The sequence below is a fragment of the Myripristis murdjan genome, chromosome 13, assembly GCF_902150065.1.
Source record: "Myripristis murdjan chromosome 13, fMyrMur1.1, whole genome shotgun sequence".
In the NCBI taxonomy this organism is placed as follows: Eukaryota; Metazoa; Chordata; class Actinopteri; order Holocentriformes; family Holocentridae; genus Myripristis; species Myripristis murdjan.
Genome location: NC_043992.1, coordinates 28,966,094 through 29,110,272, shown reverse-complemented (window position 1 = coordinate 29,110,272; position 144,179 = coordinate 28,966,094). Strand labels below are relative to the sequence as shown.

Sequence of the window (144,179 nt, the reverse complement as noted above, 5' to 3'; positions counted from 1 at the left end):
TGAGCACAGTGGCTGCGTGGGGCTGGGCGAGCCAACACAGAAGGTGTTGTGGATGCTAAGAGTGAGGGAGTTCAGAGGCTGAGGGGTCAGCTGGTGGGAGTGAGCAGCAGGTTGACGAATGGCACACAGTGTATCTCTGTCTCTGTCAAAGAGCTTTATTGATGCGTTGAGAAGCGTGGACACAGATAAACAAGAGGCTGCTGCATTCCCTCATCCCAACATGTTACAGCGTGGCGAGGCAGTGATCTGTGTGTCTGCCCTTATTCCTTCATGGCGCTGTCCTTCCATCCCTCCATTTGCCCGCATACCCGCCCCCCCTCCTAACTGTGTGTTACATAACCCACCCCAAAACTCGGCACACTGATGTGCTATTCACACTGACTCACACACCAACAGACAATGGGCCGACTGATGGACGCACGCTCACAGGCCACACCAAAGTTATTGTGAACAAAAGCAGACATGTATGCACTCTGAGCGACATTTGGGCAAAATGTAAACTGACTGTGCACTCAGCGCTTTATGGACTAAATACATTACACAGGCTTGGCTCCGGCTCTTCTCTAATAACAGCTGCCTCAGACCCCACTGGTCAGAGAGTGAATCAGGCACTAGAAACACCCAGTAACATAAATACAGTAAAATAAACAAATGGGGAAATCTACAGGATGGAGCTGGTGCATTACATAAAGCCACATTTAAACACTGACACGGGGGCTGATGGTAATGCTGCCCATCTGTCTGTTAACTTGTAATTGAACATCAAGCAGGAAATAAAGAAGTTCAAAACACAATACATGCCACTGTCGTCTGTCTATCCGTGACTATGAGCTGATGGAAAAGGGGCGGGGCCAGAACAGTACGGTTTTATGACCTGTTGATTGACAGAGGCCCCGGGCTGCAGACGTGGGTATGACATAATTGCGGGATACAAAGCAACTCACTGGCGGACGCAACTCCCAGAGGTCCAACTTCAGGCAAGACAAAGTGAGCTGGAGGGTGAAAGGAGGACAGAGGGGGAGGGAAGCAGAAGAAATGGGGCAGAGCAAGTAGATAAGAGGGGAGGATCTGAGACCGAGTAAAAGACCAGTGTGGAAAGTAGAGCGGAGAGACCTGCGAGGGAGAAGAGGAGTGGGGTAGACATTATCATAAATCTTCTCTTGGTAAAACAGATACAAGCCATAAAAACTGTCCCCGCGAATGAGTTGCTGTGAAATATACACTCCTGTCCCAGAAACACTCTTCAGCAACAGCACTGACGTCAGAGCCTCAGCAGGGAGGAAGAGGGAGAGTAAATATCAGGGGCAGCACCGAGAGCAGTTTGCGGAGATTGCGCCTAACAAAGTACACCTGCTGAGCACAGCTGTCACATTTGACATTTTGACATTTTTTTTGGCACTATAAAACAGAAATATGGGTTTTCCATTTGTGCAGGGCCCAGCTCCAGGTCCTGTTGATGTTTTGGTCCCATACATCCCACATATGCAAATACATAGATGTGTACTATTTAAAATTTCCAAGAGTTCACTGAAGTGAGGAACATTTGGACTCAATATCCAAAAAAATGTGGAATGATTCTATGTTCTGCTTTCTACTTGGAAAGTTGGAAACTCAGGTTTTGCTGCCTCTGCGAGATTTCTCTCACTTTGCCACACAATGTAATCAACATGAGAGCTTGACAAGCATGGAGTTCATTATGGAAGCATTGCCAGTAATACTTGTCCCTAGACGGTCTATATAACCTTCTCTACACTTTTATATACATTCATTCAGTTTGTTTATATGATGTGAACACAATGTATGTAAGAACTGTGATTCTCAGGCATAAATTATTTTCTTATTCCTTGTTTTTTGGCAGTCTAAACTGTCATTACCTCAACTAACCCTCAATTTTTATGGTGCACATTTTAAAGAAAAGATCATCTGTCATCTGCTATGACAGTTGTCTTTTTCTGCCATCACTACAGCTGTTATTGTTCCCCTGAAGGGTTGAGACACAAACAATGTGAACGAGAACTGGAACAGTTGCTTCCATTTGGACCAGTTCATGTTTCTTGTTTTGCAGTGGAAAACAACCCATAGACACACACACACACACACACACACACACACACACACACACACACAAACAGTCTTTGAAAGCTGGTTACGGTAAACCTGTGGACTTTGTCCGTCTATGGGACAGAGGCAAGCCCTGCCAGCAGTATAGATAAGGACTGAGGGGCCCGTGTGTCAGTGCGATCATGGGACCATGTAATAAAAACAGACTTGGGATGCCTGGAAAAGTCCTTGTGTTTATCTAGGGTGATGGAAAGCACTTACTATCGCAGAGGAGGAGGCTCAGGTGTGATGACGCAACTCAACTTGACCTAAGCAGCACACTCAACATGCCTTGACCATAAAAACACATGATAGTCCTCATAAACTCTGTGGCAGAATGTGAAGTTAGGATGAGCAAAGCAGGTGTGAGGTGACTGGTGATACACACTAAACAACATTTGTAGGACATTGCTGCTCTTCCACGTTTCTTCTCTCCCTGGCACGGAGGTGAATGACGGTGAGGGAAGGAGAAGGGCTGGACAGAGGCGAGAGATTACACACCCCTACCAGGGCAGCAGGGGCATGGCCCCTTTAAGCCCGATCTCAAGGGTTTATCCCACAGCTCAAGGGTTTAAGCTGCATATCAATGTTTCTGCCAAATATCAGATTGAAGGATATATAGGCCAAACATATAACTCTGTGGTCTCTTGGAATAGTTGGTCAGCAGCAACACAATTTTTGATGTTTTGACACTTATTTTGCTGGAGTCTGAATGTTAGTGGCTAAAGGTCGGGTCAGGTCACACTGAATCACTCTGGCGACTTCATCATATCAGCTCTATCTAAAGTGAGAGGAGCTCAGAGTGGAAAATGTGTTGCTGTCCTTTTACACGAGGAGTTTACAGAATTATATCTCTGTAATACCCTGTATGCCCTACATAGCTTCCAATCTGATGTTTGGCACCAACACGTTCGCATGGCTGATAGGAGCCATGTGAGGTTGCTGTGCTCAAATATGGAGTGAGTTAACCGCATATTGAGCTTTTTAATTTGTAGGTTTGGATCACATCAGAAATGGCTTCAGTCGTTTCAGTCATCTACCACAGACCCCTTTCATGTTAATGAATAAAGAAGTAAGCTATAGGAGCCTCATTTAACCAGAAATATGTGTTGTGCCATAATCCCAACAACAAAAAAGCAAACTAAATTCAAAATCAAAAGTATTCAAAATCTTTCTGCTGCTCTCTGAATACATTGTTGAGATTTCAAAAGCTTAAACATATGTTTGCATGACTCTCTTGCATTTGATTGATTATTTTTGCTTTGATTATTATTATTAACGTAGTCTATCAACATCGAAACTTATGCAAATCTTTTTTTTCTGATTATCAGAAAACTTATGAATCACAACAAAAAAAAAACAAAGGAAAACAAACAAAGAATAGTCATATCGCTACAATGGGGGCTTTGACAGAGGAAATTGTTATTCAGGTGCAGCTGTAGTCTCAAGGTAGGAAATTTGGATTAATTACCCTCTTGCTTGAACTCTCTCTCTTCTCTTCATTCAAATAAAAGGCAAATTATTTGTTGCGCTGGTGGACTGTTGTGAAAACAAACATGTTGTCTTTACCTATTTGCAGCTTGACCCCCCCCCCTGCACACAAAGGGACAACAGGAGAGACAGAGAGAGAGATGCAGCAGAGCATTTTAATGTTTGTAATCAAGCAGTGTGTTGCACAGGACAGTCGCAGCATAAATCACCGATGTTGTGGTTGTGGTTTGTGTGCTGTGAATTTAGACCACCAACCCTCATGGTTATGCAACATGTTTAGAGTCAATTTTTTGCTCCGCACTCTCTATATCATCCTCCCTGTCCCTTCTCACCCTCGTCTTCATCACTGTCATCCACTTCAGATTGTTGGCATTCAGGGGTGTTTGCTGCTTTGCTTTTGCTGCTTCCCCCCCGGAATATTTATTGGATTTTCAACAGTACATGAACTGACACACATTTAAAAACATACACACACCCACACAAATAAACGGGCAAGCCTACACTAACAAACTAAACAGTTTCTCTGTCTTATAAGTGGAAATCTTATGTCAGCAATACATTTTACATTTTTAATCAGTTATTAAATACAGTTAACCATATCATTCAAACACAGAGGATATAACTGGCCAGTTGTATTGGTTAAGTCTCTGCTCTCCAGAGACTGTATTAAACCTTTAATGGTATACCTTGTCCTTTCTAAGTGTAAACATTAAGGGTATAACAGTCCATCGATCTGAGTTGATATACCAATCTTATAATCAACAATGCAATATAACTTATATTAAGTAAAAATAGGAATCCATATTGTGATCATCAGAGATATGCTTTTATTTTGAAATTCCCACGGCATGTCAGTGTGAAAGCACACCGCCTTTCTAAACATTCAAATAGCGCTGGTGCCAGGCAGATAATGGCAGCCATGGCCAGCAGCCAAGAAAAAGACAATAAAGTCTTCTCGGGAATAAAGCAGCAGTGTGGAAATATTTTAGGCTTCAGAGGAAAGACGGGTCAACTGACAATCACGGGCTGTGTGCACACAACACCAGAGCGGGATAAAATACTCAGGAAACATGACAAACCTGGCCAAGCAAACGGAAAACATGGTATTTTGCTGCAAATGACTGTGTTAAATGGGCATAATGATATCATCTAATATTGATCATAGGCCCCTGAATTAAGTCGTATTGTGGCTGATTTTGTGGTATATCAGCAAATACCGTATCATTTTCCAAGAATCAACTTATTATCATATTGTCTTGAAACTTCTGACTTACACACCGCCATTATGGAAGACCCAGAAATAATTGTTGCTGCATTATTTATTAATTTGTAATAATGTCTCTCAGAAATGCGATGGCACCTGATTGAGGAGCAGGTGACGCTGAAGGAGAGAGTTTCTGATCCTCACAGATCTTCACAGCGTGGGAATCGCCTGGCAACTGGCTATCTCTGTGTCAGGCATCTGTCCCACTCACTATCACATGTCGCACATGTATGCAGCACACACAACATATGCACGCACGCATAAATACAACACACACACACACACACACACACACACACACACACACACACACAAGCGCCACGTCACCCAGCTTCTGTGTGTCACTTGCTCTTGTCACTGTGCGCTGTGTTTTCCATCGCTTTGGAGAAAAACCAGGGCCGGTCTCAGGTTACGCTGGAACATCTGCCACATTTGACACAGATCTCTTCCTCCTTGTCTTTCTCTCTGTCACTCTCTCTCTCTCCCACCCAAACATATATGCACACACACACACACACACACACACACACACACGAACATTGGCCCTAACGTGCTCTCACTTACTTTGCACAGGAGTCAGATGCAGACAGCTCATATGAATAAACACGCAAAGGACCAAATTAATAATACAATTAATGACAAACTACATTTATATAACGCCTTTCATATATAAAATGTGGCCAAAAACACTCTCCACAACAAAAAAGAACAACAGAAAAGAAAGACAAATAGGGAAGACAAACAAATGAACACAATTACAAGCAAAGAAATAAAAGACAGCTTAAAAATGCTTTAAAATAACGATGAGCAAGCTCTGAAGCACATAAATATGCGAAAGCGAAAGGTGATGCAGGAGATGAAAGATATGTTCAAAATTTAAAAATAATAAAGGAATAGGAGATGAATGAAATTTTGTAGTTGGAATATTAACATTGTCATAACATGACATGTAATATTTCTGAGAGAAGAAAAAAAAAAAAGCAGGAAAATGATAGCTTTCTGTGCCTCAGTCTGTTCATCCAAATTCCCCTTGAATCTCAAAGAAATTCCCCAATTTTAATGACACCACATGTTTTGCTCTGGGGGATTTTGAAGGCCTGTGATATGATGTGATATGAGCTACTTAGACTTGCAAAACCATCATCATTACCTATAGGTCGAAATGAGATGAATTTTTCGGTGTAATGGAGACCTCCGGAGCACATCCCTACATGTTCTGCTGCCTTCATCACTGCCAGAAAATGTGCTAATCCACGCTGCCATTCAGTGTAATTAGATACCACACAGAGAGTCCCGTTTTGAAACACTTATTGCACAGTGGAAATTAGATTTTTTTTTTTTTAATTTCAACCTGGAGTTCTTAGAAACCTCACAGGTAATTCAAACACGGCTCTTTATCTCAGACTGCAGTTGACTGGAGTCTGAAAGGTTTCCCCTCTCCTCTTATCGTTGCATCAAATTAATCAACAGCTCATGTCTGTTGAGTATGCTCACACACACATGCATGCACAAGTACGCTTTCACACACACACACACACATACACACGCATATGCACATTCCAGTGCTGATATGAATGGCAGTCATTGATGCGTCTCCCTTTGAGGCCTGTTCTCAGTGTGTGTGTGTTGTGCTGAGCAGGTAAGTGGTGGTGGTAAGCTGATCTGCCCCTGGGCTCTCCTGCAACCCCCCCACCACCACCTCATGCACACACACACACACACACACACACACACACACACCGATGCTATTGTTCCCCCTCCATGTTTTCCCATGTCTCCCTCCTTCCTGGGCCCCCAAAACTACCTGCCGGCACATTCCTGCTTGGCCCCGTCAAATCCCTTTGTGTTCACACCCTTTGTTGCTCTATTTCTACTATCACTCTTTCTTTATTAGCCTGTCTGCCTGTTCCTCTCCTTCCCCTTGTAAGACAATCTGCCTTGCCCCCCCACCGAACAGCCAACCAGCCAACCAACCAGCCAACCGATCAGCCTCTCTCCCCGCAGCGTAGCCTCGGGCCGAAGCACGACACACAGTCGCCGCAACATGACAGCTGCTCTACACAGACTCTGATCAAACGTGATCGCCCTGACTAATCATCAGACCGGCCGACAGCAATACGCTACATTCTGTTGAGGAAAATGGGCGATAATATGCCTTAATATAAATTATCTGTCCAAGTTTCTGTCATGAGTTTCTGTGAAAATGTTCAAATTTCAGTCACATTTATTCTTCTGGTTTCTCTCATTAGCCACCATGTCGCTTTAGCTTCCCACCTCATGTTGTATTACACATTATGACCAGCTTAATTCCTAGTTATTATCACAAGGTTATGCACCTTCTGTCTCAATTTACAGTGCCTATCCCACATTTAATCTGAATCATTCCACTTGTTTTAAAGTTTGATGGCTGAGTCTACATACAATTCATCCTCTGCAATATGGCGTAGTGTACCTTCAAGAAAGAAATTATATGAATATTGTGAGTAAAGAATAAAATAAGCTTTTTTTAGCTGTAGAATTTGTAGCTGCATTTGCATTTATTGTGTTTGCGTCAAATTTTGAAATTTGATACAAGCTAATTTTGAAACTATGCCATGTGTTGTTGTGGCCCCACATAATGACATTTTTTTGTGGTTCTGGTCAAATCTGGCTGATGTATTAGTAATGCATTTTTTATGCCAGAAACATCACCAATGTGCTCTTCACTAAAGGTTGTAAACATAATTTTTTTTTTTTTTTTTTTAATTTTCAAGTAGCCAGTGTGGAGGATGTCATGAAGCCTTATGGCAATCAGACAAAAGACAGAAATGTACATTACAGCAATTATAATACATTTTTTGCATGAAGTGCCTGTTTCGTGTGCGTGTGTCCACCTGTCCACCAGTCAGATAAAAGATGCCATAGTTATGACAACAAAAGCACCGTAAGTTGGTCAGATTTGACTGTGACACAACCAGAGAGTTTGAGGCTGAAGTGGCTTTACTGCCTGATGATGGTTCGGCGCAATCTGGCGGTTTTACTGGGGCACCATCCTGCCTGGGAGAGTGCCCAGGAGCCATTATTTGGTAGGTGATAAAAAGAGATTTACAACCCGGGGATGGAGACACCTCAGTCTATCTTCACTCCATCAATCCCGCTCACCCTTCACCGCTCCACCCTCTAAGCACCAGCTCTAATTGGTGATCCACCAACACCAGCTGACATCGATTCCCATCAGTGAAGATCTTTCATATTTCAGATGCAAATTAGGAAAAAATAACATAAATCAAAACTGCCCCACCCTCCCCGCCTGACCTTGAAAAGTTAGTTGAGGTGAGAGAGATACACACTTGAGGGGGAGCATTTTCCCACATGTCAGTGTTTAGTGTCTCCCTGTCTGTTCACTGGTCTTTTAATGAAGTAAGCTACTTAGTGACCCCAACACCCATCCAGCAGGTTTACAGTGTCTCTCACCCCTCCTCCCTGTAACCCTTACACCCCAGCTTTCCGACGTTTCTTCCCATCCTCCATTCAGAACCCGGCTCACCCCCTAAACACCCACCTAATACGTGTCTCTGATCTTTTCTCCCGTCACCATCATCCTCTCTAGTCTGCTATAATGCTGTCCCTTGACGTCTTTACCCCCTTCCCCTCTCCCTTCCCAATCCCAGGGGGCCCCCTAACAGCCAGACTGGGTGGTCCCAACCCCCATCGCCCAACCCCCCCCAGGGTTAGAGGTCAGAGGTGAACCCCGACAGTGTGTGGGAAACGTGCTGTGGTGTGTGCAGCAACAGGGCCGGGCCAGGAGTAGAGGAAGGAGTTCAGGCGGCCCCGTTTCCTCCCTGAACCCTTCCAGGCTGTTTTAATGGGGCTCCTGGGGTCAGCGGGACAGAGGAAGGCAGGCGTGGTGCTGGTGTCTGTTACAGTTTTGATTTATTGGACCAATTTCTTCTCCAAACGTGAGTTTGTTTAGGTTGAGAGGGAGGCAGAGCAGACTGGCTTAGACGGAGGGGATCAGCAGGGACGCCGAGCAGGATGATAGGGGGAGACTCTGTTTGTGTTTGTATGCGTGCACGTGTGTGCGGCTGTCTTTATCCACATGCTGGTGTGTATAAATGTGTCGATAACGTCTGTATCTGTGTGTGGCAAACTAGATCCCTTGCTGACTGTGTATTAACTTTGAGCATTTATTAGGCACTGTCTAGCCAGCCCGGTTTCAAGAGGGCTTATTGTGATTTATTTGAATGGCTATTAGAAGCTGGTTATTTTACTGGCAAATTGCTGTGTATTTTATAAATGATGGCCTCAGCTCTCTCCAGTGGAAGATAACAAGCCTGGCCGACGGGCAATACCTGGGCTGAGCTGGAAAATCTGTGATAATAACAGCTATGAATAGACAACTGAGATAACATGAGGCCCACCCTCAAAATATTCTGAAAAACACACAGTGGGCACGGTCAGACCTGAGCCGCAGGGCTGCACACAAGGCCTGTGCATGCTGGGACACTCAGTGTGTATTTTCTTGATTAATCCATCTATCCATCTATCTATCTATCTGGATTTATGGATCCAAATAAAGAAATGGAGTGGACGGTTTTTGGATGATCTTCTTTTTAATGTAAATAAATGAGTGAAAACATTCTGTTCTCTGATAAATGTAAAAGAAAACATTCTGGCGTCTGTGGAAATTTCCTCACGTTTCATAAACAAAGTAGCCGGTCTTGAGATAGCCACAGGGAGGACATGATGTTTTTCTGACAGTTGCAAGTTACAAGATACACAAAAGCTGTTTCAAATGTGAATACAAAAACAAAATTTCAAACTGATGTACAGACATACTGCCTGTTTTTTGAGCGTGCACACACACACACACACACACACACACACACACACACACACACACACACACACACATAAATACTGTACCTGTAAACATACCTTTACCATTGTAAAACACATGCCTCTGGCTCATTCAAAATCTATATGGTGCTGATAGATGTGTGTGTAGTTTCAGACTTGCAGAGCGATTGCAACACAACATATAGCCGGTGGGCTCCGTAATGACACTCCTCAGCTGTGCACTCGGCTTTACAGGACATCCCTCTCGTTAAAGCATGTTATTTACTTCATCACTTCTCCCCAAACACAGCATGAAAAATATGTGTTGTGTTGGCAACACTGTCCTACGATTTTGCTAATGGATGAAAAGGAATTTGTTTGTGGTATTTTTGTGGTGTGACACTGAAGAAAGAGAGGTGGTGGGGGGGTGACAGATGGAAATATGTTAACAGAAAAGTATGCAAGTGTAATTACTAAGGAAGAGATCGCGGTAGAATAGTAAAACAGATGTGCCACGGCAAATTCTGTTCGCTATGATTTCACCTCGAGGTCACTTCTTCCTCATGTAGTGATTCTGTTACATAAACGATTTCACCGCTGAAAGCCCATTCACAGCACAGTGTATCGTGCTGATAGGTGTGATATAATAATGATAATGATACTTAGGCAATGATAGCAGCGAGAACGTTCTTTACCATAATGGTGGTCATGGCTAAATTAGATTCCTATGGGACTATGGGATGTGAATTTGCACCATAAAATGGGATTGTGCTGAGGAGGCAGTAATTTCCCCCCATGGGATTCACGCTGGATTTTCCATTCACTCTCATTCATTTAAAGAAAACAAAAAATAGGTTACAGGATCTTTTAAGTTACATGCTGCTGCTGGTGCAAGACACACAACGGCACGTTTAAGCAGGACGTAGCAGGGCTGTATATTTTACACAGCCTGCTCTACAGCTCTACCAGCCATAGAAGGAAAACTTCCCAAGAAAACCTTATTAGGAAAAAAAATGGATGAAACCTTCCGGCGGCCCATGTTAAAAAGAGATCCCCCACTGGGATGGCTGAGTGTACAGAAAGATCCAAACCCCTTGAAATAGTCCTTGACGTACGCTGAAAAAGAACTAAAAATCAAAAATGGCAACAGGAATCATTCATTTACATATCACCAAGAATCCATTTTGTAAATCGGGTACAAATGGACATCAGGTTGTGATTAAAAGTGTATGTCTGTTCTGTTGTAAACTGAAAACATACTCTCAACTCTGATGGTTTTCCCCATAAGAGGTAAAGAAATCTGTTGTTTCATACAACAAACAAGCACATAAGACACACTGGAAAGTTTTCTCCAAGGTAGTGTGCAGCGCCCCTGTTACCATAATAGTTGGCATACTTTGCTCTGTGGGAACTGTCAGTGCAGTTTGAACACGTCTCGGGCCAATCGCATCTCTTGGCTGAAACCGCTCGTTGTATGATGTCATTTAGAACTCAGCCCTCAATTAACTCATAGCAATGACAAACTGTCTTGTTTATCAACCTGCTGAGGTGACTCAAGGTAAAACCTCGGAGACAAACACAATCCCTGGAACTCCACATGGGATTTCCTGTGTTTTCTCTCTTTACTCGTGTAGAAACAGACAAATCAGATTGTTCCCCAACACAAACAGTAAACAGCAGCAGTGAAAACGAGGGAGATGATATCTGAGACACCTCTGCTGCCTCACACTGGGTTTATGGCACAGTTTTATGTGGCTAGATTTTACTCAAAGTGAAGCAAGTGTATAATTCACATCTCTCAGCTTTACACTATCAAGCATCTCACTGTATATTGTCCCTGTCATTCATTTGAATCATTGAATCAGAATGACAGGGAGGGGGGTATAGCCGGGGGTGGGAGGTCCATTTAAAGAACCTGTCATCTGTAAAAGTCTGCTATTGTCTCCGTTGATGGGCAGGTTTATCAGCAATTAAGCATGTGAAACTAACATGAGAAAAAGCAATGAAAAAAATGGAGGCCAATGAGGAAATTGTTATAAATTGCATGAGGAAATTATTCAGACACACATTGCAGTTGAAAAATTGCTGAAGTTTCAACATTTGCATGTAGGTGGGATGAAAGACTGAGTGAAGCTTTTTGAGGAGGACAGGTTTATTGTTTAGCTTTGAGAGGGGATTAGGTGTGTGTGTGTGTGTGTGTGTGTGTGTGTGTGTGTGTGTGGATTCTGAGACGGGAAGTGACATCATGGAAAGTGATTACTGAGCAAAGCGAAGCTCTAGCCCCCAGGTGGGCTCCATGATTAAGAGATTAGGAGGAAATGAAAGTGCTTCACACAAACACACACAACACACGTGCAATAACCCATGCTTAAGCGTGTGCCTGCCTACAAAGTGTGTGTGTGTATGTGTGTGTAGAAGGTAGGGGAAGTTAGGTCACTGGGGTTGCCTGTCCTGGCCACTAGCCAGTCAGAGCTCTGCTTCATGAATGGAGGAAGCTGATTCAGCATGGCTACAGGCAAACAAACCCAAAATAAGCCTCCTCCTACATCGATCCATCTATCACACACACACACACACACACACACGCACACACACTCATTCAGACTCATTCACACATGAGTCAATAAAGGAGCTGCCTCCTCCTGATGTTCCAGAGGGCTTAATTTCATTTTTCATTGTTGACAGTTAAATTTATTTCGCCTCTGCTGAAATCAGCACGCGGACCTGAGATTTTCCAGCTGAGCAGCGTTTTCCATTGTATGAGGATTAATTTGCTTCGTACCTCTCTGTTTCTATTAGTTACACCCTTGGTGGTCAAAGGGAGGAGCCCCGCGCCCGTTTTCACTGCAACATTTCCCAACATTTGGATCATATTTCACTTGGCATTTAATCAATAAATGCACTTTCATGATCAAATAATTCTGCTTCCATTGAAGATCTTACACACGAGGTTCAGTGAAGCGGGCGTCCTTTTTAAGCAGTTTCCACATGTTCGTCCACATGCTCTCACACTATAACTGTAACGCAAAGTGACATTTAAAAGGCCCCGTTGCACCAAAGGTTCTCGTCTCTTTTCCCCCGCAGGCCTTCGGCTGCCAGGCACGGGAACCTGATCAGAGGCCGCGCACCGCTGCAGGCTCCAGCTGAGAAGTCCCTAGGTGGTTATTGTTTCTAAGCCTCATGTGGGACAGAATGACAGGGAAGGGGGGTACAGCCGGGGGTGGGAGGTCCATTTAAAGAACCTGCCGTCCTCTAAAAGTCTGCTATTGTCTCCGTTGATGGGCAGGTTTATCAGCAATTAAGCATGTGAAACTGACATGAGAAAAAGCAATGAAAAAAATGGAGGCCAATGAGGAGTGGGAGTGAAAAGAGATAAAAAAAAAAAGAACATAGCAGGATTGAGTGGATTATGCAGTGATGTGTGTTTATACTCTGTGTATTTGTGTGTGTGAGAGAGAAAGAGAGAGCGAAAGAGAGAGAAAGACTGTTGTCATAGTAACTGAAGAGGGGATCAGCCAAATTGTTGCTTTCCCAAGTGAGCTCAAAAGGACTCCTGACCTCCTACTCAGCCTCTAAACTTGTCACTTCCACAATAGCTAATCTCTCCGCTCCATTGTGTCCTGTTCACCCCACTGTTCAAGCCCCTGGACGGGAGCCACTCAGAGCGGTGTGGCCAGCTAATCTAATCCTAGGCTTCTGAGGGCCTACTATTGCCCAGGGCTTTACTTTAATTAATTAAGGGTCTTTTGAGGTAATGTGTCAGTCAAGCTGGTCCAGACTTCAGGGAAACAAGCGCTTACCGTGAAATCATTTAAGAAAACGGTGATGGAGAGGGTGACACAGGGTACGGCAAAGTTTAGCCTTTTAATTGAACCAAGATGACATGTCTGTGGCCTGTGTTTGCAGAGGAGGCATGAGGCTGAGGCAGAGGCAATGAAAGGGAGGCGAAAGGCGAGGAGGTTCAACAAACACACACCGACACACTCCGATCGTTTGAGAGGAGCAACTGCGGGTGAGAGGAGATAAGAGCAGCTGGAGCGAGACTCCTTCACCTTGATTAACCCACCTCTAACAGAAGGTCTTTATGTGCTTTGCAGATGTTGAAAAGACGATCCACACTGTTATATCATCTTGTTTAGACTAATGGAGATCTCTTTCCCAGAGTCTACATCAAAAATCTGCAGCTCTTCTATAGCTGGCACAGAATAACGCAAAATCTATGAGATGTGACCCCACCTGCCTTATTTTAGCCTCAACACACAGCTTTACAGTGGAGTTATGTTTTAGATTTGTTTAAATCACTTCGGACTTTTTAAACTGCTGCTCTGCGCAGCCATCACTGCATATCTGAGTTTTGCTCAAACTGTTTTTTTTTTTTTGTTTTTGTTTTTTAATTCTAGAGGTGATCCCAAGGTTTCCAAAGATCCTAAATGTGTCCCACTGAGCTACAGGGAAATGCATGTTAAATGATGCACCAGACATCTATATAGTTTCTATGTGTTGTAATGCTGCAGCCATAAAACAATGGCACCTAGCGTTTGAGTATTTGATTCAGTGTAAGTGTGATGTAGCTTCGACAAAGTGTTGAAACCAGGAGATACAGAATATGAAAATTAAATACACACCTTTACAAAGCTGTTATTACTTACATTTCGTATTTATGTCGATGTCTATCATTTCCTTGTCTGTGTTATTTATTGTTATTTAGACATGAAAGTGCCAAAGACTCTAACAGTAACTCCAAAGACTTACAGATTTCCAATGTGTTCAATGTGCATTTTTCATGATATAACATAATATGAACAGAGGTGAGTGGCTGCTCTGCTGAGTGCACCATCTGTGTCAGATCCATCCGGATGCTGCAGACGTAACATAACTAGTGTAGGTGCTTCAGCTGATTTTAATGTGTGTGTAACTGATTTGACCAGTTGAGGGTGAGGGCTGTGCTCTACTAACATTCCTAATGTTTAATATGGCTGTTTTTAGGTTTGTTTGGTTTTGTTATTTTGCTGCTCTGCTGTGAAACAATATAATTTTGTTATGAATTTTGTTTATTATTGTTATATTATTTCCACATATCCATTCCCGTCTTATTAGTGTACGCTGTGCCCGTGTTTGTTCCTGTATCTGTATGTCTGTGTGTGTGTGTGTGTGTGTGTGTGTGTGTGCAGAGACAGAAAATGCAGATTCATGCACAATTGTCCTTGGACTACACACCTGGAAGTTCTTTGCTCTTTTCACAGCAGACAGTATCATTTATATTGTCTCAAATAATAGCTAACACACACACACACACACACACCTACACAAACACACATTAAAACAGTACTTACTCATGTGTGTGAGAAGAAAGAAGGAGATTAGAGAGGGGCGAACAGCAGTGGGAGGTGGGGCTGAGTGTGTGCACTGAGCTTTTGGAGGAGATGTGGGATGACAAGACAATCAGAGGAGCTTTAATGGGGACTGAGAGGAGAGTGGGGTGGGGGGTGAGGAGGGCAGGCCACGTGTTCACCTGCGGTGGTTGAACCAAAGCACAGGTGTAGCACACCTGGACCTTTGGGTGTTCCCATTAGCCTCAAATTAACCTGCCTCTCTGAGGTCAATGACCCGCTCTCCTGTTACAAATGGAGAGGGTTTTTTTTTGTGAGGTGGAATTAGGAGACAATAAATGTCAAAGTGTCTTTTAGGTGTACATATATCTTGTATCTCATTTAAAGGTACACCAGCCCACAAAAAACTGACAAAGGCCAACTGCAGTGAGCGCCATTTTGACTCAAAAAACATGGAAGAAGCCCAGAATTTGATGTATTAGTCTGGTTTGGGTTCTCATCGACAACTCAGTTCACTGATTGTAGCCACTGATTGCCCCCCAGTGTACAAGGTCCATTCTTCAATCAACCCTTAACAACTACCCTGTAGAACCCAGCTTCTCCTTAACTTGAATTTCCATTTAAGGAGCTTCAAAGTTAGAAAAAACATTTTTTCCCATTTTGTCTTCTGGTTGTAATGCTTCACTGAAACTACATCATGCTTAAATACTGAATGAAATACTCATTTTGTACACATTTGATGTCTTTGGAAACCTTGAGATACCCACTTGCATTTAAACTAAAGGTCTGTGGTTTTGAACAAAGCAGCATACATTTGTAGCAACAAACCCACCGATGGGATGGGCAGATTTGAGGAGGTTAATGAACTCAACCTCTCATTGTATGTTTTACAGTATTTGGTGTTTGACTTTGTCCTTTTGAACCTTTTCCAAACCCCAGCAGCTGTATGTATTTTGTGTTCATCATATTCCTTGTGCACTGGTAGTCCAGACTTGCAAGATTTCCATTGAAAGAAAAGGCATAAAAGAGCGGCCTAAGTACCAAACATTTATATTGTGAGTAATTCTAGTGAACCTGAGCCAAGTTGTTGTCAAGACGCTCAGAGGATGTGTGCAGACATCTAACCAGCTTGTGGACATATGGGGGTTGTGGTCAGTGATGTCATCCATCATGGCTCCCTGACATCATCCTTAGGGGACGACTGTTTTCTCTCAATGACACATTGCCGTAGGATAGTCCAAGGGCATGCGTGAACATGCAAAAGCACACAACTTCATACAATGACATGCATTAGGGCTCCAAGATGACCACTTTGCACGATGGACAAGTTCCACTGACCTAGATTTTGCTTGTTATCCCGGGTTTAATCACGTTTCTAGCTGCGGTTTTTGATTGGTTTGAGAGACATGTTTTTATTTATTGCTCTGATGCATAATTGTTAAGAACTTTAGTCGACAGTCATCCCTCCAGGCTGGGATTGTGCATTCGTGTTTACTTCTTGCAGGCCTTGAAATGAATTATGGCAATCATGAAGTGCTAAGTAGGTTATGCAAGCTGTCTTTACATAACGTGGTGAAAGAATTGAATCATTATGCGATTATGTCTGCATGGAAAAAAATAAATTCTCAGGCTTGCTGACAGCTGTGAGAGGAAGACGAAGGATAGAGGGAGAGAGGGGTCGGATGTATGTTTGTGCCTCAGGCAGGTATGTGAGACTGCTGTGCCTCTGTGAGAACGTGAGCGATGCAAAGGGTGATCGCTCAAAGACAGCACTTCACGAGAGAGAGAGAGAAATGAACAAATTAAAGAAAAGACCAGATCAAAGACACAGTTTTGGCTAAGGTGTTATCAACTTTTGTTTGTAGCATACCATATAGGGTATATTCAATCATCAGAGAAAGAGGGTAATGTGCTTGTGGGCAACAAGGACTTCCTTTCTCCTCTGCCGACATATACAGTGCAAATGAAAGGGGTTTTCTTCCCAGTATGCATTGCCCTTTGTGTATGTGCAGTCTGGTATGTTTCTGGAAGGCTTGGGGGCTCCACGGTAAGTGTGTGCTGAAAGACAAGCTGACAATCATGTTTGCGAAATATGCCCAAATGAAAAAAATATGACGTTCTTGCCTTTGCTATAATGGGATGGAGAAGAGAACAAGCAATGCCTGAGCATGAAACAGACACAACAATGACAGTCGACTGTGGAAGAGGAGATATCTGGCGCCTCGGGCTACGCTCTCAAACTCGGCTCCGGGGACGCGCAAGACGATCTCCTCGGCAAAACGCTCCGCATGAATTCCACCCGTTGTGAGTGACATCATGCGAAGATTCCTCGACAAGTTGCATCCAGCACACATGCACTCGCAGATAGACCGTCCACATGTCAGCGTGTGTCATCAAACGGCGAGGCGAGCCACTGTGATTGATGATTTTAATGGAGTCAAGAGAAGGCAGGCACATATCAGGGCAAGTTGCTAATTGAAATATCATGTGCTAAATATTTTCTCACTCATGATTTAAGCAATAAGCATTGGCCTGTGATTCAAGATTTTTTCGCAACTGTTCTAGGCAATATGCCTGATGCGGCATGTGGAAATAATAACCTCACAGATCAGGCCGGGGCGTTACTAGAAGGTGAGGCTAACATATCATAAAAATGTCTTTTGATCTGCGAAATAATAATAGCGCTACAAGTATTATGCGTTCAAGCTATTATCTTCAATCACTTTCCCAGTCTGCTCTCATCTACCTGTTAATGGCATAATGATATGTCATTATGAAATACTTGATGCAATTTTCCAAAACAATGCGTGTTTTGTGCAACAAAAGCATGCTGAGTAGGGGGTCTTCCCCGCGGACCCTCCTTCCTCCTTCAGGACGTTTAGTGGCCGTCACTTTTCCTTGTTGTTCCCTTTTCCTCTCATGAGTCTCTCCTCTTATCTCCTTTCCTGACATCCCATTTCAGAGCTCCTCCAGTGTCTCTCTGACAGTTTAAAATCTTACTTTAAGGATGAAAAATGTGCTGTTTCCAGATAAAGGGTAACAGCTGAATGAGTGATAATGAGGACAATACTTTTTTTCCAAACATTTCCTTTAAAAAGATTTAAAAAGGTGACACTGTTTTATTGATTGCAAATATATTAGAGTTATTGTTAACAGATAAAATGAACAATCCAGACTATCCATCATGCCATAATCAAAGGTGGTTGTCTCAAATTCAAATGTTACCACTCTAAACATTTCTATAGCACATATATTCACTGAACATAATGTGTTTTGTATCCAAAACGTGTGGGGGAAAAACATATTTGTTGGTTTGAATTTGTTTTTTGACCCCATTCTTTCACACATTTTACTTGGCAATAAAACAAACTTGCTGCAGCTCAAAAACAAAAACACAATGCAATCCCCCCCAGCCCAAAAAAAACAAAAAACAAAAAAAACACTTCACCCAGCTCTCTTGTGTCTCCTCCTCCAGCCCTCCCTGCCTTTCTCCTCCAGGCTGCGGTGTGACAGTGTGAAAAGCGGAAAGAGAGCAGGATTGGTGGAGTGGAGGTGAAGAAAGGTGAGTTTGGAGCCCTTAAAACCAGCGCTGATAACAGAAGAAGCCGCTGGGGATCAGATAGTGATCTGCCGCTGGACGGGTCAGTAGGATTCTTTCCACTAACACAGCCTGATGTGTCCTAACTCTTGACCTTTCACCTCCTCTAGCCGTGTCTGCACTTCCACCACTCTCCTCCTTCAAAGGTGCCTCTCCCTGCCCCCTCCCCACCTTCCTTACCTTCTTCTACACCCCCTCTGTTTACCAAAAGTGTGTGTCCAAGCTCGAAACCCTCTATCTAGACCTGGGCTGGACTAGATACTGGCAGGGATTTTGGACGCTGTAATTTTGTGATATGGCATAAGTGTCATCTTCTCGTGGTTTTAAAGGCTGCTTTACATTAACTTGAACTTATTAGAGCTGTTCTGTTGTTTAGCAAAACTCTGTTGTGTATAAATATCTTATGAAAGCACCAATAGTCATGTCCACAGTGTCGTCACAATGTCGATACTGTGGTATTGAGGTGTCATCCCTACCTTACTTCACCATCCTCATTCTTCCTCTCTCTCTCTTACACACACACACACACACACACAGTCATATTTCCGTCACTTCAGAAGACATTACATTGACTTCCATTCATTTCCTTGAGACTTATCCTAACCTTAACCCTAACCACTACCTGCCTCACCCTAACCCTAAAGTTAGTTTACCTTTAAATCAAGTCTTCACTTTAAAATTAATGATTTTTGCTAAGGGGACTTGCTTTTTGTCCTCATAAGGGAGGTGAGTCCCCACAACATGACGTGTAAACAGATTTACGTCCCCACAACATTAGTAATGCCTGGTACACACACACACACACACACACACACACACACACACACACACACATAAACTCTCCACCGTTTCCATGGTAATGCCGACAACTCTCCTTCCTAAGGAACTGATAAACAAGTGTCACGTTTACCAAGACCCAGCTTAGAGTGGTAAAACTGGCCACTCCAAAGTGTTGACATACCAGAGACTTAGCATCACCTTGGCTTTTTGGAGGTGGGGGCAAGATCTCTGAGTGGTTGCCATTTTAAGCTGCTGGGACCCCAAAGCTCAGCTGACATACTCCTGTCTCTTTGTGTCTAGTCCTGTCTTCAGTGTCCCACGGCAGCTGGCCACAGACTCGTAAATATGACCAAACTGAATTGGAAGAGAAACTCAACCCTGCAGGTGAGGCCTCTGCCCCCCTCAAATATATTAATGCACCCTGTCCAGTGTGCTACTGACAAATTCCACATCCCACTGAAAAAGGAAATCAGACAACAAAAGATAGCAAACACCCTAAATAAGAACTAGACATGGCTTTCCCTGTCCCCTGAAAACCAGCAGGTCTCCGGGCAGGTTTCGATGCCTGGCTTCTATTTTGGATCAGCTCTCCATAACACCCCGCACAGCGCCCGTCATGGCCGCACGGGACGTCCTCTTTTAGCATGCACCCTTCACGTCAAAATGATGTATTGTGAGGGGAAAAAGTTAGACTTCTGTGGCATCTCCTACCATATGGTAGCTTTCACACAACTCCAAGCCCTGAGGGTGCTGAAAAAACACAGTGTTTTTTGTTTTGTTTTGTTTGTTTAAAGCCTTGAAACAAACAAATCTAAACATTTTGTTCTGAATTTCTGAATAACACTGAAAGCATGATATGGGGATGATGCAATAGCCATCAATTTATGGTTCTATTTTAGTAAAAAAAAAAAAAAAAAAAAAAAAAAAAAAAAATGCAGCTCCGTACATACCAGGGCAGCAAGCAACTAATGATTCTTTTCATTGACATTTTTTTAATAAACCGAATAATTGTTAGTCTGTAAAGTGTCAGAAAAAAATGACAGATGCTTATTTGAAGTTAGCAGAAGCTAAAGTGATGTCTTCAAATTGCTTCCTTAGCCTGACTAGTGGCCAAGAAAAAAAAAAACCTCATCACATGCCAAACCAGTGGCACCAGTGGCACATGGCATTTATTACTTGATAAATTACTAAAATAATTAACTGATGATCAAAATTCCAATCAATTCATTTTCTGTCATTTTCTGACTAATCAATTAATCACTTCAACATTAGCATATTTATGTGGTCTTTATTAAATATTATAGGGGCTGTACTATATTTACAGTTGGCAGTAGGGGAGCAATAGCACTTTATCCTCCTTGATAATGGAGAGATGACTCTATAAATCTATAAATAACTAAAAAGCAAGTTAATATTTCAGGCCATTTGCTTTTCCCTTTCTTATGTACTGTAACCCTCGCCATGGCTTTCAAAGACACTCTTTTCCCCAGTCGTTTCTCCATTTCAAAGCCCGCTGTCTCCCTTTGTTAACATGTAGTTTCCATTGTGTTATTAGTGCTTCATATAGCCTGGGGGGGTTAGCTGTACTAATGTGCTGCAGCCTTCTAGGAGTTTACTGACACACATGGCAACGCAGGCTGAAGTACAGTACAGTACAGAGGAGTGGGGTGAACTTGAAGTGGGTGCCCTGGCATGCAAACAAACAGCCACACAAGCACTACAGTGTAAAGTATCCTGCGTGTAAATACACCCCCTCCGTCCCAATCAGAGACGCTCTGTTCTTTCCACTCCTACACGTCAACTTCTGTCCGAGCGCCTCGTTCAGTTTTTGACAGTTAGGTTTTAGGTTTGTGGATGTCTGTAGTGCCTGTATACTGTATAATGTAGCTTACTCGCTGGAGCTAAAATCTTCATCTTTTAACTCATTAATGCATTTACACCTAATGGTTTACTGCACTGTGCATCATTGTTTTTGCATAAAACAGCAGGTTGTCAGGGATAACTCTGTTTTACTGAATGGGCCATGACTCACAATGAGTCAAACACCTTTATGTTTATAGCGAGTCTTGCCAACCAACATAGCTCACCTGTCTTGAGGGGTGATTCACTCTAATTAATCTCTGGAAAATGACTCATTGTTTGTTGTGAGCATCATGGATCCTGCCACCCGATGCAGTTGTCTTCGGGCGAATGCGGGGTTTCCCCCGTGCACTCACACATGAAGACGTTGCTCTGATGTTGGTTTGAAGCTGTCTGCGCTGCGACATGAAAGGGGAAGATTTTTGTGCCCCCCACCCCCACCTCCAGCCTCTCTCCTCAGCCTGCATCTGTTCTCCTTCTGACACCAGACAAAAATCAAATACATGGAATGTGTCTCAGAGCAGATAAATGTTGTCATATGTTACATATAACTCTTGACATCATTGTAAATGAGGCCTCGGCTTCAATAACCATCAAGATTAAATAAAAGCTGAATGAATGAATATACATAGTCATATATCAACCAAACATAGAACATATACCACCATAGATATGGTGATATACTGTATGTATAGCCCACATAAGAAGAAAAAGGAGAAAAAGAAGAAGGTAAGGTAAGGTAAGGTAAGGTAACTTTATTTATACCCGGAGGTAGATTTGGGTTGCAGCCAGTGAGAAGCCCCCCCAGACAAGAGACAAGAGACAAAAAAAAAAAACAAAACAAAAAAAAAAACACAGCACTACATCAGCACATAGAACTACTAGTACTACTGATTAAAACAATGACAGATAAAAGTGCAGCGCTGTGTGTGATCAAAGGACATGAAATAAATTAATATGTGAGTGTATAAATAAAATTCAAAATTCAGAGTTGAGGTATTAAAAGATTGCCAGCCGCATACATACATTTACACACATACAGTTGTCATTTATTCAGTTTGGTTTGGCAACTGTTTGTTGGTATATCTAATTGCTGAGGGGACAAAACTCTCTCTATATCTCTTTGTCTTACAGGCTGGCAGTTTATATCTGCGCCCTGATGGAAGGGGCTGAAATTCATTGTGCAGAGGGTGGGAGCCATCTAGCAGAATGGAAGCAGCCTTCCTCTGTAGCTGCCTAGTGTAGAGGGATTCAGGGTAAAGCTGTGGCTCACCAGTCAGCCTACTGGACCACCTTACTATCTGACTGAGGGAGTTCTTATTTTGAAGAGACAGATTGCCATACCAACACACCAGGCAGAATGATAGTATGGCTTCGATAAAAGCACGATAAAAAAGAGTCAGTAGGGTTCTATCAACATGAAAAGAAGACAATTTCCTCAAACAATACAAACGCTGGTTTCCCTTTTTAAACACAGCTTCACAGTTTGCCTCAAATGTAAGCTTGTTGTCAATGATTGTGCCAAGATATTTGTATTTTTCCACAAACTCCACTATCTGACCCTTTATTTCTGTGGGCGTCTGGACCTGGGACTGTTTTCTAAAATCAATGTGCATGTCTTTAGTTTTTGTCACATTCATCTGCAAGAATGATTTGTCACACCAGTCAAATCAAGAAGAAGATTAAGAATGATACTAATACTATGTATAGTGCTTCTCAAACACAGTTTACAAAGTGCTTCACATGCATTCACAAGAACAGTAGTCCAGGTTTTAAACAGTCAAACAACCACAAGTATCACAATAAATAAAATATAAAAATACAAAATAAAAATAATAATAATTGCCTAAAACATGACAAATGTGTGTGTGTTTCTCATATATGTGCATACATGAAAATAGTATATTGTCCTTGTATGGTCATGTGGACACTCATACCTGCTCAACATATGTATTTGACAGTGGTGCAGTTGACACAAAAAATCAAGGAGGATGCATGTATTTGTAATACTACAGTATGGTAGATATGACTGTCCATATACTTTATGAAAATGTGCCAAAATGAAATAAATTTCACATATGGGTATTTGATGTGGATGTACTCTATGTCACACATGGAAGCCATCTACATTCCTATATTACATTTCCATTTGGGACATGTCTCTCACAAAGTACACATGAATCCTGGCAGGCTGTAATGCTTCTATACTCTGACCTGGCTGTCTGTGACAGGATAGTCCAAGGTCAAAGCCCCCAAACGACCCCCCACCCAGCACCAACACCAACACCACAAACAGACATACACAAGCACCTTGCACAGTCTGCCCTGCAGTCCAAACAAAAACTGCTCTGATGATGACAGCCGCAACGGACAGGAGGACAAGAAAGAGAAGAGGAACAATAAGTGGCGAGACACCCACAAAGGTAAGCAAAGCAGCTACAGGAAGACAAACACACCCTCTTTTCTTTCCGCCTCCCACCCACCTTTCAAGCCAGCCTTCCTTGTAGCCCACCTTAAGAAAACATCCGTGCCCCCACACGATGCTGAGCCTAGTGTTTCCTTCTGTCTTTAATCTCAGTGAAAAGAGCTTTTAACAAGGCTGGGGAGGATGAGGGGCTCTGCCACAGCAGAACAAAGGCAGGGAGGAACCAGGAGGGATAGTAGCAGAGAGGAAGGCTCTGTAATTTATCACCTGTTGCCCTTGGGCGGCCCTGCACTCCATGCCTTGGGCTGCGTGTAAGTGTGTGTGTGTGTGTGTCTAAGTTGGTATGGATAGGTGATGAATGAATAAGTCAGGAACAAAAAGACAGACATTCCTCAGCAATAAGGTCAAAAGACACTGTTTTGTGCAACTCTTTTCAGAATAGTCATCTATTTGTCAGCAGAGATCTCCATACTTTTTTTTTTTTTTTTTTTTTTTTTTGCCATTTTAGACTGTGACCCTGCATTTTATTTAAAGGAAATATTGGCTATGGAAAGGGCCTGGGGTAACTCCAGCTGAGGACTGGGTCACAACAGCATACAAGTATCTAGCTGCCAACATCAGCTGAAAAAATATATCAGGTTATATCATATTATGTAATTTCAAGTTGTTGATAAAGTTGTTTCCTAACTAGGTCGGACTTGGACCAGTTTACTACCTCCACGCTCCGACTATAATCCTCAAGTCCCATGCATTTTGTTTTTTAAAATCTGTCTGCCACCTTGTGGCTAGTTGTTGCTACTACCATCATCCACTGCACTATTAAAGTTTTTTTTTTTCTGAATAAAATGGATGAGGGGGGTCTTAACATATATACTATGTTCTGAACTGAACAAAGGCAACTGCTGTGAAAGCAAGGACAGAATAGAACAGAAAAGGACTGAAACAGGCATAAATAGGTCGAGGCTGCCTCCTTTGATGATGCCTTGCAGTGCCTTGCAGTGCTCCTCGTAAGTTCCTCTAATTTGATAAATGTCGTTTTGAAAACGGTGGAACTCGATAACAAATTTTTGTGTGTCTGCTCTTTTATTTTATAATTTAAACAGTCAGGGCTACGTCGTAGAATAAAATGTAGAAATCTGTACTTTACTATCTAATTCATTTTTCCGAAAGTGGCTATATACATCATCTTCACCAACACTGATTGATACGGTGTGCATCCTTTTGGTCATTTTCCTAAATACAGGTCTTCTTGAAAATCAAAGAAGACCTGGACTCTCCTTGATTTTTTTCCCCCACTTTGTCAGGACGCTTGTGTACTTCTGAGTCGGCTAATCCAGCATTTTTGACAGGACCTGAAGGCAACATAAGCGAACCGCAGCGACGTAACGCACAGGGGCGTCATCACGCTCTGCGGACGCAGAGTTTGTGTCGGATCCTCAATGGTCGGAGCGAAGGAAGCTAGGACGGGATCAAGGAAAGCTTCGCATCGTAGACACCAGGCACCCTGAAGAGGTGTAGGAAGCCAGCTAGCGCCTTGCTCCCACAGTGCCAAGAACACAGTAATAAAGCCTGACTGAGTCCTTCCCACAGCGAGGGCCAGCATGTCTGAGACGTACGGTATGTGAGTGGGGGGCGGCAGGACGGGTGCTTCATGTTTGCTAGCTGCTCCACACACACACACTCGCTCAGGGGTCTGATGTGGCTGGCTCCTAGCACCGTAACCCGCTAGCTAGCTACATGGTTAGCCTACTTTAGCTGCTGGCTAACTTGCCCGGTCGGGATGTGTGCGGCTTTTAACGCCAGCGGCACTTGAGTATCATTAGCCGGCGACATTTCACACAGCCAGTCCCTGTAGTCAGCGGTGGTTAGCGTGAAGTGACACCTCTGCCCCGCAATGGCGAAGTGCATCAGCGTTACTTCCTTAAACGGTGAAGAGTAAAGAGCAAACATATGTTGAGATGTGGAAAGTTGGATCAACTTTTAACCCGCAGCTACACACGTTGTTACATGTATAATTAGCTCGCACAGCCCGGGGTGAACGCTGGCTTGTTGAAATGATAGCGTGTCGGGTGCTGCATGTCACTTCAGGTACTTAGTGTTAAGGCCCGGCGCTAAATGAGGAAGTCACCCCTCAGTTACCTGCTCAGGAGCGGTGTGTATGTATGATGTGAGGCTCTGTCGGCTGTCACTGTGCACACCAACACATGTGTCCCTCTGAACTGCAAGCAGAGTCAATGAACAGCAGCTAGATGGCTAAGACAGCAGGACAAACGACACTGCATGGTTACTTATGCTGTCAGCATTTATGATTGTATTTGTCTGTGAGTGTGGACATTATATCACAATAATCTAGAAGTTATTCCTCGTCATTTATCATAATAGACTCTCCTTTGTGGCATTCACTGAACAGCACTGGCTGGATACCTTAGACCCAGCTGTTTTACACTCTCACTCTCCCCTTGTCTGTCTGGCTCTCCCTCTCTCTCTCCTTGTATGAAACACAACCCCGGCAGGCTGTATTTGTGGTGAAGTTCCAGCACTAATGGTAGCTGTAATAGTCTTATATTGATTTTATTTTTCAGTCTCCACTGATGTCTTTTTGCCTGGAGGGCCAATAGGGAGCTGACAAAAAAGTATCACAAGTACAGTAAGTACATGGCTAGGCGAAATTGCCCCGATAGAAGCTCACCAAAGTCTCATCCATTTGGTCTTTCATCAGGTAGCTAAGTTTAGTTTAAGCACCCTCAACACATCTGTGCACAGAGAGCACAGAGGCAACACACACTCATTCGCTTTGATTGTGTTTATGATTATGGTTTTTATCATAACCTCCTGGATTTTAAGTGCAGATGTAATCATAGCCCTTTTTCACGGTCATATCCGAATTAAAGCCTTATGTCACCACATGCTTACCTGATAAGGACAAAATACGCAAGACCTTTTTCTTGGGGTTATTGGACAAATAATCATAATTCATATTTCTCCATTAAAGAGATGTGAGAAAATAGTGTCAATGCCATGTTAGGTATTTTAGTTTTGCAGAAATTCTCTCCAGTGATCCTTTTTGTTTTTATTCAGGTGATATCCTGTATTGGCATAGGCTGCTCCTGTTTTGATGGACAGGCGTCCCAAGCAGAAGATAAAGCGCATTAACTTCCTGTTGGGCTCTCATGCCGCCGATCTCCATGGTGACTGAGCATTAAGCCGCTGTTTACTTGAGCAGCCAGTGTGTTTCACAGTGAGCTCACAAGGTGCTTGAGATTTTGGTTTGAATGTAATGAATTTAACATTAAAAGAATACTAATTAACAGTTAACATGATTTAAAAGAGATTTCCACCGATTTCCTCTGGGTATTGCTTGTGTGTGCTTTGTCTTGAATTTCATTGGCACCGTACACTCATGTAAAGGTGTATGTGAAACTTTTGAGTCATCCTTAAGTTTGTGTTTGTGTTATGTGACTGTTTGCGTGAGGAATTGGTGTAATAATAATTACAGATAAGTCAGTATAGCTGGAAACCTGCAAATATATGTCCATTCAAAGCTACATGTGCCCTCTGTGTTTGCCACTGGCAGGGACTCTCTGGAGGATGAACCATTAGTACTAAACAGGTCTAAGGCTTAAGTGAATTATTATTTGTTTTGGGATGACTGACTGTTTTCACAATGAGTTTCACATTTCGTTTTTATTTATGCTTGCAACATAAACTTTGCATTCCCACCGTCTCGTTAATGCCCTGTTTAGCTTTGCCAAGTGATTTATGGTCTACGCTGGAACCTGTGCACATCCATTAGTACGTATGGTTCAGCTGTCCAGGTGTGCTCCAAACTTAAGTGGTGTTACGCCACAAAACAAATGACTTTGCCGACTTCAGATGACTATGCTGTTTTTGCGCTGCACTTGCAAGCGGTTACTTCACAGACAGTGTGGACAGTATTGCGATATCTTTTTCCTTGGATTTTCTGTAGAAGTTTCTCCAGCTACCCCTCTGTTTCTGTTTAGACATGGTTTCTATTGCCGCTCACCCTTAACCATTGAGCTGCTCTGTGTATTGCAAACAAACGCTGTTGCTGGTAATGGAAAGGTGAATTGCATCACTTCCTGTGTGGCAGTTTTTCTGAGGAAAGATGTACCTGCACTGAGTCTGTAGAATAGCAAATGTAAACACTTTCATAAAGTGGTACTGGCTGAATCACTATTGTGCTATATTAGCTGAAAATAGAAAGTAGCAAACAGGACATTTTTTTTAATAGCTGTTGTTTCAGCAAGGTGGCAGAAGGTTAGGCAGTTGACTTTTGGAGCAGTGCAGTTTTTCATTTGATTATGAATTATTATAAACTATTATGCCTATCCCCGAGCCGTCCTGGACAACCTTGTTGATTAGAGTAAGGGCATGTGTGAAGGTGAGTGTGCAAAGACTGTTTTCTCTGCAGAGCAATCACGTATTAATGCACAGAGAGCTTTTACATGGATATTTTTTTCCAGTCAAAACATTCAAAAGGTGACATTGTATTTTGTTAGCACAATCCTATGGTGATGTTTGTTCCAGCAGTGTAATAATTTATTGGTTTATAGAAAAGTTAGACAAGTTGAGGCTTTATCTTTAACACTTTGTGGCAATGTCTCCACCATGCCACTACCGTTGCAGTCAGGTTTTTCTGTGAGTTAAGCTTCCAAGACATGCTTTTCCTGACAAAAAAGTTCCTTAGTAAATAGCGTGCACAGGTAATTGAGAGGTGTTTGTGTTAATAAATCACATCCACTGACAGTTTGCCATGTTATCCTCATGTTTTGCACTGTAGCCATTAAACACACACAAACACATACACTACTCACAAAAAGTTAGGGATATTCGGCTTTCGGGTGAAATTTCAGGATGAACCTAAAATGCATTATAACCTTTACAGGTGAACTTAATGTGACCTTCTGTAAACTTTTGAATGCACATGTCCAACTGTTCAGTGTTTCAGTACTTTTTACACAAGTTGCTGTTCTCTAACAAGGAGTTTAACGGCAAAATTCACATCAGGTATTTGATGCTCCAGCTCATCGAGGTTGTATCATTAGGGAATGGCTGCTGGAGACTGGGGTACCTCAAATGGAGTGGCCTGCACTTTCTCAGACCTGAATCCCATAGAAAACCTATGGGATCAGCTGAGTCGCCGTGTAGAGGCTCGGAGCTCTGTACCCCAGAACCTCAATGTCCTGAGGGCCGCCCTTCAAGAAGAGTGGGATGCCATGCCTCAGCAGACAATAAGTCGACTTGTGAACAGCATGAGACGTCGTTGTCAAGCTGTAATTGATGCTCAAGGGCACATGACAAGTTATTGACACTGACATTTTTTGTTGTGGTATATCCACCACTGTTGTTGGCTTTTGTTTCAAGAAATTGTTTGAGATGAGGAAATCACCAGTGTATGCTTCTACTTAAATGCCCTACTTTCATGATATAATATCACTGTAGCGTGAAGTTTTTATATTTTCCATAAATTTCACCCAAAAGCCAAATATCCCTAACTTTTTGTGAGTAGTGTATACATAACTTGAGTGAACATAACAATGTGTGACACTTATTCTGATCCCTCAGGTGTAATTTAATGTTGATGTCAAAGACCACAACAGCCCAGCAGGCTCCAGGGTGGCGCTGCATCCCCCGTTTCCCCATTGGCTTGACATATTGACAGCTTGATTGTTGAATGCAGATCTCAAGTGGGAACATGTGATGTCTTGGGAGACCCTGAAAAGCTGAGGCAAGCTTTCACACAAGCTGTTAGCTTTTGACTCTGTCAGTTCTGTTGTCAAGTCCATTGACAACTCGTGGTTGAGATGTAACGTCGGCCACTTTTACAAAAGAAAACTGTAAGTGCAGGCGGGCTAGTTGTTCTCGCTCTCAGTAATTCTTTGACCTCAAGGTTGTGTTGCTTGAGAAAACACCAGCTCCCACAAACAAAGGCACACTTTAAATGGAGCTGCCAGCTTGTGGTGTGATTTGTATTGGCTGAGGAAGGTGGTTCCAAGTGCACCAGCATAATGTGTTTAAATGTCACACAGAAACAAAAGCTCAATCCCATCTCTTGTCCTTTCTCCTAAACAACCACCAGCTCTGTTGACCCTGTGTGGAGCTGAATATTCACAGGGCATTTACCTGGCCAGTAATCTCACCAGTAACCACTGTATAATCATTTGCCAGGCCAGCAGTTGTGGATGCAGAGCCAGTGCTTATGTGTAAACCAAAATTGCACACTGTCTTCAAATTTAACTGAAGCAGACCCTCAAGAGGATTGGTGTAGTGTGCAATCATCCTTTTGCTCTCACAGTCTTACGCACACACTGTTTTTCCTAACCTCGGTATGCATGTGTCACACTCACTGACTCACTTCACTGAATCTCTCTTTCACTTACACACTCACACATCCTCTTTCCTACTCAATCATCATATTGTTTCATATCATGTATCTGCTCGGAACTACGGCCCAGCCTACGCATGTAAATGTCCCTTGCCCTGTCTGTGGTCACATTGCACAAAGGCTGCCTTTTTAGATGGTGCATGGTCTTCCACATCAGGAGGTCAAGTCATTTGGGCTCAGGGTCATTTATACAGGATGGGTTGTACTCCCCAGAGCAAGAATCCCTTCTACACACAACAACAACAACAACACGTGTAAAGCCAGCGGGCCACAGGCAGTGAGTCCCAGTCTCATCAGTTACTCTAAATTGTGCTGTAACTCTGTTTAATCTGTGTTCAGATGACTTGTGTTGTTTTGTGCTGCTGCTGCTGCTTCAAGGCTCCACACATTGCCCTTTTCCACTTTGCACAAACAAGTCTCCTAAGCTAATTAAATTAGAATCAGAAGCAGCACGTTATACTACTCACACGCAGGGATCAGTGATTAGTCAGCTAATTTGGGGTTGCTGGACACTGAGCAACAAGTAGTAGCTCAGGTGGGATTAACAGGAAATCGTGGGATTGTCTCTGAGGATGGAAGAGCCGAGAGCAGCAGGTTTATCTTCTCCCCTGACTCTTGGCGGTGCATTGATTTCTACCTCCTCTCCTCTGGTTTCAGACTTCCTGTTTAAATTCCTGGTGATTGGCAGCGCTGGGACGGGGAAATCTTGCCTCCTCCACCAGTTCATTGAGAACAAGTGTAAGTGTCCCCTGATGAGAGCCTGTCACTCACATCACGGTCACGTACAGTAAATTATGCACCACACATTCACACACATTCAATGTATGTTTTCCACAAAAGCTCACATTATGTGCTTGATGTCTAAAGATTTTTGTAAATTATTGTTCAGAAATGGTTAAATTTACAAAATGTTGTTATTTTGATGTTACATTCTTAAAACTTGAGTGTGCCATTTTAGCCTATAAATGCAAAAGTAGCAAAGACAAAATGATTGGCATTATTGGTCAAAAATATCACTGTTCCTTTTAATTAGTTTCATATTAACAAAACAAATTGGTCTCCAGGACGAGCTTCATCAATTTCCCATTCACAAAAAGTGTGGTTGGACCAGTTTTAAGGTTTTTTTAGGCAATGGCATCACCATGAGTTTCTAATACTGTAGTTACAGTGATTACTGACTTTGTCCAGGCACTTTTTCTCAGTGCACTCCTGCCGTCAGAGTTATTCATTGACTTCTATGGGGACTTGAGCCAGAATGGCAGAATGAATTGTACACAGTGCCTGTCCAGAACAAGGACAGCCAGAGTGGCGCAGCATTTCTCTCAGCAATATGAAAGACTGACTGACATTCACAGGAAATGATCAAGCAACTTTCTTGGTTTCTTCCTTTCTTTCTCTTTTCTAGTTTCAATGAAGTTCAAGTTTTAGGGCTGTAGAGTTAAAAAAAACAAACAAACAAAAAACATTCAAACTGTAAAATGAACCATATACACTCAGTGGCCACTTTATTCGGTCCACCTGTACAATCTGATGCAACTCAGTGCAGCAGCTCCGCTTTAAGTTTTACCTTTTAAGAAAATTTATAATGTCCAATTTTTGTTGACATTGTGGAGAATGTGTACATTTAATTAAATGTTTATTATTGAGGATGTAGTTTGCAGAGGTCTTGTACTGGACTACATTATATTGAGTGGGGTTTCTAATTTTTTGTCCTCCCTATTTATATACATGAGGGGGGACAGAATAGTGGAAATAGCTCTCAATAAAATGCAGTCCAGTACAACAGCACCATAGAAGCAACATAGAAGTGAATGAACACCTCTATTACTGTGACAAAAAAAAGAGCATTATAGGCATCAGAAAAGTAAACTTAATTGCACAACATTTGTATTGGATTGCATCAGATTGTGCAGGTGGGCCTAATAAAGTGGCAGTTCTGTGACAATTAAGTCACAAAATTCTTGCATATCTGCAGTGTGAAAACACTACGTAATTCACTGTAATTGAAAATAGTGTAAATGTTAATGAAAGATTCACAAAGTGCAAAAAATGTTTCCTCACAAAATTAAAGCAATTAGGATTAATTATCATTATCACAATATCTAGCAACAAGATAATTGGAATTATTTTAACCATCATTTAGCAACTTGTACATGAATGGAGCGTAGCTGTGCAGTCTAATTCAGTTCTTCAGTTTCATCTCATTTTCGAAGTTGTGAATAATTTCACATTCTTTCTCTCCCTCTCTCCCTCTCTCTCTCTCTTTCACACACATACACACACACTTGTATCTTGTATTAATTACATTAAAGATGTGTCAGGTCCCTGTGCTGTCAGTGGAGTGTGAGAAGGAGGGGTGTTTGACAGTGTTAATCTCTTTGGGACTCCCTCTGGTCCTCTGATATGGATATGAGCCGTTTGAAGATAACCGCTCATGTCTTTAAACAAGGACAACACACTAACATATTAGATCAGAATTAAGGCTGTGCACTGAGTTGAAAGGGTTGCCTTTATTGTAGTAGTGCCCACCTTTTGTGTTAAATAATGAGACTTCGCTCTTATCACCACTCAAGTTCAGAGTTTTCCAGGATAAAACACCACTGACACTGAGTTGGGTTGGAGACATAAACGCACAACTGCAGGAACGTGTGTTAAAGTCCCTGTTTCTGTGTCTTCCCTCTCTCCCGTCTCTCATGGTGCAGTCAAGCAGGACTCCAATCACACCATAGGAGTAGAGTTTGGCTCCAGAGTGGTCAATGTTGGTGGGAAGACGGTCAAACTGCAGATCTGGGACACCGCTGGGCAGGAGCGATTTCGGTAAACGTCCCCTAATGTCTGGTCTGGGTTTGCAAGGCCCATCTGGCCTTAATTTAGCTGCTCGTGTTTTAAACCTGAGGAACATGCTATTTTACATTCAGTTACTCACATTCAGGCCTGAGAGATGCCAGTGTTCTACCTCTGAGCAGCTAAACTGGAGTAATTATGGGTCAAGCGCCTAGCTCAAGGGCACATTTACACCGAATTTTTAAGGAGGTGGAAGCGTCTCTGTCATTCTCCCCACCCAACTGTTTATGCAGTTGTTTCAAAACACAGACTGCTTGTCCCTGTGATAACATTCCAGTTGAATTGGTGATATTGTGGAATAGGTTAACACAGCTCTCTGTCCTGTCTCCACAGGTCTGTGACACGCAGCTACTACCGAGGAGCAGCTGGGGCGCTGCTGGTCTATGATATCACCAGGTAAAACACTCGCTTCATCCACTGGCCCTCTGCTTTTCTAGAAAACTGTGGCTTTTGTGTGAAACAGGATGTGCATTTAGTTTACATCTAGTATTTTATGGGCTCAGTATTGTTGGACACAGATACAAGTGTAAGCTCGTGGTCAGGGTAGTGGATTTATTCATGTTGTAGTCTAGTGGCCACAGGCTGTATTGGTAAGGACCTCACGATGTAATATGCTTATTCAAAATTCCTATTACCGTTCATTAAAACAGAATTAGAAAATTGCTAATGACGTCATGACATAGCATGAAAATGACGTGCATTAATCATACATATTGATACAAGGGGCTGGAGAAAAAAATAGAGCAAAAAATAAAACTGTGATGCTCAACTGTACCTTTCCCCCACAGCTCTAGCGGCTGATAAATCCCCAAATAATCCAGAATGTAATATAAAATCAGCCTCAACAAATATTAAAAGAATTTGTCTAGTGGTGACGTTCCTTCTTCGTTTTAGAACCATTCAGGCTCTGGGCTGGTGTGTGTCACATGTGGACAAACTGTAGCTCCAGGGTGGCTGTGGCTAGTTCTGTGTGTTGTTTGTGTTCATGTTGGATAACACAAACCCCATGTTTTCTCCCTCTTTTTTATCCCAATACATAACAACACCCATAGAAATGACCATTTTCTGCTGCATTTATGGAAACGCACTATCATGCCGTCACAGCATGGACATTTGTTGCCTTGCAGCCACATGACCTGGTACACCCATGACCAGGCATACAGTTAATTTTCCTGTTTTAGACTGGATATCGCAGTTACACCTACTGCAATTTGGAAACTTTGATATTGTAGTATTTTTTTAGGGATGCATGATAATATTGGCATGTCAGCGGTATCAGTTAATATCAGCTTTAAAATGAAATAAATAAGTTAGTTAAATAGGTCCAGTTTGCTTTGGTTATGGCTGTTGTCAGGATTGTTTCAGGGAGAGCATCATCCACGCCTGTTTAAGTAGGATGAATCTTACAGCTTTGTTTGAAAGAAAATTTATAAAAAAAATAAATGTTATATTTTACATAACCTAAGTTGAAGTAGTTTTCTTATTTCGCCCAGTGGAATGTGACCGTTTTGTATTTTATGTCTGCATCTGCAAGCGAGCCATCATGATAAGAGTAGCCATAATAATATGTTAATTCCACTACAGGAGAAACCTGATGTTTTCTGCAATTAGATGGAAAAAAAATATGTTCTCATATCAGTGTCAGCATCGGCAATCAGCCGAAAGAATTAGAAAATATCAGCCCCCTGGATATCGGCAAAATCCTATATCATGCATCCCTAGTATTGTCTGTGCAGTGTAATGAAGCTATAGCATGTCAACAGTAGTGCTGCAATTTATGTAATTGAGTGTATATATGCTTAGACAGACGTGGTGATATGAATGCCAGTCAGAGGGTTTCATTTCACAAGCTCTAGTTTGTGGTTGTGCTGCTGCTTAATCAAGACGGAGTGGACGCCATAATGCAGAGTGACGGGAATATAATACAGTTTTGTTTGTTTGTAAGAATGTATAGGTGGGGTGGGGGGTGCAGAGTCGCAGATGCTGAGATGCAGTGGCGTCTCCTGGCAGGCAGCAGAAATCGGGAAAGCAAAAGTCCATTAGATAAAGCGTCACGTGAGAGAAAACCCTGGGAGGGTGGATGGAGGGACGTGCAGGGGGGAGGGGTTGAGGATGGAGAGAAGGAGGAGGAGAGCAGGAGATGGAGACGTTTATCAGTGCTGTGTAGGTGGAAGGGAAGTGGGAAGATAGAGAAGCGTGTGAAAGAAGTAGTGAGTGTGCGATCGAGACTGAGGCTGCGCGGGATCGTCCCGTCAGCATTTGGACCAGAAGTGACATCATCCCTTGGCTGCCTCTGACTGCAGCTGTTAGCCATCATCCTGCAGACCCACACCCCTTCTGCTCATCTCGCCGGCCTCCTGCTGCCATGGACACCAGTTTCCTGTCACCATCGGAGACTGATGGAGTCCGCCCAAAACTAGAGTCCATGAAAGTTCTCTGCTTCACTTCATCTTCACCGTCACGCAGACTCTGCTCTTAAATAACCACTGACCTACTCTGGTGAAAGTGATTTCTGAAAAACCACAGGGAAATAAATCCACATTTGTTTTCTCTCAGAGTTGATGAGGGATTGTGGGCACTTTTTGACATTTTTGCTGCAGTGTTAGAGAGTGTGCTTATTTTGTTTGCTGATTGGACTGCAGCAAATTTCAGAATCATAGCCACTGTCTCCCACTCTGTGTCTGTCTGTCCTACAGCCGGGAGACGTATAATGCCCTGACCAACTGGCTGACAGATGCACGGACGCTGGCCAGCCCCAACATTGTTATTATCCTATGTGGCAATAAGAAGGACCTGGACGCAGACAGGGAGGTGACCTTCTTGGAGGCCTCCCGCTTTGCTCAGGAGAACGGTAACTCATGTTAAATGCAGTACTCAAAATGCCTCAGGGTGTGGTTGCACCAGCTGTTTTCAACTTCCTTCCTAAGTTGGACTCTAAAGTTCACCCTAGTTACTTAGTAGTTTGTAACTAACAAGCAACTAAATTTGATAATACTCTGTTTTCATAAGTCTTCAATTAGTGTGTAATAACATGTCATATTTATGTCTGTTAAGATTAATCTAATCAGCATCTTTCAAATTTCTCAACAGGAAGTAATACTGAACTGGCCAAACCTATGGATTCCCGAACCAGTCATTATAATGATCATAGTACAGTATTTTCAGTCTTTACCAAAACTAGCTGAAATTTTGATGACAGGTTGTTTTGTCCAAAATATAATATCATTTAACAAAATTAATTTTCATCTTAAATTGTGACACATTTTTACTTTGATTGCTATACCGATTTTAAATTTGGTAGTCCTCATTATGCGTCCTTCTCCTAAAGTGGAGACAGGCATAAATGTCTGTGTTGTCATAGTTACATCCACAGGATGTCGTCTGTCACTCAAAACCCCTTGGAGAACGTGAGGATGGAGTTATGTGTTGTTAAAATCAAATTGGTCTGCCGGTGTAACAGCTGTTCCTGGTCATGAGTTTGCATTAAAAAAGTACAAGTAGGGGTATGTTTTAACTACACTGTATTTTAGTTGCTACAGCTGATGCAACCAGACCCAGAAGGTTTATAATGTCTTATTGTTGCTTCATTATTCCTTCCTCTTGCTTGCCATCTTTCGCTCTTCCCCATCCTGCCTTTTATCCCCATGTGTCTCTCTGTTCCTGCCTCCGCAGAGCTGATGTTCCTGGAGACCAGCGCTCTGACAGGGGAGAACGTAGAGGAGGGTTTCTTGAAGTGCGCCCGCACCATTCTCAACAAGATAGAGTCAGGTAACAACACCCTGCTTGTTTGTTAATGAGGTGTGCCTGAGTTACAGGTTCCTGTATGATTGTGCTGTTTTAAAGTGTTCACCGTTTTAATCCCTGTATTGACGCTATGTAGCCGCGTGTGTGTGTGTGTGTGTGTGTGTGTGTGTGTGTGTGTGTGTGTGTGTGTGTGTGTGTGTGTGTTTGGGTGTATACACTGCGTTTGTCCTTGTTGCTGACAGTCGTCGCTGCTGTTTGTTTTACAGGCGAGTTGGACCCGGAGAGGATGGGTTCAGGTATCCAGTATGGAGATGCGTCCTTGAGGCAGCTGCGACAGCCAAGAGGCACCACCACACAGAATAAGCAGCAGTGTAACTGCTAGGGGCCGGAGCCCCACCCTCACCTCCACCCACAGGCCCACACACACAGGACATCCCCTACAGGTCAGTGTCACTGTCAGCTCTGCCTGTTCATAGATAGTAGATAATGTCCTGATTAATTGCGTATCAGGATATCGTGCCTGCTCTCTTGTACTTGCTGATATTGATCAGACCACGTCAGTGATATTCTTTCAGCTCTTCTCATCTCTTCCTCTCCTCTCACGTCTCAGCTCCAGGTGTTTCTGGGTGTGTGGGACCTTTACCTCTTCAGTCTCACACACCTCGGATCACCTGCATCAGTGGTCGTGGAGATCACTGCAGCCCTTGACCCCTGATCTGTGGTAAGAGCCTCCACTTCTCGCCTGGGGAGGTCATCTCTGCCCCTGCGTTCTGGGCAGGGAAACCCCTCAGTCTGAACATGCTGGGATCGTGAAGAAGAGGAATCCTCCTGGGAAAATTGTTTCTCAGTGACTTACCAGACAAGGTCAAGGAAGTGTCAAGGGTTGTGTGTATGGGCTGCCCTACTGTGTTTTTTTTTTTTTTTTTTTCCTTTTGTTCTTTCTGGTTTTAAATAACACCTGCTCATCGACGCTTTCTTACATACACACATCATTGTATGTAGCTGTAATATCATTATTAAGTTTTTGCATATTTTATCATCCAAACGATCCGGGTAGGATTTCATGATTAGCTTGGCCAGCACTTTTTGAGTTTAAACATTCATAGAGGCACACTTTGATATTTTACATTTTATTAACCAGTCTTTCAACCCTTATTTGCACTGAACAGCACTCCTTGTAAATTCATTCATTTGTAACGTGATATACAGATCAGTCTAAATGTGTCCTGGCGCCTCTCAAGAGTTCATGTGCAAAAGATTTTGGTTTAGACTTAATGTAGATATATTTAAAACCGTATACTGTACAAATCTTTGTCATGGTTCCTGCAGTTGTTGTCCAATATTTTATTTTTTCCAGACCTGATGCAAATTGGAGCAGCTAATGCTGGGTTAATCTTCTGAATCATACAGACCCAAATGTAGAGCCCAGGCCTTTTACTCAGTCTGAGGTGTCTGTTACATTCAGTCTGTTAACTGTTTTGTTTATTGAATTGCGTTGAAATGCACTATTATGATGTAGAATATTGGCCTTGGTAATATACTTGATATTGTGGATGTATATTATTCCCAGTCGCCATGTCCAAATTGTCAGTGGTGCCTCCAAAGGGAATGGTCCAATCACTCCACTCCCACATAAAGTAAGTGTGTGGGTCATGTTGAAAGCACAAACACAAGAGAAATTTTGCTCTTTAATTTACTCCAAAGGTCACAAGTCAAACGTTTTGCATTATCTGATTGCCCACGCTCACCCCAGCCCATGTTTAGGTCCGTGTGTCTCCGGCATCACAGTGGAAGGTTAAGAGAGGGCCATCTGTCCGTGCAAAGCCAACAGTGTCTTTGCCCTCTCCTGCTGGACTGTTTCTCCTCTTTATCCTGACCTCCTTTTAATTTATTGCCGCTCCACAAGCCCATGCCCATACAAGGCAGGTCACAGGAAACCACACATTTGCTTGAGTGCCAAGCATGGGGAAACTTTTATGCCACCCACCCACCCACTCACTCAAGTCACAGGGGCTCATCACTGTTTCAGGGAGGCTGCACGTACGCTTTGATAAAGTGAGCTTGTGTTTTCATCCTCCCGATTAGCTGTCGCTTATTCATCCAGCACAAGAAGCAGCAGTCCTCCTCTGCTGTTTAGTGTCACTGAGTTTGCAGCTGACCTAGATGTTTTCTCCTCAGAGCAGACCCAGCGTTGCCCCAGAGAGAAAGGGGGGATTTCCAGCGCAACATGGTTTCCTCTTTCCATGTATCACCGGCTGGGGGTTTGTGGTGGCGCTGGAAGAGAGCGGGGTTGCGAGCGAAAAACTTAACCAACATCCCATGTCCCCTGCCCTGCTGTTGAGTCACATCAGGCTCCGCTTCTGTCGAAACCACCGAAAACAGGTCGCACCAACCCAGCAAAACAAACAGCCCGCACACCCGTCTCATGTCCTTTTTTTCTCTCCAGTGTTAGCGTGCGTTCACGTAGACCAGCTGTATGCTTTAAGGCTCGAGCGAGGCAGCACACTTGGGGAGAAAGATGTTGAATTTCCCAAGCAGGAGATCGTACATGACATCACGAAACAGACCGGTCAAAACATGTTGTTTTTGGAAAACATTGGCTTTGTGTGATAGTTTGTCTTCTTCTGCAAGTGCACTTTTACTTTTGAATTTTCTTTATTTTGTTTTGTTTTTTTGTTTTGTTAATATGCTGTAACTACAGAACTGTACATTTTATTTTACTTGAAATGTAAACTGTAATAAAGATTTTAATTGTAGATGTTATCATTTCTTACTAAAGAACAACTGAGTTCTTTCTTTTTCCTTGGATGTTTCTGCTGTCACAAGGCAGGCCTGGTGTGCTGGTGATAAACCCTTCTGCTGTCTGAGGCTTGATTTGTTTATTGCTCGCTGCTCTTGTAGAGGTGATGATGAAGGGATTTTGACTTCCTGAGCTGCAGGAGCCTGTCAACAACAACTCATATTCACAAGTTGTTGCACACACTGTACAGCCGCTTCATCTAAATCGTTGAATATTGAAAGAGACAGTCTGCATTTTAAATGTACGTGTTTAATATGTCGTGTGGCTCATACGCACTCACCAAATTAGCCATATAATCAGCTTTTTTCTTTTTTTCTTTTTTAACTTCATCCAGCCTACTGTTACATTCAGTTTGGATTCAATCCAATGATGAATGCAATCCAACTCAGTTGTTGCTTAGTAACTAATATTAGTTTATCAACCCAAAAACTACTGTACATCTCGAGTAATCTATGCTGTAAATAAGATTGAATTTGTCTATTGTCTATTAAGGGTGAGTATTGCTCATTGATTGTAATGATTATGGAATTCCCAGTAAACTGCTTGTTTTTTAAGTTAATATCTTGCAGCTGTCTGTCCTGGATGTTTTGATACTTCTGTCGAGTTTCTGACATCTGAGCTAGGTTTTTTTTTGTTTTTGTTTAAGTGCTTATCCCAGTGTGTAGCTCAAGGGAGTTGCATCAGATCCTGAGCATTGGTAAATCTCTCCCCCTCTTTTCCCTCTCTCTGCTGTGTAGATTTCTGGGTGTACACCAATGTGGGCATGTGAGTAATTTCATCAGCAAGTAGATAGTCATCCGAATTAAATAGCTTAGATGTGCAACAGCAGAACCTAAATGATTCCCCTGCAGTCAGGAGTTGTTTTTGTCAAAGGCAGAGTCAGGGTGGGGTTAGGATATCGGAGGATTCATGTGATGGAGGAGTAAATGCCCTCTGTGTCTGGATTTATGCTCCTGGGTCGATGGAGTAACGTCTAGAGAGGTTTAATGTAGCTGGAGTGGATATATTGACTGATTTATTGATCCTAGACAGCCTGTTAGAATGACCTCATAACCAAATTGCATAATTTACTGTAGAGCAGGTATATTTTATGGTTTACCACTAGATGGTGCTAACACATTGAACAACAATAACAAAAATCTATCGATATATTTGAAGATGTTGTGCGTTCAGAGGTGCAGTGTGGTGCCGCTGGGGGTAGTTTTGTAATTACATGAGCAGCGCTGTGTCCCATCTGCCTCTTTCTTGTTGGCAGTCACTGATGCACACAGAATGATGAGTCATGCTCAAGACAGAAGATAAGTTTCAGGAGATGATCGCCAAAATTGACTAATTTTTGTCAGTGACATTGCTCAGGAAGTATTTTGGACAGTTTCCTCACCACTAAAATGAACAGAAGGAAATCATGTTTAAGGAGGAATCAGGAGAATAGCTACATATTGTGCAGTGATGTCTAGATTTCACCTAGGAATACATTCTCATAGCATTCCCCACACATAAAATAGGAAAAATTATTGTAGACAAGCGTTTATTTAGCATTTCATCCATTTATTATATACACAGAATGGAATAAATTGATGTGGGTAGTTGAACAGGAGACAGTAATACATACAAACACATCTTCCATCAGCAAACTCACACAGATGGATGACAGAGGAAGCAGTTCATCTTTCACTTATGCTAAACCATAAAAAAAAAAATCATACAAAAATTCAGCAAGTGCAACCACTTATGACACTTTTGTGACTAGACATGTTAAAGTTAGAGTATGGCAGGTGGTAAGTGGGACCTTTAACTCCAAAGAAGAAAAACAAATTTGAGGATTATGAAGCCTCTGACACGCGTTTTATGATTCAAATTCATTTTGTGCCATCAGGTCATACCAATCCTGTAGAGCTGAAATGTTAATCCTGAACAAGTCATATCATGGGTAAGAAAAACACTTTAAAATTCTGGAATGAACATTTTAGTTTCACACAATTAACACATTGTATGTAAGATATACTGTCTGTACACACCATACAAAGCAAACTTCACAGTACTGCTTTACGTAAAATATATTTGCTATTTCCACTGAAAAGACTTCCTTTCCCACTGTGATCTGAAGAGCTCTTTCCATTGGTGAGTATTTGGGTGCATTTGTGTTTTGAGTGTTCAAAAGTGTGACCAACAAGCACCATTTAATTCAGAGTTGCATAGAATGATCTAGATCTTTCACGGAGCAAACCAAATGACTACAACATTAGAGTGCAGCTATCTAAGACACTGTAGCCCACACTGTTCATCATCATCAGCGGTGAGGACGTCTGACACAGCACAGGTTACCATAACACATCGTCAGAATGGCTCTCATCGTAAGCACACCCCATCGAATCATGAACTTAGTGTGGTGGGTCAATTGCTGTGAAGGGCTTTCCAGCTGCAGTTTACTTGCACTGTGATCCAGACAGAAAACACATTGGAACTGTGACAAGTCTGCACCACACAAGTCTGGCAACGTCTTTGTTTGCATGGTTTTCATGCAATCGGGGCTGCGAGGCTGTTGTGAAGCTGATCTTAAGTCAAAAGTGCTCTACACACAAGGATCATAATAGGCAGTTTCTCTCAAAATACATGGTGCTTGTTAGTTACAGTAGTGCTATTAAACGAAAGTTGAGGATTTGGGGGAGAAAAGGAGGAGGGGGAGGGGGCGGGGAGAGCAGGGCAGTGCCAGCTTGGTGGATCTCTTTCAGTGTTTCCACCAGGCTGCACGGCAACAAATGCAAAAACTAACTGGCTACTACGTGAAGTAACTCTCTGCTGCAGCTTCTTGCTTTGGGCAAACAATATGAAGTTGATTGTAACTCATGTGGTGCTGTAGTTCATAAAGCATCTGAATGTCAAGGGCCATACATCTGCAACACTAAAATATGCAGCTTTTCTTTTATATTGGGCGAATTTATCAGTGGAGAACAACAGTTGCAGAATATTGTAAATGGACACAACATATACTGTAGATTGCTATAACAAACAGATTACTTCAACTCTACATGATATATTTGTATGTAAACAATATTGAGTATTTCTATTTTCTTAACAACCCCCCGCCCTCCAAGCTCTGTATGGGGCGGAGCCTGCTCCATAGAGGCAGGAAAACGAAAGGGGGGGTCCTTTCCAGAGAAGTACAGGGCAGGGTTAGTTTAGGTGCCGCAGCAGGTAGAAATGATGGTTGGCTGGTCCCTACTCCAGCGACTGGAGCATGAGGAGCTGCTTGAGGACCTTGGTCTGACTGGTCTCCCTAATCTCTCCTGCAAGGAACATCTCATCCACCACCGTGTACACCTGAGAGCGCAGAGACGGGAAACACGTTAGAGCGCACAGACAGCTCAACATGGAGATAATAAAAACAGTTAAGAATACATTAATACTAGCCTCAGGTCAATGCAGAAGACTTGAAGTGAGTGTCTGAGATTTCCTTCAATACTAAAGTTAGATGAGCAGAGCCTTATGTAACCTTTAGGGCTGGGTATTGGCACTGATTTGACGATAAAGAGCAAAAAACATATTGCTTACTGTCTCCTCTGTGGTGCAGGAAATCAATCTCCTTGGAAAACAAAGTTAAGTACAGAATTCCTGCACACAAAATATAATCACTGCATTGATCTGACATTTTAGGGCCCGATGAGTAGGTTGACCAAATAAATCAAGTCAGAAATTATATTGTGTGTGTGGGAATTCTATACATTTCTTGACAATGGCACTGACTTCCCATGTCGGTTCTATTCCGATTCACAATGTCCTGATTTGATCTGATACCACATACAACTCAGTTCAATTCCATATCAATTCAGTTGCAGACATTTCAGTAACAACACTAATTCTGCAGCTTTGTTTTTGTCCAACTCTTCTTCACCGTCATGATTTTCAAATCCAACGTGTATATGAACATCTGCCTTTAGGCCTTGATGCTGGTGGCTTCAGTGTTAAAGCTACCGGTATTGATCATTCATTCATTCAAAACATGTCATTTGTTCAGGTGCGCTGCAAATATTATTTCGCAAAAGTCTTCACACAGTCACTGAAAAAAGGCATCGACTGAAAGATCGCTCTCAGGATTTCAGAAACAGATCGTTCAAATTAAGATCACACTATACTATACTTTTACTCAGCCTTAGAAAAACTGCTGGAAATGAAAGCATACGTTTTGTTTGCCTTCCCACTGTATTTACAAAGGCAACTACATCTAGCCCTCGGTCATCAATGCTCAACACCACTTATATTTCATCAAAACATTGACAAGTTAATAGCTTCTCCTCTGTTGCTTCGAGTACAAACACCCCGACGCTTACGATGACAGACCAACTGTGCTTCCAACATGTGTGCACAGATGCTCTAACGTGGCCGTGGTGTCCACAGTAACACGATTCACACCTCTTCCACTGTCAACACACTGGAGGAGGATCAAGTGATGTGTTGTGAAGGACCGGTCATGTAGGAATCAGACGATGTTTCCTGTGATGTCTGGTTCGAACATGCCAAAAAGCCAAGTAACTTTCAGACGTGGGTGGTGCTTCGTTAAAGTTCAGCGTGTGGGCGGATGTTCAACAACACCTCAGGTAATTAGTTAGCGTGCTAGAAACAGTCAGGATGGTGTTCAGAGGTGTTAATTGCCTGCCATTTCTTTCACAGGAAAATATATCCCCCACCCCCGCCAAAATGATGCAGCTGAATCTAACTGAATGATTGCTGTACTTGTGAATTACATACCCGTTGCCATGGCGCTACTTTAATCAAAGACATTTTTTTCCATCTTCCCCTCGTTCCACCTCTGTTCTTTCTGTTCTATCAGGGTGTTTATGCTTTAGAGAGTTGGTATCTTTGCTATTTATTTGGTATTTGGCTGACTTTGAAGTAAAATATGTTTTTGATGTCCTTACCTTGTAGAAGTTGAACACTAGGTCCAGTTCACACACATTGTGAAAATACTCATTCAGCACCTTGGAGGAAGGAGAGGAATGAGGTAAAATTGGCAGGTAATGATAAGGCAGCAGTTGGCAGATAACAGAATAGACAGCTTTAACAGTGGTTATGATAAATTGTATGACTTAATATGGTGCATTTGTGCAGAAATCCTCTGATTTTGTTGTAGAAGGAACAGAACTCACTTAACAACCTTGTAATAGGCTAATTTCCACTACGGGGTCATCAGTTTACATTAACGCAAATTAAATCATTCCGGTTATCATCCACTGTTGTTTCCCCCAAGACAATTTTTTCAGTTGTATACTGTCATTTACAACACCAGTTACTGACCCCTAGTTAAAAATATGCAGAACTTAATGTCAAAACAATTAAGCTCTGCAATGGAGAAGCGGCTCCCGAGCAATTTAAAATTTTTTCCAAGCCTCAGATTTGCTACCCAAACAGCTACTCCATGAACACAAGGAGGGGAAAATGTGCACTATATTAATTGTGTGTAGGTTAACAGTTCAAATTTGCAGATACACACATAACCGCAAGCTTTATCATTACAAATTGAGACTGTACAGTGCATTTCAAAATGAACTTGCATGCATTCCTTTATAGTCAAACATTACACTGGCCCGAATGAACTCCACCTACGAACAGAAAGAGCTCGACCGTTTGCCTCAGCTGAAGGCTTCATGCTCAACATTTCAGTTTGTACTTTTTAGTGAGATATATATATATGTACACACACACACACACACACACACACACACACACACACACACACACACACACACACACACACATATACATACACACACACAAAAACTGGCAGTTAGATATTTTGCAATTTCAATCATAAAACAAGAGGCACTGTAGATGCCTAATATCCTGCCATATTCACCATGATTTACTTAAAATAACCAATTATCTTAATGAGGTCATTAATTGAGATAACAGATTCATGTAACTCATGGGTGATACTGATATAAACTTTGCATTTCACAGCACTGACGAGTTTATGCAGCAAAGTGCTCCAGAATCAAATTAGACCATCTACTATACAGAGGGAACCAGTGGTGTACAAGTTAAGTTTCAATCATGTATTGTTATTGCTACTGTATTCTCAAGACAACGTCAACACACAATGGACAAACACATGCCACTATGACAACACCGTGCCCCACACATAATGCACGACGGCGGCAGGACATGATACGACTGAAATTGTGTTATGTAGAAGACGGGGTATGATTGAATGCATTAATCAATATAGGCTTGAGGTTAGCAGATATTGTGTTTGGAACGCAGGGATCTCGTTTCTCTCATCAAGACCAGATTAAGGCTGCGACTTGGACAGGGAGCATGAAGTGAGCTGGACTGTCTTCGATCTCAGGGAATAATGTGACCACACATCCATGTTAAAGCAACTTGTTTATCTGCTTGTTTAAGTGCCTCATTCAAGAAAAAGAAAAAAATCATATACTTTATGTTGTATATACTGAACCATTTTCCCCCTATGCACTTGTGTGAAAGCTGACTAACACACAAACACCCTCACACAAACACATACTACTTTACACACTACTCTCCACTCTCTTTCACGTACTCTAAAGTTTAACTTAAGAGGTAAGTTCTTTGTAAATGACAATCATGAAGCTTTTTCAAGGAAAAACACAGGACTATCCTTTGTCAAGTAATTGTTCACTTCTGCATAAAGGAATCACAACCAAGCTGCAAAGTCACACAGTTTGTACTGCAATACCTGCTCACTGCTGTGAAATGTGCAACTGGGATTATCTTAAATTAACAGACTCCAGCAACATCAAAAACGTGAGGAGAAGAACACCAACATGGTTTCAGTTTGCAGTGTTTGTTGTGGTGCAGCTATATGGGCTAACATGAACAGTGACACTGACTGCAAACAGCTCCTCTGCTGCAGGTGGTCACAGAGTCATTTCTTTTTTGACTATTGTTTGTCACCTGAGCGCTTGTAACTTCAAAAAGGTATTTTGTTCGCAAACAGCAACTGAAATTAAATTGGTGTGTGAGTCAACACCCTCAAAACATGGTATGAAAATACATTAACTATGGTCATAAAATACGTTGCCTGTCTTACAGTCAGTTACTGTTACACCCTGTTTATGATTGGTGTGCTACTGCACAGCTGAGGGCTTTTTTCCAGGATCACTTGACCTTAGGCTATATGTAACACTGATCCCACCAGCAATAGTCACACCCCGTGAAAATAAAACTGTCAAATGAATTATATTTTATTACACTGTGGCAACTTATTCCAGTATGTTACCATGAATTGCGGTGGAAAACACTGTCACACTGAATGCCTAAACTGTGGCTCATTCATTTTGTGTATTAAATCGTGACAATCTGATAATCTGCAATCTGTTACAGTCTACGCTCTGCACTAGATACACAGTAGCTACTGTGAGATCATATTGTTATTGTTGACAAAATCTGAAAAACAAGAGACTCTTAAGTAACATCATCCCACTTAAGTCTAAGCATTTGCTCACTTTAGAGAACCGAGAAAGACAAATTTACTCCAGTGACCTTCAGTTTAATCAAGTCCATACTTCCTACAAGAATGTAGGTTTGATATTAAGAAGTGGAGAGTCAATGGGAGGGGAAATCCAAAGGAAATCATTGACAGACATTCCTCAGAATAATCAGGCTGTGAAGCACTAAATCATTTCACACACTGTGTAGGCTCACATCACATTTTGTGTTTATGTCTATTTGTCCGTGTGCATGTGTGTGTGTGCCACTTACCTCTACAAAGTTGTGGATACCTTCCAGGTATGCCAGGTTGTTATCTGTCACATCCACACAGATACAGAAGTATAGGCCAGCGTAACGTCGGTAAATGATCTTGAAGTTTCTGAACTGCAGAAACAACACAAAACAACCTCTCAATAACAGGCACCATCTGTTGTAGTATGAAAAGCACAACAACTTCATCTGACTTTATGTCTACATTTTTTTTTTCAAATAAAACACAGTATCCTCATTATGACCTTGAAGAAAGATCACAAAAAAAAAAAAACAAGTGATAAACAGCAATTTTTTGCTTCTGATGGTAAATTTCTCTAAAGTACTACCCATTATTTGCTGGATTTCTTACATTTGAGATGTGAAACATAACAGAATGTCATTATAAGTGACTGGTGATGAAATAGGTTTCAAATGTGTAATGCAGTAGTCTTCCAATCATTTCAACACTGCTATTCATGCAGTTTTGGTGACACTGCTCAAACCATTATATTGAAAGTCTTGAAACATTTAAGTAACCAAAGCTATAGATCCAAACCATACAGTCATGCACACAGATACCACTGACTAATCCCATACCTCTACAAAGTTGGTGTGCTTAGCATCCCGGACAGTCACCACAGCATGCACTTCCTCGATCAGCTTCTGCTTCTCATCATCGTCAAACTGCATGTACCACTTGGCTAGACGCGTCTTCCCCGCTCGGTTCTGGATCAGGATGAAGCGGATCTGTGTGGCAAAAAAACAAACAAACAAAAAACAGAGAGACAGGAATGGAGAGACAAGAGCGAGTCAAACACAGGAGGCAACACTTGCTAAAATGTCTAATAGGTAGGTAGGTAGGTAGGTAGGTAGGTAGATACTTTATTCATCCCGCAGGAAATTCACATTTTCTTCAGCAGTATCCACAGATTACAGATTAAGTAAATAAAAAAAAAAAAAATAGAAATAAAGAATAAGATCTAAGTATAACAGAATAAGAATAACCTAACAACAGAACAACAGAATAACCTAAGTACAACCCAGAGTGCAAAAAGCAATGTGCAAAAAAAAAAAAAAAACGTGTGCATGGGTGTATAAAATGTGCATAGAGGTAGGTCAATGTGCAAATTTAGAAGAAATATACAGTATACACATGATAAATAGCAGTAATACAGTATACACATGATAAATAGCAGTAATGCCTAAGCCTTTAAACCTCTGACGTGTTTACCATCGCCGGAACTATTTTGTTGGCTACAATGCCTTTCAGTTACATGTAATTTGTTTTTCGGGGTATTTTCAGTGGCAAAACATCCTGATATGTTATTTAATGAACACCCGAGTTGGGTTAGCCTCTCGACCAACAGTACGTTAGCCGACGTTAGCTCACACTATCCGGCTACACCGATAACATCAAGTGCAGCTAACACGGAGCTGGACCACACCCACACCACACAAAACATGCACTGGATCCCAAAAGTAATTTATCTTAACTACAATGAACCAGGTGACATAAATCTTAGCGTTCAAGCTATTCAACTGTCTTCAACTTCAAATCTCTGGCCTAGTTAGCTAACAGGCTAGCTGACATTGGCTGAGTGTTGGCTGAATGAGGAGGTTACCAAGCTAACGCGTAACTTAGCCGTAATGGGCTATTAAGAGAAATAAATGTTCATCTTTATTAAACATAGTTACCATTTTCTTCTCCCAACGAACGTTACAAACTCCGAAATAGGCGGTTTCTTGACAGCTATGCTACGCTTTTATATGAATACATAAGTATATTTTTTTTTCGACCGCTTGCCCGCTATCCTAACCGAGCTAACAGGAAGCGCAAAGAAACGGCGATGCGCGTTGCATCATGGGAAATGAAGTTTTTTGTTTCCATATGGACAACCAAAAAAAACTTAAGACGTCACTACAATAACCAGGATGCCCTTCGTTCAGTCGTGCTTTGGGTCACATGAGAGGCTAAAGGACCGTTCCTATTTTATCCTCACACACACACACACACACACACACACACACACACACACACACTGTACCAACAGAAATCGCACTTAATATATGATTTCACCTAAATTAAGTTTGCTTTCTCAGAAATTTTAGTCCGATTCTGAAGATTGGGATATGGACAATGATAATTATTTAATTAAATCACTCAACCTATTTACCTGTGATTTGGGAATTTGGTTTTCACACCAAAATTTTTATTTAAATTTCATCTTGAGCTTAGGTTAATGTGTCTTACATCTTTGTGTGCCGTATGAATTGGAAAAATCCGTTACATAAATTGGAGACTAAGGGTTCTCACACCAAGTTTGCAGCGTATGCCATCTTTACATTGAGGTTGCATTTTATACAAATTCATTGTGTGAGTGTGTGTGTGTGTGTGCGCGCACTGTGGTTGAGTGGTGGGCCACTAAACATCTGAGTCAGGAAAACTTGCAGGAAAATAGCACAAGTTCAACGCATCCCAGCAATGATTTTCTTACAGAATAGGGAAAAATACACACCCATTTTACCACCGCACCAAGCAGCAAAATAGATTGTCAGGCCTTTTGAGGTTGTATCACACTGGCTGTACTCTACGGAGTTGTTTACTGGACCGGCTGGGTAGCCGATCCACTGCTGAACATTGCACAGACAGCTTGGACAGCTTACTTCTCTGAACTGAGCGTTTGGGGAGTCAAGAGGGGGATGGGGGGGGGGACTGTGATTGTCAGGGATTGCACAACTGTGAGTGGGAGGAATGTGCTTGCCCTTGGGACCCAGAAATATTTCAGCTGCAGTACAGAGAGGGTTGAGGTGGGATACAGAAACACAAAATTAAAAAGGAAACCAGCGAGTGAGTAAACTGCCCTAAAGCAGACCTTTGCTCCCATGTAATGCTGGCAGCTCTGGCCACTGCTTTCCAGGGTCAAAGAGCAAGAAAGAACCAGCTGCAAAGAAAACAGCCAATCTTTAAATGAGAATTAAAGTAGCCTCATGTGTCACATTTTTATTGATAAGTGAACAAAAGAGCTTTCTTATAGGTCTGGCTCATAAAGAAACGGCACTGGTGGCAGAGGCGACGTAAAAGAGAGGCAGATTATAAAATAGAAACTTTGACCCCTGCTAATCTTGCTGTGTGTGATTGGGGTCATGTAAATATTGCTGCGAACGCACCGACTAATGTGATTGGACAGAAGCTTGTGGACTCACTCAAACGGAGGGCGCTGCACCTTGAACCCTGCCCGACTGTGTATTCAATGGACGACCGGTCTTCAAACACTCAGAGCACACATGGTGCACTATATGATTCAGTTAAAAAAAAAAAAAAAAAAAAACACAGATCATTTCTGTGAATTTTGCTTGCAGACTTACATTTTTAATGTTTCTGCTTTGACTTTTTCAAGAGCCATGTGAGATCAAACTGTGGGTGTAATTTTAACTCGCTTGTGTTGTGACATGATGTCAGAAAGCCTCCAAATAACCCAATTCCCAGTGCAAAATCAATAAATTCACTTTCACAGGCCTATGAGCCATTACTTTTAAGTTCTACGTTGTGAATATGTCAGCAGCTTCCTTGTAAAGCATCGTTGATTGCATGAAAAACACATCCTATCTTCCTTCCGATAAGTTTATTTTTTTTACATTATAACAAACATGGCCTCCTGTCTGCCATATGTTGAAATCATCAAAACACAGTCAGATACACAGAGCCTCTATAAGCATCTGGGAGAGTCTGTAAACGACACAAGCAATTGGGACTGAGGTGCTTGGTTTTCTTGGCAAAGGCATTATATTTTCCCTGTGTACCGGATCTGTTACTCCTGGACTGAAACTTTTAGGTGTCACACAAGTTCCCCACCGCGTGATGCAGGAATAACAAAAAAACATTAGCCCGTGTGGAAGGCATGATCCATTAAACTCTTTAAGGGGCAAGAAAATGTGAATTGGTTGTAAAAGGTGCCGAGTGATGTGTGAGGCGTGGGGCCAAGATGACAAAACAGATTGGAGGAAGGCCAGTGAATAACAAGCACCATGACATGAACACAAACCTCCTGATAGCTGTGAAACAGAAGAGAAAATAATGATCATCACTGATGGTGCAGCAAGGCAGGTAAATGATGTCTATATTTTAAAAAATATTATTACCATTAGTCAAACAACCACATAAATAAATAAATAAATAAATAAATAAATAAATAAATAAATAAATAACAATAGCTTTTGTGGAGGATGATGGGTAAACCCACCTTAAACTTGATCCTTTTAATGTGCAGACATAATCCCACCTTTTAAGCTTGACATAAATCAAGATGTGATTTCATGGTGTGCAGATATAGAAGCGCTGTAAATAATAATGAAAAAAACAAAAAACGAGGAGCAGGTCTTTAAAACATATACATTTATTAGATGTGTGACAATGTGATTTTTATTTTTTATTTTTTTGTTTATGGTGGCGGTTTATAGGATGCTTGTCATAATTTACACACCCTGTTTTTTCTTTTCTTTCTTCTTCTTCTTTTTTTTTTTTTTTTTACCACTACATCCCTTTTTACGGCTTAATGTGGAGTGATGAACGGCGTGGCCAAGCAATCATATTCATAAACAATGCGTGTGTGTTGTAATTGTGTCCACGAACCACTGGGCGAGACTCTCTCTCTCTCTCTCTCTCTCTCTCTCTCTCTCTCTCTCTCTCTCTCTCTCTCTCTCTCTCTCTCTCTCTCTCGCTCACTCTCTCTCACTCTCTCTCTCAGAATAGGAGGGGAGATGCTGGATTCGGAGAAGGTCCGCCATTATTGGGAAGCTGAAAAAAAAAATACACTTATAGCCTCCACACCGTCACACATTTCCACTGCACGGGGCTTAACAGTAGAAACGGAAAATACAACACTTCCAGTAGCACTGAATTACACGGCGAGCGGCACGTTGGGAGAAAAAAAATAATAAGGCAGACCTTGTGATCGCGTAGCCCGTGGACTCTTTATTTTTGACACAACAAAGGAAATAATAATTGGTCAAAACAACGTGGTGAAGCAAGAGGAAAAACACACCGAAACAGGGCTTTCCAACGCCTCCCCCTTTCTTTTCCTTGCAAGACGTTTCCAGTCGTGGAGAAAGGACTGGAGTTCACTGCATTTTTTTCCCGGGGAGAAATTTGTTGTTTTTGTATCACAGAGAAAGAGAGACAGAGAAAGAAAGAAGGGGGAACTAAACATGCATATCGTTTCTGAAAACTTCACACTGATGAAAATGAAGACTTAAGTGGGACGAGTAGCTGGCAGATCTTTTTTTTCCTCTTTTTTTTTTTTTTTTTTTTTTGGCCAGAAAGGCACATGAATTTATGTGAGCATTAGGAGGAAGTATTTTTTTGGCCTCTTTTTTAAAGTCTTTTCACCGGCTGTGAATCGCAGAGAGACCAAGGAGAGAAAGAAAGGAGTGGACGAGAGGTGGAGAGGGAGAAGGAGGAATGCTATGGTATGTAGACGACACTAGATACTAGTCCTTTACTTTCAGAAATCCATGTGAGTGGACAAGTCGGAGAGCCAAACAACAGGCTTGGGAAAGGTTTCTCTTTTTTCCCGGAGACATTTTTCCCTTCCACTTTTCCCAACATTGCAGTCTGGGTGAACGGCAGGCTGAGTGCTGAGAAACTGGGAGTCAACCCCAGTCCACCCCCTCGAGGGCATGGAGCTATATATGATTTGAAGCCTTTATTTAAAATAATTATGATTATTATAAGGCTGACCTATAAACGTGGTTCCTCTACAATCGATCCTAGTGGGCCTGTTTAAAGTTTAGACATAAGAAAGGCAGCCATGAAAATGGATTTGCTCCTAACATAAAAAAAAAAAAAAAAAAAAAAAAAAAAAAAAAAAAACCTGGATACATTGTTTTTTATGGGCCAGGGATCCCCCTATATTTGTATTGAATATAATGGCCAGTATGGATATATGTGGAAGGGAATCACAAAGTAGCCTAGTATGTTTAGTGTTAGACTGTCAAAGAGAAGCTCAGCTGTTTGATGCACAATGTAATGGTCTGTTTTGCTTGTTTTTGTCACATTTACAGACCCTCTCTTGGTCAAAATGAGCTGCTCAGTGATCTAGAAAAGAGGTTTTGTTGAGTTAATATCTAATATATCTGATTAGGTTATCGGATTGTGTGGCATTTGTTTAGCAGCACAGCCACATACCTTGACCTTATCTGCTGCTATGGGTCAGGGACGCAGGGCATGTTGTAAGCTTCTGAACGTATAGTTGAGGAAGCCCTATTAACATTTTCTCCCTTGTTAAATATCCCATTAACTCGACAATAATCTAATCAAAGTTGTGTTTTAGAGGGCGTCCTGGTGACACAGTTGGCTTGTGGCACAGCACTCCCTGCTGCTGTGGCAACTCTGGGCTCAATTCTTGATTTTGCTTCACTGTACCTGCCACTCAAATAAATCAAATCCTTGAAGACCGCGCTGGCAGCACATGAGCCTAGCAGTTTTTCCATCAGTGAACTACAGTATTGGATGAGAAGCAAAAAAACTGGCTGAATGCTGCTCCCCTGCCCGTTTGATACCATGTTGTAAGATGCAGCAACAGATCAAGATTGACTGAAAAGGTTAGCTGCATAAAAATAAAAATAATATAAAAATGAACGATATAACACCCCTCCATCAGTTGATTTATTTTTGTGGCAGGAGTATTCAGTGTATGAGCTGCACACCACCACCTTACAGTATACTGGCCACTGCCTGCTAGCCACTCCCTTTCTGTCAGAGTACATCCACTGGACTTCAGTACTTTGGTATTTCCATTTCAAGAAAGGCCTTTCTACCCGTGATGACTGGATTATTGATTTAAGATTGGCTGTGTGAGATTTCAGCAGGAGAGATAAAGTGAATGAATGTTTGGGAGGCTCCGTGATATGGCCTTAACATAGAGCAGCAGAGTATGCAGCAAGGGCTTTGGTCTGCGCTGCTCTGTCACACACACACACACACACACACACACACACACACACACTCACAGAAAGAGAGACATAACATTTCAGAAGAGGAAGTATCTGTCTTTTGATAATGGACATATGGCTTTATACTGTAGGTTTCACTTCCACTTAAAGCAGGTTATTTGACCCGTAGCCCCGCAGTGCTGTGATGGAGTGCTTTTTGGTGACTTTCTATTTCTTTGATCTCAATCATCATTATTGGAGTGGCTTTGCTTGGGAGGATGTAAACACAAACACAAACAAGCGTAACATGCAAACAAGTTCCTCGGTAAGACGGTCTCTCCGCTCTCAGGTTAAAGCATAGCAGCTGTCAGCACTTCTGTTCTCTGCCTGATTGGGCCCTTTGCAGTGCAGTCACACCTCTCCAAGAAGCCTCCTCTTCCCCTAATGCTAGTGCCATTTGCCCAGGCAGCAGGCCTGCCGTATACCCACTCACCCCTGGCTGCCTCTGGGCTAGAACATGTTTCTGGGATTAGAGGAGGGCAGGCCCTGCTCATCAGGATATAGGCCACAGATGTGGATAATTCCTTTGATGAGGACAGTGATTTAGTTCTGTGGGATGGAAGTGGGTTTCTGTCACATATAATGTGGACAGATAAACACGGGCTTTGGCGTGCCTCTTAACAGGAACAGTGAAAGCACCCTTCATATCAGGTCTCATTCTAAGTCCTGACTCGACTCCTCAGCGCCGGATCAGTAATCAAATGAGAAAGGTAATTGGAAAGTACTTGAGCCTTTTAGTGTCAAACACGGCCTAAATCACTGGGCCCAGCTGAGACCAGAGTATTTTAATAAAGAAGGATGTGTTGCTGGCTGGTAACACCCCTCAATCTGAAAACTTGCCCATACCATATTATTTTACATGTCAAGCCAAGGCTTTTATTTCCACAAATCACCTTGCCGCTGAATGAAACTGTAGCCTCTCACCTGCTCATTTGCAGATTTCACAGCTAGCGTACCTGTCAACCAAGGGAGACTCCATATGCCAAGGAGGAAAATTTCCCTGTTCATCCAAAAAGGCGACTTTCACTCAGTCTGTCTCGCTTGCATTACAGGAGGAGTGTGCTTGTGAGTCAGTGTAGCCCTGTGTTTGATGGAGAAAGGAGCTAATTATAGCGGGCAGCTTTGGAGTTTTGTGGACCAGATTACAGTCACTCTCCTTTCAATGGCTGCCTTGTTCTAGTGGCCGATTATTAGGCAGAGAGAAGTGCATTCTGGGATGATTGTATCTGAATTTCCATTAGAAAGTGTGCCTGCCTCAGTTGAACTGAGGTTCTCTTTTCTCCCGCCTGTTTAAGCTCCCTCGCTCATTAGAGATTTGCAGATGGGGATGGCTTGATATAAAGGCGTCTGTAGTTGACCCTTTTTCTGATTCAGGGCCAGTTCGACTCTGTGTCTTAAATGACAGAATTATGTATGGGGAAGCTGACCTCAAAGCAGCCATGTTGACTCTGCCTACTCTATATTTGAAGGATCAAGAAGATAAAATGTCAGCATTAACTTATAAGTGCAGAGCGATGTGTGTGTGTTTTGTTTTTTTTTTTTGTTTTTTTGGACACACAGCTCTTCAAAGCTCTTTGTAACAAATGCTCTACCCAAGGGCATTGAAAATATTTCTAGATGAGATCAATCAATAACAAAGGTCTCATGTAATGGATGGATGGATGCAGTTTGCCCCCGTATCCCAACCCCACCCTTACATTGTTTTTCTAATACAAATGCATCATTGATGGATCATGGCTGCTGGGAAGTATAGGGTGGTAGAAATGATTAATGGCTTGAATGGGGGTTATAGGGCTTTGTTTGTCTAGTTTTAACCAGCCTCCATGTTTCTTCTCCTTACAAAAGAAGGCAGCAGTGTTTGGAAACATGGTGGCCATGGAGATAAAGGACCAGGATGTAGGCCAGTGTGGAATGGTGACCTCTGGACATTAGCAGCTCCGCTTTGCTATTCCACATACAATTACCCAACAGATTAGCAACCAGAGGGGACAAAGGTAATGGCCTATGGCAGACCAAGAAGGAAATGGGAGAAGCTCGGAGGAGTGAGCGAATGCCATGACGAAGCAGATAGTTGGACAGAGGAAGAGAGCTGGAAGAAAGTAGAGAGTAAAGGAGAGCTCAGGCAAATCTCCGTTCAGTGAGCTGCTGCCAGTTTTCTGCTTCAGGCTGTGTTGCTGGTATGTGCCCTTTCAGCTTTGTGCTCAGGGATCAACCAATCAATGACAGCCATAAGCAACCCTGCTGCTTGGCTATTGGCCACAGCAGAATTCCATGACTCAGCGTGTTCATAGATAAGAGGTTATGACTTGAGTCACTGCCAATGAAATGAGGCCACTGCCTGGAGTTCAATAGGTTGAACCTCTGCTGCTGTAGCTTCATAGAAATTTGCTGTAGTGCCCACCTAGTTTCCAGTATTGCTCAAATGCACACCTTGTAGAGACGTCCATTGGCCGAGCCTGTTGAAGAGAATGTCGTCAGTATGTATTATGGTGAATAATATGACTTGGTTTGAAAAGAAGTTCTACTATTATTCAGTATGTGAGAGTGTAATAGTCTATGATGGGGTTTGAGTGAGTCAGTGTTTTCAGCCGAGTGTACTTGGATTGTGAGAGGCTTTAGCCACCGGGAGCCTGCTAAAGTGAGAGCTTATTGGAAAAAACACAGAGAGTGACTGCCCTGAAATCCACCCACGCTGGTATTAAAGGACAACCTTGGGCATGTTTGTCTGTGGACAGTCTGTGTGCATTTCTATGTGTGTCTAACACACACACACATGCAGACAGAAAGTTTTACATTTTGTCTTCTTACCTGTTGCTGGCCAACTTCATGTGAATCTCAGTTCCCCACGGGCCTCATTTCCAATATTGGAGGTGGAGTGGAGCGCAGTCTTGGTCCTGTGTTGCTGTTTGACTCTCTGGAGATTTTCCCCTGTGGCGCCCCTGGCTTTCCTGTCGGAAGTCCACCTACGATGCCCGGCTGTGAGAGGGGAGAGGAGAGCAAGGAGGAGGAGGAGGGAGGGCAGTCGGAGTGGAATAAGTAGGAGGAGGAAAGATGGTCGCTGAGGACAAGAGTCAAAGGAAGGCCATGATGTGTGTCTATTGGGGGTCACCGTCCAAAGAGATGTACCTGAACTTTGAGAGATTAGCCCTATGTTAAGACGATCCTATCAGCCATAATGTTATGTGAATAAATTTGGCTTCCTCACCTCAGCTCAGAGTTGAACTGATCTGTAAACACTGCATAATTGAAAGGAATGGGGTGGATGACTGACTACAGGTATTTACTTTCTTCATTTCAGTTTTGCACATTAGCGATTAATAAAAAGATCGGGTGCATAGTGAAACGGTTGAGGATTGATTTTTTTTTTTTTTTTTTTTTTTTTTTACAGCTTTGCAGTTTACAATCGCATCAATCTATGCACAGAGGCAGGAAGTGAGGTTGTAATGTTTCTCGGATTCATCTTGCTCCTGTGAGTTGTCAGTGTCTCTTTGGGTTTGCCTTTGCACGTTGTCAAGCGTTAACTGCGGTAGGTGTGTGTGTGTGTGTGTGTGTGTGTGTAAGGAGTTGTGTCTAATGCATATTGACACCACTGGAACATGATTAGTTTGTGCATTATCTCGGCATGTTATCTATTTATCATAGTGTCTCCTACAGGCTGCTTCTGCCCAGAGTTCTGACAACTTTATTGGGCCTGTCTTTGTACACCTGCAGCGCTGAGACAGAGAGGAGAGAGGTGGAGGGAGGCAGGCAAAGAGGTGTTCTACTTCTTATATAGTCTAATTAAAGCTGGCAGGTTTAATCACAGACTGATAAGCAGCAGAGAGAGGAAGAGGAGAACGGAAGAGGAGGAGAGGGAAAGGGAAAAAAAGCCCACAGATACAGACAACCGGAGGCCTTTAAAAGTACCTTATTCAACCTCGGCTTTTTCTAACTTTTGTCTAGTTTTCTCTGACTTTTCATAAACTCTATCCATCTTCCCGCCCCCTCCTTCCTGCTCTTAAGCACATGTTGTCTCCCAATATTTCTATTTCTGTTATTCCTATCCTCATTGCTCTCTCCATCCCTCGGCTTTTCTGTCCTGGGCGCACACTACAGTGTTATTGTCAGCTACAGTTAAGGACAGGGGAAGGGCACCACCTTGTCATATGATGTTTGTCTCAGATGCCACTTGAGGGGGATCTGGCCACCACTATGGTGGCCTTTGGCGTCCCACCAGTGAACCTAGTGAACACTCACACACTCGTGCACTCGCACACGTACATAGACACCCAAAACCCCATGCATATGCATGAAGGACATTTTTTACCATGTTGTGATTAGCCATTCCTAACTTGGAGCATGCTCCAGGCATTTTAACATTTGCAAATGATTACCTGGCTGTTATTATTTAGTATTCATGGTCGATGACGACTCTACTTTGAAAAGTTTGGCGATTGCTGGCATGGTAAATGGAAAACTGTTGGTTGGAGCCATAAGGGCACCGGAGCGACCTGAAAAATAAATAGTCTTCACATACATACGCACACACCAGCATGACCACCAGTGGCTGACCCCTTCTCACCCTCATAACATATCTGTCAGAGCAGTTCTGGCCGTTAGGCAGCTGTGTGACAGTGGACATCATATCCTCTTTAAGGTGGAAAGATAAGGTGGCTGTTCATAGCCATTTGTTATCACAGGCAGTGAACCCCCGACACCTCCTCATCCCTTATCTGGCCCGGTCCCAGACTTTGGCCCAGGCTAGAGCTCATGCGAGCCCACGGCTGATGAGTAAGCACTGCTCAACCTGCGGATGGCTGGGCCTGCCGTTATCGATCGCATCGCCACCGCCTGTCATCCAGCCACCACTTAGCTAATGATGTCAATGCTATCGTCGCACGGCTGGGAAAATGGCCATAAAACGGGGAGCGGCGACTAACGGCGGCTCTGGAGGGAAAGATGGATGGTGCCGATGGAGGAGGCACACCCAAGGCAGCCTGAGCCAAGTGGCACTGTGTTATGCTAGCTTCAGATGGTAGCTCTCTCTCTCTCTCTCTCTCTCTCTCTCTCTCTCTCTCATTTGCTATCTTAAATCTGTGTGGAGGAAAGACAGACCATAGTTTAAAGCAGCCTACCAGTCTGTGTTTTTTTCTGATTTTGACCTTGTTACTCTGATTATTCCCTTTGTTGGGCAAACAGCACATTTATTTATGCCAAGTGAATACTGAATCACCTTGAATGCTAGAAACTAGTAGCAATTAGAATAGGCCTGTGTATGCTCCAAGGATATATCTATTGTACCATTTTAGAAGACTGTAAATGGATTTTGCTCTGACTTCGGTTTTCATGGAGGTGTCATGGGTCATTTCTCTTCTCAGTGCCATGATTTCCCAGGATGCAGCAGGGGCCCCAAGGTCCAGAGCTCTTATGTCAGAGTTCATTTCCTGTTGCTGTGCTCCAGCAGCTCCTAAGGATCCACCATTTTGTAACAATCCTGATGAGCCTGGAGAAATGTGTCTCAATTCTCCACCTATTTCCCTCCAGTGTGCACTTTTTCACTCCGCAAATGGATTTTATAGCTCGGGACTATTTAGGAGCCACTGACTTCACCAATGTTAGTCTGCCATGCTACAGAATCCAACAAGGAGGAGGGGAGAATTGCACACAAAGGACTAAGCATGGAAACATATGATTTCTTAGTCAGCCCTGTAGTGCTGTTATAATAAACTATAAGTCTAGGTGAGGTCCTGTTGCACCTAATGTGGTGGAAGTGTGAAGTCATACATCAGGCTTGACATGATTATTAGTGACAGCACATTGAGTCAAACATCTGAGGACGGAGGCAAATAGTTTTGTACTGGTGTTCATGTTTCTGTTAATCCTTCCAGTTCAGTAATGGCAGTCGCAGTGCAGAAAACATAACAAAATCTACCTCCGACTTGAGTGTGTATTCCTCCTGCCTTTTCCTTTGTTGTTATGCTGACTTCCATGCATGTCACAAGTTGTGGAGATAAAAGTGGGGGAAACATGGGTGAAGAATGTAAACATTTCTGGGAGTTGTTGGTTTGAGGGTTGTTCAGAGAGCGTTGAGCTCCACCACGCCACGGCTCGTATTAGTCACAGTTGCCGGAGAGAGGAGAATGCAGACCTTTTCACCCAATGAGGGAAAAGGTCGTTGGGAATGCAGTTTGTCAGGTCAGGACTAGCTGAGCCTGTTGTTGTAGTTTTAGTCCATGTGACTACCAGAGAGCTGAAGCTCGACTGGGCTAATACGTGCTGAAACTGTGCTGTCAAGGCATTGGCAGGCTACTGTCTGTCATTTCTTCCTCTTATTATTATTATTACAGATGGCATTGCTTCTATTTAGGGATATGCAGTGTTGGATTAGGACGCTTGCTCTAATTCATTGTCTTGCCCATCAACATTATACTTGACCTCCTGATCCCAGCTTTATCACAACAATGAGAGAAATCATGGGCTTATGGTAGTATCGGCCTTATTTCAACAACACAACTATAATCCACACAAGTACTGTATGTATTAAACGCACTGTGTGTAGTAGTTTGACACCAGTGCATCATTGCCACATAAATTTTGAGAAAGTGTAATTACCATAAACAAACACGACCGTTGCAGAGAGGCTTGGCAGACTCTTCCATACTGCATTTTATGGAATCTGTGTGTGCCACACCGATTTTTGCAGGAACACTTTATGAACTTTATGGGCCAAAACAGGAGTTGTGTTTACTACTAGTATGCAATTTTATTCCAATTCTATTCTCACTGCATACTGTCAACGTGACGTTAGGTCACCTTGTCAGAATGCATTTTTTCTCTTATTAAGGGCTGCTATTGGCTCTTTTTCCTTCTTTTTGCTTTTCAAAACAAATATAAATGGAGAACGGGGGGAGGTGTCTGTTTGTGACAGCAGCAGGGTTTAGAGGAAGTGTGTTTTTGATTTTGTAAAAGAATATTCATTTTGTAAGAATTTTGTAAAAGAAGAATACTGCACATAGCACCTTTTTATTTTTATTTTTTTTTAACTTCATGACATTAATATCAACCCTCTCAACACCCAGATTTGATCCCAGTTGAGCACTTACCGGTAATTGAGAAACATAATCAGAAGTGGTGCTCACCGTCACCAGCGTAATCTTGGAAGACCCCAGATGAACATTTAAAAATCACTGTGATATTTGTAATTAGTTACCTTGCCCTTTATGAGATGCCAGTCAAACTCCTGCCTGAAATGGCACCCAACCCTATCATTACAGAGATGCCTCCATTATTTTGACTATACACTCTATCTGTGTGTGTGTGTGTGTGTGTGTGTGTGTGTGTGTGTGTGTGTGTGTGTGTGTGTGTGTGTGTGTGTGTGTGAGTGTGAGTGAGTGAGTGATCAAGAGTGACAAACAAAGAAAGATTTTGAATACTAAAAGATCATAATATATAGGGAAAAAAAGAGATTGAGAGGATGAGATATTATCTGAGCCATCAGCTCGAGTGTTGACATAAACATGTCAGATCATTTGAGTCATGCTGTTTTGATTTCAGGACACTTCCTTGTTTGTGTGTTTTCTGATAGAAGCAACCAACCAAGCGTCTGAGACTTGTCTAACCTGCCCTTGAACCAGACTCAAGGTAGTACACATGAGCACTACTGTCAGATCCTCACCGTACCCCTTAACATACCCCATATAGCTGTCAGATTGACTCTCTTCCACGATGTTTCACTTTTTGCTTCACAACTATATAAATATATTATCTCTCTGTTCCTCGTCTCCCACTGTTTGGCTGTAGCGCATCAGATTCTAGGAAATTGTGCAATGCTGAGAGTATCCACGTGCAGCCTTGAGAGCAGCCTTGCCTTTTCCCCTCGTCCTTTCCCTCTGTCTGCTCCTCCAGAAGTCATAGTTGACAGGAGGAGACATGCTTGGGTGATGTCAGCTTGCTCCTTGGGGGGATCTGGGGTTCCTCGGGGGTCCTGCAAGGTTGGGCAGCAATTCGGAAGGGAGGACAGGAAGTAGTGATGGCAGAGAGGAAAGGAACAGCTCGCTGTTGTTTGACTTTATTTGTTTTTTTCACATGTCAGTGCTAAAGAGAGAGACACAGGATGTCAGCGGTTAGGGCTGCTTTGCCAAGAGCTCTCTAATGAGTGTGTGCGTGTGCATATGTCTCTACTCTCGTGGAGGGATTTTACAAGTGCCAAGGTAGCCAGATTCAAATGTAAATCTTATTGTGTGGTATTGTTTTTGTCTTGTCATGCTCCAGGTAGCGTCATATTTCATGCTTATCTGCGGGCGTTCCCTTGTTTCGGGGTAAAGTTGCTGTCTAGCTGCCCTGACTAAGACGCATTAAAACATTCAAATTTGTATTTCACTCTGCGGGGGTTTGCCGTCTTTCAGGGAAGGGTTGTTTTATTGCACGCTGAGTTGTTGACTTGTTCACGGCTCTGTAATATTCCACATTGTGTGGCGCTGCTAAACACTCGTGCAGAGGTTGTGAGAGCTCAGTCAGTGTGCGGGGCGGCGCTCCTGGGGCTGCCTGATGATGTACGGTGGTAAACAGCTCCCACTGCTTGCACAGCTGGGGCACTCTGACAGGCTTCTGCAGGGCATGGGGGGGGGTGGAGGGTTGAGAGAGAGAGAGAGAGGGAGATGAGGAAGAAGCAGAGATCCACAGAGAGAGACGGAGGAGAGAGCGCGAGTGACAGCAAGGTAGATTGATAGAACAGAGGGATGCCGTGAAGGCCTTCGGGGCAGGACACAAACTGCAAAAGGACAAGTGAAAGCAGGGAAAACAAGAGAGGAAAACTGATTATGAACATCAAATCCACAGCTCTCGTAACCCAACAGTGTTGGCTGTATCCTGAGGGAGGGAAAATGCTACAATAATAGCTCTGACTCCAATCCAATCTCCTGTATGTATTCTGTGTGCATGTGTGTGTGTGTGTGTATGTGTGCACGCGTGACTACGTTTGTGTGTTTGGCCTCCCAAATTCAGCCGACAGAGACAGGAAATTTTGCCCCTCCCCTTCTCTGTCCTCCCTTCATCCTCTGCCCTGTGCTGGCTGCCTGGCCCTGATTGGCTTGGGGGGAAAGCGAGGGATGAGGTTTTGTCATCTAATCTGCCAGCAGATCGCCACTGATGGGCCTGTGTAGTATGGCTTTAGTAAATTACTGTTCCAGGGAAGGGCAAATCCCCTCTATCAGATAGCTCTCTCCATCTCTCCATTCCAAGTCCCCCATACTCCTCTCTTTCTCTACGCTACATCAGTCAGGCCTCGACTTTATCTCTCTATCGCTACCTTGCTCTGCTTTTCTCTTCTCTGTATCTGTTGGCCTCTTCTTCCTATCTCTTCTTTCTTTCTTTTCTTTTCTTTTCTTTTGACTGCCTCACGCTGCGGGCCTATTCGCGTCCCTGTAGTAAGCCTGCCTCTCTCTGCCCATGGACCTCACACCTGGCGTGAACGAGATGAGATAGTGTTCGAAAGAAGCGGCTTTGTGGATTTTGCTCGAAGGCGAACTCATCAGCATAGCCAAATTCAGCCTGAGCGACAACAGTTTTGCTTATCCCCCGGTGCCTACGTGTTTGCATGAGTAGCGGGTAACAGGATGGACCAGTTCTGAGGGAGGCCATCTTGCCCTGCCCAGTGTGTTGTTGCTGTAATCACACAAGTGATAATGCATTTCGCTTCAGTATGTGGCGAAACGTGTGGAATAGAGGGAAGGTAATGGACGTTGTTGCACTTTGCATATGTTTTTAGCCTCTTTTGTCAATGTGCGTAATCTTTGCATTTTGAAATGATGCAAATGCACTGAGGGAGTGAAAAGTAGTGTTGCATGATATGTTTTTATTGACATTGTAGTATGAATTTTTGGCATGAACACAAGGCAAACGACAGTAGTATCCAGTTTTAACAAATTGTTTGCACATCTACATTGTACATTAAGGTAACACATTTATAAAATACTCTCTAAAATCTTATAACATTCATCTTTCCATGGCCTGATGAGTTAAAACAGTGAAAGGCACATAGATATCAGATCTTGCGATACAAATGATCTAATGTAGGCCTGTATACATGGAAACTGCTCACCTTCTGTCTTTGTCTCATTGCAGAAAGCGTAACGGCCGGTAACAGCCAGCGAGGATGATGCAAACCATTTTTAGCCAATGACAGCAAATCTTTGACATCACTGAAGTTGTTCAGTTTTTCAACAGTTGCACTGGCAGATGGCAGCCTGAACAAGCAACTTTTTGAATGTGAGCGGAAAGGTAGACACGCAATTTATTAATACCAAACCATGTCCGTGAAAATACAGCTTGTTCAGGGTGCTAAGATCTTCTCTGCCATTGACTTCCATTCAAACAGCTCCTTGTCAGAGACCGGAAGAGGGAGGCATGGCTTCAGGCGTTATGCTTTTTAGATTCAAGTCCATAGGCTTCCCTTATAGAGCGGCTTTGCCCGGGGACCTGTGACATTGGCTTATGTAGCGCTCTATCAGCTCCGGATGTTGTACACCGATTTTGGATGGTCACTACTGTTATTCCCCCTCACGGATGCTGACATATTTATCACATTTCATATTGCTGTTGCAGCATCCTACATCAGTATTGCACAGTGCATATTTTCTCCATGTTGTTTGGCCGTACCGAAACAGGGTGTGTGGCGTTTTCGTGTGTCTGTCACTGACTGTGTGACTTTACTCTTGCCTCAGGTAGAGAATGCAGCCTGGCATGGCAAACAGTGTGCAGCCAAACTCCTGTGACCTCCTGCTTTCTGTTACAGCCACCTCTAACCCCTCCTCAGTCTGCCACAGACAGCTGCCACCGGATCCTGCTGCTCTATTGGCTGTCGCCGTGACAATACTTCTGGTCCTAACTGTTCACTAATTACAGGTGGTCTCTAGGAGGAGATGGGAAAGCCACACAGATACACACACACACACCTCACATAATGTGTTTTTTTTCCTGGGCTGCTTGTTTCACTAAACAAGGCTTGAATTAACTTGACCTGGGAGATATATCTGCTCAAGGACAATTTGGGCTTATACTGCAAGGCTACCTCCTGTAATTTCTGGCGGTATCTGGATGATGCTGGTTAGGATTGTGTGGTAATGATGCCGCCTGCTTACCCATGTGTTGATACAGTCTCTTAAATGTGATAATGAACAAGCTGCAATTCAGGAGGACATGAGGACTTTTGTTTGGAGCCCCACCCTTCTCTATCGACTCTCTCTCCTCCTGCAGTCTGAAAGGAAGCTTCTGCCTGCCCCTCTGCCTCCCCGCCGCTCGCCACACATGCCTCCTCTCTCTCTCTCTCCACAGCCCACGTTGCTATCGCTGCGGCTGCTAGCTAGCCAGCTCGCGCCCATGTCAGAGCCTCTAATCTCTCCAGCATAAAGGCCATGCAGAGGGAATTTATGTTAGCCTGCCACGGGAAGAAAGGGAGAGGCGAGGAATCTTTTGAGCAGGTTGACAGATAAGGCTCTTCTGCTTTCTGTGTGGTGCTTTTTAAGCCACGTTAAGCTGCTTAATTAGTCATAATCTACAGGCCCCAGACTGAGGCGGAACTAATGAAGTTAAAAGACACAAATCCCATCCTACCATCACACTCTCTTCCACTCCACACCATCAGTCGCGCCTCTCCGTCTCATTACTACACTCTCCTCTGTGCTGCCTACCATCACACTCCTCACGCACAGCGCACTCTCCCTTCTCTCTCTCTCTCCCTACCACCACGCTCTCCCTTTGATGAGGAGTCTCCACCAAACCCCAATACTGTATCATCATGATATATTTTTTCCTCAGTTTCTACAGGTCCCTTCATTTTACGGTGCAGCACATCAGTATACTGCAATTTACGGTTCCGTGCTTTTGCAGCTGACATAAATCTGACATCGTAATTCCTGATTTGGGAAAAAAATTGAATTATGTCATCTAGGCTGTCGTTTGTGAAATGATCGTTCCATTAGAGGGCAGAAATGTGGGTGCTTTGCATCAGCATCGCGGTAGAAAGGGGTGAAATTGCACTCTGTTGAGCAACACCCATGTAGCTTACACTGAACATTTAAGGGTCCAGTGCTTTAGCAAAATTAAGCTTATCCTTGATAAAACTTTATTTTCATCATTGTAAATTAGACATGTCTGGGAAAGTGAAATCTCTTACAGTTATATTCTACAGGCCTATGTGTCTCCTTCTCTGTGCTGTGGTTAGCTTATTCTTAACTCTCCACCTTTTCTCTTATATGCCTTTTACCCTGAACTAAAATCCCTCTGCCATCTGTGACTTGAGCCCTGTGTAAACGGGACAAAAATCCACATTTTAGTCCCGCGTTCAGAACCCTGCAACAGCTCCATGTAATTATCAGCTTCGAGTCCGATCACCAGAGGTGTAAACAGTTCCTCTTGGCTTGATAATACAGACGTACTCTGTGTTTAAGCTTGGCAATCCTAACCTCAGCATATCTTTACCTGCGTAATATGATAAATGATCGCTTAATCATCATCTTGGAGATTTGACTCTGATTTATGTGCATACTGTAGTTGTACTGAGAGACCAACAGGGCAGAATGTTGGAGAAAACACCTAGTTGTCCTGGGATTTAAAAAAAAAAAAAAAAAAATCCTTGTGTAGATGTAAAAGTGATATTACAGCGGCAGTGCTTTTCCTGTCACTGACACACTTCCTGTCATAGATCATCTGACCCCACCCCAGGACAAATCTGGGTCCTGGCTTTGTGCATGAGTCTGTTTGTTTACGTATGGAACGGTGCCTAACTTTTCTTACAAGCCGCCTTGAACTCGTGGTCTCCGGTACGTGGACCTGGACCCTTGGATGGACGCCCCTCCCGATGCTGTCGCCCGTTTCGATGTCTGTCCCGTCTCTGCGTCGAGCAGGGCCTGCTCCTTTGTTGTGTTGGGAGTTTTCTCTTAAGATGAGCCGTGGTCCATTTCCCAAACCGAGGAGTGGCTGGCGTGCTGGCCGTAAACACTTATCCTCTGTCCGGGGGGAGATTGCAGCTGGCCATTGTCGAGTTTCATCATTGTCATGAATGCGCTGCCTCGGTGCTGATGGCCTGTCTCTCGATGTGTTTTCTTCACCCCATTATCGCTCTTCCTCTCCTTCATCCCCTCTTGGTGCCCTGCTCTTCCTCCTCTCTACCTGCGCTGCTCATGATCCCTTCAGCTGTCACTAGGGCTGGGCGATATGGACAAATAGATTTCTGATCAACAGTAATTAGTAATGTGGATGTCATGACTAAGCAGGCAGAGGTGAATAATAGAACAGCTAATAAGTTTTGTTATTAGTCTAATAAGCTCACAACATTGCATCATTTTACCGTAATGCAGCCTTTAAAACTAGGAAAAGATGACACTTATGCCATATCATAATATCATGATATCTAAAATCCCAGATTGTACCTAGTCTCGTATCTTGATTTCGATATAATCAGTATATCGACACCCTGTCATTTTCAGTGACTGTTTAGCAGTGGTGGCCCCTCACAGCTGTAAAAACACAGCAAACCAGGGTCTTAGGATCAAAAATAATTTCTACTCCTTTCTTTTCCTCCACCTCCCCCCATTCTCCCTTATCTCGGCTGCTGTTTCTCCTCCTTATGTGGCAGGCTTCTCCCCCTCCTTCCCTCTGTGTGGGTCCCGGTGTTGCCCAGTATCATGGTGCTGTTGAGTGGATCAGAGGGCTGCTGCAGTCTGGTCTTGCTTGATTAGTCAGTGTGTGATGCTGTAGGCAGCTTTGTTTTGTTGCTGAATGAGCCGTTCCGCCGAGAGCGCGGGAGATGGCGAGGAGCAGAGGAGGAAGGAGGTGGATGGAGCGCAGAAGGGTGGAGTGGGAAGGGACGCAGGAGAATGTTGAAAATGAGAAAAGCTATTTAAAAAAAAAAAAAAAAAAAGGAAACAAGGAGAGGCTTGGAGAAAGAGGTAGATAAATGAGTAGGGAGAAATGGCAGGAGCAGAAAAGGGAAGGGAGAAATGGGGAGAAGAGGGTGATGCAGAGGAGCAAAGAAAAAAAGGAATGACCTCTCCTCCAGTGGAGAGGGAAGATAACTGTGTGTGTTTAGAAATGCTGAGGTGGACAGAAGCCATATCTTCCACAAACACAGCACCTGCTAGCCGGCCTGCCCCCTCCCATTCATTGACCGACTTTGTATTGTGCCTACTGTGTGTGTGTGTGTGTATCTGTATGTGTGTATGTGTCTGTATGTTCATGCATGTTTTCTCACATGTGTCTTTGTGTGTGTGCATTCACACTGAATGTATAAAAGTGTGTGTGTGTGTGTGTGTGTGTGTATGTATATTATCTTTGTGTGTGTACCACATTTGTTGCAGCCAATAAGAGTCTGAGTTTTTCTTTTTTTCTTTTTTTTAGCTCAGTACATGTTAATACTCACAGACACGACAAATCCCTGACTCCCTGCACTGCAGCACTTTAATACATGCGTGATGGGCTTTCATGGCTTTTCTTGTAAAATATGGAGGGAGGTGCCCTATCTGTGCAGTAATTTCCCTCTGAGTCTGCACATGCACACGGTATCAGCGGTGTGCACCACTCACACGGCTCCTCTCTGCGTACCTGCGGGACCGCAAGCCCTGGGTGAGAGGAGCGCACGCCAGATTTTGGATTGATCGCTCTGAATAGACACAGAAGAGCTCCAGTAGGTCGTGGGTGTGGTTGGCTGGTGTACGGACAGAGAGAAAGGAGGTATTGCACTTGCCCACAGCTCTCTGGATGAACCTCCAGGTCACATGCTTCAGGCCAAATCCTCAAACAGCACGCACACACACACACACACACACACACACGCGCGCGCAGCAGGGTGAGACCGACTTATTGGTTTGCAGATACATCAGACCAATATCTTTTCCCTTTTATCTTTTCCCTCAAGAAAGCAAAGCACTGTGTCCATGTCTTCTCTCTGATATGATTATCTCTCTCTCTCTTTTTTTTTTTTTTTTGTTTTTTTAAAGATATTTAAAATTGTTTGACAGGGTCTCGCTCATCTTTTTATTTTTCAGTTTATTCAAACATCTCCTTAAGAAGAGATTTATCCTGCTAATAATTTTCTTGGTCGTTGCATAGTTATGATCAAATTTGAGGATGCTGAATGTCAGCCCATTAACAGTTTCAGTTAAAAATAAAGAAATGAGAAAAAACATATCGGTCAAAGCATAGCACAGGCACGTACACACACACACACACGCTGACACACACACACACAGGCAGCCCTCACACTCCACAGCACCCTCCATGCTCTGTGCCGTAAACACAAATCCTCACCCTCTCTCCTCCAGCTCATCCCACCCAACTGTCTGTCTGTCTGCTGCCTGTCTGCCTGTCTGTCTGTCTGATGGCTAGACTCGTGCTTATCCGGGCGCAGACAGATGGAGGAGGATGATGGCGACTATGCCAATGGATGAAACAGAAAAAAATGACACTTATTTATTTTATTTTTTTTCATTTTGGCATGAGACATAAGGATTTGTGAGCTGTACTCGCGTATTTTCCTGAGATATTTTGGTGTGTGTGTGTGTGTGTGTGTGAGACTGTAATTGCGTGTATGCACCTGTGTGTGCCTTTGTTTCATTTTGCTGAGGCAGAATGTGTTTTAGGTGGAATCGGGCCCGCTGTGAGTATTGGCAGTATTGGTGTATTAGTGCTGATATGGAGGCTGAATGCTGAGTGCCTCGGGATAGCGTGGACAGGCAGCTCTGCAGTCTTTTCTTGTGTTGTCGAGAGTCGGCAGATCTCACATGATGAGTCCAAGGTTGTACGCTAAAGTGAAAATATGACAACGATAAGCCCTCTTGAGCTCCTCTCGCCATCGCCCTGCTTTATACTTTCCCTTTCTTTTCCTTTGCGTTCCCTTACTCGTCTGTCTGTCGCCTCTTTTCTGCCTCCTCTTATTTTTCCCTGTCTTAGACACCCTCTTGCTTGTTCCCTCTATATCCCTCTATATGTTTCCATCCCTCCCTTTTTACAAATGGTGTGCTTAATAGAGGAATGAAAGAACACACACATGCGCCCCCGCAGACACACACAAACACACAAATACAGACAGACACACACACACACACACACGTACGTTCATTCACACTCATGCGATAGGCTGAAATAAAGAAGCCCCTTATCTCCCCTACCAGAGACACTCCGTTCATGTGCTCGCATGCAAATGAATAATATATGTGGATCCAGGCACATACACGCACACACAAGCAACCCTTTGCGATTGGTGGTGATGCTCACATGGGCCATTGTACGCTGTACATTTGTGGTCTTTGTAATGTGTGTGTGTGCTCTGCTGACTGCTGTCAGTGTGAGGGGATGCCGAGTCTCCAGGGGCAGGGATGGTGATGAATGGGAGTGTTGTCACACCAGTCAGGTCCAGCTGCCTTTGTGCTGCTTTTATGCCACATGTTCTTTTTATACCACGAGCTTTTCATGTTTGGGGTGTGTGAGGCAAGGAGCGTGAATGTGGGAGGGTTTTGTATTAACGTGGCTCGAATGAAACAATTTCGCTGTGACAGGCCGTCGTGCGCGTTCATGTTGTCTCTGTGTGGGAACAAACTGTTAACATGTAGCACGTATGTGTATGAACAACTCGGCGCGGCGTGCGGTGTATAAACATGCACCTGCGTGGAAGTCTCATTGCACCAGCCGTGTGAAGCCTTGCTTAGCATCTGTGATAGCCTCCGGACATATATCCATTGGATCAGATAAAATAAATGCGCCCTGTTCATTTGTGTGGATAATTTTCCGAGTGTGTGTGTGTGTGTGTGTGTGTGTGTGTGTGTCTTTGGCCGGCAGTTGCAAGGCGGTGGTGTCTCCTGTCCCAGCTGAATGTGTCTGTGTGTGAGCAGTGGGTTTTCAGAAAACGCTGTCAAAGCAGAAGCTGAATAATTTGCCTACAGATACATCCATGATACAGTGACATGTGTGCATACATTTGCCTCGCAGGCGACTGGCTGTATGATTAATAGATCGTCTGTGATATCAGAAAACTTATAGCTTGGAATGGAGGTCTTCTTTTTTTTTCTCAGCCTGCTGCTGTTTTATGCATGGATCCCGGTCCCGCTGGGATCGCTCTTAGAGGAGAAGAAGAACAAGCACGCTACATACACACATACATACGACTGCACACACACTCATACACCTATGCAAACACAACTGGAGAGTTGTTAAGACTCAGGCTTCCTCTCTACTGTATGTAGATGAGTGAAGCTCTGATTTGAGTCGACTGGGTGTGGAAATGGGTGATTCTGCGATGCCAGAATTTACTATGGAGCCTAATTTAACCAAATATTTGTGTTGGGAGAGTGATGAGTGATCATTTGATAACCTGACTAAATTTTTAAGACAGGTTAACTTCAGATCCTGAGCACTGGTATATGTAAAATGGGGCCTTTTAATAGTGCAGTATGTCTGTGACAGCGCAAAATGCCATTTAATGTAAATCTGTATTAGTAAGGACAAACTGCTCGCACCCGGGACACTGCGGCACACACACGCGCCACATTTGCACATGGGGCCCCCAGCTCAGCATGAGGCCCTACGCACAGTGTGTGTTCTGCATTTAGGGAGGGGCGGCCCTGGCCCTGACATACAACACCTTGGCTTATAGCTACCATTAACAGTCATTTTTCTATGTTTGACTCAAGTATGTCAGCCGCTCTGGCTATGAAGGTTTGACTGAAGACTGAAAGAAGAGCGAACTGAAGAGTGAAATATATTTCCAGAAAGATGCTGTCTCAAATTAAGTTGGCTATTGTTCACAGCTCTGACTAAGAGGCTAAATATAGGCCCTGCAGTTTATATTTTAATTAGTCTCTCTTGTTTGCGTCTTGCAGAGCGTTGTGGCAGCATGCGGACCAGGGATGGTGAACTGTGTCCATTCCAGTTATTTCCAGTGTCTTACTCTACGTGCTCTGATAGAGATGTCGGTGCTATGACTGTGAAAGTTATGGTTTGTTGTGACACCAAGGATGTCAGGCTATAGCTGAAAGCCACCCACCACCGCCTTTGATGTGCAGGGCGGTGATGCTGATGTCCTCTCTTTGGTCTTGCGAGGTGTTTCACCTACAGCACTTGATTTTCATAGGTTCTGCTGAGCTGTGGCTCACTCTGAATCCTAACCATCCAAACTGTCTGCCGGGTGTCAGCTTGTTATGCAGTACATCTCTGGAGCCGTGTGTCTTCTGTAGCAAAGACATGGGGTGGTGCTTGGCTTGAATCTGTGTTCGAGTCCATGTCGATGATGCAGAAGCCAAATTCTGTTGATTTGGAAATACCGTGTCTAAGAAGAAGTGACGAAAGAGAAAATACAAAGGACTTGCTTGCTTGGCACTGTGATCCCTGAGAACGCTGTTGACGATTTGATCTGTTCCTAAGTCCTTATCACCTCTCAGTCCCTCCATGAAGCTGTTGATGTCCTTGGATTATAGCTAGTGGTGGTTGATTGCTCAGTAAATGGAGTTTGTGGCGTTGCGCTTCTTGGGTTTGTTACTGGCTTGAATGCAGATTGTGTGTACAAGCTGCCTGACTGATGCAGCACAATAGAGGATATTACTTGCTCAGCTTCATCAGTCGCTGTCTTTTTTAATCTTTGTTTTTATAACTACAAATTGCTGGAACTTTTGTTAGAAAAATACGATAATCTAATCCTGCAAGGAAATGCTTGATTAACAGTCAGGTTGGACTAAACTAACTCCCTCCAGCGTTTGACGTGAGACGAATTTGGTGGCACAGGGGGATAGTAGTGAAATTATAGCAAGGCTTTAGGCTATTGTTGGACGCACAGACAGACACACACGATGGCGCACACCTCGCTCCCCGTTTTTCAGGGATCTAAATGGGAATCTGACTGGAGGTAAACACGTCATTGTATTGAGCAGGCTAGCAAACAGACAGCCTGACAGGCCAGTTAATAGGGAGATGAAGGGATAGGGTTTAAATAGGCAATGGAGAAAGAGTAGTAGATTTATTTAAACAACGCAATATTTACTGGTCTGGACAATTTCAGATTTTGTTTAAACTGGCATCACTGTTCCCCTCGATATCGTTTGTCTTTTAATTTTTCTCATTTCATCACGCTTGTTCATTATTGTAATCGCGTAATTGTGCCAAAGAGTTTGATTTAGCTTCTATTGCGGGTTGTTTCTACTGAGGGAAGAGCCTCACTTGAAAACCCAAACATGAGAGTGGCTCATGGGATTGAGGCCAGGAGCTCCGGCTACTGCTATTACCATGCGCCTCAGCCACTGAAAGATTTAAAATGTTACTGGACACTAGAAGCTTATTATTATGATTATTATGATTATTACCTTTATTTAATCAGGTAAGCCCCATTGAGATCTCATTTTCAAGGGAGACCTGAGTACATTGCATCAATAAAACAAACAATTTAAAATGTTCAACACTGATTACAATAATGCCATAGCAGTACCAATGGTAAGAATAAAAAACAAGATAATAATGCCAACAAAGCATAAAATAAAAGTAATTAGTACAATAATAGGTGAATTAAAAACAAGTCAAAAACAGTCTCGGCTTATGTCAGTCAGAGTTTTGAGTAGATTTCTGTGTTGACCAGAGTCTCAAGCTTCAACTTTCCAAATGTGGGCTGCATAGTATGGATGCATATGAGGTATACTGAGGTATACTGAGAGACGGAGAAGTTATGGGAATGCTGCATAATCTGACTGTATCTCTGTGGAAGTAGTGCTGCATAATACAGAAGTGAATAAATCCTCAAACTTTGGCTCGCCACTTCCCCTCTTCCGTTCTCTCCCTCCTGCCTCCATGGAAGCAAGTCTCCAGAGTGCAATAGGAACAAGACTTTATCAGGCTTAATTCGTTTTTTCCTTTCTTTCTGGTCCTTTTCCCCTCTCCCAGTAGATTTTTATCAACTTTGGTCCCCCTTCTTCCCCGCCCCTAGGTTAGTTGGCTTTATGAATGAGCCCACTCAAGGTCATTTGGTCTCCGTGCCTGTTGAGGCGTTACGCACGCAGCTCACACATATTGTCTTTATCACTGGTAAAAATCTCAAACTTGTTGACTGGTTCAAACCAAACCGCCTCCCTCCCTCTCCTTGCTTTCAAATCCCCATGCAGACCGAAGGGGAGGAATAAGCGGCACGGAGAGAGGGAGAGAGAGATCGCAAGAGAGGGAGAGATAAAGACAAAAGAGAGAGTCTTAAGTCCCCTGATGTGTGTTGAGTGGACAGTGGCAGAATAATCCCTCTTTACCTTCACATGACAATCACAGGAATGACCTTTGCTTGTGCTCATCAATTGACAGAGCTGCATCCACGGGGGCACAGGTGGGGTGTGTGAAACTCTGTGTGTGTGTGTTAGTGTGTATCCTCAGCCTGAGATCAAGGATTAGAGGGGCTTAAAGATGGTAGACATAGACGGATGTGAGCATTTGTGTGTCTCTGCGAGGTGTGCGTTATCTAAGATGACGTCAGCACTACTTGAGAATGGTCTCGCATTCCAAGCACTCAAGTACACAGGCGGCTGTGATATTTACCCACTTTGTGCATAGGAAGTTGGGTTTGGTATCACGGTTTCTAAAATGTTAGGATTGATTGTATCTGTTCCATTCGGTTCATATCCTTCCAACTAAAAACAAGGAGTCCATCCCTCTTCCATGCTTACCCCCACCTTTGAGGCTGACCTAAAATCCCACAACCATGTGGGATTTGAGTTCAGTGTAAATGTGTTAACTTGGCATTTCAGTCCCTTGTTCTGCACCTGCAACAGTCCCAGGTAATTTTCGGCTTGGGCTCCAATTGGGAAAACTTGTAAACGGGTCAACTGCTAGTTTGTGAGGTTTGTAGATGTGCTTATACAGGACATGCTGGACATTTTTGTTTGGCAATCATAACCTCAGTGTACCTTTAACCTTTGCAATATGATAAATTACCAATTACTCACCGTCTTTAAGATTGGACTCCGACTTATGTTGGTAGTTTAGTTGTAATGAGAGACCGACAGGGTGAATCATTGGAGAAAACACGGCTGTTCAGTCTGTTTGGAGGATTGTAACACCAGTTAACCCTCGAGGTGAAATATGTGGTCCGGTATGTCTGCTAATGTAAATGTGAGCCCTCCTTTTCAAGGGGAAAAAAAACCTTGTGTAAAAGCCGCTGTCTTGGTGTTAAAGTGGTTTAAGGAAGACCTCTTATTTTCCCCTCCTCAGGCCTGTGATGTCAGCGAGGGTTTGGAGCCCCATCGGCTAACACCATTGGCCAGCAGGCTCATATTAGAGCCATGGGGAATGAGGTAGTGAGGGGAGGCAGTGCCAGTCTGAAGGAAAGGAGAGATTGGCACACCACTGCTAAGTATAGCAATTTAGGGGTTGTGTGTGTGTGTGTGTGTGTGTGTGTGTGTGTGTGTGTGTGTGTTGGGTGGGGGGTATAACACCAGTGGATTCAGACCAGAAGAGCTGCTGTAAAACTCAAACTGGCTCCTTTCCTGTTTCAGCAGAGAACAGCCTGATTCTCACCCCCTGCCTTTTCCTGAGAAACTCTCTTCCTCTAGGCAGGGCACAGAAGCTACTAGTCTGAAGGAGAACAGACTCTGTTGCATGGTACTTCCAGAAATGAGGAGGAGGAGGACAAGGTCAAGAGAAACCAAAATCAATATTATTTTCAGCGGTGTATGGCAGCGTCTGCTCTCGCGATCTGCCATGAACTCTTGTGGTGTTGTAGCATACTGTACAGCCGAGCCTCAGACTTGACTCGTCGGGTTGCGCTGCCTCTCGGGCACTCGTCTGCTCCACAGCCTGTCTTGACAGATCCGGGCTTCTGCTCTGAGTCCAGACCACTACACTGTGACCACCGGTGGCCTCCAAATGCCACTCTCAGCAGAGGCAGCGGCCTTCTGGCAGGACACGGGGACAAATCCCTCTGTAGCCCTGGAAGAAATGAGTGTTGAGTCAAGGCTGGACTGACCATGAACAAGATGACTGTTTCCTCGCAGTGTTGTCCTTATGTTGGTAAAGAATCACTTGTTATAACTTTTTGTCATCTCATCCATGAGGCGACAGCTCTCACTGTAGGCTGTTGGCTGCAAGAGTGTAGCAGTTTTCACATTTAGGCGTTTGGGTGATGCGGTTATCCAAGAATACAGTAAGTGTTAATTCCAGTATCAACAAAATTTCCAGAAAACAAAACAGTAAGGGACAAGGGCTGAATGAATTAATTGAAATACTGTTGAAATCACAACAGTATCTGGTTCCAGGAGATGCATTTTTTTTAAATAAAGGTAAAATGTGTTACAAAATACCACAAAAAAACAACATTTTGTGGTGCTACAGAGAAGACCTGGCGCACAAATTGCTTTCTCCAGATATAAAAATTATATATATATATTTTTATTTGGCGTAGACTGCAGCCAGAATTTCATGAGAATTACTTTAATTGAATTTTCAGCTGAAATAACTGCAATATGATCTTTTTTTAACCATGTTGTTCAGCCCTGTAAGGTAGTTTAGGGTCAAGACCGCAGAATGACCATGTAAGCAAGAAGTACAAGGAAATTAAACAAGAGCTACAGCCGGAGATTAAAGAAGCCTATTTATGGTTGTGCACAAGGACACACATACACACGTACACGGCCTCATGACCCTGCAAACTGCATAGCACACTTATCTCAGTGTGGTAAAAGCTGACCCTAACCCCCCGGAAGGCTGCATTCCTCTGACTGTGATGCAGACAAGACCAGCTGGCCAGTGGACATAACTAAGTGAGCCTCGGCAGGCAGAGCTCGGCCTTGGGCCCTGACAGTGCTGCAGTTGCAGAGGAGAGCGGTCTTGAGCTGTAATGGCGCTCCAGAGTCTGTCTGGAGACTGATTTAAAATGGATGACCAAGCGTAACCCCTGTAACCTCTGGACTCGCCGCCCCAGGGCCTGTCAGCTTCCTCCTGCATCTGCTCACACTGGAGATGAGAGCAGCTCCAATCAGGCTGCAGGAAGAGCTCACACACACACACACACACACACACACGCGCACACTGTATGCTATAGGAGTAGATAGGTGACTTGTGTTTACATACGCTGTAAGAGTTTGCAGGCTGTATGAGACCGCAGGAGAGTTACACAAAGACACTCAGCACCTCTCCGTCTGATTCCCGCCAGCGGTTAATTCAGCCCCGCACCTGAAGCTGCTTAGGTTTCCTGACAGAAGAGACAAAGCCGAGGCCATTTTGGTTAGGGGTTATTAAAGCAGGGAAATGGTTTATTTGTTTGGCTTTCTCTTCCCGCTGCATGAATCACGCCTAGGTAGAGCTGGCAGGAGAGGAGAAAGAGAGAGTGAAGCTCTTGGAAAAAAATGAGAGATAGAGGAAGGGGGCGGGGGGCGGGGGGGGTGGGGAGGAACCAAAAAGCCTCTGCAGCCATCTGCCTTTGTGCCAACAGTTGGTTACTGTGGCAACCAGTAAAAAGTCATTATCTTTAATTGACACTGTGGCAGGTTCAGGTGTTTTCAATTGTATCATTAGCTTATCCCCCCCCCCCCTTTCTCTCTTTCTCTCTGCAGTGACTCACTCGTCTTTGGCAACAGTCCCCCACTTTGTACTCGGGCTTTTTTTTTTTTTTTTTTAATTTTTACATTTTTTTCCCCACCTCATCCTCTCCATAAGCATGTTGTGTATCTTTCTTTTAGTTGCTGCATTGGTTGACTTAATGTGTGTGTGGGTGTGTGTGTGTCCCATGCGCTTGTCTTGGAGCACAATTCAACTGCGCTATTAAACAACGACAAGCACGCATGGGCAACACAATGAGACAGAGAGCGAAAAGCCGTGAGAGGACAAGTTGAACAGGAAAAAGTGAGGAATCAGTTTAAAAGACGGGGGCGGGTGGAGGGCGAAAAAGAAAAGAAAGTGGTTTTCTTTGCTTTACAGCAGGGGCTTATGTGTTTCGTGTTGCGGCTCGTCCGGGCGGCAGCAGCAAGAAGTGCAGATGAGCTATCATAAAGTAGCCCTGTCTGTGTACCATTAGCCAACCACAACTGCTAAGCATTTACCAGAAGCTGCCTGTTAACCTCCTTCTCCCCTCCCTCTCCACCACACCAAACCACTCTCTCTCCCTCTCCCTTTCTCCCCCCGCCCCTCCCCTCCCCTGGCTTTGCTGCATTCTCTTGTTGTTCTGTCTCAATATTTTCTATTGCCTCATTTCTAATGTCAGACTCCCCTCTTTTCATCCCGCCCAATCCACAGTCTCATTCTTCTTCCTGCGATTGTTTCATCTCTCCCTTTTGTATATCATGAGACTAATCAGCTGTGGGCATACACACGTAGATTCTTCTTGAAAGGCAGCATTTGAAGAGGGAAAATAATTTCTTTTTCCTCACAACTTTTCACCCGGCCGACGCTCAAAATACAATTTTGCTCCAGTGTGTACAAACAATGCAAGCCTGCAAAAACCACTTGCAGTTTTCAAAACCCATTTTGTTGTTATAATGAGCTGTCTCTCATCATCCGCTCTTCTATTACCAGCTCAGTCAATCATTTTGTTGGTTTAAAAAAAAAATGTTCGCTGAAAAATAATTCTATGAACAGAACCAGTATTGAGGCATTGAGGCGACCGCAGGTGATGCTCTTGTCGGAGTCTGTTTGGGTTGCACCTTTTTAACAGAGAGCTTGTCAAAACCTGTGAGTCTTGTTGGCAGTGCAGTGACCAGGCGTGGCTTTATTACTGCCGTCGTCTTTATTAGCCTGCCACAGAGCAGGGCACGAGTCAGAGAATTGACTGGAGGTAGAAGTGGAAGCGGTGCCTGGTGACTGGCTTGTCTCCCTGTGCTATTGGCAGGGTGGGGATGGTGCTATAAGGATGCCGCTGCCCAGGCCAGCCCATTAGCACCTAGGCTGCACACGTGAGAACATGACAATAACAGGCCGCATGTGGTGTGGCACTCACAGTCCCACACTGATGCACCATAGCTGCATGTGGCATGCGGGGTATTCATGGCCAGCAGTTTTTTTTTTGGGTTTTTTTTTTGGTGTCTGTCTGAGCTTAGTTTTAAACCAAGTACTGTTTCCAGCATTCTGTTGAAATTGGTTTGTATTATCTCATTTCCCCCTCAGCCCATTCTTGTTCCTTCATTCCTGTCATTTTCGGTTTTAATTGGTCTCAGAATTCAACAGTGCGTGAACATTTTTCTTGGTGGAGACGAAGGGGGGGGAAAAAAACACCATTAAAAACACTGTTTATTTAAACTTTTGCTGTTTGAGTTGAGAGCGTGCTAGTTAAGAGGACATATGTAATGCGAGAGGTGTGAACACGCTGTGGTGCCGGTGTATGGTGGTTCTGCGCGTGCATGTGTGCAAAGGCCATCTGTCACCTAGTAACAGTTTGGGTGATCTCTAGTTGATGTTGCTCCTAAGATCTCCCACTAGATAATAGTAACACCTGATTAGTGCTTACAAATGTTCCAGGTTAGGAGTCCAGATGGGAAGACTTTGGCAGCAGCGTCCTTTTATTGTCAGTGGCTGATGAGTAAGGCAAAGTATTGTATTGCTGAAACCTCAGAGTGAAAAATCGTCAGTAGAAATATGAAACTCTTGGCAGGTGCACTGTATCTGGATTCTGTCTCTGTGTTTTGGCCTAATTTTGATTAATCAGTTTCACTAAGTGTTGCGGTTTTCTTAACAGCTCTTATTTAAACATGGTCATTTTATTCATCTTTTCTGGGGCAGGCGAGTGATTAAGCCTATGATGAATTTTCACTTTCTTTACACTTTTAAATATTTCAAGCTGTCTGGGCATTTTTTTTTTCATTGTAGGGGGCCATTGGTCTGGTTCTGTATAATTTCATTCAATATGCATCAACCATTGTTGGAGCCAAAATTCCCACCAGCGGCCGTTTTACACTAGCCCCTCTGCCCGCCCCACCCTCCCCAATTCAGCTGGGGATGTAAATGACACAGGTGAAAGCAGCGCATATGTTGCACAGTGGAAACCCTCAATCATTGCAAGGCAGGGCAATGGAAGATATGTGGTTGCAATCAAGTAATTGTCGCAATCAAGACTGCGTGCCACGAGTTTCGTCTGTTGGCCATCATAATCATAGCAGCAGTAGATGAAGTGATAAAAATTAAAGTCTCACAGCAGCGGCATCAGTCTGCGGCCGTGGACAGGTTTCCTTTCTCACTCACCATCTGGGAAAACACACCCAGCACATCTATTAGGCACCCACTCTAGATGAGAATGAGCGCTCTGCTGAAAATGGGTTAATAACGACAGTTAAATTGGAGGTAATGTCAGCGGTTGATATGTCTCTCACAAATCATAGTGTTTTATGTGGATCATCTGCCTGGGACTAGAATTGTGGTCTGAAGGAGTGGGAATCACTCAGTTGGATACCGAAAATCCAAAATAAAGAAAATCACAGTGTTTATAATAGATTTCTTAGCTGACTGACAAGAATTGTGTTGTTTTTGTTAACCTAAATCTTCGTCTTGTTGCAGTGCCATCTAAAAATGATATTGCGAATTATGCTGTAATACTTTACAGATCCATGTAGGATGAATTCTCTTGTTGCTTGCCCGCTCCACGCGGTCGGATTGAGAGAAAGTTGCATTCAGCCACTGTTCAGCCATAAAGAGAGAGCCTCAAAATATTGCACTCTCACGAATGGAGCTTGAGTTTCCTTTTGGTTTATGGGCTCTTTTATAGAGGAAATCAATTATGCACAGTCTGATTTTATTTGTAAAAGCAGAGGGGATGTTCTGGAAGTAATTTACAGTTTACACTAATGCGCAAAGAAATGTTCCTCCATTTAACAGACAAGACAAATATTGATTTTTATGTTGTTTGTTTTAGAGCTGGTATCGGTGTGGAAGAGTTCCTCAAACGATATCCAGCCCTGGGTACTCAGAAATGAAGGCTCTCCTCAGCTCTGCAACAGGGAACTGGAGACACACATTCACACACACATACAGTACACATATGCACCTCTGCTGTCAAGCCAATTACATCAGTCAAAGGCTGGGAGGCTCTTTGACAGGTATAAGATTAGCAGCTGGGTTGGAAGACTCCACCCCCCCCATTTCCTATTGCTGCGAGAGATTTACCCACAAAACTAGTGAGTGTATGTGTGTGTGCATGCATAAGTGTATGTGTGTGTGCGTGTATGCAAGCACACCCCGTGTCTGCTTTTAATACCCTCCTCTGTTGTGCCTATGGGACATGTTTGTGTACAGTTTATATATCTGTCTGTGTAGCTGTTTGTTTGTGCTGTTGCATTGAATTTGGCTGGGAGGACAGCTGTATTGGATGTCTGGGAGTGTGTATGTAGTTGTGCTGATGCTGACAAGCCTTCCAGCAGGGAGAAGGGATCAGATGTATGCTAATATCACCACCAGACAGTCTGCTAGTCTGACAGGGGCTGGGCTGGGAGGTTAGGTAGCACTGCAGGAGATGACAGAGCAGAGAGAGAGAGTAGAGCGAGGGAGAGGAGAGAGAGGGAGAAATAGGGATAAATAGACAAGGGTCAGGGAGATTTAAAGAAATGGGGAGTAAGGCATCCATGCCTGGCAGAGGGAATTAGGCGGGAGGGAGAGTGAGGTCTACAGATGAGTCTTTGTGCCAAAGGAAAACACAGGCTTGTCTGTCTCGGTGACCTCGCATGTTCGACACTGGTTGTTGTTGTTTTTGTTGTTGTTTCGCCTGTTGAGCAGGGGTAATTCTGGAGCAAATGTTCCCATGTCAGACACCAGCAGAGCACCTTTTAAAGTGCACGCCTTTGCACGGTTTAGTCCCCGACATTTCTTTCAGTTATGCTGCATTTTGCAGCATTAGGGAGAAATCAATCATGATCTCTGTTGAAAGTGAACCAGTGAAGATTGATTTAACATAAAACATCAAAGGGTGGACTCGCAGATACAGGAAGATTAATTTTGCACGTGGCCTTTAAGCTGGGAAAAACACTCTGTATGTCTGTTTAAATGGCCTGAATAAAGTTCCCTCAGTTGTGACCGAGAAGATGGCTCTCCAGCAAAGTCATACCAAGGTCATAGTGCTGGTGTAGGGAGTTGCCCAAGTTGTGGCTGAAGAAACACTGTAGCCTGCCACTTTTCACTGGCTCGCTGCCAGCATGGAGAGCAATGACCTTAACACTGAAGAAGGTACTACACTGAGCGTGCATGCGTGTGTGCTTTTGTGTGTATTTGTTTGTGTCCGTGTGTGTACACGGCACGCACACATTTATGCGATGATAGTCTGAATTTATAGCTGTCATTGTCCGTGTTTTCGGCACATTATATTTAGACGCGCTATCAGAGAGGCCTTCTTGTGCAGTTGAAGAGGTTAAACCACAGTGACACTCTCCTCCTCTGCCCTTCCCTCTCTCTTTCCACTCTCTAATAGGCTGTCCATTCTTTCAAGATCCCCTCCTTTATCTGCCTTAAACCTTGCTCTTTCCTCTGTCGTGTCTTGAACTGCTCAGTAATAGACTTGTATTTGAGATTAGCCTCGGAATATGGTTTTCTCAGCCTTGTTCCTCCTGTCATATTCCTCGCCATCCTGCTTTCTCATCTCTCAAATCTGTTTGTTTATGGCCTCTGTTCCTCTCCTAATTCTTGAATACGTATTTGTTTATGGTCCCTGTTCCTCTGATCCTCCTTTTTTCCTGCTCCTGCCCCGCATCCTTCCTCCCTCTGTCTGTCCGTGTACCTCTCTCCTCAGGGGGTCTATCAGTCACTGGCCCTGTGTCTCCTCAGTGCCAGGCAGAGGGAGGAAGAGGAAGTGAGCGCCGAGCCGAGTGCTTAGTGTGACACGACAAGGCCTGGCCACATGGTAGTTGGACTCTGGCCTGCTAAAGGCCATATAGCATATAACTGAATACCGATAGGGGTGTCTAATAAATAACAGGAGTGAACGCTGACACTGTATTGTATGTAACATTGCGCTATATAAATACAGTTGAAGTGAGCTGAGATTGCTGTATGTGATTTTTAGTATCAGTGTCTGCACACTCATGCTCATGCATCAGTATGCGAGTGTGCAGTCTGATGGAGCAGCGTTAGAGGGGATTTGTTAGCCTTATGTCTGATTTTGTTTATGTGGTTACATCACCTTGCCATCAGATCATACTAATGCACAAGCAGCACCGCTTCTGATCCTGCAAATGGAAGGATCCACATAGCCATAGCTAATCCGCAGAGTGTCCATAATCCCAGCCACAACTGACCGGCTCTCCTTGATCTGGCCGTGGCTGTGTGGCGGCTCTCTGACATTAATTCCTCTGTACATTTGCGTGTGATTATGCATATTATTTTTATGGCACAAACATAAAGTTTTTGACTGTGTGTTCAATATGGAAGACATAGATCCATTGATTTGGGCTGTGCTGAGATCTTGTGGTTAGCCTAAGTGTTTTCTTATTATGGGAATGATTTATTACTGCTGGATTTGCTTGTGTGGTTTGGTTGGTTTATTTTGTGTGCCTGGCGAGAAGAGCAAGCCACATGTGTAATGCATTAGCAATAGTATGGTTACAGTGTTTATGTTTTCTGTTTGGGGGTTGTACACATAGATGAGGGATGGAAAGAATAAGGAAATTTGTAGTTCCGGTTTGGTAAGTGATAGATGGATGCACTGAATTACTGGAAGAGACTAACGACTTCTGTTTATAGTGTACTGGTGATCATGCATCACAGCATGCTGATTTTGGGAAGATGTTGCGGCGTGTAGTCAGGTTTTTTGAGTTATTGTGTGTGTGTGTGTGTGTGTGTGTGTGTGTGTGTGTGCGCGCACAGGGGCCTCTGCTTGAGTGCGTTTGTTGAAAGTAGTCCTGTTCATTCCATTATGCTCCCTTCGACCTGTCATCGGCAGCGCGCAAACTAAATTTTTCACCCTCCGACCTTCTGTACATCCATCTGTCCATCTAACTCAGTATCCTTTTCCCAGTGGGAGAGCTGAGCCTGAGCAGGTAGTGGTATCAGTGTAAGGGCTGTGTTTGCCAAACCCCCACCCCCCTCCACCCTTAGTTCTTACTAATGGACAACAGGTCTCCAGAGAGAGGGAGGGGAGAGCGAGCGAGCGAGAGAGAGAGAGGAAGAGGAGGCATAAGGAGTGGTAACGAAAGAATTAAGAGAACTGCGAAAGAAGGGGAATCTCTATGCCAAAACAATATTGAGAGAGCTGGAGAGAGCGAGAGAAAATGGAAGAGGAGGGAGGAAGTACGAATGGTTGCAGAATGCCTTACATCATGCAGAGGGAGTGAGAACAAGAGGAGGAAAAATATGTCTTGGAGCGGAGCAGAAGAGGGCAGGGCAGCCTTGTATCTCAGAGAATAGCGGCGAGAGAGAGAGAGAGAGAGAGAGAGAGAGAGAGAGAGAGAGAGAGTTTTTCCCTGTTGTCTCTCTGTCATCATCATCACCATCACACAGCTTCATGACTATTTCATGACCTTTGGTTCCGACAACTCCCAGCCTTCCTGGGTGAACATAGTGTGCAACCACAGAGCTTGCCGGGAAACGGGGCACGTGGGTTTCCTTGTTTATCTCTCCTGCTGTTTTCTATATGAACTTTGTTGCAGTCAGCGGGAAATATCTCAGTGGCTCTGTGAAGGAACATTGTGTGAAGGACATCTGCTTTGGGATATCTCTGAAGTGCCCTCGTTTGTAACATCTACACCTAGAAATCCTTTCTCTTGCGTGCCGTTCCTCCTGCCTTTTTTCACATTCACTCACTTCCTTCCACTTACACATAAACATATACCAAATACTTTACATCTGGACTAACATCTGACATGTTCATGCTATATTTAGTAGTTCCCAGATATCCCCTTTACTTATTTTTTTCATCATCCGCTTTGAGGCCCATCATGCAGGCATGGTTATCTTCTATAAATTATATTAAACTGAGCTTTTTAGAATGGTTTAGCTGTTTTATTATTTGCTTCTACCTGCTTGGTCATCATATCCACATTGCTAGTTATTGTTTATCAGAAATCTGTGTCTAAATATCTTCTGAAAGCACCAATAGTCATCCCTACAATATTATCACAATAACAATATCAAAGTATATGGTGAAAGAGAGTTGTGATATTTGACTTTGTCCATATTGCCCAGCCCTAATGTGGATCCTCCATTAAGGCTATGATAGGCCCTTCAGTAGAGAAATTCCCAAGCAGTGCACCTACACAGCACTGCTAATGACTCACTTTAACCTCCTGGTGGATGTTCGCTGGCTAACTCTTTGTGGCCTTGTAATGAAAGGAATGCAGCCACCCTGTCAAGGCTACATGGGCCCTCCCCACGGGTAGTGAGCACAGCCTCTTCCTCGCTGCCCTCTGAAGTGTGTGCTAGTGTGAACTTCACGCCTTGCCACCCCAGCATTAGCTCCAGGCTGCACTCCAATACTCTACAGATGTACCCTATCCTCCTTGACTTGTCCTGTCCCGCCTCTGACCTAGAAAGGACTTGGTTCAGTCATGGCAGGCTTGCTGTTCTTTGTGTTTCAACCAGTCCAAACCAGGTAGATAGTGAAGGCTTAGAGGAGCGAGGAAGCAAAGAAGCAAAGGGAAAGTGGAGATGTGGTCAGTATTGGGACAGGCCCTGTGTGTGATGCTGTTTGTGGTTAGCAAAGGAGAGAGTGATGTGCCTGGTCAGAGCCTGACCATCCAGTCAGCAGGATCTCACCACACCCCTGCCCCTCTTCCCTGAGGGGAGTCCAACATGCCGCTCACATGACCCAGGTCACTGACCTCTCTCCCCTTCCCCCCGTTTCCATTCTTCTCTGCGCTCTCCCGCTCTCGTGTCCACCAACCTCCCACCCTGTCTCCTTCTTCATGCCTTCCACCCCTTCCTGCTTCTCCTCCACCTCTTCCTCCCCTCTCCTCTCTCTCTCTCTCTCTCTCTCTCTCTCTCTCTCTGTCGCTGCTTGCCCCTCCTCTCTGTTTCAGGGTCAGAGGCAGATACAACACGGGCCCTAACCTATCTCTCTGCCTCAGTGCTAAACAGCCCTGGGCCTGGAGACTGGTATGTGGCTGGACATGCGCACCAGACACCAGGCCTCAGGCTGTACTGGGAGACTGGCTGCCTGGCTGCTCCAAAAATGGACTCATATTTGGAGGCTAGTTGAGCACAGGCAGTCGTATCTTTATAGGTCTGTGAAAAGAGGAAATGTATTTCCTAAATGACTAGATCTATTGTGTATGAACTGCCAGTGCCAGTGGACTGGCTCTTTAAACGAGTTGGATTGCGCCGTTGTGGTGTCACATATATTCTATAGTCCTGTCACTTTAGCTTGGGCAGCCAAGACAATCTCCCGAGGTATTTTATTATCCTCCATTATCTGATGTTTCAGTGTTCTAAACTGTTGCATCCTCACGTCACGTACGACCGAATATCGAGCTGTCTGTTTGTTTACATCTTCTCTCCGTACCATGTCCCTTGGACAGACCAAAAAACAATGAAAATTGCATTAGGACTGTTTTGCTTCCTGCTGAGGCTGTTGCAGAAATACTGCTTCTCTTAAGTATTGTCTCTTTCTGACATTCACACGCACGTAAACTAGCCTGTGCTGTATGCAGCTACTTCAATGAGTGTGCCTCAGATGCAGTTGCATGTGTGTACACATACACACACATATCCTCAAAAACAGTTAACTGGAGTAAGTGAAGCAGATTTTAACATGTATAATGGATGTTAAGCCTGGCTGGCCTCCAGACCTATAGGGTATGCAGGAATGCCTCCCCCATTTAAAACATGCTCTGTCACAACTGGCCACAAAGACCATTTCACATGAGCATCAGGATATTCTAACCTAAGATGTGTGTGTGTATGTGTGCGTATTTACTTTTAAGCCCGTTGTGATCATTTTTGCCAGTGTGATAGCACTAGGGCTATCATACTTAAGTCTTAATGTAACTCTCTTCTCTGCTGCAGCAGGCTACTGCTAAAAGCATGCCATAACAACTCAGTGTGTGTACAGACAGAATGTGCAGATCACAACCCCTACAGTATCAAAGCACACAAACCTACCTGGAGTTAATTACAAAATCTGTGCCGCCTTCATTTACCTCACACAGTTTCAACAAATCAGATGTCTGTGACCTTACTGTCATAAACTCAGGATGATGACAAGATAGTACCACATTGCACAGTAACAAGAGATTTTTCACATTGATTCAGGCTGCACATGAACTGCCTCCAAAATGAGATACAAATTTTTAATTAAGGACATGTACCCTGACAAAATTATTGATATCATGAATTTAAATCAGATGTACTTATTAAAGCACTTTTTCTAGGATGGTTGGTAACTTATGTCCTTGGTTGACAAACTGAACAGTGAGCTTGGGTCGATATTGTATATTGAGCTGTTTGCAGCCATATGGAATATTTTCTACAATATTGAACCTCTCTAGATTTTTATGATATTGATTGAGGGAGTTCATGAAATAATGTTTTTAAAAAGTATATATTAAGGATCATGGTGGACTTCACATGTAGTCTTGCAAGCGAACCAGATTTGTAGGTAGAGGGTAACTAGTATGAGCAAATATTTGGAGGATTTTTGAAAGTTTTTTGTCAAAGATGATTAGTAGTCTAGATGTATTCTGTATACACAGTGACAATATCACCAGCACATGTTGTGGTTTAATGTGACCGGTTGTAATTAGGGCTGTCTGTTCTGTATTGTGAACACGACCTCATCAGGGCAAAAGTGAACTTTGAGCCAAGCCTACTGACTCCAGTTGTATACATGCCACACCTGCAGTTGTTCTCATTTTGGCGTTGTTGTAAATACTATACTATTTTTGCAACCGGACATGTCCATTGATCATAGACTAACACACATAGACACATGCGAGCATGCACACACACAAAAGCAAATACACACAAACGCTAACACACTTGTGCTGGCATATATACTTCCCAGTAGAGGGTCATGAAAAGAGAGGACCATGAATTAACCATGATTCCCAGGTCTTATAGCTATTCCGCTGTATCGACCTGCAGGCTGACCAAGCACAACACACACACCAACCACACCTTATTATTACAGGGACTGGGTCTATCTCTGAGCCCCTTGATACATTTTTCATGCATGTTTTCCTCTACAAATATCAAAACACCAGGCATTCTTTTTGATATTGATTCCTTTTCTACTGGTACTTGGTTTTGGACCTGGTAAGACATTCAGCAGCACTTGCCTCTGTAATGTAAATACACAGTTTGATTGGAATTTGCTTTCTACAGCAGTTTAGCTTTTCAAGGCTTCGCCATAGCTGTCAGCTTTAAACTTCAATTAGTGGCACTTGTGGTTTTTCGAATGAAATATATGCAGTAGTCGATACCTGGCAGGTGTGAGAGTGCATTTTATCTACACCGTGTTCCACTGTAGTGAGTCTCTTAGTTTTACCTTTTCTTTTTCTTTCCTTTTTCCTGCCCCTCTGGTATAGTGATGTTGGACTTTGAAGTTCTTCTTTGCACATCTACAGTTCAGTGTTGTCTGACAAACTCATTTCAGCAGCAATGAAGTCTTTGTCTGCTTTTGTGCTCTCTGTCAAAAGAGCCATTCATGATTCACAATGGTTTTAATGTCTGTTTTACTAAAGTAACTGCTCAGTTACCATGCGATGGCTGGGGTTGCCTCATACTCCAAGTCTGTGTGTTGGCTGTCATGCAGCATTGTCTGACAGGCTGTTCCTTAAAAACTCCAGTATCAAGAAAGGACCTATGCATAAAGAGTCTATCTTTCTTTCTCTCTCCCTGACTCTCATTCACTCATTTATTTTTGGTTCTAGTCTACCAATGGTATGCGTTGTTTTGTTTAGAGATTGGCCAGTCAGCTGAGCCTGGATGAGCACATCTGTAGGTGCTGTTTCTTGATAGAACAGCACCACTTTGCACAATGATTACATCTAGGTAAATATGTTGAGACATTATAATTAGTGATGGTACATCAGCCAACTCCAATTCGTTTACAGAGTGCTGTTTTGTGTGAAACATAGGAAAGCGTGTTTTTGATGGAGACTAGTCAGCCAACAGGCAAAGCAGCCTTTTAAAATGCAGATGGCTTTCCCTAGTTGGCCAATTAGTAACTTTAGTTCTGGAACACTTATCTGCTTTCATCTTCTTGTGTGTGTCTTTCAGTTTGGGTGCATGGGGCTGAGTGTGCTTGTTTTCATAAGTGTGTGGTATTGTGCACATGCATATGTGTTTGTGTGTTCAAGCATGTGCCTGTTTTTTTGCGATAGCTAAAGCCCCACATGACTGGGTTCGACTCCTGCTGGCAGTGAGCCTGACAACTACAGTGGTAGATGTGAGATAATAAGCTAAAACACATATAGAGCCTCAACGAATATAGCAATCAAACCTTGACTACACTACTGTTAGAACTGTAGTTATAGCAATATAAAAAAACGGAGTTAAATGGTGAGAAATTGCCTGTTACGGAGCTATAGCTGGGTTAAGCAATGTGTAGCATTCCAGCAGCATTGCTACTGACCTCAATCTTTTCAGGAAACATTCTGTGGTGAAATAGGATCACAGATTAAACATTATTAACAGCACATAGGCACTCAGTAGGAACATAGATGAGAGGCATAATAATTCTCTTTTAATAATGAGTCTTGTCTTGAGAATTATTTTCTGTATTCTGTAGGTTAATTATATAATTCCCTTTTCTCCCTCTGTTTTGCAGGGCCAGACCCTAGCCCAGTGAGCTCTTCTTGCATGGAAACCCTTCCTTGGCAGCCTCCTCCTCTCCCTCGAGCTTGTGGCCAGCATGGCAGGATGAGCCTCTGCCAGCGATGATGATGGCCAAAAAGCAAGATGCCCGGGCACCCACCTACAACCTGGTCGTGGTGGGTCTGTCTGGCACGGAGAAGGAGAAGGGCCAGTGTGGCGTGGGCAAGTCCTGCCTCTGTAACCGCTTTGTCCGGCCCAGCGCAGATGACTTCTTCCTAGACCACACCTCCGTTCTCAGCACCAGTGACTTTGGAGGCCGTGTGGTAAACAATGACCACTTCCTGTTCTGGGGGGAGGCTGGGCGGACAGTTGAGGAGGGGCCAGAGTGCCGAATGCATGTGGTGGAGCAGACAGAATTCATAGATGATCAAACGTTCCAACCACACCGCAGCACAGCACTTCAGCCTTATATCAAGAGGGCAGCCTCTACCAAACTGGCCTCAGCTGAGAAGTTGATGTACTTTTGCACAGATCAGCTGGGGCTGGAGCAGGACTTTGAGCAGAAACAGATGCCTGAAGGCAAGCTGATGGTGGATGGCTTCCTACTTTGTGTGGATGTTAGCAGAGGAATGAACCGTAGCTTTGAAGACCAGATGAAGTTTATCACCAACTTATATAACCAGCTAGCCAAAACGAAGAAACCTGTGGTACTGGTTCTCACAAAATGTGATGAAGGAGTAGAGCGCTATATTAAAGACTCGCACACCTTTGCCCTTGCTAAGAAGAACTTACAGGTGGTGGAAACATCAGCGCGATCTAACGTCAATGTTGACCTAGCCTTTCTCACATTGGTTCAGCTAATAGATAAGAGTAGGGGAAAGCCCAAAATTATCCCTTACTTTGAGGCACTGAAACAGCAGAGTCAACAGATTGCCTCAGCCAAAGACCGCTATGAGTGGCTGGTCAACCGAATTGTCAAGAACCACAATGAAACATGGCCCAACATCATGCGCCGTATGCAGTCCTCCAGTGAGTACAAGGACTATGTGTTCCTAGAGGGGACAGCTAAAGCCAAGAAGCTCTTTCAGCAGCATGTGCACCGACTTAAACAAGAGCACATAGAGAAACGTAGGAAGGCTTATCTCAGCACTCTACCCCAGGCACTATCTTTACTGGTACCTGAGCTAGATGAGATTGACCACCTGAGTTGGTCTGGGGTTCAGAAAGTCCTGGAGACAAAGAGAGAGTTTTCCCACTGGTTTGTAGTGCTGGATGACACCCCCTGGGAGACCACACCGCACATTGATAACATGGAGGATGACCGCATCCCCCAGGACCTCCTGGAGACCCCTGCAGCAGAGGCTGTCTATGAGACACACCTTGAGCAGCTGAGGAATGAGCGCAAGCGGGCAGAAATGAGGTGGGAGTTCAAGGAGAAGTTGAGTGTCTCTCCATTTATCACAGCAGGGAAACCCTGGGAGGAGGCCCGAAGCTTCATCATGAATGAAGACTTCTACCAGTGGCTGGAGGAGGCTGAATATCTGGATATCTATAACAAACACCAGAAGGAGATCATTGACCGAGCCAAAGAAGACTTCCAGGAACTGCTTCTAGAATACTCTGAGCTTTTCTATGAGCTAGAAGTTGATGCAAAGCCAAGCAAAGAGAAAATGGGTGCCATTCAGGAAGTGTTGGGAGAGGAGCAAAGGTTTAAAGCCCTGCAGAAACTGCAGGCAGAAAGGGATGCCCTAGTATTGAAACATATCCATTTTGTCTACCACCCCACCAAGGACACTTGTCCAAACAGCCCTCACTGTGTGGACAGTAAGATAGAGCAGATTCTGGCTTCCAGATTCCCTACTCGCTACCCCTCGTCAGACAGTTCAAGGCTGGAATGGGGGAGGGCTGATCGGATAAATCTTGTCATCCTAGGGAAAGATGGGCTGGCCAGAGAAATGGCCAATGAGATAAGGGCATTGTGCACCAGTGACGACCGGTACGTGTTAGATGGGAAGATGTATGAATTAGCCCTCCGACCCATAGAGGGCAATGTACGTCTTCCAGTAAACTCCTTCCACACACCCACCTTCACTCCCCATGGCTGCCTCTGTTTGTACAACTCAAAGGAATCCCTCTCCTATGTTGTAGATAGCATAGAGAAGCTTAGGGAGTCAACTCTAGGCAGAAGGGAAAGGGAAAACAGCTTAGCTCAGCTCCCGCTGTCACTCCTTCTCGTCACCAAGCGGGGGGTAGGCTCTATAGGGGATATAGGAGGGGAGACAGCTCAGACTCTTATCCATCAAGGGCAGCAGGTGGCTGGGAAGCTGCAGTGTGCGTACCTAGACCCTGCCTCCCCAGGGGTGGGCTATGGGCGCAATGTCAATGAAAAGCAAATCAACCAGATGCTGAAGAGTCTCTTAGAATCCCGGAGAAGCCTGGGGAGCAGCTCCCCTCCCTTACCCCCTCCTCCTTCTGCCTTCAGAGACTCTCAGTCCCAGCCCATCCCAGAGGCAGACCTGAGGATAGTCATGTGCCTGATGTGTGGAGACACATATGACCTAGAGCAGCTCCTTGCTCCCTTCCTGTTGCCCCAGCATTGTCGCCCAACCTCAAGCCTCAGCAGTGGCACCTCGGTTCTGTTGGAGCTCAGTGTGGGAGCTCAAAGGCAGAGCATTGAGTTGTCTCTCCTCTCCTTCCACTCCTCATTCTCACTCCGCAAGAGCAGGCTGGTCCACGGCTACATTGCGGTCTATTCTGCCCGCCGTAAGGCCTCCATGGAGACCTTATGTGCTTTTCTGTGTGAGGTGCAAGACATCATCCCAGTGCAGTTGCTAGCAGTAGGGGAGAGCCAGATGGAGTTGTCAGACTCAGAGTCAGCCAGGGAGCAAGTCAGTCAGGGAGAGGAGCTCGCCCATGAAATAGAGGCGAGGTTTAACACAGTAATATGTGGGCATGGTGGGGTTGTAGGGGGACTTCATAAGATAGATCTCTTCCAACCCTTCCTCAAAGAGGTGGTGGAGAAGCGCACCATTGTAGAGGCCACACACATGTATGATAATGTGGCTGAAGCTTGCACCAATGAAAGCATCAGCCCTCGCTGTGGCTCTCCTAGTCCAGTTAACACTCTTTTGGACTCAGAAGATGATATTGACCCGTCACCACCCTACCCTACCCTGAGGGAAGATGGTAATCTCAGCTCCCACATGGGAACCTTCAAACTGCCAGATCTGGATTCAAGTGATGCCTTCTCTGTGATTTCTGAAATCAGCACCTTTGAAAGCAAGCTCAACAACAAGGTGCCTCCACAAGTGAAGCCTAAGCCTGTCCGTAAGGTCAACCTTGGCCCCTACATGGACCAGCAGCAGGGTGGCACCAACCGACGTTCCTTGCCCCAAGCTGTCACCTGGGCTTCGGGTAGTGATGGTGGCTATGACCCCTCGGACTACGCGGAGCCCATGGATGCTGTGAGCAAGCCTCGACCCACAGAGGAGGAAAACATTTACTCTGTCCCTCATGACAGTACACAGGGCAAGATCATCACCATCCGCAATGCCAACAAGGGTCACTCCAATGGCAGCGGTGGGGGGAATGGATCAGACAGTGAGGCCGACAGCAGCTCATTGGAGCGCAGGAGAAAGTTGTCAGCCATTGGGGTGAAGCCTAAGCTCTACAGAGACAGATCCAAGCGGCTTGGCAAGTTCAGCAGCTTCAGGACCAGCTTCTCTATAGGCAGTGATGATGAGATGGGAGGCCCCCCCAAGGCTGGCCAGGATGAGCTGGGAGCCCAAAAAGACAATTCTATCAACGAGGAGAGTGAGGACCCCAAAAGGAGAAATATCCTGAAGAGCCTGCGCAGAAATACAAAGGTTAGTGTTTGTGCATTCTTATTTATTCATTTCAACTTTGTGAAGGGATTAATTCCAAAGTACATTTAAGACTGAAAAATGAAAAATTTATCTGATAGAGCAGCAGAGTGTTTTTCCAGAATGCTGTATATCTGCTTTTGAACTCTCTGGGCCTTATTCACTAATATATACATACTTGACATGTTTTTACTTTGTACGCAAAATAAGTGTACATGCAAAATTGCCACTCGATTCATAGCATGCATGTTTCAGCCAATTTTGTTAGTACACCTGCATGTATGTTTGTGTATCAGGGTCATTCTAAATGGACAGGCACATGCCCACAGTCATTATTTAGCATACTACCAAGCCCCCACTGAAAAGAGGAGAAACATGTACCCTGAAGGTATGAAAGTATAAAACTTAACTAATACCGGAATCTAAACAATAGTTTCAGAGGTTTAGGCCAGAAGAGGCTAATTTTCCATGTAGCTGGTAAATATGCAAAGGCTACACCTGTTTGAAGACCTTTTGTGAATCCTGTATACAGCCGGCATACCTGCTAGTATCCATGGTTTTCCATAATGCATAAAAATGTATCCTGCCACAGTTACACATTGCTATGAAAAAAACCTTTATATCATTACATCATTTCCCCAAAACAGGTTCATCCATGGCACAGTGCTACCATATATGCACAGCTGCCACCAAGTAAAGTTTGTTAATGTGTGTAATTGTATAGAATTGATCTAAATAAATCTCCTCCTTAGAATAAAAAGGCCCAGTGTCTTTAAAATATTGATCATTTTCTCAGCTAATAAATAATGTTACCCATTCTAAGAAGGACCTCACTTAGTTTTTGCTTCTAGTAATCATTTTGTCAGAGAAAGTGTCATTTTTCAAAAATGCTGGATATCTCATTTTTAAACAAAATATGTAAATTGTGTACTGATTCCCTTACTTCAACAATACAGGATTTTCTTTATTTTCACTACTCAGTATGCAGTTTGTATTTACTTATGCTGATGAGAATAGACAAAATACACAGTGAAATTAATTATTGGCTCAGATTCAATACCCATCTGCACTACTGGACAATGTTTACCACTGAAGTCTAGGGATAGCTTATGATTTCATTATTGTCTCTCTGCTGACTGCAACCTACCCTAATGGAAACATGACATACTGAAAGGCCTCTTTTGAAACCATGCCTACCATAGTTTTCGCTGACTGCTCAGTGGGAGCCCTTCAAACTAGCCCAATCACGAGAAGAAAGGAAAAACTCCAGTCACTGAACTTCCATAGCAAGCCAGAAACTCTTAATGAATAGGGACAGAGGTATAGGCTGTGGCCCGTTATCTTGTGTGTATGTGCATAAGTGCATGTGTGTTTGCTGGCATCAGATTCCCCATTATATCAGAGCTGGCATAATATTGTGAGGCATTTTTTTCCCCTCCAGATTCTAAAAAACTCCCTCCTTGCAATTCTTGTTATACTGTGGCATAGACAGCCATTAAAAATAATGTTGTAGCTCATCGGCTCAGCTGTAAACCTCCCTGCTGGCCAATTAATGACAGTGTTAACGAGAAAAAATGAGGGGACAGAATTTCACAACAGTAGTCTTTTATTCAGAATTAACACCTTGGTCACAGCAACTTACTTTTTAATCATAATTTACAAAATATTATATGCAACTTTTATATACAACTGTTTTTAGCCCATTGTTAGTCTTTCAATGGCGCAACTTTGTCATTGACAGCTCAGTTGTCAAATGTTACAGCACGTGTCCATAGTGATCAAGTCGGCGACACCAGTGTTATCCAGTTAAGGCACTATGGTTTGAGGGACTGCGTCATCTACCACGACTGCTGGACGTGTTCAGTTCACTCTGTCTCAAGATCCTCCTTCTCCTTTGTCATCTTGGCTTTCTCTTTGCTTCCTTCCTTTCATTCCCTCACATTCACAGCATTTCTCTTCCTGCTGATTCATACTTTCTTCCTCTTACATTTCTGTCACGCTCTTTTTCTCCCTCTCTCCCTCCTGCCGATCTTGTTCTCTTATCTTTCTTTTCTATTTTGTGGTGGAGGGGTAGCACACACAGGTATCAGCCTCCCTCCTTTTCTCTGCTTATGCTTCCCCTCTCTCACTCATTTCTTCTTCTTGTATGTATTGGCCTCTCCCACATGTTGTGTGATACATTTGGCATAACACTGTTAGGCTTATCAGCCTGATATGCTGTTCATACACACACAAGGCCCGGCACAGAAGTGTCACCTAAGTAGGAGTCGAAGCTGTGTATGTTTTGCATGTTGGTGTGTGTGCATGATAATTACCGTGGCTGTCAGTAGGGTTGAACAGGAGAGGGATGATTAATGTTTTCACACACTCAGCTGTGATTTCCCAATACCTCTGTGAAGGCCACCTCCTCCTTTAGCACCTACCCATGCCTACACTACGTTCTTTCCTTTATATGCTACACCTCCCTGAGCTCATAGTGTTCACTGTTTCTTTTGTCCCAGAAGTACATTTTCATAGGTGCTCTGTAATAACACTCACACAGGAACAACTCAAATACTGGGCAGTAGGGTGCTCTGATGGTTATCAATACAACTTTGCAGTTGGACAACCCTGTTTCAAGCCACATGTCAGCAAGCATCCACCCTGTGTCGTTACCAGCTCCAGGAGTGCTCATTTGTCATCTGAACATGAGCAAGTGGGGATCAATAAAGTATCACATTACACGCCATACACACGGGCATTTCAGAACAAATCGGCAGAAAATTGAATCCAGCAGAATTTTGATCGCTGTTGTCATCATTCCTGCAATTATTACTGCTGGTTTTGTGTAGGGGAGGGTGGAAGAAATCAATTCACGTTAGAATTGTGATTCTTATCTTTTGCGATTTGAATCAATCCACAAATTCAAAAAGTCAATTTATTAATTTTTTCAGTCGCTCTATTGTTTCAGTGCTCCCACAGTTAAATGCGGTACAGGCAGCTCGGCTGTGAGCCCACAGAGCATCACAGTGCAGTTTGAATGCAGAATATTGCTAGACAATTCTGAACAAGCGAAGAATATGACTTTGTCCATAACCTATTTCAGTTCAAAAGACATACACCCCTACGGTGATATTGATAACATAGGAGGTAAAACTGGTTTGGTGTATCAAATTTACCAGACATGCAGAGACTAACCTGCTCGAAAGATCTGCAAAACATTCAGATGAAGAGTCAAGCCTCCTCAAATCAGTAAAGTTTACTGTATATTGTGAAACAATTACCTCAATTCTGTACATTTATTTGGTAAAATTTTGTGAGAAGGGTTTCAGCTGATGAAGCAGTACAGCAGCTAAGTGAAGCTGCTGTGGCTGACGAGATGAAGTTTGTTTTTCTCATTCATACCTTCAGTGTTGAGTTCAGGGAAAGGAGATATTGACTCCAAAAAAAAAAAAAAACTTCCAAAATAATGTTAACAGACTGATAAAACCGGGAATATATACATAAATGTCAGGTCATAACTGAATTGTGATTAATCAAAGAATTGTGATTAGATTGAATTGTGAACCAAGAGTCATGATTGAATCGAATTGTGCCATCTCTGGTAATTCCCAGCCCTTGTTCTGAGCTCCAGGGTTGGTTTGGGGCCTGTTTATCCACATTAGACCATTATGGCTTAATTGGGGCTGTTAGAAAGTGATCAGCTTCCATCACCTGTTCCCTAAGCAGCTGTCTGGAGATAACAGTCCATTTTGAATAAATTGCAGCCTGAAATCCCCTCAGGATATCTGACCTGTTATTGACTCAGTGGGTCATCTTGTAGCAGCGACCTGAGGTTAGATCAAAACCAGTTGTTCCTGTTGGTGACTGGTCAGGGTTAACACGAAATCTGATTTTCGGGTAGCTTTGATAATAGTTTAATGCTTTTAGGGGCCGGTTTGGGGTTATTTAGTGTAAACAGCTCCCTGGTCTAGTCCTCAGGGTAATGTCTACCACTCTGAGTCATGAGGGGAGGAACAAATAATTGAAACTAGACTCTGCGTCCCTCTTAAAATCCCCTTTACCTCAGGGTGTGAGTGACTGGGCAGAATTGGTCTCTTATTCGTCTCTCTCTCTCTCTCCCCCTTGCTCGTTCTCTCTTGCCCTCCCCCAGCAAGAGGCCGGAAACATTTCCTCTCTCTCTCTCCTGCAGCTTTTTTAAAACCTCCTCAGCCAGCAAGTGGAATGTTTCAAATTCCTCAGTCACCTAGTTCAATTCTAATGCCCCCCGCTCGAGAAATGAGAGAAAGAGGGAGAGAATCAAAGAGACAACAGAACAAGAGAACCAAAAGAAAATGGAGGGATAGAGAAACAGGGATTGTGACAGAGCTGCGGACTCTCCACTTCTAAGTATAGCTGTTGTGTGTGTGTGTGTGTCAGTGTACGAGCGCAAGCAGTGCATGTAAACGAGCACCGTGTGTGTGTGTGTGTGTGTGTGTGTGTTATTATTAAGAATGTGTTTTGTTTGTCTTGTGCGGTAGAGGTCTGTTTTGTCTTCTCAGCGCTGGCGACACATCCTGTCTCAGTCAGCAACTGAAAGGAGTGGCCAGAAGGCAGAACTGCAGGGGGAGAAGGCAAGAGAGAGAGGGAGGACAGTGAAAGAGAGAGAAAAAGGAGAGAGAGAGAGAGAGGAGGGGGAAGCAGTGTGCTAAGCAGAGATAGGGCACGGAGATATACAGCACAGTCAGTTTGATAGGACACAAATAAATGATGAACTGTTACTTGGGGCTAAACGAAGCAGCCACCGAATTATGACAGCACAGGCCTCTGCTACCAAAGAGGCTGTTGTGTTGTTGTGTCACGCCTATTATGACTCTTTTGATGCAGTTGAAGCCCTTTTGTGTGTGTGTGTGTGTTTGTGCACAGTGCCCACATTTATACTCACACATGCAAGCCAGCTCGTTAGCATACACTCCATATATATATTTGCTAAAAATACATTTAATAATGGCCATAAGTGTAGGGATTACTGTGCATGGAGAAAAGGGAGTGTTGCAGTCGTCTTAGAAACAGGCAGAGCGGCGGGGGAGGTCGCTGGGAGTGATAAGTGAAGGGATCCTAGTCCGGGGGCAGGGTTGTGAAGATCCATAATACATATATATGTTGCCATGGAAAGAAACCTTTGGTAGCGACGTAATGAAAGAAGAGCACTGGGCACCAGCTGAAGGAGGAGAGGGATAAACAACAGATAACAAAAAAAAAATTCTGAAAAACGTTGAGATGACAGGCAGGGCCGAAAAATCAAAGGTGAGCCGTTGCTGATCTGTTTAGTCTTAATGAGTGTTTCCCTGCTTGTTTTCTGGAGAACTAGTGTGAGTGAGTGTTTATGTGCGATGCTAGGGCGTTTGAAGGAGTGCAGTGAGGCCAATATCTGGAGCAGAGGGCACGCCGGGCTCCTTCTCTCTAATGAGCACTCCTTGGCTTCTCTCCTCTGTCTGTCTGTGTGTCAGGCCTGTGCATCTTCACAGTCTCCGTGCCCAGCCAACCATACATCCCTGCCTCAGCACCCGGCCTGCCACGGCAGAGCCTCAGGGGGCTGACAGACTTACTAGAGATCCAGGCCTCAGGGGCCTTCAAAGCATTCCCGCTGAAAAGTATGAAAACACGGTGCAATCGCCACCGCCGCTGCAACTGTAGTGAAGCAGGAGAAAAACGTTGTAGGATAGTATCAGGGGTCTCTTAACGGGATAGCAGGAATTATAAACTAATTAAACAGTAAATATGACGTTTGATTATCTACAGCACCACAGAGAGGAAGAAATAGAGAGGAATAGAGAGAGGATGGGGCAAGAATTGAGAGAACAGCGGTGAAAAGAGATGTATATCAACCCAACGCACACCACAGGGCTCAAGACAGGAATGTATGATTGCTTATCAGTTTAAGGTTTGAAGGAATGTGCTGTGTGTGTGTGTGTGTGTGTGCGTGCGTGTGTGTTTTGGCTTTTTCACTTACCAGTGGGTGCTCGCGTAACGAAGTTGGTTCTCATATAATAACATAATGTCTCTGTAATATGTAAGGTCAGGGTCAGTTCCATCTAAATTCCGGTTATATCAAGCACACTACCTCTTTCGCCAATCTCACTTTACTTAATTAGGTTTTTGAAATGTGTGCCTGTGTCAGCACTGTCAATGTCAATCAGTGCCGGGGCTGAAATAATATTAAGAAATGAAAACATTCGGATGTGTTTTCCTCTTCTCCCTCCCACCACAACTTTGCCTGCCTCTCTTTTTCAGAAACCACGGCCCAAACCCAGGCATTCCATCTCGAAGCCCATTGAGAGCAACTACTTTGGTGTGCCCCTGGCCAGCGTGGTCACTCCTGAGCGGCCCATTCCAGTCTTCATAGAGAAGTGTATCCGTTTCATTGAAACAACAGGTAAGACAGCATTTAGTGTAACTACCCACAGCATAAGGAGAACAGACAGGCACTGGCATCCAGCAGAGCTCAGTATATGCTGCTATATTCAACCAGGATTAACTGTGTCACAGTTTTCAAAGGACCCTTTTTACCTCTGAGTGCTTTATACCTGCCTGTCTTGATTTCTCTTTTCTCTTTTTTCCTGCCCTCGTTTTTTTTTTTTCATCCTCATCCCTGGTGGGATTGTTAGCTATTATGTTCTTCATCTCCAAGAATGTAATGCTGTTCTTAAATCAGACGCTTTCTTTGGGTCTATGTGCCCGTGAGTGCACATACTGTATGTGAGTGCATGTGGGCATACATGCACATGCATATTTTTTTTGCTTTCTACCTCCCTTATTCTTTGTATGGGTTTGATTAAATGTACTATTCGCCAGAACTGTAGGTTTTATATATGAGCACCTCTGGGAGGACCAAGACGTTGTGTTGACGTACGGTACTTTCAGGTAACCCAGATAGTATTCTCACAAAAAATACTGCAAAATGAAACTCGATAACAGCCATGGATGAGCAGCTTTTGTGTCCAAGTTAATCATATACCGTCCCCGCTGCTTGTGATCAGTAACTCAGTTATCAAATCTAAGAGGTTTCTGGGATTTTGTTGCAAATCACAGCAAATTGGACCAAGTGAGAGCTCCATGCAAATCGTTGTGGCGCACTCATAATGTCTTGTGCTGGCCCTCCAGTGAGTCATCAGAACCACATTCACAGCAGTGCAGTACTGGGGAAAAACCGAGTAGCATTTTTAAAAAAAAACAAATGTTTTTTTCAGGAAGGAAACCAGTGTACTTTCAGAAAGGGGTGACATATGTTCAGCCTCGTCCTCTCTTTGGGCACACAGCACTGCAAATTCAAAATCTTACCAAGATTATTTGTCTTATTTCAAGTAAAAATGTCTTATTTCTAGTCAAAATATCTCATTAGACTTAAAATAAGACATGAAACAAATTCTGCCAATGGAACAAGCAAATTTTTCCTTGTGACACAAGTGAACAAGGAAAAATTTGCTTGTTCCATTGGCAAAATTTTTTTCTTGTTTAAAGTAGATTTTCACTTGTTTCAAGTAGATTTTCACTTGAAACAAGTGAAAATTGTCTAGAGACAAGTTATGTCTGAGCTGATCATGTCTTATTTTAAGTCTAATGAGATATTTTGACTAGAAATAAGACATTTTTACTTGAAATAAGACAAATAATCTTGGTAAGATTTTGACTTTTTGCAGTGAGGAAGAAGATGCAAAATAAATTTTAACGGACAGATTTACTAATTAGAATTTTTTAAGTGATGGTAGATATGAAAAATGGGTTTCGCATTGCTTCATCAAGTTCGTATGACACAAAGGAAGTGATCAAAGTGGCCAAAGTAAGATGCATACTCACACCCACATGCGTGATCATCAATCAACAAGTCAGTACATCTCATTTACAACTCATGTTCACAAGTGACAGTCTTAAGATAGCGTGCAAACTGTGGGAGTGTGTGGTTTCTTCCTGTCTATCTATAAGTAGAAAAAAAACTATCCATGTGTATATTTGTCCTTCAACACTCTCATGTACTTAAATGGATTCAACGACAAACATTTGAGCAAGTGTGGATCAGTAGCTGCGGTTACATGAACAATATTTTTTCAACCCGACTGAAATCATTCCGATCAGAGACTGTTTACATGGACACAAAATGAAGTGATCTGATAAGACGTGCCTTTACATGCCCCAAAGCATTTAATCAGAATCTAACTTTATTGACCTGCGCAAAGCGGTTCCGCCCGCTGGAAAGTGTCTAATCTGCCGGAAATAATATTATATAGGCAGGTTTGCCACTGGTCACTCTCCCATCAGGTCATCCATAAGACTGTAAAAATAAAAACTGCCAATGTATGACTTTTAGCCTTGTAATATGCAGCCTTCAAACCTTTCCAGCGGTTTTTGATTGGGTGGATGAATTGGTGGATTCTGGCTTGACTCATCTTTTTTTTTTTTTTTTTTTTTGAACAACTTGTGGTTTTGGGTCTTTCAACCATGGAGGCATTCAACAATCCTTAAAAGATGTAATCTTCAACAAAAACGTTGTATCAGCCACAGGCAAGTTGTGCTTTGCTGCCGCCGTGTTTCTGTCCCTCCTGGAGACTCATCATCACATGCAGGAAGAAGAGAATCGTTTTAACCCGAGAGAAACGTTCAGATGAAGCGTCTCCATGGTTAGAAGGCGCTCATAATTTCCCACTGAACAATTTGTCAGAAGTTTACACCACCCGTCTTGACCCGATTGAACTTCCCTCCAGTCAGGTCCGATCGGGCTGGTGTCTTCAGACTGAGGTGGTTACACGAGGCGTTTTTATTCTGATTGCGCTATTATTCTGATATTAGGATCAGTGTAAAAGCAGCGAGTGTCAGTTGTGTTTCGCCAGTTACAGGTTTTCAGTCTGTTGCCACCACCAGCACCTCCTTTCCTCTCCTCTTTCTCTGGGAGTGGGTGCACAGATGGGGCTGGCTAGCCTCTCCTAACCTTGCTACCCTGGTGCCCAGATGCCGCCACCCCCACACCCCCGCACCTCCACCCCCCCCGCCAGGCTGTTCTGGTGCCCCAGTGCCCTGGGCCTGCCAGCTTGCCTCTCACTCTGCCACCAGCTGTTACACTAAACCAGAGACTGACTTAGTGCAAAGGAGATGTGTGTGAGTGTGTGTGAGTGTGTGCAGTTTGCAGGACTAACATTACAGTCTTTAGGTTTAAGTGCAGTTATCATTGTTATTGTAGCCAGCTGTATGTGGTTTAAAAATCTTATTTTTGTGCACACACACACACACACACACCACCACACCACCTAAAACTGTCTTTTCCTTGTCTTCCCTAAAAAAATACCAGTGAGTTTCCTGTGTTTGCTGTGGAGAGAGCGTGTGGAAGCATTGCCATGGCTTATTGACATGTTCTGCCAGTGCATTCCACTGTAATCCCTGTCCTGATTAAAGACTCGGTATTCATGGATTACTGGAGCCTTACAAAACTTGCGCTGCCTTGCTCGGAGCTGGAGGATAGGGGCTAGGTTCTAGATGTGAAGATATCCCCCTGCTCTGATACCTAGATATCGCCTCGCCCTGTCAGATGTTGTTAGCCGGAGCGTTTTTTAACAAGGATCACTCTGAGCTCCTCCCGTGATAATAGCCGGGATGGATGTTTGTGTCCCTGAATGACAGAGCAATGGGTTGTTGAATATGCATGCGTTTATGTACGTACACACCTTTCCACGGGCATCAGTGTGAATTCAGAGCTCCTCCAGAGGCCTTTTATCTACATACATGGTTTCCTCCACCTCTTGCCCTCCCTCCCTCCTATTATTCCTCCTAATCCTCTATTTCCTCTCTTCCTCTGCTCCTTACCGAGCTCTCCTGTGTCCTTGTTTCTTCACTTCTCTCTCCTGATCCTTCCGTGCTTCCCCCTCTTGTCTCTTTGAATACCTTCAGTTGTCAGGTTTCATTTTGTTTGTCCTCCTCACCAACCCGTATTTCTCTTTCTCTTCCCATCCTTCCCTTTCTCCTTTGGCTTTATTTTCCTCCTCAGCTATCCCCTCCATCTCTGATTTCCCCTCCTCTCTCTCTCTTTCCGGCATGCTGTGTGTGTGTGTGTGTTTTAGCCGGTGGGATGCCAGGCTCTTGGTGGTAATGTTCTGCCCCATAGCTCCCTCCTTCCGATCAGTATCACATAGTAGGAAATTGGAACAATGTTTGGGCTCAGCTGTTTTACTGTGTGCATATATGCTTGTTCCTGTGTTTGTGTTTGTGTGTTTGTGTGTGTGTGTGGTTGTGTGCTAGAGGGGAAGAGCAAAACAGTGTGCTGGCTCACACATCCCACAGTTAGTTCCAGTGACATAGCATGTGCACAGATTTTTTATTTATTTATTTTTTTTTGTGACACATGGCAGCATTATCAGCTCTTAAAACAACACACGCATGCTGCATGCAGTCTGGGCTGGAGGGGGAAATGAGCCACAATGTATTATTTAGGTTCAATTGTAATTGTTGTAGATCAGACCTCACTTATCTTCCCTCTGCGTCTGCAATCTTTAGGTATAATGGAACTCACAGGAAATGACTGTATAGCGCTGGTAGTGTGTGTGTCACTATAGGGTTTGCTGATAGTGAGTGACGTTATGAAGCTGACCCCAGCCCTGTAGCTTTGACCCACATCCTTCCCTTCCCCCTCGACCTCCACCAAAAATACATTGTGAGCGCACAACTTAAAGCCTGGACCTAAACCCAGCGCCGCTGCCTTCCTGTCTATCGTCATCTGTCTGTCTAAATGTCACCGCTGAGCCTCCGAAAGCCCTGTGTTCAACTATCTTGAAAAACGCTGGCTCTTTAGTTTCACTGTACAGAGTATTGACATTGGTCACCATGTTTAACCTCTTCGGTCCAGCAGCTTCCCTCGGTGGCTTTGTCATTACGGATGCTTTCTGCGCGGCTGAGCTTTGGCCCAAACCCGCAGAACTTTATCTTAAAGGAAAACTCCCAACGTTTTGGGCAAAATGGCCTTTTTCCGACTTAACCGAGCCTGAGACAAGCTGTTCGATACCATGTTCGCCTCTGTATGTCCGCTGGAACCGAACCACTGGACATACAGAGGTGAAAATGGTATTGAACATCTTGTCTTCATCTGGATAAGTCATAAAAAGAGTGTTGTGCCCAAAATGTTGAGCCTTGTGTTCCTTTAACCTCTAGTGGTGATCCTAAGGTTTCCAAAGGTAGGAAATATGTCCTTCTGAAATTCAGGGACATGTGTATAAAGTCATGCACAATACATGTAGGTGCACATGTATATGTACGTAAGAATTGTAAAGAGTCTTCAAACTATATTCTGCTTCAGGTAATGGTGCCGCCATATAACAATGGCATCTGACAGTATCTCACTCAATATAAGGTTGATTTAACCTTAATGAAGCGTTGCAACCAGCAGATACAGAATGCTTATGTGGCATTGTCTTATTATATCGATTTTTTTTTTTTTTTTTTACTTTGAAGGGGAATTCAATGAGTTAAAATATGTTTTGTGAGGTGGCCAATCTTAATCATGCTCCATCGCTTGCTGCCTTGAGTGTCAAAGGCTGGATGTGGTATTCTCTTATTTCCATACAATCTGCGCCTATAGAAAAGTAGCTCTATGAAATCAATCTGTAGTGACTGCTGGTATCTCTCTCCAGCTCCGGCTTTCTCCCACTGCGGTAGCCGCAGTGAGTTCGTCCGATGGACTCTGAGGTGATGAATGCGTGTTAGCATGTGCAGGCATATCTGCTGGCTGTGGCGGCCTCCGTTGCGACGTAAAGGGCAGCGCCTGGCGACCGCCTGTCTCTGCGGTGACCTATGAAATCAGCCTCTGGTCGCCGGACCCAGAGACAGACTGGGATCTGGGCTGATGTGGGATCGGCTGGACATCCGGTGGGAGCTAACAGCACTCTGGCATTTAGCGCGCACACTCTGAGTTTTGTGTGTGTGTGTGTGCGCAGGCGTGTGTGATGGTAATGGGCACCATGAGAGCTGTGAAGTCAGCTTTGAACTCTTTGCTGTGTTTTCAAGCTTGTGCCTGATTTGTGTGTGTGCATGTGTGTGCTGAACATGATCACATGAGCACAGAGCGTTGTTCAAAGAGTGAACAGGCAACATGAGATTCATCTCTTTGTTTTTGTTGTAATAAAGGTTGATAATGACCCAACTAATGTGAGGAGGGTTATTAGAAAAAGCCCGATTATGCACCAGGACTAAAGAGACACAGAGGATGCAGATAGGACATTTGCTTGCCACAGGAAGTGCTCATATTTACTCTGACCCCAGGAAGTGCTAGTGTTTAGTTTGACCACAGAGGAAGAGGACACTGTTGTCCGAACTTGGAGGTGTGTGAGACTTCACCTTTCCAAATCATCATTGCCAAATCTCTCTCTGCAATCGTCTTACATTTCATTCTTATTACCCTTCTCGCCTTGCTATTGCCTGTTCCTTTTTTCATTCTCCTGCCACCCCCATCTTTTCTCTGCTCTTGTTGTTTTCAGCACATTCCTCCTAGCCCTCCATACATCCTCCCTTATCTTTTCCCCTTTATTTTATTCCCCATTCTCTTTCATCAATCTGACCCTCGTTCCTGTGTCCACGCACTCCCCACTATCTTTCCCCATCCTCGGCCGACTTTCCTATTTTGCCGCTATCTCTCTCTCTCTCCCTCTACCTGCTCTGCCACCCCCCGCTATCTCTCTCTCCATCCCTGTTTTCCTGGTGTCTGGCTAGAAAAGCTTTTGTGGATAATTGATTGGTGGAAGGAGGGGATCGATGCTCTATGCCTGGACTGAGAGCTCTCTCATTTCCTCCCTGCCTCCCTCTATCTCACCCTCTGTTTCTGCCACTCCCTATCTCCCTCGCTCCCTCTGGATCACTCTTTGTCTCCCTGCGTCACCACACAAGTGTGAAGATAGAGAGAATGAAAGGGAGGGGGGTGGAGGAGAGAATCAGAGAGAAAGTTATCTTCCTTTAATTGGGTAAAAAAAAAAAAAAGAGCCAAAATGAAGGGAGCTCTCCCTCGCTCCAGCTATACCTTTCCTTTCTCTCACTCTCCCTGCTGTCCCTCTGCTTCATCTATTTGTTTTCACCTTTTCCATAACCAGGTCTAGATAGATGGATGCAAGAAGGAAGACTTAGAGGAAAAGAAAGGGGTTTAGGCCGAGAGAGGAAAAAGCTTGCCACGTTTACAGTTTGTCAAGTCATCTTAATGTGTGTCACTCTGGTAGCCTCAGCTGGTCACAATGCACCAGTGGGCTCTTAGTAGGCCTGCAGGAGTGCTTTATGGGCTTAATAAATAGTGCTAATAGTGTGTTTAGATGGTATGGGACACAGGGAGAGGCCATTACAGCAGCCTGCAATAGCTGTACTTCCCCAGCCCCGCAGAGTCCATCCATACACTACATTATGATATTCATCACATCAAAGGGTCCCTGCCGCTATAATGCTTACTATAGCCAGGAGAGGATTGATGGGCTACTGCCAATACGCGATACTTGACTCGTGTCGCAAGTTAAATTGATGGAAAGAATAATGAGCTAATAACCTCTCTCTCTCTCTCCCTCTCTGTGTGCCTCCATCAGGTTTGACCACAGAAGGCATCTACAGAGTCAGCGGGAACAAGGCGGAGATGGAGAGCATGCAGAGGCAATTTGAACAAGGTGCGTAACATTCACACATACAGTGGTGGAAAAAAGTTTTCGGACACCCTTAAAATTTTACACAATCTCACAATCATAAATATTATCATGAACTATTTGTGGAAAAATCTTTTTTGTGTTTCAAAAGGTGTGGCTGCATTAGACAGATACAAACAAATACAAATTAGATTTTTTTGTTTGTTGTTCACAAGAAAAACTAACAACTAAATTCTTGACAGTTTAATCTTTATCTTCAGGCGTGTTTCCTGTGTTAGGTTCCTTGTTTTAGCCATTTTTGTGTCTGAAGAACTTTCAAATGTGCTGGCTTTATATAGACACGAAGCTTGGCAACAAAAACTGTGTCTTTTAATAAAAAGAACGACCTTCATCACTGGTACCAAAATGACCCAATACTCAAAATGTCTTATGTATTTTTATGGAACCAATCAATTTTAAGTTTTTAATGGCTTTTTTAGGATTTGTTTAGTATTTTGGCTGTGACTGTACTAAAAGAAATTGCACTTGAAGACCTAAGAGTGATTTTTTTTTAATGCAATATTTCACAAATGCATGGGGTGTCCGAACACTTTTTTCCACCACTGTACAAGGGACGCTACAAGAATCAATACATAGGTACCAAGCCAATGCCAAAATTTTGTCAGTCATTCCAAGTTGTATCAGTTGTGTCCGTGCAGCTTGGTGCCTCACTCTCTGTTGTTATTCTTACGTGGCCCCAGTCTGTGTGTGTACAAGCTGCGGTGATGTTTGCAGGACTGTAAATCTAAATGAAAGTACATAATCACATCATTGTGTTTTGTTGTTGCAGCGGGGTATTTTGTACCGCTTCTCTAAACTGAAATTAGTATGTCACTGGTATGATTTGCTCTCCACTTTAGGGCTACAGGACAATGTTGAACTTGTAGCAAAGTGGGTTAATGGGGAGGGAAGAGCTGGAACTCGGGCTAAATGAATGAGACAGAGATCACCAGAGATGGTCTATATATAGATGATCTCGACGTAGTAAATATCAGAGTTAATTGCTGCCCGTAGTAGACCTCAAGTATGAAGCTAATTTTAGCTAGTCATACTGTAGGCATAATTCTGTAATAATTCAATTATAGGCAGCGTAATACATATCTACTGTGTATTTTTGACTGGAAAATCAAATGGCGAAAGGTCTGACAACTGATGGTCTTTACAACCAACTGCAGCACATCACTCTATTTCACACTCTTTCCCTGCATGACACAAACAAAAGATTTGTGCCAAAACCTTTACAAACAACTAATCTCTTTTAGGATCTTTAGACTGCACCTAGAAGATGTTAATTTTTTCAGTTTTTTTTTTTTTTTTTTTTTTTTTTTTTTTTTAAAGATTTACAGAATAGCATTGAGAGGTAAACTTATCAAAGCATTGTGAAGGTCATATGTATTTCAAATAGGTGTCAGACAAATAAGCCCCATGTTGTTTTATTGGTGGAAGGAATGATAAATCCAACGCCATTCATTTTGAAGGTGTTTTTTTCTGCCGAGTGGATGATAGAAGTATCGAGCCAAGTGCACCATCTCGGTTCTGTCCCATATCTGCTTGTAACTCAGTATTTTAATCCTAATGTAGCCGGTATGTTTCACTACATTTTTAGATAAAGGAGTGTGTGCTGCATGTGAATTCTGTTCTTGCTGTGGTATCAAATCAGATATTTCAAACTGTGGAATTTTTATTTGTATCAACTACCAAATTCTGGTATCCTCACATCCCTAACACTCACAAACACACTTATTTACGTATTTGCCTTTATTTTACCAGTAAGTCCCATTGAGATTACAAAAATTCCTTTACGAGAGACCTGTCCAAGGTAACAGCACACACACATGCGCATCGATTTTAAGCCAAAGCCAGAGCAATTCATTACACACATGCACTCTCTTGTACCCAAATGCTATGTCCATGATGAATGTAACAGCTGCATTAGCTGCAGATTCACAGGCTTGCTCTGAAGTAAAAGGCCATCAAGGTGCCAGTGAGTGTTTCTGTCTATAAGCCTGTGGTGGGCTGGAGCACCTTAATTAACCAGGGAGCATCTGCATGCATTAATCCCACCAAGGGAATTGGCCTTTACTTCCCTTAGACCATAGAGCTGCCTCCTCAATCTTCTGTCTGCTCCTGTGCGTGTGCAGGCTCACGCCACTCGTGCATGGACGAGTGTTTCCAATGTGTGTGTCCTTCCGTGTGTGTCTGGTGTGGGCAGTTAATTACCTCCAGATTGGTTTGGTTAATGAAGCATGCTAGCTGGCAAGATAGAGGAAGATGGTATGTGTGCCTGTGTGTGTGTTTGTGTATGTATGTGTGTGTGTGTGTTTGTGTACACGCATGCCTCCATGCCCGGTTAAGGTTGAATCTGATGCAAGTAATCAGAGTTGAAGCCCTGTGTCGGATCATCCTGAACCTGAGGCCGATGGGACAAGACAATAACAGCTGAAGCCACGGCGCAGGTGTCACATTGCCATACTGAAGATGGCACTTCATCACCTCCCGAAAGACTCAGATCATCCATTATCGGAGAAACCAGCATATGAAGCGCTGCCCTGTGGAAACTCTCTAAAACAGAAGCTCTCCTAGGCCCGCTCGAGAACTCTCTAACTACATTTCTGCCTCTCCCTTTCCCCACCTATTGTGAAGGAAATAACAGCTTTTTTAATTAAGTCTCTCTGACACGCACTGTCTTTTTCACTCGCTCTGATCTGAAGACCTGCACCATGGAGGACAGAGTGCTGCACCAGTAGTTTAGCTCTCGACTCATATCTTATCTGTGCACTAACTGGGTGCAGTTTATTATGTTGTAAAAGCAGATTTATCAAAATGCTCCAATGCAGCAACAACGAAGATGCAGTTGATTATTTAGTTTGTATTCAGTGCAAAATAATCAACTATACAGGCAGCTCTGTTTGTGTGGGCTTTATTTATTATTTATTTGACTGATACTGTGATTGAAATATGACTCACGATTTTAGTGGGAATTTTCATTTTTGCATAAAATTTTCTGTTTTCACTGAAACAATTAAAATGGCAAGTGTTTTCATTTTTCAGTTTTCGCTGGAGAATATAATTTACAGGACAGGGTGTCTCTGTACCTCCTCAATATATATATACTACTTCATTCTACATATTTTACAAGTAAAAAATATGGCAAGCAATGCATTTCACATGCTGCGTCATCGGGCTTGCTCATTAGCAGACTGATCTCCTTATGCAACATTTCTTGACTTTAATATACAGTATTTGAAGAGACATCCTTCTTATAACTTCATTTATAATACTTTAATACTTCATTTATAATGTTATGTTGCTGTAATGTTATGTTGGTATCATTTTTCAAAATTTTATCACTTTTATCAAAAGGTGATACAATTTAGATTTTGCATTTAGCCATAAGTCTGTTGGAATTCATTTACCGTCGCATCGATTATAAATTCAGTCAGGTCAGTAGAATTGATCTGCCGCAATCCAGAATACAGTTTAAAATCCTCCTCCTCACTTACAAAGCCCTTAATGTTCAGGCTCCATCTTATCTTAATAGTGTCCTGCCACCCCACTGGAGCACTGCGCTCCCAAAATGCAGCTTGCTTGTGGTTCCTCGAGTCTCCAAACGTACAACAGGAGGTCGAGCCTTCAGCTGTCAGGCTCTCCCGTGCAACCATCTTCCAGTTTGGGTCTGTGAAGCAGACACCCTCTCTTGGTTTAAGAGGAGGCTTAAAACCTCCCTTTTTGATAAAGCTTATAGTTACAACTGTCCCATAGTTCTGCTGCTATAGGCCTAGACTGCCGGGGGCCCTCCCATGATGCACTGGGCCCTCTCTCTCCTCTCTTACATATTTCACATATTCATATTCCATCACTTACTGGCCATCCTCTCCCATAGTTTTGTGCTCCATCCTCTCTTTTCTCCCTTCCGCTGTCGATTAACCCCACCCACTCACCCACACACACACACACACACGTGCGCAGTTAACACCCATTCCTAAAATATCTATTTCCGTTGTCATTAGTCCTCATTAGTCATTATCACTAAGTCCCACTGCAATCAGACCTATAATTATTATTATTACTATTTTTGCTATCATTGTTCTTGCTATTATTAGTATCAGCAGCAGTATTATTATTGCTATTAGTAGTATTATTATTATTGTTGTGGTTACAACCACTGTTAGCATTATTGTTACCACTCGTATTACTCTACTCTATGTTGCACTTCCATCGTTCTGTGTTCTGCAATGTGCTCCTCCCTCCTCTCTCTCTCTCTCTCTCTCTCTCTCTCTCTCCCCCTCTCAACCCTTCTGGTCGAGGGAGATGGCCGCTCACCCAGAGCCGAGTTCTGCTCGAGGTTTTTGGCAGTGTTGAAAGCGTCTTTTCCTCGCCACCGTCGCCCTGTGCTGCTCTTGGGGGAGATAAATAAAATAAAAAAACAAATAAAATTAAACCAAATTGAACTGAACTTAATTCAAGTAAATACATAGAATGAATTGCTTTGGCTTTGGCTTGAATCGATAAGAAATGCTTTGAATCGATTCATTGATGATTCTTAGCAAAAAAAAAAAAAAAGACTGAACGTTGTTGTGATTGTACAGAAGACTATACATTGCAACTTTTGTCAGTTTTTGTATAGAATAAATAATATTTAAGCTTTTCTGTTGGTCTGATTTTTTTTTTTTTCATGTGGGCATTTCAGAGAGAAAGGCTAGTCATACATTATTGTACACATTCAGTAATGTATATAAAATTTTGGCTAAAAGCACTGAATCCAGTTGCTTTATTGAATTGTGGTTTATTAATTAAATTGTTAAATTTCACATTTTAATTCTTAAGTTCTTGAACTGACTCGTATTGAATTGTGTGATATTGTGATGATTGATGTTAAGCTACCCCTACTTGGCCGTATTACATTTTCGATGATATTTTGAATCTTTCAGCCTTGCTGTACACTCTTGTGAAATTGTGCTCTGTGTGTGTGTTTCTCTGTGTGTCTCTGTGTGTGTGATTTTTGGAGTGAACATTAAGATTCATTAAGATTCATTAAGTTTTCTCCCTCTCTATCCATCTGTCTCTCAGACCACAACTTGGACCTGGTGGAGAAAGACTTCACCATCAACACAGTGGCAGGAGCCATGAAGGCCTTCTTCTCTGAGCTGCCTGAGCCCCTGGTGCCCTACAGCATGCAGACAGACCTGGTGGAGGCCTTCAGTAAGTCCCGGGGCTGCAGTGTGGTGGGGACAGGGGTACGGGGGTGTAGGAGTGCGGGAGGACGCTCGCCAGTAAGACCCGCGGTGAACTGGATTTGCCTTTAAATCCTTTCCCCTTCATTGTAACTTTCCTTAAGCTAACAAGCACGAGTCTCACAATCCAAATCCATCCATGGGCAGAATTGGATTTGCGTGGGCGAAAGAGAAAAAGGGATGGAGGGGAGAACGGTGCTGGCTTCGGGGACGGTCGGCGTGAGCAAGGTTGTGTATGATGGAGGGAAGCAGGGGCGCCATGGAGAGCGGAGTCTGAATGAAGTCATGAGAAAAAAGTCATATGTTAGATAAACGAGTGTGCTCCTCCTCTCTCCACGGCCGCTCTTTCTCTCTCTGTGTCCTGTAATCTGTCGGCATGGAGATTTAAGGCGTAGCTTAGTCGAGCATCGCGGCGGAGAGATTTACCCCCAGGCTGGAAGGCTGCTGTCACTCACTGAGCTGTGCGTGCGTGTGTGTGTGTGCGTGTGTATGTGTGTGTGTGTGTGTGTGTGTGTGTGTGTTTAACGGCCCCGGCGAGACCCTTCAGCCATGACAGAGACCTGATAAAGCTCCTGCAGTCTGTGGCATGGCGGAGGAGAAGAAGAACAGACAGAGTGAAAAAGAAAGCGAGGTGGAGTTAGAGACAAGAACACACAATTTTTAAAGCCTTTGGTCTGGGGGAAAAGAGAGAAAAAAAAAAAAACATCAAATTGCGCTTCGCATTTTCGAATTTTAGCTTGTTGTTACCGGAGAGAGGGAGATTAGGAGAAAGTTGGTCGAGTGGATTTTAATGGGAAATGGTCCTGAAGCTGTAAGTGGAAAATAAGCCATAGGAAGTTATATTAAGTTTGGTCAGTGATGCCGGGTGGACAGCAGCAGGAACTGAGGCTGCGCTCGTCATTCCAGCTCAATCTGTTTTTGATACACACTGACCTCATTGTGGGAATACACACTCAGATTCTCTGATTGTAAATTGTGTTTGTGTGTGATGGGGAAGAGAACATCTGCAGGGCTAGCTGCTGGCTCTCTCTCACACACACACACACACACACACACACACACACACACACACACACACACACACACAGGGGATAGACTGCCTTAGCTGGTAGCCGGTGACGTCAGCTTTTCTGACTCACTCCCTCTGCCATCAGGCTTAACACACCCTGCGTGTGTTTGTGTGTAACTGCAAGCCGTGTTGTAATCTGTGAGACACTGATGGGTGTATGCATGGTACTTTTCTTGTCTCTTTGTAATGGAATGTGTGTGGCCTTTGTCTGATTCTTCTGAGTGAGTGGTATTTAGGAACCCTGAGAATCGGGTTTGTGTGTGTGTTTTTGTCATCCGCTGGGGTGTGTGAAATTCACACTGTTGTAGGATGAAATCACCGTGTTCTGCACGGATTCCTCCAGAGGTGAATCCAATTGCTTTCTGTATGCTGTTCAATCTCTCCTCCTCTACTCTCCTTATACTCCTCTCCCTGCCTCATCGTCCTCTCCTCTCGGCTCTCACTCCCCTGACATCTTTTCCACACTTTCCCTAATCTTCCCTTTCAGCCCCTTTGCTCCCTCCTCTAATTTCTGTCCTGTCTCTCCTCCGCCGTTCAGAGATCAACGATAGGGAGCAGCGCTTCCAGACGATGAAGGACGTTCTGCGCCGCTTCCCCAAGGAGAACTACGAGGTCTTCAAATACGTCATCAGCCATTTGAGCAAGTGAGTGAGTGACAGGGTCAGAGATGGCCTCTGACAGTGCTGCTGACTACACCACCAGTCACCCAGTCCAGCGGCACAGGGGTGACGAAACCCAAAACCAGCACACTGGCAGGATGGAGGTTTTTGCTCAGTTTGAGTCATAGAGCTCAAGTTGTATGATCTGAGGTCATGTCATGTGAACTGCAGTGGTTTATTATTCACAGTTGTGTTTGGATGGTAGTAGATGGAGGTGTTTAAGGGATGCTGTGATCTAGATTTAAATTTCTGTTAAAAGAAACAAGCACATAAAAGTTAAACTTGGGTCAGTGCACCAGGTGTGCATAAGAACCTTTTGCTTCATTGTTAAAAGAAATATAAGAGAATTGACTACTACTGCTTTGTTTTTTTTCTGTTTTGTTTTTTAGCATTGTGGTTAATGGCAAGTGAAAGCATCACTCTCTAAAAAAAAATGTACAACTTTTGTTTATTTGTCAGAAACAAAAAGCCAAGAAAACTTAGTCATTTAAAAAAAAAACTGTCACTATGTCTTAAATATCTTAAGCAGTACAAGCTTTACCATAAAATGGCACACTGATTAATAAATTATCTATTAATCAATTAACGGCACCATGCTGTGGGCGGCGTGGTGGTTAGCGTTGTTGCCTCACAGCGAGGAAGTTCTGGGTTTGATTAGGATAAGCGGCTTGGGAAAAGAATGAATGAATGAACTTAAGCAGTACAAGCTTTACTATAAAATGGCACATTGCATTTATAGGCGAATCTATGCTGTTATAAGTGTAAAGTCCTTTGAAACAATTTGACATTTAATGGCTTGAGCTCCTGTGATCAGTCAATTTAGAGAACATGGCTCAAATATCTTGCAATGAAAGTCCATTCGATTTTGATCAGCAGCAGATCGTTCGGACCGTCCCCAGTGAGGCTGATCCTGCTAAAACTGAATTATGAGTTTGTTTGTTTTTTTTTTTCTGAGCCACAAATCATTCCAGCAATTTGACTGGCATGCGAGAATGGAAACAGCTTAGTGCAAATCATATTATTTTGATGAACAGCTTATGATGTGATGGGGAAAACATCTCACTTGTGATTACCGCAGAAGAATCATAAAATTGCAATTCATTTTTCCCGCCCATGATACGTATGTTTGCGAAAGTGTTTTATCCCTGTCGTCGCCTCTTTGCATCCCCAGGGTGAGCCAGAACAACAAGCTGAATCTGATGACCAGTGAGAACCTGTCCATCTGCTTCTGGCCCACGCTGATGAGGCCGGACTTCACCACCATGGACGCCCTGACGGCCACGCGCACCTACCAGACAATCATCGAGAGCTTCATCCACCAGTGTGCATACTTCTTCTACAATCAGCCGCTGGCCGACGGTCTCCCCGGCTCCCCCACCGCCACCCTGACCTCTGGGGGAGGAACCTCGGCCTACTCCTGCATGGCCGGGGGCTACTCGTCCTCCCCGACTCCGTCCCCGACTCCCTACGTCCTCCCTGCCACCCCTCCAGTGATCCCGCACTACGGGCCGCCGGTGCACCACCATCACCACCACCACCACCACCACCACCAGTCCCCGCCCCACTCCCCTCCCCCCACCCCGCAGTCCCCCATCCCGGCCCTGCTGCCCCCCTCCCTGCACCCCCACCACCCCCCCACGGAACAACACACGCTGTGAACCAGGGATCAAGGGAAAGAGAGGATAAAGCGAGATACGAGACAGAGACTGAGATTCGGAGAGATTTAGAGGGTTCAGAGGGAGAGATTTTGAAGTTTTCGGAAGGAACGGAAGACGAGGAAGAGATTGAAACGAGAGCAGGAGGTAGGAGGCGAGGCGAAGGCAGAGCGACGGAGATGCAGTATGTACAGGGAGGAAGCTCGAGTGTTTGGGAGATGAGTTGGGAGTGAAGGTGGGGGTTGAACCTCCGGCGCTTTTCAAACACGGACAAACACACACACACACGGAAGGTGGAGAAGGGGAAGTGACGCGTATGATCTTCTTAACACTTACCTATCCTTTTCTCTGTCTCTCACGTCATCAAGACCTGCCCTCCTTGCCTTATAGACACACACACACACACTCACACACGTGTAGATGCATTTTTGTCACACTAACATCCAAATGAAGGGAGAAAGAGCTGTATAGCCAATCACTGTCAACAGAACTCATGGAGGGAATAACATTAAAACAATTCCTCTTGGAAACACGGGAGATTCAGGAGGAATGTGAGACCTGTGGATTTCAGTCTTGTTGGACTTCACTACACACAGTTACACACATACACACACATACACAGAGACACTAAAACACCCAGTGGCCAGTGTGCCTCCGACAACCACTCTCCTCAACCCCTCAGCCTGTGACCGTGCTTCAGTTTTCGGTGGCCTGGGCACACTTCCTGCGATGCGACCTACCTACTGTACCAGAGAACAAGCTGACGCCGAGCGTGTTGGACCGCCGCGCGGAGCAAGACACATGCCTCACACTGGGAGAACGCTCTGTCCTCTGAGACTCACACCTTCGTATGTATCAACCCCCTCACACGTGCGGTGCAACATGTTTTTGCACAAACACAAACACACACTCTCGGTTTCAGTTGTGACAGTAGAACAAGGACAGGAAAAAAAAAAAAAAGCAACAAAAAAAAATCTTAACCAACTGGATCTGCTGGGATTGGATTATGGGTGCTCTCACACCCTTGGCATTCTGGGGCAGCTCCTCCCATCCTCCTATTTGTGCTCTCTCTCTCTCTCTCTCTCTCTCTCGCTCTCTCTCTCTCTCTCTCTCACACTCTCAGTCTGTCTGAACTTCAGCTTCTTGCCCTGACCCCCCGGAGCAACTCTAAAAGACAGCTCTGGTCTATTTTAAAGAGGATTGCTATATTTATCTTAATCTTCTCTCCATTCTCTATGCAGTTTCACAATCCCTGATGTCTTTTTTTTTTTTTTTTTTTTTTTTTTGTGTGTGTGTGTGTGTCATTCCTCCATCAGCTTATGCTCCAGTTCCTCATTTGAGAGAATTTGGGGCAATTTTTGGGAAACACAGAGGAACCTGAACCTGTCAGTGAGCGTGTGGCCTTGGTGTGTGTCTGTTTGTCACTTTGTGTGTGCATGTGTGTGTGTGTGTGTGTGTGTGTGTTTGTGTGTTGTGTCTGAATGTGCTTGTATTATGTAGCTGGTAGGGATGACATTAGTTGTGGACCTTCACCTGTCATGTTGCTTCCTTCAGGCTTTGGTGGTTTCACAACAAGAGGCGGTGCTAGATATTAGATTTTGGAAAAAGGACCTTGTTATGAAACACTTTTCTGAGCACTTTCTGAGGCTTACAGTAAGTTTCAGCTGCCATGACAGATACGGTCACACTTTATTCGTCAGTCCACCCTACTCTCTCTGGGAGCACACCACTGACACCTAGGGGAAAAAATGGGTATTGCAGTCATGACCTCACTCCTAGTGCTGCATGGGCGTAGCACCATTTTCCTTCTATGATTTTATAGCATCAGTTTCTCATATGTGCAATTGTCTACATTTCTCTTGACTGGATGTCAAATAAAAATAAACTTCAGTGCCTGTGAGGTGCAGGGTGTTAATAAAAGAACAACACACTATGTGAATTACAAATCAATTGAGATTATCATGTGGGCATATAGATCCATGCTGTCAAGCCAGATAACATGGATATCTGGGCACATAGCAGTGAATTAGACATGCAGTGAATGTTATTATAATGCAATCCTCTGTGGTTATTTTTCTCTTTTCTGTGGAAACTAAAGCACTCAGTGCTGTTTGGGAGAATGGAGGCATCACATGCCCGCTTCTCAGAGCCATGTTTGACTGGATGTAGCATCACAGTCCAGAAAGCAGGAGCTGGAAGCGAGGCTCAAGCTGTGACAGATGGGAGGCTTTATATAATTGGAAATAATTGTAACCGCTGCACCATGCCTGGGCACACTGTCCTCTTATGACACAGCATAATGCTGCTAGAAATTAGACTCAAACCTATTCTTGGTGGATGCAAAATGTAATTGGCACGAGTGTAAGCACTGCACCAGACTCTGCCACTGCCACTGTCGGTGTTATGCCACTGCATCCCAGTCACTCCCTGTCCAAGAGAGACAGTTGGGTCTGGGAGAGACAGCAGACAGAACAGACAGTCCATTCATCAGGCTGCATGTCTGAAATGGAGCATCATAGAATTCCATGGCCCAGCCTGCTGTTACCGTAGAAACCAATGAGATGGGGCTTGAGAAGAAGCTGAGCCTGATTGTGGCAGCTTTTGAAACTGTGTGTGTGTGTGTGTGTGTGTGTGTGTGTGTGTGTGTGTGTGTGTGTGTGTGTGTCCGCATATCTTTGTGGTTGTGTGTTTGTGAGAGCAAGTGTGCACGTGTACCTGTGTGTGTGTGTGTGTGTGTGTTTGTGTTAAGCAGACATTCAGTGTTAAGCAGACATTCATCAAGGTCACTTTTTCCCATTTGAATTATTTGACGCTGCATCTCTACATCTCTCCCCAGAATGTCCTCAAAAGATCTTTTCTCCAACCACTGAAGTCTTAACACCCCACACTCTTAATGACTTATTATCAGCCTATGCTACCTATATACTTTGTGTGTGTGTGTGTGCGTATATATGTATATGTTTGAGAGGTTGAGAGTGTGCGTTTGGGTGTGTGGGACTGAGCTAACATGCAAGCATGCTGTGCTCAGCAGATAGCCAGACACCAGCATGATCCAAACAAACCTGAAGGACAGGAATGCCGTTCTCCTCGCGGTCATTACCCCGCTGTGTTACCCTGTTAGCTGGTCCAGATTACACAGACTTAGCCTGAGCGAAAGTGTGTATGCGAGAGAGGGGGGAGAGGGAGGGGAGGCAGGCAGGCAGACGGGTGAATGGGATCATTATTTGGGAGATGGAGGAAGGAAGGAGGGGGGGGACCACTGGTACTTGTGTGTGAACGCCGGCCAGTGGCGTTCCCTGTGTATATCAATGTGTTAATACTGAACTGACTGTGAGGCAGCCAAAGACTGTGCAAAAAAAAAAAGAAAAAGAAAAAAAAAGGGTAGGGGGAGAGCTGGGAAGCAAAGTGACAATTGGAAAAAAAAAAAAAAACACAATTGTATTAAAAATGTGACTTTGGTTCAGCGATCACATGTGGCTGCATTTGCTTTTCTTTTTTTCTTTTCTTTGTTTTGCAACAATGGTGACAGATGTCTGTTAAGTTAAAAATGAGAAACAAGCAAAACTATATTCAAATGGTTGTTTATTTGTATGTTAGGGGGTCTAACACTTTGCCCTTTAGTCAATGGTGATAGAAAAAAAGTTTCTTTTTATGTTTTATTTTAATAATTAAAAAAAATACAAAGCATTTTTTTTTTTAACAATTTCTTTGTGAATGGTTGAGAGACCAGCCCAGTATAGTGCATGATTTCCTCCCAGCTGAGGGAGAGGGCTACACCACTCTCACTATTTAAGAGATGACAAAAAAAATATTAAGAGATAATGGGGGAAAAAAAGAAAATCGTTAAAAAAATAAAAAATAAAAAAATGAAGTACTGTAAACTGAAAAGATACATCAAACAAAAAAAACTGTCATTATTTGCTGAGTATGGTCATTTGTCTCAATGGGAATGGTGTATACAGCAAGGCCTTATGTGATCTGTATCATAGTTAATAAATCAAATCTTGTAAAACTCCCGTCTCTTGTCTCTTTCTTACACTTGGTTACCTGCTGACTTGCACCAGAAGTAGAAACACTGGAGCCACTCGGGACGTCCTGACGAGCAAACGTCTCCAGAAATGATTTCAATTTACTGGAACAAATCCCAAACTGAATCTGCTGTAACAACAAAAGAGCAGTGATCTCTGTTCCAGCAGGGTGACACTTTCCCAAAAAATGTTCTCACGAGTGCAGAAGTCCAGCCACCCAGTGGTTTCAGGAAGTATTTTCTGTAATACTTGAAGCATTGACATTACGTAGCATAAAAACTGGTTCAAATGGATGCACATTCAATTAGGCCACTTCACAGTTGAAAAGGTTTCATTCCAAAACATAATATGGCCATTTTGGGTGAAAAAAAAGTTTGACATTTACTTAAAAAAAAAAAAAAAAAAAAAGTACAAATGTTTACACCTCAAATACATCATGCTGTATTCCCTTACGATTGCCGATACCTAAAATGCCATTTTCATAACGATTTACTCAACTCCCAGTTTAGTGAAATATGCCACTTTTCTCAGCTGGCAAAAATGTTATCTGAGAATTAAACTCTTAAGTAATATTGGCACGTGGAATATCATACAAATATAAACTGCAGTATATTATTAAAGGAAACCTCCATGGTAAAATAATTGGTGGAAACACTTTAAAACATGCAGGAAACAAGTGAGGGGTTCAATAAGGGAAATGACAAAAATGTAAAACTGAAAAATAATTACGATGTGGTCAGTGTAGAAGAGAAGTAAGGTCAGTAATATATCAAATACGGCATGCTATTAAATGGATTTGAATTATGATAATTTGTTTGCATACCAATTAGCTTGGCAGACAAGGTTAATAGCCTGATCCTGCACACTGCAGTCACATACAGGTCATACAGTCTTTTAATGTTGCACCTTGTACCTAAATGAACATAAAGCAATACAAGCTGATATGAGCTGATGTCTCCTCACAGGACAGACTGTAAAACCATCAAATACAGACCTATCTTTGTGATAGGCAAGTAAATTATTCCATATAATCTGTAAATGTGCACTTTGGTTTCTTTTTCTTCACGGTTCCATTAAAACAGTTCTGATTCCACAAGATTTCATTATAATATTTCTTAGTCACAGAGTTTTTCTTGTTGTGTTCTCCCCATACTAGTGCGGGACAGTGAAACCACAAGGGGGCTGGACGAGGTCACGGTGGCCCACTGGTCCCCTTCGGTCCCTGGGAGACCGGGCGGAGAAGGGCTCAGTCGGTGCCATTTGAGGGTGATGTAAAGGCTCCGGGCCCTGTGAGGGTGATGTGAAGGCCTCACTGCCATTTCATGGTGCCCCCATCTGACCTTTTCATTGAGTCAAACCAAAGGAAATCCATGTTCATGACCTTTGTGGTGCATCTCTCCATTCTGGCATAGGAAAAAAAAAAAACAGCAGCTGATTGGGAATGAAAAGGGCAGGCCCATGTGCACACAGGACACACGACCCTTGAACTCTAACCTTTAAGAAGTGTCAGGAGGGAGCGTGCTGTGGGATTTGATTGGAAGTCAAAGATGGGCATCGTCACCAACTGCATTGCTTGACTGAGCATTGAAGGGAGGAAATCTCACAGGTTTCTCATGAATAGCAGGACGGGTCACAGCAGGTAAGCCCAGGCTGTGAGTTTGTTCAGTTTGCAAAGCAGGGCAGTTTTGCTCAGCTTTTCAAACTCTAAGGACGTTAATGATAAATAATAATAATAAAAAAACTTAGATCACATTGAATGGAATTACTTTAATTTTACTTGTTTCTCCTGGTGTTTTCCTTTTTTGCCTGTGGTAGGAGGCAATATCAGAATTTGTTGAAGGATGTCAGTCAACTCATGATGATTCAAGAAATTTGATGGGACAACTTCCCGTGCAAAAAGCTATAACAGCTATAGAAAGCTATAATATTTTATGATGATTATGAAGTATTACATCAATGCAAATTCTTCAAAATCTTCAGGATTTCATGTCACGCTAACAACGTCTATATTTCAATATTATGTGACTATTATTGTGATACTACATGAGCTTTATAAATACAGTTAGTATGAGATCAGGATAGAGTCACGACTGAGCACCACAGCTCCCCAAAGTGTCAGTGGTACGCCTGTGACTCGGCTGCGCTTACACAAAAGCGCCACTAGGAGGCTCACTTGCCTCACACTATCCACCAATTGGCTTTTTTGCTGTATCCGGGTGAGGGAGGCAAACACGGAGCACGGACCTAATTGATCGGGTCAAGATTTGGATGTCAGCAGTGAGACGACGCTTAATCCTGCACTCGGTGAGATGAATGCCAGAAGGAGGCATCTGAAGGCTCGTCATTGATGTCGAGCTTCACTTCCCCTCTCACAGTTTTGAAGTTACAGAAGGAATAGGTTGACAAAACTCCAGAGATTGCGAGGGGGGGTGGGATGAGGAGGGGGGTGCTTTGGCAAAGTAAGCCGCGGAATAAAGACAAAGAACTTAATTTGAAGTCATTGTTGCTTGCCACTTAGGTATTAGAGACGTGATATGCCTTTTTAGTGCGAGGCACGACCAAAAAGTTCTGAGGGGAGGAGGGAGAGAGAGGAGGGAGGGAGGCAGACAGAGAGAGAGAGAGAGAGGGAGGAAGAGAGGGGACAGAGAGAGAGAGTAAGAGAGAGAGAGAGAGAAAGAGAGACTGGTCTTATGATGAGTCGAGGCACGTATCTCCGCTCAACCGTGTCTTTCTGGGCTTCGAGCTCACAGCTGCGGCGGCGGGTATTGAATTCAGATGCGGCCTGTCTCCCAGCAGCCCGCTCCGCCGCTACAGGTGGAAATGCTCTTATCAATACGGACTGTCCGAGCCTGACTGCGGGCCGATCCGTCTCATTGATGATTTTTGGTGCCCCTGCTCTCCCTCTCCTCCCCGAGGAGGCCATTGATTAATGTCTGGGTCACTGTGGTATTTCCATATTGATACCTCGATTGATGACGGCGCTGCAGGAACAAGCCATATTGACCAGCCGAGAAGTGATACGTTTGAAAGTGCGGGGCGGATGTATTTATGCATAATGGGCATAACGAGGATCATCTCCATGTGGTGGAGCCACATGAGATCACGTGACAGCTGAATTATTGCATTTCTGCAAAAAAAAAAAAAAATCCTCCATGCATAATAAATATTGGCCACCCCAATGAAAAACCACAATAGTATAATAATACACATGCTGTGAAATTCCTGCATTAAACAGTTCCTAATTGTACTCAATTGTGATTATGCTTTATGGTATTTTTAATCTCTGGTAACATCACAGTATTTTTTTTATTATATGCCTACAGGGTCGTTTTGCAGTATGTTAGGCTGTCTGTAAAATGTGTTTCTTTTTCATGGGGGCAAATGCACACGATGCATAATGCAGAGCAACTCCATGGAGAACCCAGAGCTGTGAACCCAATTTTGCAGACACCCCAATTTAAAGGGCAGGGAGCGAGCAACATGATTCTGTGGGACTAGTTCTGGTTGTTGTGGAGATTACTTTCAAAGGCACAGGGCATTGTGTGGAGATGAGGCTCTCGGTCTGTGAGAGGAAAAACACCGCGCCGAGGACGCTTTGCGTTTGCGGGGTCAGTGGTCGAGCGGGTGATCGGCCTCCAGGTCCCTGTGACATGGATCAGGGGCCCAGACGTATATCTGCTGATTACATCTCCTGAAGTGGAAAAAATGCAAATAATAAATGTATGAGCAACGTGCTTGTTTTTTTGCTTGATTAATTATGCCGTTTAATTCCAGATCCACCATGCCGCTCCACCGTATAATTTCCCAGTGGTCTTGGCTGTTTCTTCTCTCACATGCGCTCTCTCCTTTTTTCTTCATTCCAAAATGAATCATGGATCCAGCCGTCTGTACCCGGGGGAGAGCGGCAAGGAGGCGAACGGGCTGACCAATCATGAGCATCAGAGGCAGACACACAGACGGAGGGAGCCTTTTGTTGTGCGCTGCGCTCATCAAGTTAGTCGACAACTAGGCCTACCGATCTGGCCTGAGGAAAATTGAAAGATGGAGCGTAAGGAGACGCGAAATAACTAACCTCGTCTGTGTTTGTCAATCTGTTTCCCCTCTCTTATTAGAATACGCCTCCTCCTCCTCCTCCTTCCTCATTGCACTACATCTTAGTCAAATCTGATTGGTCAGTGTGTGTGTGTGTGCATGTCTGAGTGGGTGGGAGCCAGAGCCAGTGTTTCAATGCCATTCATAATGTCAATTGGGACCCTGACCGCTCCACTCTATTCTATTCCCAGCCCGACCAGCCCTCTCTCAGCCTGCTGACAGTTCCAGGTTAGCCCTCGCTCCTCTCTCCCGTGGCCCTCCTCTCTCTCCCCTCCAGCTTTCCCCTCTAACTCTCCCTAGGCCCCACTGGGAATACTGCTCAGATCCAGGCCTCTGAGCCCCAAAGCCGGCCCTAATCCTCCACATCGATCGCCCTGAGAATTTCCTCCCCAGCACAGCGGGCCTCCACTCCCCAGCACTCACACTCCCCGACCCTGTACAGCCAGCACTTCTCACAGAGAGGCAGAGAAAATAGGTCCGGGCGCGTTACCTGTGTCTTCTCAGCAGAGGGATCTTGTTGATGTGGAGTGTGTTATTGCGTGGTTACAGTAGGCTCTGCACTTTTCCCTGCGAGAGCTGGCGTTGTTCCCTCTTTGATTCAGTCAGGCTCGGCCACAGTTGACTCCATCAGCATCTTTAAAAAAAAAAAAATATCTCGAATTGAGCTCTTTATAGATTCATTACCTAACACAAGTTAACAGTCAAAACCATGCCTGATCTCTTTGCAATTCCCCGCTTCTACTGTGCCGTAAACTATGTAGGAAATATCCAGATCATTGCTAAAATAGCCGACACAGTAAAATAAAAAGGACAGATCTCTTGTCATTGGATAGGCCTTATTCCCATCTATCATGCTGATGAAGATGGAGAAATTGAAGGTGGTCTATTCTATACAACTCTGCTGGAAGATGAGAAAGCATCATTACTCGAGTCCTCCAGGGAAAGCTCCCAACCAACAGTCTATCCAGTGTAACATTCTCGTTCATAATTTATTTACACGGAAAGCTTCACTGGACTCTGCTATGTGTGTTTTAGTGCTGGTGCAGAGGTATTTGCTTTTTCCTCCATCTCTATCTGCTTGTGAACAAGACCGGCAAGGTTATGCATTCAGTACAATGGTAGATTATTAAACCTCATACTTTATTGACAGCATTGCTGTGTGGCTGGCATGCTAAGTCATCGCTGATTCCACGAACGAGAGCGAAGAATTTGGAGCATTTGGCCCGAGGGCTGGGCGATGTGGACTCAATTAGGTATCACAGCGACTGAATACCTAAATATCAGTGTGACACTAAAATAAAATATTATGTGCCACAACAGCGTCTCAATAAAACATTAACCTCTAGGTTTTTGTTTTTTTTTTTGGATAAATAATCATCAGTAATGTGGATGATGAAGCAGGTAGAGACAGATAACAGAACAGCTGGAACAATCAAATAAGTTCAGAAAACACTTATTCCATATCATGAGATTACAGTATCTAAAATCCCAGATGATATCTAGTCTCATATCACAATATCAATATAATATTGATATACTGCCTGACCCTATTTGGCCCCTTTCAGACGTTGCTCTTTGGACAAGATAGAGTTTCTGTCTATACTGGTATTCAGGTCTCAGTGCAGAAGGTAATGTAAAAATACATTTCTAAATCACAGCAATACATTTTTTAAGCAGTTCCGTTGCAAATCCGTCTGGAGGTGAATTTACAACTTTAGATGAAGCTGTGTGCCCCATCACAACGCACAGCTGGTGTGTGTTTTATCTCGGTGATTTGTATTACTAGGTATAAATGGAGTACTTATGTATCTTTTACTGTATCTGCCCTTTTTCCTCACTCTCTGTACTTCCTGTTCATTAGCTCTCTTTGACCAGTGCTCCTTCCCAACCTCTTCTCCCCTTTCTCCCTGCATCTCTTTCTTCAGCTTTCTCTTTCCTCGCTTGCCCTCTATCTCTCGCTCTTTCCTCTCACACCTTTCTTTTCCTGCCCTTTTTTTCCCGCTCCTGCTTCCTTCCCTCGCGCTCTCTTTCCTGCTTGCTTGCTTCCTTCTCTCTCTCTTCCCACTTTCCCCCTCTTCCCCTGCTCTTATCCCTCTCTCCTCTCGCTTTCTGTCTTTCTCCCTCCCTCCCTCCCTCCCTTCCTTCTTTCCTCTCTCTCTCCCTCTTTCTCTTTATTAATTTATTGGGTTGTTATTCTCCTTGCCTGGCTCCGCTAATGAAGGCAGGATGCAGATGAGGGCGAAGGTCGTCTCCGTAGCGATCGACCCCAACGCCCCGCAGCATGGCACTCTGACTGGCACAGGTCAGTGGCAGCTGTCAATCACGCACACACACACACACACACACACACACACACGAACGCGCACGCACATGCACATGCACTCACACAAACACATGCACAGACACACACACACATGCACACATATTCAGATGCTTTGCAGTACATGTGAAATGAAATGGACTGAGATCATCTTACACAGAGTATGTCCATCAGGCAACTCCCTCATCACACATGTATATTATACGCACAGTTTTTAGCTTAAGCACAATAGCATATTCATTTGAGCTTTAGTGTCTTCAGGTCAGAGTGGTACAGCGCAGTTTCTCACCCCTGGCCTCTCGTTCATTGGCCTCCAGATGGTGAAGCCCTCTGTGATGCCCCTGCCTGAGTCCCGTATCTCCGCACTTGTAGCGTTTACAACCTCTGCTCTTCATCATAGTAAGACAGGAGGCTCTGGTGTGTGTGTGTGTGTGTGTGTGTGTGTGTTTATAGGTGTGCTCTGCGTTCAAACATCTTGTATGCATGTAGATCATGTTCATGGTTATTGTTGTGGGTTTATTTATGTGCTCAGCCATGTTCATGAACGTGCTTACCTGCATCTGGGTGTCTGTGAATGTGCATGAGCGTGGAAGAAACACACACACACACACACACACACAGACACACACACACCTACCTCTATTAGCAGTATAGTAGTGTTAACAACGTTATGCCATGCGTGAACCTCCCCACCCTTTCCTCATATCTATGCAAAGCTGGGGTCCTGTCAATCAGTCACCTTGGTGACACAGAGCCCCACCTCCCCAATTAGAGCTGACAGGGCAGGATTAGGAGGGGGGCGGGCCCCCGCCGACCTGCCTACGTGTCAATCACGCGCCGGGCATCCACACGCCTGTTTACTGTCAGATCCCATCTCCGTCTGTCAGACTGCACTGCAACCGTCGCCGAGGGAGGGGAGGAGGAGGGTGGGGGGAGGAGAGGGGGGAGGAGGAGATCTGATCGGAATTAACTATGCTTCTCCCCACAGACCGGCCGTGCTTTTAATTCATGAAAGGGATGAGAGGAAAGTGGGAAGAGAGGGAGAGAGAGAGACAGAGAGAGAGAGAGAGAGAGGGAGAGAGAGGGAGGGATAGAGGGAGGAGAGCATTTAAAACCCAGAGCAGGGCCTTCTTTAGAAGTTTTCAGAGTGATGTTTCCTTCTCTCCCTGACAATCACTTTTCCTCTCCTGCTAACTCTCCCTCCTGTCTTGCTCTCTTTGCTTAGACTTCTCTCTCAGACGCGCTCCACACCGTCGCAGAGCTGCGGAGATTCATCAGTCGGCTCCCTCCCTCTCTCAAGTTATTATTTGACCCTGGTTTTGTTAAAGAAGCACAAATATGTATTAATATTTTTTTTGCGAGGCAGAGAGTTGGGGTCGATCTATTTAGTTCCGCACATGCACATGCAAATTCGCGCCTCCGTTGAAGTACGTGTCTGGAGATGAGGGTCCTGCCTGCACACCTATGTGAATGCATAATGTTGTTGTGCTCCTCGCGGTGTGTGCTTTTAAAGCGGCGTCACATGTGCACAGTTCACATAATGCCCATGCTAATGTGTGTGTGTTTATGGGAATATTCTGGCCCCGCGGTCCCTGGTGAGTCTGCGTGTCTTCTTTCTTGGGGTCCCTGGTCGTGGCCCCTGCTCTGCCCCCTGTGGCCCCACTCTAATCCCTTGGCAAATGAGGGCTGTATGGGGCTGAAAGGGGTGTATAGGGGTCTGGGCCAGGCCACTGTCCCAGGATTAGAGGAGCAGAGCGAAGGTCTTGGGGTTGGATGAGATGAAGGAGAGGGAAACAACAGATTGTGTTAGAGAAAAATTGAAAGACCTGGTGAGTTTCTCTCTCAAATGTATGCATTTTTACACGTTTTTATGTTTTTTGGCAGAAGCTGCACGAGTAAAAGATAATTTAGCCTCTAACTATGAACCGTAAGTCCACTATCATGCAACATGCTACTGACAGGTATGCATGTACCATGTCATTTCCACTGACAGCCATGTGTGTTTGTTGTTGTTGTGCCTATGCGAGTTGAACATATTTGTGTGTGTGTGTGTGTGTGTGTGTGTGTGTGTGTGTGTGTGTGTGTGTGTGTGCGCGTGTGTGCATTAGAGACATGTTCCAGGGTTGTGTCTGAGACGCAGCTCAGGTGTCTGTTGGTGTCTGCTGAACGACCTCGCTGCAGGGAACACGCTATCAGGCTGAGAGGGTGGCTATCATGTTAATTACTTTACACACACCCCGCTAGCCAAGCATGCAACATAACTGCTGAGCTCACACACACACACACACACACACACACACATGCTCGTGCACACTTAAATACATACGCATGCACTCATGCGCATATATACACACATTAATATGTGTGCACGGAGTCACGCACACGCACGCACACTTGCACAAAAAAAAAAAAAAAATCACTCATCCCCTTTCTTTCATATTGTCTTTTTCCCTGTCTTCCTGCTCTTGCTATTTGAAGGCCTTGGACATCAATTCCCTTTTGCTTTCAAGAAAGATTGTTTTATATTCTAATCAATTCAACTCCGTCCTCTGAAATTAATTGACATTCATTCAATGATTTTAAATTCCTCCGAGGCCCTTCTTTTGTTTCAGCCTGTCAGCGGGCTGCAAGTGAGATCGGGCTAAATGTTTTGTCATCTCGCACTCCAGGGTAAGCCTGCTCCGAAGCGCGAGCCTGGGGTCAGCTTAACCTCCTCACAGTCTAGTCTTAACTGCCGGCGAACGGGGGAAACAATACACATTCATGATCGGCAACTTGGGCCAACCTCATTCTTCCCTGGCAGGCTTCATACATCTTCTCAGGAGGATTTTTTTTTGAAAATCATGTCAGGGGTTTGAAAGCCTGGTCCGGTGCGCTCAGGCCTGGGAAGGAGAGGAGCGGGATTGGCCGGGGCAGGTTGATGCCTTTAGTTAAATGATGCTGGCACACAGAGGGATTGCTTTGGGAAGTTGTCATCCATCATGATTTCAGATTGACTCAAAAGCAGCGCTCGGCTTTTGGGGTTATGCTCTGGATCCATGATTGATGTGGAGTGGATGCAGTTTTGTTTGTGTGTGTATGTGCATGTGTGTGTGTGTGTGTGTGTGTGCGTGCAAAGAAATAAGTAAAATAAGTAAAGATAGGGAGTTTGGTGAACTGCTCCTCTGGATAGGACTGGTTGAATTTCTTTCTCCTCATTATATGGTTGCAAATATTTTGCATAAGTTATGGAGGTTAAAGGTGAAGCTGCCGTTATCGAAACTGCAAAATTGAGGACGTCTCAGTGTCAAGTGACAACAACAACAACAACAAAAAAAATGGAATAAGAATGTAATTAATCAGTGAATCAATCTGGTATCAAACAACTTTTTACTTCCATGTTTTTTGATTCTGAACGCTACTCATTTTAATCGACCTTCAGCAAATTTGATTGTTTAAAGGACCAAACCAGTGAGGTGTTTTATGTCTAGTGTAACATCTGCAAAATCTTTCTACTAATCTTTTCCCAAAGCAAACACAGAACATTGTTTTTCCTCCCTTTTTTTCCAGTCATTGTTTTCCCGTTCATTCCACTAAGATATGAAAATGAACTTTGAGAGCCTTCAGACGTTCCTCACAGCCGCGCTCCATCGCCGTAATAAAGTCGTCCACATTCGCTTTCGTAGAAGCAGCAGCACTGTTGTGTTTTGATAACATGAAATAGGGCGGAGTGAAATGGTGTCTCCTGTTAAATCATCCCCAGGGAAACATTTGCTTTACACAGCCAATTATCAGTTCTGTGGTTTATGAATGACAATGACTTTGTTAGCCACAGAAACAGAACATTATAAGGTGTGTGTGTCATATTAAAAAAAAAAAAAAAAATCAAGGGATTTTGATTATATGTTGTGAAATACTTAGGACCCACACATTATTTGCAATTTTTTTTTTTTTTTTTTTTGCAATGTAAAATGTGCGTAAATTGTCGCAAATGGGTCCAACATTCAGAATCACCGGTCTGGTCCTTTAAAGGAGCTGTAACGATGAAAGTTACTCAGAATCAGATAACACTGATCAATGCTACATTTTGTCAGACGCTGTATCGGGCAAAATGTCCATACCTATTGCTTTCTGAAGGAGCTCTGATCCCCTACACGTGTCCTCCACATTTTAGCGCCCGAGCCTGTGGATGCCGGGCGGCGTGCCTGGATGCACCCCCGTGTGTATGTTATCGTATTTCTTTAAGCTGAGGCGTTTTGTCCGTGCCTTTTCTTCCCTCTCCTTCTCCCTCTCTCTTTCCTTTTTCCAGGTTCAAGTCGCACCCAAGTTAATTCTTCAATTAGTGTGATCCAGATATTCAGGAGAGATCGCGGCGAAGGGCCCCCGCCAATCGATGTCCAATTAGCGAGGCTCTGTGGCCGGGGTGAGTCCAGCAGAGAGGGGGACCTCTGTGGGCCCGTTAGAGAACGGGAGGTGGGAATGTTTGGGATACGTGCACCAGTGTGGGGTGGGGTCGCCGAGGTGGAGGTGGAGGCAGGAGCGATCTTGGTGGAAAGCGAGAGAGGAAGCGTGAACGTGGGGGAGGCGAGAGGGAGAAAACATGGGATGAAGGGAAAAGGAGATGAAAAGAGCAGAGGGGAGGAGAAGAAAGGCATTCAAGGCATGTTAGCCGGTGGAGCTCGCGAGGTGAGGAGGGGGGCACGGGGGTCTGTGGAGGAGGTGTAGATGTTAGATGCTCAATCAAGCTGTGTGAGGACAGTGTAATTAATCCATTGAAGATGTCTGATTGCAGATGACTTTGGGAATACCAGAGTGGTGGCCGGGCCCGGGGGAAGGGGGAGGGCAGGAGCAAGATGGATGCAGGGATGCAGGGAGAGGGAAAAAGGAAGGGCGTGCAGAGAGAAAGAAAGAGAGAGATTAATTGAGACAAGAGAGAGGTAGCTTTTAAACGAGAACAAAGAGGGTTAGTGACAATGTATCTAGAAAGAAAGAGAGGAAGAAAGAGAAGCGATCCTATCAGGGTTCGGGGGCCAACCGTTCCTCAAATGTTTGTACTTGCACTGTGCGGATAAAGACTTCCACCAGATGTCATGGCGTGTATTTGAAAAAAAAAAAAAAAAAGAAACGCAAGGCAGCGAACCCATCTCTGAGTTGTCACTGTGCTCTGCTAAAACACTCTCTTACTAGACAGATGAGTGTCTGTCCTGTTCTAATGCTAATATGCTTTTAAGGCACTATTAGCTGGCAGAGTTTTGCTTTTGTTTAATGGACTATTAATTTGTTTGAATGCATTTTGTCTCGGTGCCTATAGTACAGCCTCAGCTTGGCTTCAGTTCAGCTCCCGCGCAACACATGATTTACTTACCCACAGCTATTTCTGAGCTAAGCTTTTATAATTAAATTTGATAAAGCAAGAGTAATCATCAGAGTATTATGGTGAGCACTCATCAGACTGATATGGTGATTTTGTTCTATAGAGATTGAATATTTTGATTAACGTTTTTTTTTTTTTCTTTTTGTTGCATTTATGTCTGAATACACATTTATGCTGAATTTACAGCCTGGCCGTATTTGGATAGGCGTTCATTGTTTTCAAGAGGAAAGTTACAAATCTAAAGTCTGCCAGCGTTTGCATAATGTGCCACCTACAGATAGAACTGGGTGTTGAAAGTTGAATTTTTATGAACTTTTGCCTCTCGCCGTGGCAGAGAGGACAGACTGGGTGTTGAAATGTGAAGTTGAATGAATGCACACCCTGCACATAATGTCTGCCACCTGCAGCAGCACAGTTTGGTTTGGTTGGGTGTGATTTCTGTTTCCTACACGGCTTCCTGTGTGTTTACGGTAGGAATCTGATTTAATACTCACCTTTCAGACATGGAAACAAGTATCGACAAATAGTGAGCATGCGTCATTTTAAAAAATTGGTTTAAATATGTCAGTGCGCACGGTCAGGCCTGTTGTGTTTGAGTGACATCCTGTGACGCCGGACTTTTTTTAAACCACAGAATAAAAGCAGCATTGGACTATTCTGTCTTTGAGCTTTGCATGTACACTACAAAAAGTCAAAATCTTACCAAGATTATTTGTCTTATTTCAAGTCAAAATGTCTTATTTCTAGTCAAAATATCTCATTACATTTAAAATAAGACATGATCAGCACAGAAATAACTTGTCTTTAGACAATTTTGGCAAATTTTCACTTGTTCCCTTGTGTCACAAGTAAAAATTTGCTTGTTTCATTGGCAAAATTTGTTTCTTGTTTCAAGCTAATTTTCACTTGTTTCAAGTAAATTTTCACTTGAAACAAGTGAAAATTGTCTAAAGACAAGTTATTTCTATGCTGATCATGTCTTATTTTAAGTGTAATGAGATATTTTGACTAGAAATAAGACATTTTGACTTGAAATAAGACAAATAATCTTGGTAAGATTTTGACTTTTTGCAGTGTATGCAGTGGCAAGGCTGTTAATGATTGTCTTGGAGCCCTTGGACAACATGGCGTTCAGAAACACCACACACACACACACACACACTCACTCACACACATTGCGATGAATCATAATTTTTACAACTTTTTAAATAATTAAAAAATCTTCTAACCTTTCGAATGAACCAGATTCTTTTATTTCAACAACGAATACAACAAAATATAAATAACAAGTGAATAGCAAATTTTTTTTTAAAAAATCCTAAAAGCAACATCAATTTGGTTAAAAGGTTAGCCTGGTGAAAAATAAGGAAGGGTTTTGGTTTAGGAAGGTGGGAGAATCCACCTGCAAACATTTTATTCCTAGAAGTGTTATTTGTTTCATCACCAGTGTGCATGTGTGGCCTATTTCTTATGCTGGTTAACATCAGGTCACAACGCAAGCATCAGGCATGTTAGCTAGTAAGCAAATGGATATTCAAGCAAAAAAACAGGAGATTTTCTAATGTTGTCAGTATTTTGGACACATTTTTCCTCTTCTTTCTTTCTTTCTCTTTTTTTTTTTTAAAGCTCCAGATGGATAAATGCGCTTCATCTCACTATAACACACACTACAAGGGAAGCACATCTGTGGACAATAACAAGCAACAGTCTCACGCTCTCGGTCCGTCTAAAACCGTAAAATTCAAATTCACGAAACCCTCGAATTTCTCTGCAACATAACCTTGACCGTTTTAATGAAGTGAACATGCGAGGTTGTCAACATGGAGAGAATTCCTGCGCTGATCTGGTTCCTGAAGATAATCCTGTGCAGCCTCTTGAGGAGAGTGTGACCGGTGGAGGAACAGAGTCTTGGTGAGCATGTGTGTGTGTCGGCACATGTGGGAGTGAGCGAGGAAACGCAACGCAGTGTGTGCTTTGCCACTGTGAATATATATATTGATATAATATGTGTCTGCTACGTTTTATAGGTAAACCTGTTACCCGTTACTCAAAAAAAAAAAAAAAAATCTCGCTGCCTGTACCTGCATGCATAAACAATCACACACACACGCACACACACCTGCCAACAGCATGATGGCTTCATGTGTCATCCCTCCAGTCACGGCTGGCCCTCACCGCTCGAACCTTCAGGCTCTCTCGGTAGTGAGCAACAGCATTTCAGGAGGGGATGTGAAGAAAAAAAAAAAAAAAAGATAGGTAAACAGAAAGGGGGCAAAATAGAAATTAGCGGGACGGCAGATAAACAGAAAATGACGGAGTGCGAGATAGAGCGATAGAAAGATACAAGAGGACCGCGCGGAAAATTGTCCAGGGTGGAGAAAAACAGTGACCGACAGTGGCAGAGCAGAGGCAGAAATATAACAGACAGACTCGGCGAGGGAGAGAGAGAGAGAGAGAGACAGGCAGAGATAGACAGAACGAGAGATAGACAGTGACAGAGGGAGAGATAGACGAGCTGTGTGAGGATGCAGAGAGTGTCCCCCTCTCTCGGCTGCTGCCAGAGGCAAACAGACAGCCTCTCTGCTGGTGGAATGCTAATGCAACACGCCGCTCCTCTCTTGTCTTCCCTCCCTTCTTTACCTTTCTTCTTCTTTAACTCTCGTCTGCACGGAAAGTTTAGAGACTATAGACGCCCCGTATGGACTTTGATAATGAAGACCCCGGCGCTTTCATATCCGCGCCGTGCGGGGGGGTGTGTGTGTGTGTCACGAGTGCCCGCTCATTGCACGATGTATGCTTTATTTTAATAAGGGGTGAGGCGTGTGTGGTGGGGTCAGACATTTATTTGACCTCTTCGCTGCCCGGCTTCTCTCCTCCCCACCTTCCCCACCCCACCCCGGTCCATACACTGACACGGTGTTTGTCTGCAGCTCAGTAGCCATGGTGACGGTAGTATCCGTGGTGGGCGGGGGGACGGGGCCGCCATGTCAGGGGCCAATCGCAGGTCAGTCTGTTGACCTTTCCCTGTCTGTGTCACAGCAGGCCGACCTCCGACCCCCGCTCTGGGCCTCGGCCCGGCGGAGCGACACGGAGCAGTTGTTCGCGGGAGATAAATGTCTCTTGGTTTTATCGTCGGCGCAGGCAGGTTGTTAACTTCTATCATTTAAACCATTCACATCACATCACACAGAGAAATGCCCCCCAGTCAAAAGTATGGTTATTTTTCCTCTTGAACTCCGGCACATTTTCCCGCTGTGGCGACAGTCATCAGTTCTCAACTCCAGGCAGGACATAACCTTGAGTGGTGCGAGCCGACTGAGCCCGTCTCCCCCTGTCTGTCTGTCTGCATGGAGATGGCAGCTTCTGAGAAATGGTGGCACACTCTGAAGTGTGATCCATTTAGATAGTGGCGAGCTTCTCTCTCCCTGTGCGCGCATACAAACACACACACACACACACACACACATACACACAGAGGTCCGTGTGTGCGTGCCTAAACACACACACTCCACATGACAAACACACACTCACACACACACAAACTCACTCGGTACAGATGCTTGTGTGCACACAGACATAAGGAAACAGAAATACCTCTCTCTCTCTCTCTCACACACACACACACTTTCTCCACACACACACTTTCTCCATACACACATGGCAGTCTCTTGACATGCCGTTGCTTGGTTGACAAGTCATCTCAGATAAGCTTGAGTGACAGGTAGGGAGTGTTGACTGCTAGTGTGTATAGAGCGCTCTGCCAGATATCACCGCCTTATGATTATTGCATAGTGTTTTAATCAGATTTGTTTTATTTACCTCTAATACAACTGGATCTATTTCTAAGAGATACAGGACAAATTGATTTTTTTTTTTTTTTTTTTTTCATTTTCTGTAGAGTTGTTTTTTTTTTTTTTGTTGGCGCTTTTTTTTTTTGTCCCCCTCTCCCTCTCCATCTCACCTCACTCTTTTTCATTTTGGTTGTTAATTTCCCTGCCACCTCTTTCTATCTCTGTTCAAACATATTGCGGTGCTCCTGTCATCTAGAGAGAATCTTGTCAGTTTTTTGGCAGCAGATGTATGTTCGAGCCATATTTTGAGGATTCAGGCCTTGTATACCCTCTCTCTTACACCTCCCCACCCCCTCGCTCGCTCCACGCCCAGGCCTCCCCCATGCTTCATTCCTCTGTTTCCTTATCTACTTTCTTCTCCTACTTGCTCCTCTCTGTCATTGCCAAATCTCTCCTGTCTGCTCTCCCCTCCTCTCTTTCTGTCTTCCCTTTTCCCTCCCTCTCCTTCTCTCTCTCTCTTTTTCTCTTACACGCTCTCTCTCTCCTCCCTCTTCTCTCTCTATCAGTCTCTCTATTCTGTGACTGCTCTGGCTGGTCCCCCTGTGGCACACCGTGTCGTGTCCCTAATTTATTTATAATTAGTGCTCTTTGTCGGGATGCGCGGGGAATGTTAAAGTACACGCCACCTCGCTCTGGGTACAAATGGGCTGGTGTTCCTCATCCTCTCCACCCTCCCTGACTGCCCAGCCGACACGGCCACTGGGATGGACAGGCCTTACATCCTAAACCCAGGCGTGGACTCTTAAAGTTACAACGGCCCCGTGGAGGAGCGAGCTGCAGTAACGGCACCGACTCAAACGCCGGATACTGACACGGAGAGAGAGACGCTGGCAACGCGCCCACCTATGAAAGTCCCGAATGCAAAACAGTGAAGCGTTTCAGAGTAAAACTAATATGGGACAGGACAACATGCAATCTGAAAGTGTAATTTATTAAATATCCTGTTGAATTTTAATAGTGGAGTTGTGTTTCGGAGGAGGAAAAAAAAAAATATAGTGAATTATATTTTTTATCAGTCCACATTAACGTCAAGAGTGTCATCACACATAATGTGCATGAGCAGGAATGACGGCACTGACAGGACACAGTGCGTGTGTGTGCGTGTGTGTGTGTGTGTGTGTGTGTGTGTGTGTGTGTGATCAGCCAGGAAGAGCTTTTGTCCTTGGGCTGAGAGGGCACCTGGCTCCTCTCCCCGTCCTTGTGATCTCTCTGTTCCTTCCCTCTCGTGCGCTGTATCCCTTCTCTATCCGTCTCTTCCTCTCTTCTCTCTGCTCGGATCCCTTCATCCCCCCATCTCTCCCTCTCTCTCTCTCTCCTCCGCCCAAGGCGATGCCGTCCTGCAGGCTTTGATCAGGGGGCCAGGGAGGAGAGAGGAAGTGGGTCAGAAAGTTGTGCTGGAGACTGCAGGAGAACAAGGCTGGAATATCGAGTAGGTGAGACTGAGAGAGAGGGGGAAAGAGAGAGAGAGAGAGAGAGAGGGAGAGAGAGAGAGAGATGGGGTAATCTAGTGAGAAAGTGATAGAGTGAGACTGGGTGAGATACTGGGGAAAGAAAAGGGAGGGAGTGGGTAAAGAGAAAAGGGGGAGAGGAAGCGGGCAATCGTGAGAGGTGGGGAGAATGGGAGGGAGGCTGCCTCAACTAAACGAGTAAAGGAGATAAAAAGAAAATGAAGAGAGCAACAGGAGGAGATAGAGGAGAAGGACGTGGGAAAGGAGAGGTGTCTTCATTTAGCAAGGGGGGAAAAAAAAGACAACACATTTGTCTTGAACGTGACGCTGAGCATTTAAACAGCAGGTTGGAGGATAAGGCCCTGTTTTAACTAATCTACACTGCGCAGGACAGATAGTTCAGCATGCTCTCTCTCTCTCTGTGTGTGTGTGTGTGTGTGTGTGTAGATGTATGTGTATGCATGCATGTGCAGGCCTCTGCGTGTGTATCTGGCAGTATAGCGTGCTTTACTCCGGCTCTTTGTTTTTTTTTTTCTTTCTTTTTTTTTTTTTTTAGATCATTAAGATGCATGCTTTATTAATATTCAGATCAAACCATTAATATTCGCCGAGTGTTTCTGCTCTCCTTGTGTCGTCAGCTCACCTGGGACTGGGGAGGGCAGAGGGGGGCGAGAGCGGGAAGAATGGAGGCGTGAGTGGGGGGGGGATAGGGGGGGTCGGGCCGAGTCAGGTGAGAGGGTACAAAGGAGGTGGGGGCCAAAGCGTGAGTTAAAAGGGGGGAAAAACGAAGGAGGAGAAAGAGAAAAGATAGGCAAAATGGGAGTGAGGTGATGATTGAAGTTGGAGAAATTTGGAGATGGGATGAAAAGGGGGTGGGAGGGTATATTGTGGTGGGCAATCTGGCCATGCAGGGCTGTGGTAGGGGGGGGTGGAGGGTTTGGGTGTTTGGGGGGATCCACCACTGGGACCGAGGGGTGAGAGGGGTGAGGGATTTTAGGGAAAAAACAGGGAAGCAGAGGGGGTTTGGTTCTGAAGTAATTGGGCCAATGGGAGGCTAAGCATACACACACATGCACACACACGCGCACGCATACACACTTACACACACACCACATGTTAACATACACTTTTTTTTTTTATAAATACACACATGGAGGCACAGACAGGCCCATGTTCATGCACACGTTTATCTACACACACACAAATAAATGTGCACAAACATTTATGTACAAAGGTGCTCACACAACATCGTCAGATAGACACATGGGTGTAAATGCATGCACGTACATGCCACACACACACACACACACACACACACACACACATACACATACGCACACACGCACAGCAAGCACTCCAGTCAGTTGCAGATACACTCAGGCATGCACAAAAGAGGACAGCAAATTAAAGTGGTAATTACTTTTAAGCCCAGAAAGGTGAAGGATTGTATGGCAGGGAGCAATGGGTCACTGTTGAATAGAGAATAGCGGAGCAGGCAGACAGTGTGAAAGGCAGATATGCATCTCAATGAAATATGGAGTAGCACACTCAACAAAAGGCAAAATGGCTCCTTAATGGCCAAATGCCCTCAAAGAATTATTGTCTGATAGATTTGGAATATTATCTACTCTATGGCAATTATCTTTAAACACTCTTTTATGCTTATCATCCATCCATATGAGATGCTGCAGGGGAAGGTGAAGAAAATGTAAGTCCTCCTCTGCAGAGAAAAATGTATGCATTCTTCAGTGAGTTTTGGCGTGTGTGTGTTGCATTTCCAGCGAAAAGACATAAACAAAGCGCAATCGTTTTTTTGCACAGACTGGGATTATACCGTCAATAATCCTTTAATGAATATTTTTTATTATTATTATGTTTGGGCACATTTGTATCATGTTTTTTCCTTTCATTCACACCCATTCACTCGCACACAGTTGCATTTGTAATAACGTTTAAATGCCTATTTTACCGTCATCTGCATAATAACTTGGTCTGGAATTAATATGAAAATATACCAAGATTATGGGGGTTGTTGGACAATTGGCTCATTAAATGAGAACAGACACCAAAATCATCAATATCCATGGTCACATTTTAGCATACATGACCTTGAATGATGAGCAAAGTAAGAAGACTAACCTTTTAGTTATTAAAAGTTGTTAGTGGTTTTCTTTATATAGTCTGTAGACTAATAGATTAAAAAAAATAATAATAAAAAATCAAATATCATTAATTCAGTGTAGCTTATGCAGCCAGATTTGGTTTTGTAACTAGTTAATTCATGCAGTGTGTCATGATTTTTTGCTGTAAAAATCTCCTAGTGCCACCATGTTCACTTCCTATGTGAAAAGTGGAAAGTAATTAACCCTATAAAGCCAGAACTATGAAAGAATTGGCAGAAAATTCAAATTTTTTGAAATTGAACCCTTTATTTAGTCCTATAACAAAATATATAAAAAAATAAAAAATAAAAAAATATGTTATTACACAACCTTTCTGGTGTATGATATATAATATGTACTTGAAGTGTCAATGGTCCAGGGTGAACAGGGGAAGTGTTCAAAGGTATACAACAGTATTTTGGTCAAGTATTGATTAAACTGAAAACGAAAAACGGAATTGAAAATGTGTATCATATATGATACGAATGGCTTTATAGGGTTAAGAGCTGCTTTATTTTTATATTGTTTTTTTTTTATATATATAAATTTGTATCTGTTTTTAACACAAAACTGCCAGACATATTTGCATATCATTTAAGATACCTTAACATTAAGCTGAAGAGATACTGCATGTTCACGTTCCTTCACTTTTGAGGGTAACGCCAGTCACCTGCGATCATTCAACGCTGCAAAAACTTTGTCTGTATCGTTATTGAGCTACTTTCTGGAAAATCCAATTTCCATTGAACTACACTGAACTGACCAAAGCCAACAGCATGTGTAGACAGGCAGAGAAACAAGGTCAGACGTGGGTGTGACTGTCTCGCTGACTGTCTGCAACAACAGTCACACACCACTCCACATGCATACACTGACATATCACACACACATGCGCATGCACACGCCCCCACGCACGCACACACACACACACACGCACACGACTGTCGAGTTTACTATTATTTACTCACTGAATTCAATTACAAATCCCATTCATCAAACTGGGTTAGTTCTGTAGCCTGAGGTTGTGTTTTTTGTTACTTCCAGGAGCACCCTGATTTGTGATGGGAACACCTGTAATGCTGCTCCGCGAGGCAAGCCTCCGGTACTAAAGTAAGCCTGTGAGGGCTCTAACACACACACACACACACACACACACACACACACACACACACACACACACACACACACACACACACACACACACAGAGTCAGACGTTCCCTGCAAGTCTCCTTCAAGGACGCCTGGGGAAGACTTGGAGGACAAAATCACACACACTCCCTCTCCCAGTGTCTCAGACGCGCTGCACTTCTAATGCAGACAGAGAGCCTCCTCCAAAGAGAATAGGCGCACACAAACTTTCTCCCGCTCGCTCTCTCTTTCTCTCTCTCACACACACACAGACACACACACACACACACATATACACACAAACACCCCCAAAAGGCCCAGCCACCTTCCTGTCCTTTGCTTTGGGCATGTGAGAGAAAGGGAGGCATTTTCCTCCTGTGTTGTTTTTTTTCTGATTGTAGCTCTCAGCTGTTTCAACTGTGGTGAGTGTGCACGCTCACGCACATGCAGGCATTTGTACGTGTGCGAAGTAAACGGAGGGTGGAGAGGTGGGGTTCATGGGGGGCTCTTTGACGACCTCATTCACTCCCTTCTTCTCCCCCCCCCGCCTCGGCCGCGCCACAGCCGACATGGCCAACAATGAGGCGGGGGCAGCGGGAGGGGGGACAGAAACACTGAATGCGTCTTCATTTGCCTGAACTTTTCACACGTCTTTTCCCTTTTGTTGCCGGCTGCCCGTTCACTATAGCGCTGCGAGCCAGTCAGCCAGTTTCCGCTGGCCAGACAGCCAACCAAAGCAGCACCCCCCCCCCCCACCCACCCCCCCGCCGCCCCTTCCCACAATGTTAAGCCCATTTTTAGCTTGACATAATCTGAAATGGTACTTAACTGAATTTATGTCTACCTCAGTGCATTAACTTCTGCTATTTCCCCTTTATGTTGCTGTTTTCTTTTTTTTTTTTTTTTTTTTTTTTTGGTAGCGGGTGCAGCGAAAGAGAGAGAGAGGGAGAGAGAGAGAGTGAGAGAGAAGGAGAGAGAAGAGGGAGGGAGAGATTTGAAACCCAGACCACGGAGTAGACAGCCTATCAGTATTCAGTAGAGAAAGTGAGTGATGGAGGGAGAGAGAGAGAGAGAGACGGAGAGAGAGAGAGAAAAAAAAGGAGGAGGGGGTGATGTATCAATATTCTGAGTAGTGTTTGAGGGCAAGGGGAACGAACAGAGGAGAGGGGGGAAGGGGGAAGTGAAGGAGGGAGAGACGAAGGGAGGTTGGCGGGAGAGAGAGAGAGTACTTGAGTGAGTCTCTGAGTGTGATTATTTGTTCACGTAGACCCCATGCATGTGTGTGTATGATGATGTGTGCCGGTGTGTGAGCGGGAAAGTGCCTGCGTCTCTGTGTGCATTTGTGCATGCAGGTGTGTGTGTGTGTGTGTGTGTGTGGGCATGTGCACGTGTCCGCCCAGTAGGTTGCACATAGGCTGCTCGTGGCACTCGCATGTATTTGTGGATGGCTAACAGGTAGGGTGTGTATATGTATGTGTGTGTGTTTGTGTGCGTGTCAGTGTGTGTGTGTTCAGGTTCCCCCTCCTGGCTGATTGTCTTGCAGCTGCTCACTTGTACGTGCAACGCGGGGGCTGTTTGCAGGAGAGTGTGTGTACGGGACGGGAGTCACAGTTTACAATACGTTTGTATGTGATGGAATCTCCCACTTGTTTCAGTCATACACTCCCTCCCTCCCTCTTCCCACCCTCCCTCCCCCTCTCTCTCTCTCTCTTTCTCTCTCTCTCTCTCTCTCTCTCTCTCTCTCTGTGTCTTTTACTCTGGCTGCTAATCAGCATTTGAAAGGCAGCTTTGACAGTGAGAAAGAAAGTGAGGGGCATAGGAAGGCGGGGGTAAACGAAAGCATGAGACACAGCGAGTTAGGGAGGGAGAGCCAGAGAGACTGAGGCAAGGGCTGTACAAGCATGCCTTTTATATTTACTAGCGACTGAGAGGAGCGAGAGAGAGAGAGAGAGGGAGAGAGAGAGAGCAGCTGAAGGCAGAGACAACCGGTGTGCACGGCTTTCCCAAGAGGAAATGAAAAGAAAGAAGCTCAGCGAGGGGAGTGAATGAGTGAGTGGGAGAGAGAGAGAGAGAGAGGAAGGGTGGGAGGGAGCATGCCGGCTGGAGAGGAAGAGAGAGAGAAAGAGAGAGAGAGAGAGAGAGAGAGAGAGAGAGAGAGAGAGAGAATCTCACACTGGCTGTGTCCTAATCCTAGTCCATCTCCAAGAAGCAGCGGAGCAGAGTGTTAGTGAAGTGAGTCTGAGAGCCAAGGAGAGCTACATCAGCTAGGTCCACACACACACACACACACACACGCACACACACTTTTTCTCTCTCCCTCTCTCTCTCTCTCCCTCTCTCTCTCTCACACTCACACACACGCTCTCGCGCAGACTTAACAACGGGAGCCCACGATGTGTCAGGCTGCGCGGCCACGGCTTTTGTGAAGACGAGGGGATTGACGCTGCCCCAGCCCCAGCTCCTGTCCCTGTCCCAACCCCCTTCAGCTCACACACAGTGTTTGTTTGCTGTGTTTAAGATCTGGCGGGGGGGGGGGACGGGCAGCACTGCCAGGGCAGAGCAGGGGCACAGGAGAGGAGAAGAGGAGGAAGAGGGAAGAGGAGGAGGAAGAGGAGGATAGACAAGGTGCATCTTCTGGACAGTAGCAGCCTGAACACTGAAAATGCCTGTCAGGTGAGTTGATAATAGATGAAACAACTTCTGGTCAACACACACACGCACACACACACATGCGCGTGTGCACGTCACTGATGCCCTCGCTCACTCTCTCTCTGTCTCTCTCTCCCCCTCTCTCTCTCTCTCTCTCTCTCTCTCACACACACACACACACACTCACACACACACCTGAAAGTTTTTATTTCAGCTGTTAGTTTCAAATTTGCTGAATTTAATGAGATCTGCTGCTGTTTCTTCTTAAGAATATTTAATCTGGTTAATCTTTGATCTTTATGGTTTCATGTTAATTTGTCGAACTCTGAATCCTGTCATTTTTTTTCTGTCTTCCTCAGCAAAGTTGGATAAATTGCCACAGAATACACTTGCACGATAACTTTCCGCTGTTTCTCATACGGGACCTTGAACAGAATTACCGTGGGTCTCGCTACACATTCGTCACATTTGTCCGACTAAACTGTTACTGTTTCACCAAAAGCCAAAACAGCTCTTTAATTTTCTCAAAAAATTGCTGAAAATTTGACCAAGAAAGAACAAAGAGTTTTTATTTTAAATCAGACTTTTCCACCCCGTGCTGAGGTGTGAAAATACACCTCAGCACCAAGTGGCACCATAATTGGAAATACATGTAGTGACACTAAATGCACTGATAAACATGCATAAATCATGTTCGTGTGAGTAAGTGCAGATTTAAAAATCCATAAAAAAAAAATTGATGAAGATATATTTTACGGGATCCGATTAATACAGCAAATGTTTGCTCGCTCTCAGCTGAAAACACTCATTCGCTCACACACTGCTTATTGCCTCTCACACAAAGCTCTTTGTGCATTTTCAGCCACTAAAAAAATGTCACTGAAATTTGATTAACATTTGCATTGTAGATATTGCAATTTTCTCAGATAAGACAAATAATTATGCATGTTTATATTATGCACTGAATGACCTCAGTAATGGATGTCCCCCCGCCGCAGATAAATTTTGTGTGTGTGTGTGTGTGCGTGCGCGGACACACATGTGAGCGCATGTGTGTGGCGTGTTGGTGTGACAGAGAGAAACAGAGAGTGTGTGTGGGCGCGTGTCCATCTCCACCTGCAGAGGCATGGCAGAATTGGTCACAGTTTACTGGCTTAGTAACATTCTGCGCCTTTAGGGTGTTTGCAGCAGGTGGTCCAAATTGGT

The 144,179-nt window shown here is 43.9% G+C and overlaps 3 protein-coding genes across 4 annotated transcripts; 2 read left to right on the top strand and 1 right to left on the bottom strand.

The window, feature by feature from the left end:
* Positions 1–25,077: 25,077 nt before the first annotated feature.
* On the top strand, positions 25,078–40,019 carry rab4b (RAB4B, member RAS oncogene family). The gene is made up of 8 exons (XM_030067114.1): positions 25,078–25,283; positions 30,730–30,810; positions 32,775–32,889; positions 33,250–33,312; positions 35,613–35,767; positions 36,589–36,684; positions 36,927–37,103; positions 37,271–40,019. The coding sequence occupies exons 1-7, from the start codon at positions 25,268–25,270 to the stop codon at positions 37,040–37,042; spliced, it is 642 nt and encodes a 213-aa protein (XP_029922974.1). The 5' UTR covers positions 25,078–25,267; the 3' UTR covers positions 37,043–37,103; positions 37,271–40,019.
* Positions 40,020–40,973: 954 nt separating this feature from the next.
* On the bottom strand, positions 40,974–49,039 carry ap2s1 (adaptor related protein complex 2 subunit sigma 1). Of its 2 annotated transcripts, XM_030067897.1 has the most exons (5): positions 48,875–49,035; positions 47,777–47,926; positions 47,198–47,311; positions 44,377–44,436; positions 40,974–42,781 (listed from the first exon to the last, which is right to left on the bottom strand). In XM_030067897.1, the coding sequence occupies exons 1-5, from the start codon at positions 48,875–48,877 to the stop codon at positions 42,680–42,682; spliced, it is 429 nt and encodes a 142-aa protein (XP_029923757.1). In that variant the 5' UTR covers positions 48,878–49,035; the 3' UTR covers positions 40,974–42,679. The 2 variants fall into 2 exon arrangements, with proteins under 2 accessions (XP_029923757.1, XP_029923758.1); XM_030067898.1 differs by lacking the exon at positions 47,198–47,311 and having other exon boundaries at positions 48,875–49,039.
* A 2,899-nt stretch (positions 49,040–51,938) lies between these two features.
* On the top strand, positions 51,939–119,953 carry arhgap35a (Rho GTPase activating protein 35a). Its single transcript, XM_030067896.1, is given in 8 exon segments — positions 51,939–52,645; positions 89,829–93,681; positions 99,931–100,072; positions 107,232–107,309; positions 112,395–112,526; positions 114,166–114,271; positions 115,458–115,897; positions 115,900–119,953. Coding segments are annotated over 7 exon segments (4,917 nt in total). The 5' UTR covers positions 51,939–52,645; positions 89,829–89,937; the 3' UTR covers positions 116,175–119,953.
* The last annotated feature ends 24,226 nt before the right edge of the window (positions 119,954–144,179 follow it).

What these genes read in the sequence shown, in the direction of transcription:
- rab4b (XM_030067114.1), top strand. An exon ending in GCTGGGCAGGAGCGATTTCG is followed by an intron (nt 32,890 to 33,249) that starts GTAAACGTCCCC and finishes CTGTCTCCACAG; the next exon opens with GTCTGTGACACGCAGCTACT. An exon ending in TCTCAACAAGATAGAGTCAG is followed by an intron (nt 36,685 to 36,926) that starts GTAACAACACCC and finishes TTTGTTTTACAG; the next exon opens with GCGAGTTGGACCCGGAGAGG.
- ap2s1 (XM_030067897.1), bottom strand. An exon ending in AGCACACCAACTTTGTAGAG is followed by an intron (nt 47,312 to 47,776) that starts GTATGGGATTAG and finishes TTGTTTCTGCAG; the next exon opens with TTCAGAAACTTCAAGATCAT. An exon ending in TAGTGTTCAACTTCTACAAG is followed by an intron (nt 42,782 to 44,376) that starts GTAAGGACATCA and finishes CTGCGCTCTCAG; the next exon opens with GTGTACACGGTGGTGGATGA.